Here is a 144,179-nt window from a genome sequence, read left to right on the forward strand (position 1 = left end):
GGAGAATCATGTTTTTGGCTAGTGTTATTATAAGCCAAACAACTGGAAAATTTTAAAGGCTTTGCATTTTATTTTTATAATACGCCATCTTAATGGAAATCTAGTTCTTAAGTTCTAAAGGGAAAAAAAAATCTGCAATAAACATTAAGGTTGCTTAGAAACCTGGGTCCATGATTTAGTTCTTATACGCTCTAAGGTAACAGCCAGTTGCTTGTGGAAAAATAAAGCCCAGTTGTTTTGTGTCTGCATTTAAAACATCCCTGTTTGTTTCGGGTGTGTGCTAATTTGTTTCTTCCCTGTTGACAGTCTTCTCTTTTTCTTGGCATCTATAAATGAGACTGGCTTCTGTAATGGTACTATTTTGATAGGTGATAGTCTAATATTCTTCTTCTTAACATATATTTATTTATACTCTCCCCACCACCCTTTCTTCTAGGTGGATTTAGGGCAGCTTGAAAAGATATCAAAATAAATGTGGACTGTAAACTTCTAAACACTTGCCCCAATCCAGCTCTAAGCTTTTCATTAACCAAATTGAAGGTGTGTGTGTGTGTGTGTGTGTGTGTGTTTATTTTTTTACAATTTATTTTAATTAATTCATTTTTGACTGCATTGGGTCTTCGTTGCTGCACACAGGCTTTCTCTAGTTGCAGCGAGTGGGGGTTACTCTTCGTTGCGGTGCATGGGCTTCTCATTGCCGTGGCTTCTCTTGTTGTGGAGCACGGGCTCCAGCCACGCGGGCTTCAGTAGTTGTGGCACATGGGCTCTGTAGTTGTGGCTCACAGGCTCTAGAGTGCAGGCTCAGTAGTTGTGGCACACGGACTTAGTAGCTTTGCGGCATGCGGGATCTTCCCGGACCAGGGCTCGAACCCGTGTCCCCTGCATTGGCAGGCGGATTCTTAACCACTGCGCCATCAGGGAAGTCCCTGTGTGTGTGTTTTAAAAACGAAAAATAAGACCAATGCAACTTCAGTGTATGTATTGAGCCAGTTTTCATGAAGAATCTGAAGAGTGAATTAGGGTGCAGGAGTTCATGACTTTTTAAAAAGAATATTTATTTATTCATTTGGTTGTGTCAGGTCTTAGTTGTGGCAGGCGGGCTCCTTAGTTGTGGCATGTGAACTCTTAGTTGTGGCATGCATGTGGGATCTAGTTCCTGGACCAGGGATCGAACCTCGGCCCCCTGCATTGGGAGCATGGAATCTTCACCACTGCACCACCAGGGAAGTCCCCATGATTTTTTTTTTTAATAAGAAGAAATCCACACCTAACATGCAGTAAAAAAATTTTAAAACTATAGAAGTACAGATAAAGCAGAAAGTGAAAAAAAGTTAACAGCTCTGTAACCAAGCCTCTCTCCTCAGGGAGGAGATTTTGAAAGCATGCACACATGTAAATGTGTGTATGTGCATAATTTGTTTTATACACATAGACTCATACTCTACACGCATCCTGCTCTTCTTTTTTCACTCAACAATATACTGGGCGCACCTTTCCATGTTAATTTGTATGTGACAGTTTTGTTTCCTTTATGCTCCTTTTCCAGAAGTTATAAGCAAGGCTGCAAAGACTATTCTTTGTGTGAATCCTTCTACAGTATCTCCAGGCGGTGATGTCTTTAGATGGTGACCAAGGGAAGGGTCCTCGCCCCCCCCCCCCCAGAGGGCTTGGTGTGCTTCCCTCTCACCAACAGGCCAAAGAGTAGTTCACTGGTTTGGATGTGCATTAGTGTAGTTTATCCTCTTTAACCTGTTAATTTGCTGTATTTTCTTTCTTGTGAGTTGTCTTTTCAGGTAATGGGTCTTTTTATTTCCTTTTTTGAGGGTGGTTCTTTCTGCTTTCTGGACACTCTTAGCAGACTTAGATAGTAATCCATTCCATCATATATGCAGCAAACATTCCTCCCCCCGCCCAGGTTTTGGTTCACCTTTCAACTTCATCTATAGCCTTTTCTGGTCTATCTTCTCCAGTAGCCAGATAAAGGACCGGGGAGTTGACCCTGGCTTTGGGGGTCCCCGCCATACCTTGCATCCTCCTCCTTCATCTCCCCACACACGGAGCTCTAGCTGTGGGTGTATGTACTGTAACACTGGAGGATATGGACTAAAAAACACATTGAATAGGAAAATGCAAATTCCACCATATGATACCACTACACTCTGCAAGGACGGCTAAAATGGAGAAGAATATACCACGTGTTAGCAAGGATGCTGAGCAACTGCAATTCTTATATGCTGTGGGTGGGAGTTCTAGTGACATGCCACGTTAGGAAAACTGCATCTACCGAAGCAAAAATGAATAAACCAATCTACAAATATCTCTCTCTCCCATGACTCAGTAATTCCACTCCCTGGTATATGTCCAGCAGAAATCTGTATACAGGCACCGAAAACACGTGTAAGAATGTTTGTTGTGGTACATTCGTAATGGCAAAAATCTGGAGACAACCCAACGCTTATCAATGCAGAATGGATAAACAGTAGTTTATTCACACAGTCGAATACGATAGAGCCGTGAGAATGAACGTGAATACTATAGCCCGTGTTGAATGAAAGAAGCCAGACCCAGCAGTACATACACTACGGTTCCAAATGGTACGTATGGTAAAGTTCAAAATTAATCTCCTCCAGAGAAGCACAGGGTGGAGCTTCTGGGATGGGATGATGTCCTGCTGTTTGGGCTGAGGGGTAGTTACGTGGGTACGTCTCCTTTGTGAAAATGTATCGAGGACGGGCTTCCCTGGTGGCGCAGTGGTTGAGAGTCCGCCTGCCGATGCAGGGGACGCGGGTTCGTGCCCCGGTCTGGGAAGATCCCACATGCCGCGGAGCGGCTGGGCCTGTGAGCCATGGCCGCTGGGCCTGCGCGTCCGGAGCCTGTGCTCCGCAACGGGAGAGGCCACAACAGTGAGAGGCTCGCATACCGCAAAAAAAAAAAAAAAAAAAATGTATTGAGGTGTATACAAGATTTATGGAACTTTCTGTATGTTACGTTTCAAAAAAAAAAAAGGCAACAAACAAAAAACCAAACTAATGACAAATAGTTATTTTAACTGAAACAGATAAAGATTATCAGGGAGATGGCTTTAAAAACAAATTATATGCGAGCACGTACTCTTTGTCAATGTTGTGCTGAATGCCAGGTATGTAGGTATCTCCCCCAAACAGCCACATGTGGTTGGTGCTCTATTAGCTCCCCATTTTACAGATGAAGGCCATGAAACTCAGAGAGGTTAACAACTTTGTCTAAGGCCACCCAGCCTAGAAAGGGGCTAAGCTGAAGCTCAAACCCAGGTCTGTCCACCTCCTGGCTTCGCTGCTCTCTCTGGTTCCCTTGTTAGAACACATCTGTCCTGTCAACACAACCACAGCATATAGACAACTGTGCTTCCCTCGTAGAGGGATATCAAAGGGAAAATGAGTGTGTGAAGCTGTGCTTCTGTGGGCAGTGCACGGACTGAGGGCGTCCAGGGCTGAAGTCCACACTGAATGGAAATGCTGGCATCGCTGACGAAATCCACCAGATAACAGAAGATGGTGTGAAACTTTTTGCTCACGAGGTGGGGAAGCAGCGTTCCCTCCAAACGCTCGCTGGAGGCTTTGCAGGCCTGCCTCCATCATTGTTCCCCATCTGAGCTCTGCAAGGACACGGACAGGAAGGAGTTGTCTAAGAGAGAGATGCTGGGAGCTGGACTGATGGATACAAATACTGCGCTGCTCAACAGACACTATAGCTATCGAAGTTCTGGCATTCCAGTTTTCAAAAATCATTTTAAAATGACTCCGGGAGATTTGGTTAAGACAAACGTGTGATGAAGACTATCACAAAGAAAAACCACTTGAAAGGCAAATCCATATATCTGTAAACATAGCATTTTTATTAACAAAATGTTTACACTCTCCTTACAATACAACAAATTTTGTAGTGACTTAGCATGTTATACTCTATAAAAGTTTAGTATAGAATATTCAAGCTAAAACAATATAGTTTAAAAGTATGCCAAATCAACCACCATTGCAAACTATCTACTACCAGCCTAAATGTAAAAAGAAAAATCTTACAACAAAAATCAAAAGATCAAGTTTTCTTTCGTCAGCATCTACAAACAATACAGACATCATACGGTTTATATATAGACTTAGGTCCAGCCCAAGGTTAAGACTGCAAAAATAAAGTCTTCAAACATCCATATAAGCTTGGCAAACCATCATTACAATATTTCATCACAGGTAATCAAGCGATGCGTCATGCAGAGAAGCCACGGCTACAAATTTGGGCTGTTTATAGTGCAACAAGGCGGCCTAAACTGTAAGCAACTTGATTTTTTTCATAATAGATGCTATTATAGAAAGGCACAAATATCTTATTCCTTGCATCAGGTCTTGAAAAGGCATGACATTCTTAGGAGAAATAAGAATTGCTGGTACAACGGCTTAGCTTTTTTTTTTTTTTTTAAATGTCTAGGCTCATCTCCACAGCCGTTTCTCTCCAAGACTTTAGACTTGGGGTTTTACATACTTTAACAAATGTTCTATTACAAACTAAGCGAGGTGCTGACACTTACACTGCCTCATCGCCGGCGGTAAGAAACATTTTGTTCCGCAGTCATGTTGCCACTGTGAGCTAGTACTGCCCTTTTCCTCGCTGGAAATACTGGACCTCTTCCCCTAAAATTACCCTTTGTGTTATCTGACAGTACTGGTTACCTACTGCTTTCCCTGTTGGATGTGGTGGGCAAACTGTACTGCTGCGATCAGGTAAGGCGGCACGGGAGGGCATGTCACACGCGCTGAGGAGGCGGCTGGTGCCCTGCGTCTTTAAGGGAGAGCCCACAGCAAAATGAGAAGAGAAATAAGGCCAAGAAGTCGGCTTCGATCACAGAGAAGGCAAGACGTCCATTCTTAAGAAGGTCAGAGGCATGATTGACAATTATGTGAGTGACTCATAAAGTGAGATGATGGAAAGACTGAGCGGCTGGATGAGAGTAAAAAAAAAAAAAAAAAAAAAAAATCTTTTCCAGGGCAATAAAGCTCCTTCTACACAATACAACAAATGGTCTAAAAAACAGAGCCACCAATCAGTTGCTCTGACTAGCCAGCTGCCGATCATTTTCCCCACACTGAATCGACCAGTCGCTTGGACATCACGTACATGATCCACATCAAGAAAGTTTCCTAAACTAGGTAATAACCGCACAGGCAGAGTCAGCGGAGGTACACAAATTTAAGCCCCACTTTCAACATTTTCCAGTGGGTGAAACTGATGATTCAAGTATAAATTTCATGAAAAAATTAATAACGATGAATTAAGGGTTAAGCTCCAGTTGATGTCACACGCTGCTGGGTGCTGACGATTCCTGAAGTGGGAGGGGGTGTGCTCCACCCCGTCCCCCGGCCTGTCCCACTCCAGATGGTGCTCACTAGGCGCTGGGCTTGCCCTGGCGCAGAAGGGGTGCTTGGCTCTTCTCTGTGACATAAGATGGGGAGTTTCTTGGATAACTGCAATTCTGAGTAAAGATTGTCAGCCCTTTGTGTGAAATGCTGTTTTAAAGATGACTTCCTCTGAAGCACCGCTTTAAACAATTTGCTTCTGGAAACACGAAAAAGTTCCTGAATCAAGAAGTTGCATCAAAACCGGAGCATTTTGTTTCTTTTGCAGGATTAAGGAGATGATTAAGATTAAGGAGTTTAAAACTGCCAATTATAGAAGGCTCTTTCAAAAAATCATTCCTATCTGAGGATTTCCCATTAACTGGCTGAATTCCTGGCACTTGAATTCCTGCTCGTGGAAAGCTACCCAGAATTTTGTTTGTTTCAATTATGAAGCATTTTGATGAGGCACTGGATGCCAGGACCGTGCACACCAATCTGAAAATGAACTGGCTGTGAGTTTTTTAAAATTTCTGTTTAATTTGTTAAGACTCCATGGTTTTAATTCTAGTCTATCTACTGAGGACACATCCTAATCTTACTATCTATCTAAAATTTTCAAGATAATGAAAGGAAAAGATGGAAGATTTCAGATTTTTCTTTTTATTAAACTTCTGAATCTTTTGTTTGAAAGCCACAAACAATTCTAGCCTATCTGGAACTGATTATACTCTAAGAGGAAAGAACACAGATATTAGTTATTTCTGATGGTACAGACCAAAAATCAGAGTTGATCTATGCCACTGGAAGTCCTTCTAGATTTGGGAAGTAAATCACTTTCCTTACATGCTAGGAGAATCCTGAGGGACAAACTGAGAAAGAGGAAGATCCTTGGTTCTATTTATCCCCTTTCTTCATTATGCCTGATGAAACTTCATCAGTAACACGTTGCTCACTTATCATTCTCTAGGACTGAAAAAGTGGAGGCTCCTGAAAAATGTAATACCCTCCTAATTTTTTTTTTAGACTTTCATTTGCACATAAAACAGGACAAATGCCCCAGAATTCCATTAATATTTCATGAAAACCGGATAACCACATTGCCTGGCTTTCTATTACTGGGAGTCAAGACAAGTAACTCTGCTGTCAAAGAGAAACGGGCAGAGGTCACTTCTTCCAGTCCAAGGCTAAATTCCACCTCCACCTCCCTTTGCTAAAACTATACAGTATCATGTTTATCTCCTGGATAAATTTGTTGCTTGGACTGTTTTCTTGTTTGTTTGTTTGAATTACAGTACCACAGGGGTTAAAACACATCTCCTAAACATTACCTTGAATCATTTAAAATTTTCTGATGGACCAAGCTAACTGAGGGCAGGTATACAGTCACAGCCTGACCCTTGAAGGTACATTTCACTTCTTCTTTTAAAAAATATTAACTGTTAAGAGGTAGACGATCTCTTCTAGTCAAACAAGTCATGCTGCTATAGTCCCTTTAAAACAAATTTATATAATGAAGAATTTTTACAGGTTTCCACTCTAGCTTATCACTGTTGTTTAACTTTCATTACAGAGACAGGGGAACACGTGCAGCCTAATGAGTTGAGAGAGAAGAGCCAGCCTGAGTCTGTGGCCTGTCATTTCTCCCCCAGATGCTGTACAGCAGGTACCTAGTATAGATCAGAGTTAAGGGGATTCTAATAACTTTTCCCCGGAAGGAAAGGATTTTCTCATTACTTATACAGGTTCTTGCAAAGACATCCGAATGTGTAGGGGGCTCGTCTGTCATACACATAACATACTGCGTGCCTATTTCTTATACACTAAGGGGCCATGAATCACTTTCTCAGCGTGTTCTGAAAAAAAAAAGTGAAAAAGTGCTTATAAGAATTTATACAACCTCTTTTGCAACTTACTCTCAGCCTATAAAAAGATGCATATAACAGTGAACAAATGCCTTTTCAAGCTCTGAGGCTGACATGCCAATTAGTGCAGTGTAGTCTGAATTAAATCTGTCCATTTTAACACAATGCCATAACAGTACAGATATGCTGGTTTGACGCCTCCAGGAAAGCCATGGAATAGTCATCTGAGGACATTTTCATTATTCTATCTCCCAGAGTTTAATTTAGAAGGTCTCCTAGACCTATTTTCCTTCTTGAGAATAGAAAAGAAATAAACACAAAACGTAAAGAGAAGTTCTGAAATTAAATGTGGTTTCCTTTCCCTTTTTATATATTTAGAAATAATAAACCCCGATAACCTCAAGAAGGACACCAGCCCACTTAGAGGAGGTCGGGCCTCCAACACAGGAGGGTCAATCCTCTCAGACTTGGGGAGGAATCCAGGAAGCCTGTGTACAACGGGAGGCAGGCGCCTCAAACAAAACCACACACAGGCGACCACGAAGTGTGTTATTCTGAAGGAATCCAACCTTTCCTTCGCTATGTGTAGAACGTGGCCTGTGGCTGAAAAGCAGGTGATGGAGGTTTCATTTGGAACCAGAAGGGCCTGCGATAGGTACTTTTCCCTAATCACTTCTTAAAGAGAGTTTAAAATGAAGGACACTTAATCATACTCATACTTTATGTTCTTTTAATCACCAAATGACAGTTAATGAGTTATCACAGAATCAGAAAAACACTTGTGTGAAAGGAGAGTTCTTAAGACCAATGGTTACTAAGATTGGACACCTGCAAAGAGCTGATTTCCATTTCTCTGAGAGGAATCAGTATACACTTGCAGCTAATTAATCATTTTTCTCTTTTCAGTCCCCAAAGTTTTTAAAGATGGCCCTGCGTCATAAGAGAACCAAAAGAAGATTTTTATAGATGGGCTGTCTCAATTCTTTTACAATCTAGCATTTTCTATAATAAGAAATAAGAATAAAGAATATATAAAACGTGTACTAGATCACTATTTAGTCAGGTGAATAATCCAAAGTGGGCTCAAAATAAAACACTGTTTCTGACTTGAATATTCACCTTTGCATTTGAGAAGCAAACAAGATAACTGAAAACATTTCCCCCCGTTCTCATCGAGTATGAATTATGAATTCTGAGAAAGCAATGTGTAGTTGTTATTGTTAAGCATTAAAAAGACACCACATGAGAAACAGAGCCATGGCAATTTCTGAGACAGACTGAGGAAAATGAGAGCAAGAGAGGGCCTGAAACGCATGAGGAACACATGGGAAGGAGAACGAGAAATCAGGATGAGAAAGCGGCTGCGGAGGGCTGAAGGATGGACCCGTTCCGGGCTCCGTGCAGTAAATGTCACAATAGGATGAGAGGCATTCGGAGGCCTTACCAATAAGAGAGGCACCGAGGCGCTTTGCCTTTCCCTGTGCACCCAGACACCATGAAATCATCCACGCTGACTGACAGTTTTGGTTGAAAACATGTGAAGGTCACAGATTTGGGTCATCTTTTGGTGAAAAAAGACGGAAAGGGCCACACACGCGTCGCCTCTTTGTGAATCCAGCAACCTTTGTTTTACGTTGTTGTCATGGAGATAGAGGCCCAGCAGTGGGAATGTTAGGGACAAACCAGGGCGGTGGCCTGATGGCCCGATCCATTTGGAAGTATATGAGACAAAGCCAAGCCACCTTCAGGTGTAAAGAGCCCAGCCTTTGGAATCACACATTCTCTCAGAAAGCTTGCTAATTTCACGCTGGGAAGGAAGCTAGATGCTGCAGGGGCAGAGAGTCCACACGTATTTTAAACAAAACAACATTAGAATTTTCACTACCTACGTTCCTTCTATATGATTTCGATAAGAGAATAAGCAATTCCAAATGCTTAAGACATACACCAGGGGAAAGGGAATCGTCTTTTACTTAATCTGAGTTATAATTTTCCCATTACAACCTAACCGTATCAAGTGGGGGGGCACAAAGAAATAACCATTAGTTTTAAAAGTTTCAACTGTTCAGCTTAAGGATAGCTCTGAAAGCACAATTTAGTTTGAAATTCAAACTGTTTCATTTCCTATTTAATCTTGTACATTTCCTTCCCTTACAATACTCAGGTTGGAAGGGTGCCAAATTAGACCAGGAACAAATTTTCACCAACTTCACTTCAGTGCTTTATTTTTAGATTACATTAAAAACCTCAGTAGGCTCCCTGAGGGAAAAGAGCCTTAACCACTAACAGAGGCAGGGGAAAACAAGGGAAAGGGAAAGACAGGCTAAATTGTTAACAAGGAAAGCTCTCTCAAATCAGTTGGCCCGAGGCTGCTGTAAAAGCTAAAAGAAACTTACCCCCAAGACCAGGTAGGTAAATGCCGAGAGCTCAGGACCTTAACCTCTTGCCCCGACGCTAGGAAGGGCTAGTCAGGCTTGTCAAAGTGGCATACGTCTTCACGATGATTTCCAGATGGGACTGGAGGGGCGGGGGTGGCGGGAGGGAAGGCAGAGAAATCCTGACCGATCACAAGCCACGCGCTCTAAGCTTTTGCACCATGTCAACGTGCTTCAAGGAGCCTCCTGTGCACGGGCTTCGAAATGGGCGGGCACAGTGCGAGAGTAAATGGAGTGTCGAATGAAACACAGAATTTGTTAATGTATTTACATAATTTATAATCTGTAAGCAATGGTCTGGTAAATACAGAGTACAACTTTACATAGGCTAAGCAACAGATCATTGTCTCCCCCACCAAAATATCTCGGTTAAATAAAAAAATTGACAGCATGTACACCACTTGCTTTACTTTCTCTCTTCTTCCCTTTGTAAACCACCGCTCATCAGTTGAATCATCTGCAATTCAATTTATTCCAGGCAGCTTCTCTACCACCACCACCTTGATCGTGACAGCTTCCTTAAAAAGGTGCCAATAATGTGCCTGGTGACACGCACGTGACAGGGTCAGGATGCAAACCCCGGGTGAGGCATGCACCTGCTGCTGTGAGTTTACTGTGCATGTCCTGGGCTGATGTACCCGATGGCAAGTGCTTTAGAGATGGCAGGGGTGAAGCCATCTCCATCAGCCCTTATAAATAAACCATTTTAGCTTCAAATAATGATAACTGCCATCCCTCCATTTATGATAACCGACCACATTCTAAATGACACCAAGGAAACAGTATCATTGGTACCAAATGGTATCATTGGTATCAATGGGAAATCGAGGAAATGATAATCTCCACAAGGTCTTTTTCTTCCCTTAAGAACCACAAAAGTGCTAATTTTCCCTTTACAAATGTTACATAAAATCTTGATTACAAAACTACCCAACAATTTAATCCTACCATCCATACAATTATACACTCCTTCTCAGCAAGGTCAAAAGCCTATGATGTAGTCCCTTTGTACACCAGAGATTCTTTACAGAAGAGAAGTCCACAGACTGAAATATTATTGCTGCAGTCTCCAAAGAGGAAACAGAACCGGTCCATTCCTGTGGATCCTTGTTGCCCGAAGAAGATACAAGACCGGCGAGGCGACCCCTGGCGACAGGGCTCCAGCCCTCCCGCTAACTTTCAGGACCACCTACTTCACCGTTGAGCCTGGAGGCCGAGGCTCAGTCAGCAGCAGCTCCGTTTCGGCTCTGAAGGCTGTCTTCGGAGTTTGAAGCCCTTTCCACCGGAAGGCGGGTTGGCGTCAGTGGATGGAATTCTTCGACCTGAACCAAGAGGACAGGAGGGAAGGGAATGAGCTTTCACATTCTCAATCTGTTCATTCTCAGACACAACCATTTTGCAGATGCAATTTGAGAGGTTTCATTAAAATTAAAAAAGTTGAAAAAACTTCTAATTTCGGGAGACTTTTAGATTTACAGAAAAGTTGCAAGGACAACACAGAGCACTGCTGTATCCCCTCACCCAGCTTCCCCTGATTTCGGCATCTTATAGTATTACCGTGGGATTCGGCAAAATGAAGAACTCGACACTGGAACATCGCTGTCAACCCAACTCCAGACTTCTGTCAGATGCCATCAGTTTTCCCACTAATGTCCTGTTTCTGTTCCAGGGTCCAAAGAAGGGTATCACATGGCATTTAGTACAAAATTTTTTTAACTAAAAAAATTACATGTTCAAAAAATTGCATCAGAATGTGCCTGTCCCTCTGTCTCGTGGCAGAGGCCACCTTCCAGAGACTGGTGTGTGCAGACATGCACAGCACACACACGCTCTCAAAACCAGGGCAGGAGCAAATACTGTTTCACTTAATATATCCTGGGGATTGCTCCACCAGAGCGTTCTTTTAAATAGCTCTGTGATACCGCATTGTGTGGATGTACCGTTCTTTATCCCCTATTGATAGATATTTAAGTCTGTTTCCAATATTTTGATGTTATTAAAAACAATGCAGGGCTTCCCTGGTGGCGCAGTGGTTGAGAGTCTGCCTGCCAATGCAGGGGACGCGGGTTCGAGCCCTGGTCTGGGAAGATCCCACATGCCATGGAGCAACTGGGCCCGTGAGCCACAATTACTGAGCCTGCGCGTCTGGAGCCTGTGCTCTGCAACAGGAGAGGCCGTGATAGTGAGAGGCCCCGCGCACTGCAATGAAGAGTGGCCCCCACTTGCCACAACTAGAGAAAGCCCTCGCATAGAAATGAAGACCCAACACAGCCATAAATAAAAAATAAAAAAACAAAAAAAACCCAAAAACAATGCAAAGACTGTGTTTGTAAACCCATGAGTGCATGTGTGGGATAAATTAACAGGCGTGGAAGAGCCGGGTCATGCGATTCTACTCCTGGGTATTTATCTGACACCGACACTGTATTCCCAGTGTCTATCTAGCACAAATGCAAGAAGGATGTGCAATTTCAATTTTGACAGATGCTGCCAAATTGCTCTCTGAAGAGGTTGTGCCACTTTATTCTCCTACCAACAATGCATGAGAATGAACAGGTTTCACTGTACTGCCCTGTGACTCATAATGTCAATTTCGAGAGAACCTTAAATCACCCATCCACCTACCTCACTGATAACTCAAGGGCTGCTTCCTGTACAAAGGCTTTGCTGAAACCCTCCCACTTCCTAACTCTGTCCAATATCTCAGATGCTAAAATCAAGTCAGGAGCCAGAAGCACATTACTACACATTTGTTTACGCAACTATCTCCATTATCTCCCTCTAATCAGGCCCAAAGCTCTTCAAGGGAAGAGATCTCTAGCTTTATGTTTCCAGTATCTATTTAGCATAGCACCTGGCACTGAGGTATTTTGAAAACATGGAACGAACTGACACCTGCATCTTTGGCATTAATGAGGCTGAGCGGGAATCTGCCAACTCTCAGGTCCTCGGATGCCCAGCCTGAAGCCTCTGGCACATCCAGCGGCCTGCAAATCAGGGGTTGGGGAGGGAGAGGTCAGAACACAGCATGGTGCCCGCATGGCTAGGAAGCATCCTCCAGTATGTCCTACAAGCACTTTCAAATGCCTATATGCACTGCTGTGAATACAACGCAAATTTATTTAAAAGCTTTACTGACTCTTCTTGTCATTACTTATTTCTCAATAAATGGATACTGAAGACACAGCTGGTATTACAGAGCCATCTCTGAACTATTTTTAGAAGAATGCAGAGGAGAACACCTTCGTGACCTGAGAATAGGCAAGGGTTTCTTAAACAGGAGCCCCAAAATGCTAACCATAAGGGAAAATAAGGATACATCGGATTACATTAAGATTTAAAGCTCCAATTTACTAAAGGGGTTGATTCAAAAATTAAAGTCAAGGGACTTTCCTGGTGGCGCAGTGGTTAAGAATCTGCCTGCCAATGCAGGGGACACGGGTTCGAGCCCTGGTCTGGGAAGATCCCACATGCTGTGGAGCAACAAAGCCCATGAGCCACAACTACTGAGCCTGCATGCCACAACTACTGAAGCCTGCGCGCCTAGAGCCCGTGCTCCGCAACAAGAGAAGCCACTGCAATGAGAAGCCCGCACACCACAATGAATAGTAGCCCCCGCTCGCTGCAACTAGAGAAAGCCTGTGCGCAGCAGTAAAGACCCAATGCAGCCAAAAATAAATAAATTAATTAATTAATTGGGAAAAAAAAAAGAAAGTCAAGGCACACAGTGCGTCTCTCCAATAGACATAATCAACAACGGACTCATAGTCAAAATAAACTATAAACACTAAGATAAAGGCAGATAAACCCAACAGGAAAATAGGCAAAACTACACAAAAGAGGATATCTAGATATCATAAAAATGTAAACAGACATCGGAAAGGGGCTCGACCTCATTCACTGCCATAGGTGCAGGTCACTACCCTGCCCCTCCGCGTCGGAGTGACTGGGGTTCGCAGACCCCACTCGTGTCCGTGCCAATGTAACCACCCTGAAGACTGTTTGACAGTCAACTTGTGCTCAACGCACGCATACCTGAAGACTCAGCCATCCTTCTCCTGGGTGTAAACAGACCCAAGAAAAACGTGTACCTGTCGTGTACATGTTGGACATGAAGCAGAATGTTCACAGAGGTTCTACTTGTCATAGCTCGAAACTGGACAGAACCACCCAAACGCCTACCCACACTGTGGGTATTCCTCGCCGCGCCCGCCCTAGCACACACACTCTGTGGCGATGAGGACGAATCGCGCGCTGACGTGGACGAATCTACCACTTGTGATGTAGAGCTAAAGACGCCAGACACGAGAGAGTAAACCCAGCATGTTTTAAAAGCATAAAATATAAAAACAGGCAAAACAAGAAGAGTTAGTGGTCAGGATGGTGCCTCCCTGGGGCGGGCAGCGGGGCGGGGGGGAATGCTGCCGGGACGCCACTGGGTCTTGAAGTGAGTGCCGATTACAGGAGTCTACACAGTCCGTCAACATGCCTGGAGCTTTATACTTCTGATATGAGCACTTCTCAGCATGTATATTAGACTTTAATAAAAAGCTCGCAAACCAGGCACTGTGCTAATGCAATTTTACAACACCCCAGTAAATAATAAACTCAACTTGCATCTCTTTAAATTTTTCTAATCTTTTTGAACATATATTTTTTATTTTTCACAGTTAAAATGAGTACGTACAGGCTAGTTTTTATACAGGAATTTTCATTATTGGTATAGTTCACCACTTTCCTGTTTTTTAATACTGCTGGAGTAAAGAACACTTTAAAGAAATAGTGATAATTTTAGCACTCATGACACCACACACTTAGATATTTTAGCTTGAACTGCGAAAAGTTCCCGACCGGCTTCATGCTGCCTTTCAAGAATGCATCTGGGTAACTGCTATTTACAATCTAGGAAGACGATAAACATCATGACTCTTCAATGCTGGAAGGAAGGGGCTGGACTAGAGCTTGCACACCGGCCTCTACCAGCCATCCCAGGCAGCAGATGGGCCTGGCAGGCCTGCACAGTGTTCTGAAAATATTTGAATAAGTGGCCAGATTTAAAGAGTGTGACATGTTACATAAAATTCAGATCTCTGGTTCTCGGAACAAACTAAAAACATCAAAAAATAATAACACTGAAAATAACCCCAACAATTGAGCATCCAAGGGCCTAAATCCCAGTGCGGTCCACCTGCTGGAGCTGGGCCTGCCGTAGCAAGCTGTCAGGGTCACCAGGGCTTTGTGCAGCCCCCCAAGTCTCGGCACTTGCCCCAGGCCTGCTCCTCTGTTGGGCCATCCCTGCCTGGCCCCGGTGGCTCTTCCTCTACATGTTGGCCAAGGGCCCTTCCACTTCTCTCAGACCTCCCCCAAAGGATGGATCTTAACGAATAAGTTCACTGTGCTTTGCTGGCTTTCTCCTGTCCTCCAATGGGAAGTCTGACCTGTTCAGTTAACATGAACCCCAGGGCTCTGCACACCTGCTCTGTCGGGTCTCAGCTCCAGTATCACCTCCTCAGAGAAGCCTTCCCCGACCACCTGCAGAAACTCTTTCACTTCATCCTATGTTATTTTCTTCCTATCGCTGCTCATCATCTGAAAGCACCTCACTTATTTGCGTGTTCACTGTCTCTCCCACAGAGGAACGTGCGCCCCACGACAGCAGGCGCAGACCCCATCTTGTTCACCGCTGCCTCCCCCGAGCCTGGAACAGTTCTCAATGAATATACTGATGAATTTGAATGAAATGAATAAACAGATACAATCTGTAGAGGATCCCAAAGGTACGCTGCAGCCTCTCTCCTATCTAGTGTCATCCTATTAACACTTCTGGAAAGGGAAAGAGGAGGGGTGGGAAACAGCGGTCTTACGTTTCACCAGCGAGTGCCTAGTATTAATTTTTGAGGGCTTTCTTATAGTGGAATTACCCACGCAATTCATTTCCCTTTATTTATTTTGTTCATTTTCAATGACTCTGGACAACTAAGTGAAACACATTTAAAGAGAGAAAGAGGGAGAGATGACAGCTTCTAGGACCTCTAGGCCGTGCACATTATTTATTCAGTAGCAACGTTCTTTCTAGAAGGGCTACAGTCATTGGGCAGCAGCCCCCCAGCACTTACAGCATGATGTGAAAACCCACCGTCACCCTTAAATTCTCAAATCTCACTCCCCTGAGAACAGTATCAGAGACTAGGCCACTCTACGTACGGAGAAAATTCTACTCGGCAAGATAATTCTGTTTGACGTTGCTCTGCACAGAGGAAACCCGTAAGGCACAGAGATACTCACTAATTTCTATAAAGAGTTCGTTTATGTTTATCGCGTTTTTTGCGCTGGTCTCTACAAAAATTGCATGGATGGAGTCGGCGTAGTCCTTAGCATCTCTCTCCATGACCTCTCTGGAAGGCAACGAATTGCAAATCAGAAATTCTGCCCATCAAGAGCTTAATGTGATCCCCACCTCCCCAGTAATTAACCAGATTTATGATGATAAAGGATGTCACGAATGGCTGGTGAATGAGCCCGGACACCGCGGTCCTCCCAATTACACCACTTCTACGGTTAAAGAAAGCAGAACAGAACAGAATAGGACCCGGGACTACCAGCAATGCATCCAGTGGAATGGCCAGAGAATCACCGGGGTTTCTTTTCCCCTCAAAGTAGAGCCCTTGCTTGGGGAACCGTGGAAGTGGTCTAGAGAAATTGCCAATAAATGTGCTTTCCTTAAAATATCCTTCCCCATTCAGGTATCCTATGTCATGAGAGCTGAGGGCTACACTAATCCCAGATAATGTCAAGTATGATGCAAATGATGTTTAAATAAATTACACACCTGTCTCGATATATAATCTAATTAGCTCCAAATGTCTGAACTCTTAAATTTTAGCTTGAAACTTCAGGACTCCAACCAAACAACAAAAAGGAATTTTTCAATGTCAGAGATAAAATAAAAGCAAGATGCTTATATTGGATATTGCTCTGTAAGAAAAGGAACACACAATCAGCACTGTAATCTCCTGTTCTAATAACTTACCTTACGTCGATAAGATCACACTTGTTTCCTGCAATGGCAACGACAATGTTGGGGGGGCCGTGCTGTCGGAGCTCTTTTACCCAATTCTTTAATGTTGAAAACGTCTCCTGTAACACAGAGGAGGAAAGCAACTGGAGATATAAGCAGCCAAAACAGAGTTTTCAAAATAGTCTAGAGAAAACGGTATGTAAGTCTTACTTCTTTTGTGATATCATAAACAATTATAGCTGCAGCCGAGCCGCGATAGTACATTGGCGCTAAGGCACGAAACTGCAGAGAAGAGGGAAAAATAAAAAACAAAATTGGGAAAACTGGTTAAATATGTTTTTTACTAGACTTTTAAGCCCATTATCCCTGCACAAAAGGTAATCTTTCTCTTAAGCCAAAGAAGATGCCATGATGCTTTAAAGCAAATGAACCAGTAATTACCAAAGGCAAAAACTTTTAATGTAACACTGAAATGCCTCTCAGAAGGTAGTTTAGAATACAGTTTTATAGGAATTAAATATGGTGCTATAAACAATTGTTTCAGCTAAAAAGGCTTTTTAATTGAACTCAATGTTATAATTCCCAAATTCATTTGTTCAATAGTCCTTTAAATTCTGGCTTCCCAAACTATCAAAGAGATAAAAATAATGCTGTAGGGCTTCCCTGGTGGCGCAGTGGTTGAGAGTCCGCCTGCCGATGCAGGGGACACGGGTTCGTGCCCCGGTCCGGGAAGATTCCACATGCCGTGGAGCGGCTGGGCTCGTTAGCCATGGCCGCTGAGCCTGCGCATCCGGAGCCTGTGCTCTGCAATGGGAGAGGCCACAGCAGTGAGAGGCCCGCGTACAGCAAAAAAAAAAAGCTGTAAACAGTTCTCCAGAGAAGTGGCTGCATTTGGGTGTTGAAAAGATAACACTGTAATCTAAATGCTGATTGTGCTACAGAAATGAGTACACATTTACATTCACCACTTGGATGAGCCTGTAACTCGCTTTTTTGATATCTTCCACACACGTGGCAATTCCCAAATGCAGGTACATATCTCATTTCATTAACATGAATTTAACTTTGTGTGCAGGGCTCCTTCCCACCAATCACCTCCCTGCCCCAATACAATAGGGAGGGAAGAGAAGGAAAGGGAGAGTAATAACAATTTAAACAGCGAGGCTGATTTAGTGGGCCATTTCTCTTGATAGAGTGTGAGATGGAAAATGGGAAGCTCTCTCTCCAGTCAACCCTGGTTCCTGGGCATCTGTGTGAGCACCCTGCTCAGTGAATGTGATGCCAGTGTTGAAAGACGAGACTCTTACCTACGCTTGACCTTTGTCTTACACCCTGATTTTGAAACCTGACCCCTACATATGATGTGAGAAATACCCCTGGACTCCCCTCTGGCTCTCTGTTCTGTGGCTTCCCCGCAAAACACAGGTAGGAACTCTCATCAGAAGTGAGCATCTGAATACATTCCATATACAGAATTACAGACTCCACAACTTCTTACCCAATGACTTAACCTCTGGCTTTTAAACTTTCATGCTAATTTGAGTTTTATAAATGAAAGTGAAATTATGACTGTAAACTCCATGAGGAAGAGTGCATATCTGTTTAGTACCCCATTTTATCTCTGGGCCAGGTGCCTGGCACACTGTAGTAAGCCAGAAAGAAGTGGGGAATAAGGGAATAAGAACTGTTTAGGTGCAGGAAGAGGTCAAACTAAATGCCAAACCCAGATGAGCATCCATGTGAAGTTTTACTGCTCTCAGTGAGGAAGATCCCTGCTTCTGGGGTCAAAGCCTGATAACTTCCAATAAAATGTTAAGTTTTAGAGAAGAAAAAAAAACCCAATAATAAAGCCTGTAAGCAACTTTAAGGAAACTAGATTATTAGGTAGAAAAGACTCTGGATTGTCTTCCATGGGGTGAGAGTCACAGGAGCAAAGGCAATGATATTAGCTTTCATTTTTGATGCATTATTCTGGCAACATGCTTTAGAAGATTGTTGGTTTTTTTGGCTTTGTTTTGTTTTTTACATTTAAATTTGTAAGGTAAAATTCATTTAGAGAAGTGCAAAGATCTTAAGTTTGATAGAAGGTCTTAAGTTTTGGTAAAACAACAAATGTGTATATATACAACCATGTAAACAACATCCCACTGAGATATAAAACGTTTGTATCAACATGGAAAGTTCCCTAATGCTCTTCTTTTCATGCCCCTTCTTTATCCTTGAATATCCAAGTCTATTTTATTGATATTTATTGATATTGATATAACCACAATGGTTTTCTCTTGCTTAAGATCCGCATAGAATATCCTCTTCCATTCTCTTATTTTCAAGCAATCTCTGGATTTACATTTAAGGTAATCCTTTTATAACCAGCACATTGTTAGATCCTGACTTTTGATCCAATCTGACAACCTCTGCCTTTTAAGTGGAATGTTTAGTTCCTTTACATTTAATGTACTTACCAATATATTTGGTTTTTACTAATATTAGGTCTACCATTTTGCTGTTTGCTTTATATTTGTTCCATTAAAAAAAAAGAAAACCCTGTTCTTCTTTTCTTCCCTTCTTTTGCATTAACTAAATATTTTTTAGTATTCAATTTTAACTTATTAACTTGTCCATTGGCTTTTTAGTTATACCTTCCTGTATTATTTTTTAAGTGGCTGCTCTTGTAACTACAATATACCTTTCTCACAGTTGACTTAGAGTTTAAAATGCACCACCTCATGTAAAAGATCAGAACCCTGCAAGATTTTTTAAATCTCACTGCCCTTTGTGCTACTGTCAAATATTTTAAATCTATGTGATAACCAACACAATCCAATATTATAATTTTTGCATTAAATAGCCAGTAGTCTCTTAAATAAGAAGAAAAAAGACAGATTCTTATATTTACTGTTTCTAGTGGTTATTATTTCTTCCTATGGATCTGAGTTACCATCTGGTGTCATTTCCTCTAGCCTGAGAACCGTTCTGGGATCGCTGCTGCTAAATCCTCTCTGCTTTTCTTCTTCGAACGGTGTCATGACTTTGACTTCATATTTTAAAGATAATTTTGGCAGATGGATAATTTTGGCACTTTAAAGATACACTGCTCCACTGTCTCCTGGCCTCCACTGACTCTGTGGGAAGCTGGCCCTCATTCATACTGTTGTGTCCCACACATAATGTGTCTATACTATTATCTCTGGCTGCTTTCAAGATCTGTCTCTTTAACTTTGGCTTTCAGCAGTTTGATTATGATGGAACTAGATGTGGTTTTCTTCGTACCTATGAGTTTGCTAAACTCTTAGATTTGTGAGCTGATATATTCCACCAAAATTTGGGAAATTTTCAGCCATTATTTCTCAAAATATCTTTTCTTTCTGTCTCCTTCCCCTCTTTTTACAACTTCTGGGTCTCAAGTTACACATATGTTAGATTGTTTGAATTTGTCCCTATGGTACTAAGACTATGTTCCTATTCTTCCACTCTTTGTTCTTTTGTTTTGTCACTTACCCAGTGGACTTCTCATCTTAAATACTACAGTTTTCAGTTTTAGCATTTCCATCTGATTATTAGTTGCCATTCTGTGTAAGATTCCCCATCTGTAGTTAAGTAGATTATGACTACTTTTCCTAAAAAAAAAAAAAAAAAAAGACTACTTTTCCTTTAAATCTTTGAACATTTCTAAACCATCTGGTTTCCTTTATCTTCTCTGAAGAGTGTTAAAACACTGGCTAATCACCCTGAGATTGGTTTTACACATGGTTAGGGTGGGTCTACTTGGGTCTCTACTCTTAAGACATGGCCCTTCAGAAGTTTCAAGGGAAGCCCAACGTGTTTATCAATCCGCTCTAACAGGGCAGGACTGGACTCCAAACTCTCCTTTTCCTGTGATGAGCAGCGACTGAATCTCTGCTCTGTCTTGTCACCCCTCCAGCTGTTGGCTTCTGCTGGGTCTCTTAGTGTCGCTCCTGTGCATTCACAATTTGGGGGTTAAGCAAAGCCTTGAAGGGAATTTACAAGCAGGTTTTGGGGGCTTCCCTCCTTGTTGGATCCATCTTTTCTGGGATTTGCCTCCTTCTTTCCCAGATGCTCTAGCAACCTTAAACTCTGTCCTCAAATACTGCAAGCTAAAAAGACAGCCTTTCTGTTGGAGTCCTAGCTACCCTGTGCTGCATGGCCTGGGGAGTGCCCTCTGGGGAAAAGCCATGAAAATGTGAGTCTCACTCAATGTCGTTCCCTTTTCAGTCCCCAAACTGCATCTGGTTGCTTGGCAGTACCTTCAGAGAGTTGTTTAATGTTTTGTCCAGAGTTTATACATAATAGTTCTTTGTGGGAGGGTTAGTCTGTTACAAGCCACTCCACCATTACTGACACTGAAACTCTTTCCATGTCCTTTCGGTGTAAAGAAAGAAGGTGGCAGCTTAAAAAGAGACTAAAAGGACATCTGCACAGCTCTGTGCCCAATCTGGCTCTAGATCAGGGGTTGGCAAACTTTTTCTGGAAGGGGCTAGGCAGTAAACATTTTGGGCTTTGTGGGTCATACGATCTCTGTCGCAACTCCTCAGCTCTATTACGGAAGTGTGAAAGTAGCCGTAGACAATATGTAAACAAATAAGCATGGCTGTGTTCTGATAAAACAGGAAGCAAGCTGGATTTGGCCTGTGGGCCACAGTGTGCACCCTGGCTCTAGATATTCAGCCACTGCACGTTTTCCTGATTTCAGACACGAGAACAACTCCTATGTGGCTCCTGTGGCAGCGGATGAGTCCGTGTCTTCCTGGCGCTCTGCCCTCTAGGAACAGTCATTAGGAGAAACCACAGTAAGATCCAGGGACAGAAATCTTCAAGGACTGGATGCAGTGTCTATGAGACTTTGGTTAGAAGCTTTCTTTTACATGATCACAGACAGATGGCAAGTAATTGAAATGCTGCTGCTACAGTTACGGTGCATTTCTGATACGGACTTGAGGTGCATGTCTGAGCAGGGGCTGGGTCTGCCTCCATGCTTCTGCAGGAGTCCCTGTTAGTGAAGGGTGATTGGTGGGAAAAGATCACTTAAAACGAATTCATTTAGGATAGCAAATAGGAATGAAAAGGTTTGACAAAGGCTCTATCTTGAGAAAAAAATTATGAAACGAGTTTCATTTTATCTGATATTAGAAAAAACTTAGGTTTATTATTGCAACCAGGAGCTAGTTTCCTGAATGAACACTGAGTCAGAGTTGATCGAAAACTTGACTGTGATTCTTTTGATAAAACCATATGCTGGCACAATATGATATCTATCTTTCATTTCATGTTTGTCTTTCCTAGTCCTATCATAAAAAAGGGATTTTTACAAAATATTTGAGGACTCCAACAGTCTTCCCTAGACCTCTCAACAACCTTTTGATACACAAATCATTACCTTCTGAAGCACTATGTCATCATTCTGATCAGTAGTTTTCTCACTTAATGTAACAAACCCCTTACCGTCCATGGCTTTGCATGACATCTGTGAAGTTCTCCAAAATCACTTTCATTGACTTAATGAAATTACTTTGCAACCAACTGTGACTGGACCATCAGAAAGATGATCCATCTGTGAAAACGCGAGGGTCAAATGGGGAGGATGTCTGAATGGTCAGTTCACCATAAAGGGGTGCCATTTTACGAGGACTTTTGGTTCCATAATAAATGTCATTACTACAGAGAACTGAATAATAAATAATAAATATGCAAAAATCAGAAATGTATAATTTGAGGCATGCAATACTCACATGGTAAAACTAGGCAGAGGATCTGTTCCTCCTTACCTGTGCCAAAGTAGGGCTGACAATCAACTGATCTAAATCCACTGGCATCAATACTGTGTGCCAGGGGCTGAGTGCACAGACATGAGGACGGTCCCTGCCCCCAAGGAGCTCACAGTCTAACAGAAGACAAACAAGTAAGGAAACGGGGGACAATCCCACGGATGTGGGCAATTGCAAAGTCTGTTCAGGATCCGAAGAGATACACTGAAGAGTTCAGCTGCTAATTGGTCCCCCCAGTACCTGAGCATCAACCCCAGGTCAGGCTCTGTGCTGGGCCCTGGGAATACGGCCCCGTGGTCCCGGCTCTCACAGTTTACAGTCTGTGGGGACAGCCTGTCAGGAAGAGTGTGTAGACAGATATCTAATTACAACTTGGAACGAGGGTCCTGAGGGAAATGAATAAAGGGCAGTGATGGAGAACGAGCTGGGGTCGTGCTTAGGTGCAGAGGGGTTAGGGAAAACTGTGACGGTGTGACGCTGAACTTGAGACGAAAAGGCTGGTAAGGAGCCAGCTGGCCAGGCTCTGAGCGGAGGGAAGAGAGAGTTCCAGTACGAGAAACAGCGTGTGTGAAGGCCCGGTTCTGGAGAGTCTGAGGAACTGAGCAGAGGCAGCAGGCTGGAGCTCAGGGGGTGAGGGCGCGGATGGACCGGGAGGGCCCTGGGGAGCAGGGGGAACAGGCCATGCAGGGCTGTGCAGGCCAGTGGGCAGGGCGTGGCTCCCAGGAGAGGGGCAGTGGGCAGTCACTGAAGGGCAATAAGTGGGAGGATAAGGTCCTAAGTGGGGCTGGGAAGGGGAAGGCAGGAAGACCAGTTAAAAGGTGAAAGGAATCCTCAGGTGAGAGTTAAAGGTGGCGGAGAGCAGAGAGCTGGCAGTGGAGACAGGGAGAACCGAGCGGATCTGAGGTGCATTTAGAAGCCGGAGCTGTCGGGACACAGGGTCTCGCCGACGTGGCAGGCTGACGGGGAGGGGGGTCGAGGAGCGCCTCCGCCTTCACGCCTGAGCACAGCGGGCACGTGGCCACCTGAGAATGGCAGGGGTGGTGAGGAAAGCTCCCTGGGCGACATCAGACGCCAGCTCTGAAGGCTGAGCATGCGCTCTCTAGGCTAATGGTGGGAGGGTGGGTATTCTGAGCAGAGGGAACGGCAAGCCATGGGTATGAGGGTGTGGACTGGCCTGGCGCACTGCAGAAGCCTATGCAGTTTGGTCTTGGAGGATGAATGGGTGGGAGGAGGTGAAGGTGGAGGGTCAGGCCGAGGCTGGCACGGTCCGGGCCCTAAAGGCCGTGCCCAGGACAAGCGGGAAGGACAAGCTTACAGATGCGCCCTGGAGGATCCTCCCAGCATTTCAAACAGTTTGTGATTAGCTGTCAGATGTTTCGCTCTTCTTAAACCCTGTGATCTGGCAACAAGCAGCTGGAGCGAGGGCTCACTGCAGGCACCCCTGTCCTGAGGGTCTCCTCGGCGCGGGGCTCTGATGGGCGGGCCTTCCGGGCCCGCTGGGCTCATTTACATTCCCTGCGCGAGCCCCTGGCTGGTTCAGTGATCTAGCTCCAGGTAGGGGTGAGGCAGATTTGCATCTCAGAGCAACTACTCCTGGTGCAGAATCAATTAGAAATGGGGAAACAAGAGGCATGCAGACCAGCTAATTACAGAACTTCACAGAATCCTGCTGTTCTGGTAGCAATAAGAGAGAGGCCTAAACCCTTGTGCTCTTTTTTTATGTTCTGGAAAGAAGAGATGTTACATATCACCATGTCCACCAGGACGGGCTCTGATTCAAAGCATAATGGAATCTATATCATAGCATGTGCTTTATAATGAGGGTTTTGCTGTGTCATCAAATATATGGGAGGGGGTAACCGAAACTTGGGATTCAGTGAAAGGGCACATATATTACTTGTATGAAGAGCCACGAGTTGGGGGCTAATAGACTAGATGCCAGGGCTGTGTCCATGGATATATTCAGGAACACCGTGTGGCAAGCAGCCCTGCTGAAGGACAGCAGAGTGACGGTTAGCAAAAGCCTATCCGCACTGGAGACGCACAGCCCAAACCACGTAGGAGCAGCGGGGACCGGAGACTTAGCAGACGCATCTAAGATGAGGAAATGGACACAGGGTGTGATATCCGGCATTAAAAAAACAGAAGAAACCAAACAGAGCAAACTTTAGACATTAAATCTGTGCAAATGTATGCTGTCTACGTCTAGGTTTGTTGTGTTTTCCTCCACGTGTCTGTGATGATTCTTTTCAGGGTTTACACCATTTGCGGTATCTATGCCGACCCAAATAGACTGTGAGGACAGACTATTTCTCCTGATTCCTTCTGCTATAAGAGCTTAAGGTAGCACTGTGCATCCATCCCATGTTCTTGTTTTGATAATACTGTTTGAAAACAAAATTAAACAGCAGCTGGGTAGCTGCCAGACACCCCTCAACAGGGAAATGAGACTCTGGGCCCAGAGGGAAAATGAGGTGGCCGCAGCGTCTGGTCCCCTCCCCGCCTTCCCACCCCGTCCGATTCGGGCGGGCTTTGCCAAATGCCATTCTGCACCGTGAAGCCGTGCTCCTGGCCCCAGCTCTGGTCCAGGCCCTTCCTGAGGCAGATGGCCATCCTGGACAACTTCATCGTCAGGCGTTTATTAAGCACCTATTGCACGGCACTGTGTTAGCTCATTCATTTCACTTAAATCTCAAACTTTATACGCTGTAAAGTTCCCTCCTTAGCTTTTAAAAGGCGACTATAAATGAGAAGTGCTTAACTCTCCCTTTCTACCATTAATTCTTTTATATCTTTGCTAGAGGATGGAGCCCCAGATTACACATAATACTCTGCGCAGGGTTTTATCAGGCCTGTTACTCAGCGTTTACTTGAGGACACTAAAAAGCATAAAAATGTTCTCAGTGCCCGTATCACTTCCTCCATCGGTGGACTCTGTGGTTCTAATTGAAAAGAAAAAGGCTGGTCCACGCAAACGGAAAGACGTGTCTCCAGCACAGAGAAGTGAGGTGAGGGACGTGAAATGACAGAACCCGGCGGTTTTGTTGGAGCCTTAATTTGGGCCTCAGAAAAACACAGAGTAAATTGAAGAGTGACTTACTCGTTCTTGTCCAGCTGTATCCCAGATTAGGAATTTATGTAGCTCATTCTGGTACTGGACAGTCTTGGTCATAAAAGATGCCCTACAAAGAGAGACCTAAATGATCAGAATACAATTATTTAGAGCACGTCGCCAGCCCCAGCTGGAAACACCACTTAGACTTCACGCTCAAACTCCCGCTCCACACTATATGCTAATTGTGGTCCCCTCTGGAGTATTTACGAGATGCCCAGATGCTGGCTGCATATTCCGTGTCAAAATAGAGTGTCAGGCATATCTGCCCAACACAAAGGAAGGGTTCTTTGGCTTGTGACTGCCTAGGCTCCATATGAAAAGAACCAAGAGATAATTTGATAATCCAGACATTAGCCTCCCTTGTAATATACAGAAGCTGTTCTTTAAAAAGATGGCACCATGGGAAAACTTTTGTAAAAACAACTGTGTCTAGGAAGTCAGCGTGCTTATAAGCATCAGGCTGTTCAGGTTTGTCCTCACCCGTTCCTAAACCACATGACCACATACAGAGCTAGTGTAATACTAGAGTTAATAAAACTACGATGCCAAACAAGCAGCAGGAAGACAGCTGGTACCTCCGTGTTTCAGTAACAAAGCAGCCCCTTGGTGGTCCTGACGGGCCACCTCAGGCCTCAGGGGCCGCCCCAGCCCTCCACGGGGAAAGAAATGCTGATGTGCAGGTCTTCCTGCTCTCTGTGAGGTACCACTCTGCCCAGAGGCCTTTGAAGGCAGGGGCGGGGGGGCCTCATGCTTTCTGGAGAATCTGTGAGGGGCTGTGGTGGCCCAGAACACATGCCTGGACCCTCTAGGGGCTCCTGGCTAAAGGTTCAGGGGTCCTGCCCTGGGCCTGTGCTCGGCTCCAATGCTACCCCATCTCACCCGGGAAGCTCCCTCCTGGGAAGCCCTTTCTCTCCCAGTCTCCTCAGTGCATCCGAGTCTGGGTCAAGAACCCAGAGGTGATTACGTCTTCCTTCCCACTGAATGAGCCTCCTGGGGCCGAGGGTCCAGTTGGACTCTGGGAGTCATAGCCTAATCATCCTAATCAGAACAACCAACTCAATGGCTAGACATTTTCAAATATGCTGGATCTGAAATATCCTTGAGATTCAAGTAACAGATACATAATTTTCAAGAAAGTTCAAGCTGAAATCGATAGAATGACTTTCTGAAGTATTACTGAGCTTAGATAAGTATCAGAATCCTAGTTTCAAAAACTTAAACTCTGATACAATGAATTCCTAGTAATATTTATATGAATTTATGGTTTAGCAAGCAGCCACCCAAACAGTGACTGGGATGAGGAAGGGGGAGTGAGCCAGGAAGCAAGATCACGTTTATTGGGCCGGGGCTCCTCCCTTGGTATCTCCTTAAGGGAAGTTTACCCCGTGCTGTCCTTAGCAAAGTGCTTTAGGCACAGAAGGTGCTCAATAAATGCTTATCACGTCAAGAACTTCTGGCAACTCACCATGATTAAATCAAGATATGCACCATGATTTCTCACTTTAGGAAAGATCTAAGCATTCAAAAAGCCTCATTTATTGCGAAGATTAAATGACATGAGGTATGTGAAAGTGCTTTGCAAATTGTAAAGTACTAACCCCATACAAAATATTCCGACTTCTGTTATTATTGTTAGGTAAAGGCAGCTGCAGGAGACGTTTTCGTTTAGACTCTGCCGTTAGTCCTAAGGGCTTGCAACTCAACCCTCCATCAGTGATGGCTGTGGTGTTGGCTCTAAGCGTGACAGCTGACCCCTGGTAGGGGCCTGTCAACAGAGCCAGTGCATCCAACACACCCGTTTTGGCTGCTCAAAGGACAAGAGAAGAACTATGCTTTCAGTAGAGAAAAAGCTGAGAAAGATGTATACAACAATGAAAAGGAATTGTTTCATTATTAGATCTGAATTCACTGAAATCCAACCGACCTGCCAACCACTTCCCTTGTAACGAAAGCACAGATTCATTACTCAGACAGGAGGAAAAAAGACAAAATGGCAGCTGCAATGTAAGGTAGGGATCTAAAAGGATTAAACCCAACTTCCTGTCTGCGACCCTAGGCCATCCTTCCACCTCTCCCCCGTGGTCGCTCTCAAGACAACTCCTTCCCATCTGCACTGAGGTCTTGTCATGTCCAAAGCTCTCTACTTAGGCCTCCTTGGGTCTACACATCTGTTGTCCTCTTGCCCTTTTATCGCCAGCATCACTCGCCACACTGTGCCAGTTCTTTAGGAACCTTGCCTGTCCTTCCGTCTCAACCACCTGGAAAAGCCTCTCTCCCTGCTTCCTCTGCAGAGAGGTGGGGTGGCTGCCTTGCTGGAAGAAAGTCACAGAGCTGTGAGGACCGGTGTGAAGACTGTCCTACTTCAGCTGAACCCACCCAGGCCTCTCATTCCACACAGCAATGAGCCCACACTCCTACGACTTTTTTCCAGCTCCCAACCACTGCCCGAGACCCCTCTTTCCCGGGCAACAGCTTGTTTCAGCCTTCTCAGAGAAGACAGAGGTTATAAGCCCAAAGGTTCCCCACATGTTCCCCCATCAACCCTCCCAACTTGAGAATAAACACATTTCCATTCACACCAGCTATGATTTCCACTTTTCTGCCTCTGCTGAGTCAGAGATGTCTTATCCTTGATTCACCCATCATCACTGCTCTGATCATGATCCCAGCACACCCTGCCTGGGCCACTGCAGTCATCAAACTGGTCTCCTCCTCCCAGACTCAAATCCTCCCAATTGTCCTGTTTCTACCTTCACGCTGACTGTTCCTCTTCCTTGAATGCTTTTCTCCCTGGCCAAATGCTCCTCAGGTTTTAGGTCTTAGCTCAGCTGCCAACAATCACAAAAATCTGTGTGGTCCACCCAAGCCAGGCACCTTTGCACCCCAACTTCACCCTGCAACACTTACATCATCCCATTTTGTCTTCAGGGCATCTGCTACAAGGTCTGTATAATATCTGCCTGGCTTATTTATTTATCTATTTTTAAATCTACCTGTTCAATGCCTAACTCACCCATGAGAAATGTAAGTGCCACGAAGGTAGGGACCTTGTTGTACGTCTTTCTCTGTAATAGGCGTATCTTCCTCATCTCCCTCCTTGCTATCCTGGAATTCTGACAAAGCATTTACCATGTTGCCATAAGCCACTTCGCCTTCCATGACGCCCACAGCTCCAGGGAGTCTCGGCCAAGCACTCCCCAAAGCATAAAGTGAGACGTGCTTCTGGAGCACAGAGAGAGCTGAAATCAGAGGAGCCTTGGGGGCTCTTGAGCCAGGTGGGTGGCCTCTGGAGGTGGGGGTGGGTGCCACCAGCAGGGCTGACCACGCCCAGGGAAGTCCTCACGACCTGCTGCTGCTTGGCCGCCAGCTCTCACCTCCAGGCCAGCCAACAGGCACCGGGCGACAGCCAGGCGTCTTGAGCAGTGACCGACTCCCGTGTCCCTCCATCGCCCAGACTTCCAGAGCCATGCTAAGGAAGAGGCTGTGGCACTCACGTCTGAAGCAGGAGTGTCTCCCCAACCGCCGGGTCTCAGCTCAGGTGGCTGTGGCGTGACCACCACGCCTCCCTGTCCTCTCCTCCCCGAGCCCCGTGACGCCCCTTTACTGCAACAGGTATCTCTGTTGATCTCTGAGAACCTGAGATCTTGGCCTGTCACACCTGTAAGGACATTTCCTCCCCTTCGGCATGTGCATTTGGTGAGTCTACACAGTGATGACACCCCGACTCGGGCCCAACACGGCAGGGGGTGATGCCCACTGTCTGTCCCGGGTGGTCCCGGCGTGCTGGCCGGCCCTGGGCAGGAGGCCTCCCGCACGGCTCACCACAGCTTTAGGCTTTCGTCCGTGGGGGACAGTGCTTTTCTAAATCTGACCGCCTTCAGCTCAGCTCCACAATCTAGACACTTCATCCGCATCTCACACATGACGCGTGAAGACGGGGCTTATTTCCACTCCACTCCCACCACAGTCCCCGATTCCAAGTTCTCAATCAGAACATGGGGTCTGCCTTCCATGGAACAGACACGGGTCTGCAACTCTTCTCTGTCCTTTGTTACTTCCATCCACTCTGAGAGAACCGTCTGGTTCTTCATTTTACATTTAATCTACATTTGAACCTCAACCCCTGAAATAAATTCACAAATTGGACCCTACTCTTCGAGCGGGACCACTACAGTTTCTCCCTCCCACCATCACTCCAACTCCAGGCTCACTCCTTTAACGTGCAAGTTAAACGATGCGGGCGGTATGATAACTTCAACAGCTTGCTTTTTGAAGAACAGGCAATGGCTCCCTGCCATCCAAATGATGCATTTGTACTTTCCAGCCCGTCATTTACTTGTCTGATAGCCTGATTCTTCACGGCTAAACCACCCCTCCTCACTCCGCCTAGGCAGCTCTTATTACCTCTTTAACCTAAGATCCCTACTAGCACTATTTCCTAAAGCTGGAACGCCTTTCATGTACGTCTCCATTTCTCGTGACATTCTAAAAATATGACTTTCATGGGCACCAAGCAGTCACGATCTTCGGTAGGGGCATGTGTTCCCAATGAAAGTACCTGCTACAAGGTGTTTGAAAAACGCCTTTCCTCTAACGGCAGCAGACTTGTTCGGCCCTCTCAGAACACAGGTGTGCCCTGCATCACACTCCAGTACCTCCAAGCCCTTTCCTTGGAATGACACATGGATGCTGCCATCCCCATGATGGTACGTGGTGCCTTGTAGGGAAGGCTTTGAGGATCCAGAACCTCAGCTCCTCATGTAGGTTCCACAGTCACACGCATCTTTAAACTCTACCATCTCTCAGAGGTCTAAGGTCTGACGTGCCATTTCGTACCACTCTGCACAGGGCAGTTGTCTAGGCAGCCCTGCCCACCTGAACCAGAGCGGTGGGTGCACACGAGATGGCTAGGCCACAGGTTCACGGTCACCCTAAGCAAGTTCTCTAGTACTTTCTACATTTTTGTCATTCTAAAAACTTTTGCAAAAATATTTAAAATCAAGGAAAACATTACTTTAAACCTAAAGACAATTAGACTTAATAACAGAGAGCGTAGCCTAAGTTTCCTAAGTTTGTCCAGAATAACTTACACAACAGAAAAACCTTTCACAACATAAACAGTAAAATCAACAACAGCAGGGATGGAGCCAGCCGCCCTGAGTGGTCACGATGGTCAGGTGCTTTTCTCGTCCTTCACGCGTGTGACCCCATTTAGTCCTTGCTGTTAGCCTCTGGGTTGGGTTCGATTCGTCAGCACCATTTTGCAGACAAGGCATGGAGGGGCGGAGCAAGCGAGTGGCACAGCTGGGAACCTCACCAGGCGGCCGGGCCCTGAGCCTGGCCTGGGAACCGCAGCACCGCAGGGCCGTCGTGCACTGGGTGGTCGACTCCCTCAAACACATGCCTTCTTCTGTCCGGCAGGAAGTCTGGGCAGGCAGGATGGCTGCAACCCCACCCCTGCCCCCAGGAAGCTCACAGGGAGAGGACTGGTCAGATGACAGATAATTATAAGGCAGGTACTCAACGAGATACTGAAGGATGGACAGAGAGGTGCGGGAGCACAGAGGTAAAGCCACGTCCGAGTTCCCAGGAGAAGGGTGGCTCCAGGTGTGGGAGGATGTCCACACCCCAACCCTAGAACCTGTGAATATGTTACTTTCCATGGCAAAAGGGGCCTTACAGACGCGATTAGGTTAAGAATCTTGCGATGGGGTGAGGATGCTGGATTATCCAGATGGGCCCAAGGTAATCACAAGGGTCCTTAGAAGGAGGCGAGAAGCTGGAGCCAGAGAAGGTGATGTAAGATGCAAGTGGAGACCAGGATAATGTGCCCTGAAGATGGGTGAAAGGCATCTTCCGGGGTGCTGCTCCCTTCCCCTGTGTTGTGAGGCGTTCTCCTGCATGGGAGCTTGTTTTCCAGAGGGTGCTGGGCTCGAAGTGGCCAAGGCCCCACCCCACTGGCCTGGTTTGCCAGGGTCCTCACGTGGGGAAGGAGAGCCATGCCCTGCTTCCTTTCCCATCCTTCTGGATTTGTTACTATTTTGCGTTCTTAACACCTGCCAATAAAGACTGTCTACACTGAAAAAAAAGAAAGTACCCGGGAGAGCAGCGGTGCCAGGTACGGGAGGCTGGAAGAAAGGCAGCCCCGAGAAGCTGCAAAAGGCAAGGAAGCCAATTCTCTCCTCAGAGCCTCTGGGGGGGAACCAGCTTTGCCAATACCTTGACTTTAAGCCAGTGCAACTGATTTCAGACTTCTGACTTCCAGAACTATAAGACAATAAACCTGCGCTCTTGCAAGTGACATTTGCTGTATTTTGTTACAGCAGCAATAGGAAACTAATACACTAGGGAGGACTTCATGAGAAGAGTTGAAGTTGGAGCTGAACCCCGCTGAACCCTCCTTCAGGAGAGTGTTTGCCCAGCAGAGGCCCAGCAACAGGACCTAAGGTGGGGGGGATCACATTCTATAAGGAGAAACAGCAGGAACAAAAGCACAGAATGGTGAACGTGCAAGACGAATCCAAGTGGTTCTGCAGAGTGAGCCTGGGTGGGGTGGGGTGGGGTGGGGTGGCCAGCACGTTCAGGTAACCACAGAAAAGGCTCCAGGCAGGGCGGCGACAGACAGGTGGTGAAGGTCAACGTGACGCTGCATCTTCACACCGATGAGTGTCAGCTCTGCATGAGGCCCCTGTTTCCTGTACGTCAGCATCTCCCGAAGGCCAGGGCCTCACTGTCACCATTTCTGCCATATCCATGTTCCATCTGTATTACTTACTACTGAATATTGTAAAAAATCATTCTATTTTTTTAACTTAAACTTCTCTGAGCAATAATATTGGTAAAATAAAATCCCACAGGATTCATGGACTAGTTTATTTTTTCTAACAGACAATAAAATACTTAACAATATAAATTTAAAACGTCCACCTGTGCACCATGTGAAGTCATCTGGAGGATGATGTTTTGGGAAAGACGGCTGAAAGTGGGAGGAGCCCCTGAGGGGGGAGGAAGGCATAGTGTTATCAGACCTGTCTGAAAGCTGAATTCTGGAAGCAACAGGGCTTTGGGGTCCTTCTGCCAGATACCAAGCCCTTAGTAACCCATGGATGAGTGAGATGGATGTCTATTTTTAAGGACCTTACAGGGCAGAAGTGGAAATGGATTTCTAGGCAAAACCTGGGGAATACTAAGCACCGTGAGAGCTTGGACCAGATGGAGGGAACGGGACACAAAAGGGAAACAGGGAAGGAAACGAGCTGGGAGGCCCTGAAACAATCCTGGAGAAAGATGGGGTAGGCTTGATGGATAGGGTAGGAAGGGACACTTTGAGGCTGATACCCCAAAGCCACAGGGATGCTGGTGAGAGGGACAGTTCTAACAAGTCTGAGGCAGGCTTCTGTCAGCTCAGGCAACTATGTGTGTGATGAGCTATCTCAGTCATTTCCAAATTGTTACTATATCATTAATTTTTGGAGTAGGTAATACACTCACAGGCTTCATGACCCAGCATGTACAGAACAGGTGCACTGGCCTGAAATGTCTCCCTCGCACCCCTCTCTCCCAGCCATTCAAGTCCTCTCCCTGGAAACTATCTCATCCGTTTCTTAGGTTTCCTTTCAGATATACCTGCGGTTTATACAAGCATATGTGCATAGTTTCCCCTGCATCCTCTTTTATTTATTAACCCAGATGGTAGAATACAGTAGGTATCTTTGATTTTTTTCACTCTACACTACACCTAGGAGGTCATCCAATATAAGTATATAAAGTTTTCTCAAGCTGGCCTTTTCCCCTTCATCATATTATATCAAGTGATTATGCTGTAAATAATATAATCAGCCCCCTGCTAATCCACAACGCTGAAATGACTAACCTTGTATAGTTACTAACCTTGTTGTTTGGAACTTCTGGGACTTTATCTGAAGGATAAAGTCCTAGAAGTAGAATTTCTGGGCAAGGATCTGAGACAACAGCCTTCTCACTAAGAGTGCAGGCTTTTCAGCCCTGACTACCCAGCTCGGTTTATTCGTTTTGCCACCAACTGGGCAAGTCAATTAACCTCTCTTTGCCTCAGGTCTCTCATTTGAAAACTAGGAATACCTTCAGTACCTATAACACAGGGCTTTTAAAGCATTTTATATATCTATATATATATATATTTATATATATATTTTATATATATATAAATATATAAAAATATATATAAATATATATTTATATATACAAATATATATATTTATATATAAATAAATAATATATAAATATTATAAATAATATATAAATATATATACATATATATACATATATAAATATATAAATAATATATAAATATATATGTATATTTTACCGAAGTATAACTAACGAACAATAAAATGAAGCCTATGGTTTGACGTTTCATATTCTCGTGTAACTACTGCCCCAAACAAGATAAAGAACATTTCTATAACCCCCAAAGTTTCCTTAGTTAAGGACAGTTTGCCCATTTCTAGTTAAGTCTTGTACCTACCCCCGGCAAAGCTTTTTGACTCCTACTTCACAGATTAGTTTTGATTGTCCTTGGATTTCATATAAAGTATATACTCTTGTGTCTGGCATCTTTCATTTAATGACGTTTTTGAAAGGAATCTATATTACTTGATAGCTAATTCTTCTTTTACTGCGGTATGGTATTCCATTGTATGAATATATCAGACTTTGCCCATCATTATGTCGAGGAATATTGGGGTTGTTTCAAGCTTTTGGCTATTATGAATAAGGCATTTTTTTTTACAAGTCTTTCTCTAAACATATATTTTAATTTCTCTGGGGTGAATACCTAAGGGTAGAAGTGCTGACTCATAAGTTAGATGTACGTTTAACTTAATAGGAACATAGAGCGCAGTCCTCCAAAGCAGTCACACTATTTCCTGCGCCCCTCAGAAATGTATCCCGTTCTAGCTGCTCCACATTCTCACCAGCATGTTGGCTATTATGCTGTAATATCAGCCATGCCTTATGACAAGGCATGGATGTCCACTCTCACCACGTGTATTCGACACTGTATTGGAGGACTGAGTCAATACAATAAGGGGAAAAAAAAGCACCAAGACTGTAAAAACAGTAAAACTGTCACAGAGACCATATTTATAGACATCAATATAGAGTAGGTAGAAATGCACAATGCCCTGTGGAATCTATAAAATATGTGAAAATATGTGAAATAAGAAAATTGACATTCAATGTAATTATTTCCATGACTGGTTTTAAGTGTCTCATTTTGGCATTTGTTTGTTGTTTCTCTGCTCCTCCTTTTCTGCCTTCTTTTGGATAAATCACACTTTTTTCTGTATTCTATTTTTTCTCTTGTATTGACTTTTTAGCGATACCCCTTTGTGTGTGCCTATTTTTTCCAATGTTTTTCTAGAGATTACAATATGAATCTTTAAATTTCAGTCTATTTCCACATAATGTCATGCTACTTCATGAACAATGGAAGATATACAACAATCTAATTTCATGTATTCCTCTCCCACCCATTGTGCTCGTTGCCTTATATTTAGCCTCTTCAAATGTTATAAACACAGTAATACAATTGTTATTTTTGTTTTAAAAGCCAACAGTCTTCTTAGAATTTCATTTAGTATCTTTCACGATATGGGTCTGCTGTAGGCAAATTCTCTCAGCTTTTGCCTGCGAATATCTTTAATTTACCTTCACTTTTGAAGAAAATTTTTGCTAGATATAAAATTCATGCTTGGCAGGTCCCTGCCCCACCTTTATTTACTGTGTTGAAGATGCCGTGTCATTATCTTCTGACCTCCAGTGTTTGTTTAGAAGTCGGTGACAATTCTTATCACTGTTCTTCAGTATATAATGTGTTTTTTAATGCCCTTCTGATTGCGTTTAAGATCAGCTCTTTTGTATTTATTCTGATTGGCGTTTGGAGATATTCTTGGACTTGTGTATTGATCACTTTCATCAGTTTTGGAAAGTTCTTGTCCTTTATGTCTTGAATTATATTTTTGTGCCATTCTTTTTCTCCTTTCTTTCTGGGATGCCAATGATGTGTATGTCAGTGTGGCATAATAAGAAATATATATTTGGTCTTTGTTCCCAGGCTCTGACACAGGGCTCTTAAATCTCTTGGAATATCCTCAGTGAGAGGAGTGTCTTTTGTTCAGATGAGGTGAATCCTGGCAGGTCTCTAGATAGCTCCAGATTGTGGGGTGGGAGGGCCGGGTTGCCAGAAAGACCAGATCTTGATAAGGGGGTTGGAACTTTCAGCCCTACCCCCCATCCTCTGGGGAGGGAGGAGGAGCTGGAGACTGAGTTAATCTCAATGGCCAATGATTTAGTCAGTCATGCCTAGCAATTGAGCCTCCATAAAAAGTCCTTAACAATGGGGTTTGAAGAGTTTCTGGATTGGTGGCATACCCCCAACTCCACAGGACAGAAGCTCCTGTGCTTGGGACCCTTCCAGCACTACAGACCTCTTTGCCTCACTCTTCATTTGTATACTTTATAATAAACCAGTAAATGTAAGTCAAGTATGTTCCCGAGTTCTGTGAGCTATTCTAGCAAATTATCAAACCTCAAAGGGGTGGAGGGGTATGTGTGTGTGGGGGGGAACTCTCAACTTTGTAGCCACGTCAGACAGAAGCGTGGGTGCCCTGGGCACGTGACACTGGTGACTGGCACCGGGAGAGCCAGCAGTCTTGTGGGACTGAGCTGTGAACCTGTGGAGTCTGACACAACTCTGGGGAGGTAGTGTGAGAAACGAACTGGACTGAAGGATGTCCAGTGGTTGTCTGGAGAGTTGGAGAGTTGACTGTTGGTGTGGAAAAACCCCACACATTTGGTGGAAGAGGTGTCATGAGTAAAAACAGTTAACAGTGAAACTGCCTTGATATTGTCCTACAGACTTCAGACGTCCTTTTGTTGCTGCTGTTAACTCTTTTCTTTCCCTTGTGGTGCAGTCTGCGGACCTGACTTTAACTACATATTTTATTAGATCAGCTTAATGGCTGACCGGCCACAGCAGAGGAAGGGTCAGCACACATGATCAAGAGTCTGAGGAGCCCCCTTGGCCTTGCAGTTCCCCACCTGGGTCCCTGTGCCCTGGCTGCTGTCACCCTATGTCCCGTGGAGGCGGGGACTCCCTCAGAGATGCTTCTCTGGGCTCACCAGCTGCCTTGAGTCTCCGCACTTGACAGCCTGAGGGCCCCGTCTATGGCAGCTTCTCCCTGTCCCTGTCTCCGCAGGGAAGGAGAGCAGCCATGGATCACTTCTCTCCTGAGAGTGGCTTGTCACTTTCTGAAGTTTCATTCATTTAGGTTTCTTTGTGAGCTCAGGTGTCTAATGGGCTTTAAAAAATTTATCTTGCTGGTTTTGTTTTTTTTTGGATGAGAATTTTGTGACTTTTTATATCTGGATTGTAAGCACACAGGGTTGTTTTAAGGATTAAGTTATCGTATTTAAAGTAAAAAATATGAGCAACATTATCACTACAACTTGGAGCTTGGAGTGGTTGTATCAATTCACACTCGGTGGTGGACACACTGACAAGGAGGATGAGGTCTTTGGGATGAAAGGTGGAGAGAGGAGTTCAGGGGCAGATATGTCGTGTCCCAGGTGTGTCTGCAGTGACACAGCAGTCATCTGCAGTCGCTGGAGAAAGGTGGCCCTCAAGGCTGTGAGCGTGAATGAAATCACCTGGGAAGACCCAGGGCCATGGCAGAAATCTTCCCTGCTTCCACATTTTAGGGGTGGACAGCAAGGCCAAGAAACAGAAAAAGGAGGACTATCCCAAAAGGTAGGAAGGAAGAGAATCAGAACTGTATCCCAGGGACTTCCCTGGTGGCACGGTGGTTAAGAATCCGCCTGCTAGTGCAGGGGACACGGGTTCGAGCCCTGGTCCAGGAAGATCCCACGTACCGTGGAGCAACTAAGCCCATGCGCCACAACTACTGAGCCTGAGCCCTACAACCGGCAAGCCACAACTACTGAGCCTGTGTGCCTCAACTACTGAAGTCCGCGGGCCTAGAGCCCGTGCTCCATAACAAGAGAAGCCACTGCAATGAGAAACCTGCACACCGCAATGAAGAGTAGCCCCCACGTGCCACAACTAGAGAAAGCCCGTGCATAGCAACGAAGACCCAATGCAGCCAAAACAAACAAACAAACAAACAAACAAACTGAACCCTGGCCTCAGAGCCTTTGCACTTTCTTAAAAAAAAGAGGAAAAAAAAAAAAAGAACTGTATCCCAGGTAACAAGAGGCTTTGCAGAAAAAAAAAAGAAAGCTAGGTATTTCTAGAGAGGAGAAATACAATAAAATGGATTATACTTGGCCATTCACGAGTTGATGTTAAACTCTGCAACAGTGGTTTCAGTGGAATAATAGGGCAGATGTCGATAAGAGGAGGATCTGAAATGAATCAGAGATTGGTAAAAAGAGATGATGACTATACAGTTGTAAAAATCTTATAATTAAAGAACAATCTTTTTTTATTACTGAGCACATTAACTAAGGGCTAGGCACTATGGATACATCTGTAGTCACTCTGGATAAGGTTCCTTTGCTCATAGAACTATGGAGTGGTGGGGTCAGACAGTAAGTAAATAAATAAATGATAATAGATTTTAATATTTACTATGAAGATAACAAAACATTATGCGGTAATGGTGATTAGAGTGGTTATTTCATCAAAGAAAAGAGCACTAAAAGAAACAAACCAACCAGATATTCCAGAACTTTAGAAAAATAACAACAGAAATAAAGAATAAAGATAGATTTAAAATTAGATTAGAATTAGTTGAAAAATTTTAAAAGATTAAAAACTGGATTAAGGGCTAGGAGAAAATACTTAGTTTAAGGCGTGGAGGAAAAAAATAATGGAAAATGTAGAAAAGAGTGTAAAAGCCACACACACAAATTCTAAACTATATGTAATAGTAGTCTGAGAATGTGAAGAGAGAAAATGGAGCAAAAGCAATATTGAAGAGATAATGCTTGAGAATTTTCCAACTTGAAAGACATCAAACCACAGGTTCAAGAAATACTATGAACCCAAGCAGGATAAATACAACAGAAGTCTCACCTAGGCACATCAAAGTAAAACTGGTGAAACCCAAAGACAAAAAGTAAATCTCAAAGGCACTCAGAAGAATAAATGACACATTAATATTCAGAGAGCAGCAAGACTGACACCTGACTTCAATAAAAACAGATGAAGTCATAAGAAAATGGGATACATATTTTCAAAGACCTAAGAGACAATAACTGAAAACCAAGAATTCTATATCCAATGAAAATAGACTTTAAAAAATGATTGTGACGTGCCAAAATAGCTTAAATTAAAAACAACTGTTGAAGATGTGGAACAAATGGACCTGTCATGTATTGCTGGTAGGAATGGAAAAGAGCATGCAACCACTTTGGAAAACAGCAAGTTCTTATAAACATGCCTTAAAACCTATTGTGGCAGCCAGCATCTAAGACGGCCCTAAGGATCCTCACTCCTGGTATTTATGTCCTCGTGTAGTACCCTCCCACAGTGAATGGAGCTGACCCATGTAACCAAGAGGATATTATGGAAATGAAGGTGAGGTCACAAAGACATTGTGGCTTCCATCCTGGGCTCCCATGTTGTGAGGACGCTCAAGCAGCCCTATGGAGAGGTCAGTATAGCAAGAGCCAGAATCGCCCAGCTAAGTTGCTCCTGAATTCCTGACCTACAAAAACTGTGAGACAATAGGTGTTCATTGTTGTTTTAAGCTGCTAAGCTTTAGGGTAATCTGTTACACAATGGTAGATAAGAAAGATGCCTTTGAACCAGAAATTCCATCTTCAGGTATATACTCAAGAGTGACACGTGTACATATCTACACACAAAAACTGTATACAAATATTCACAGCAGCTTTATTCATAATAGCTTAAAACTGGACTCCATTTAAATGTCCATCAATAGGAGACTAGATAGACAAATTGTGGTATATTCATACAATACAACACTACTCAGCAATAAAAAGGAACAAACTACTGATATGTGCAAAAACATGGATGAATCTCAAAAACAGTATTTTGAGCAAAGGAAGGCAGCACAAATGAGTAGATATAATAAGCCTCCATTTATATGAAGTTTAAAAACACACATTTACTCTATTGTGATAGGTTAGGTTGATGGTGGTTAGGCTGATGAGGCAGGGGTGGGTATACCAGGAAGGGAGCTTTCTGGGGTAATGGAAATGTTCTATAGCTTGATGGCACTTAAACAAGTACAAGGCAAAAATGCACTGAACCACACATTTTATTGTATGTAAATAAAAGCTCTATTTAAAAAAGATGAAATTAAGACATTTTCAGACAAAAAACCCCCCCAGCACCAGAAGAGTACTGTAAAGGAGATATGAAACAGTGTTCTTCAGAATGAAATAAATAATCCCAGATGGAAGGTCAGAAATGCAGGCAGGAATGTAAAGCAACAGGAGGAGTAAACATGTGGAGAAAACTGATAGGAATGTTGACTGTATAACAATAATAAAGGTCCTATAAGGTCTAGAATTAAAATGAACTGTAAAAGCATAAAAGGCAGGAAACAGGGAAATTGGATTTGAGATCCTTACGTTGTGGGAATGTCGTGAAGGTAATTTATATTAGACTCAAAAAAGTCAAGGATGCGTAAAGTAATTGCTAGAGTAACAATTAAAGGACAATTAAAGAATGTACTTCCAAGGTAACAAAGGGGGAAATACGGCACTAAAAGCAAAACGAAACAAAATCCAACCCACAAGAGCACAGGACAGGGCAAATAAAAAGCAAAGTGTAAAACTGTAGTGTTTAAACACAAATGCATCAGTAATTATAATAAAAGTAAAATAATTAAATACTCAAATTAAAAGTCAACGTCAGGGAGCTCTGAGCCCAGGCACGGTGGTGGTAGCCCGCACTGGGAGAATCCTCACAGGCCTGTCAAGCAAAAAACCAGTGCCGCTGGCTGGAGGATGGGGTTTGGGGCTCCCAGTGTGGCTGGAAATGCAGACGGGATGCCCTGGGAAGGAAGATGCTGCAGAGGAAGCCTCAAATCCATGCATCAAGTCCCCTCAGACCCGCGGTGACTTTGAACCGCACATGTGTGGGGGAGACTCTGAGGACAGCGCCAATGGAAGGCTGAAAGAGCTGAGCAGGATTTCAGCTGCTGTCAACTGCAGGAGAAAGAGTTGGAAGTCTGAATACTGCCGACTTACAGGGGCCCAGTGAGCACCATGAGTAAAAAGCCAGGTAGGCCACCCTTCAGAAGTAAAGACTGTATCCCAGGAATAAGGATTTGCCATGAGGCTGAAGGCAACAATCCAACAGAACCATCCTAATAACAGAGTGTAAAAGCACGTTTCCCCAAGTTCAAGGTGATTGGCCCACAGTTCAACTTTCTGCTAAAACAAAACTCAGCATTTCCCAGAAGATAAGAGAATAGAAAATCCCTACAACATACCTCTGCAGCATTCAGTATACAATAGTAATTAAAGAAAAGATGCTACATACGCAAAGACATGTGACCCAAGGTCAAGAGAAAAAAGAGTAAATAGCAACAGATCGGAGCTGATCCAGATGTTGGCACTAGCAGACATGTGCTTTAAAAGCTATTAGAAATATAATCAGGACTTAAAGACAAAGAGTCATATTGAGTGAACAGATAAGCTTACAAAATATAAAAAACAAAGACTCTAGAATTAGACAGTATTTGAAGTTAAAAAAATATACTAGATGTGCTTAAAAGACAGAAGAAAGGATCAATCGAACTTAAAGACAGATCAACAGAAATAATGTGATCCTTAAAGAGAAAAATTTGGAAAACAAAGCAAAACAAAACCCAGGCCGCAGTCACCTGCGAGATAATATCCAACAGTTTAATACACGAGTAACTGGAATCCTACAGGTGGAGCAAGAGAATGAGGTAGACAAAATATTTAAAGAAATAATGGTTGAAAATGTCCCAAACAATCATATTTCTAATCCAAGCAACTCAGTTACCCCAGAGTATATCAAGCACCTAGCACACAACAGTAAACTGCTGAAGACAAAAGATAAAGAGACCATCGATAACCAATAAGAATGTGCTGTATAGCACAGGAATCTCTACTTAATACTCTGTAATGACCTATATGGGAAAAGAATCTAAAAAAGAGTGGGTATATGTATATGAATAATTGATTCACTTTGCTGTACAGCAGAAACGAATACAACATTGTAAAGCAATTATACTCCAATAAATATTAATTAAAAAAAGATAAAGAGATCTTAAAGCAGCCAGATGATAAAAATGTATGTTACATACAGGGGAACAGTGCTACGGATGATGCCAGGCCGCTCAGCAGAAACCACGGAGGCCAGAATACAGTAGAATACTATATTCAAAATGCTGAAAGAAAACCATCTGTACATTACACCTCCAAGTGTGTACCTCTGACATCTTCATTCATCTCACCCATGGAATGTACAGCTTGGTGACTATAGTTAATAATATTGTACTGTATATTTGAAAGTTGTTGAGTAAATCCTAAATGTTCTCATAGCGAGAAAAAAAATTTTCTAACTATGTGTGGTGACTGGATGTTAACTACACTTATTGTGTAATCACTTCACAATATGGTCCCATATCAAATCATTATGCTGTACAAACAAAATACGAAAAGGGGAAAAAGCCCCCCCAGAAATCCTTATCTAGCAAAAATATCCTTTAAAAGTGAGGATGTAATACAGACCTTTTCAGATAAACAAAAACTGAGGGAATCTGTCACTAGTAGCCCTGAGAATCCATGAGATGCTAAAACAGTTCTTCGGGCTGAAGGGAAATAACAACAGATGAAAACTCAATTCTACAGGAAGGAATGAAGAGAAATGGAAGTGGTAATATGGGTGTAAAATAAAAAGAAATGAGTTTTGCATTTCCTCTTTTTTCCTACCCTGAATAATTACTCAAATCTCAGTATCGCTTAAATTACGTGGGCCAAGCAGGAAGGTACATGGCGGCGGAGGGGTGCGGTGACCCAGGCTCACAGAGCCGGCGTATAAGGTGAAGAGTGCGTCAACAGCTCAGTGTTACACCGTTTTACACCAAGCAGCCAGCTGTCTTTTAATGACATTGGGGGATAAAAGCTGGTTGTCTTTTAATGTCTTTATTTACAGTAAAATAGCCATCATTAAAAACAAACAAACAAACTTGAAACAGTCTCTAATTTAGAGAAAAGTTACCAGTACAGAAGTTATTTATCCTGAGCCATTTCAGAGTAAGTTGCCTCATTACCTCTGAACATTAGTGGACGTTTCCTACAAACAAGACTATCTTCCTGCGCAAGCAGAATAAGATAATCAAAACTGTGAAATTAACACCAACACATTACTACCATCTATTCCTCGGAGCCCATTTGAGTTTTGCCAATTGTCCTAATAATACCCTTTTTGGTAAAACACCCACTTCAAAACACATGCTGTACTTAGCTGCCATGACTCTTTAGTCTCCTTCAGTCTGGGTTAGCTTCTCAGTCTTTCCTTGACTTTTTAAACTTTGAGACTTTTGAAGATTATATACCCGTCATTTTGTAAAACGTTTCTCAATCCGAGTTTATCTGATGTTTACTCACAACATGATTAGATACAGTAAGGATGATTAAACTTTTGAAATTCAATTAATGTAATTGTGGTAGTTACAAAATATGTTCAGTTTTTGCCTTTTGATACTCCTTCCTTCAAGACTGGAGCTTAATTCCGTACCCTTCGAGTCTGGGATGGGCTTAGTAACTCCCTTCTAAGGCGTCATAAAAATACTACAGATTCTTCCTTGCTCTCCCTTGGGTCACTTGCCCTGGGGAAAGTTAGCTGTCCTTTTGTGAGGACACTCATGCAGCCCCATGGAGAGGCCCACATGGTGAAGATCTGAGGAACTGCGGCCTCCAGTCAACAGCCATGTGAGGGCGCTATCTTGGAAGCAGATCCTTCAACCCCAGCCAAGCTTTCGAATGACTGCAGCCCTGACTTGACTGGGACATCTTGACTGCAACACCACAGAAGACTCTGAGCCAGCACCATATCAGCTAAGCCACTCTGATTTCTGATCCACAGAAAATGTGGATAATGAATGTTTGTTGTTTCAAGCCGCTAAGTGTTGGGATAATTTGTTACTTAGCAATTGATAATGAATACAGTTATCCATCACATTGACAGAAAAAAGGAGGTAACAAACCATATTGTCATCTAAATAGATGCAGAAAAGTATTAAGACAAAATTCAAGACCCATTCTTGATTTAAAAAAAGTTTCAGCAAACTAGAAAGAGAAGGAAGCTTCCTTATCTTAATAATGGGCACCCTACAACTAACATCATACTTAATAGTATAATGTTGAATGTTTTTCCACGAAGATTGGGAAAAGGCAAGGATGTTGGTCACCACTTTTATTCAATATGGTACCGGAGGTCCTAGCCAGTGCAGCAAGGTATGGAAAAAATTAAAAGGAAAGGAAGAAACTGACTTTATTTTCAGACAACATAATCATGCATGTAAAAAAAAACCTAAAGGGGCTTCCCTGGTGGCGCAGTGGTTGAGAGTCCGCCCGTCGATGCAGGGGACACGGGTTCGTGCCCCGGTCTGGGAAGATCCCACATGCTGTGGAGCGGCTGGGCCCGTGAGCCATGGCCGCTGAGCCTGTGCGTCCGGAGCCTGTGCTCCGCAACGGGAGAGGCCACAACAGTGAGAGGCCCGTGTACCGCAAAAAACAAACAAACAAACAAACAAACAAAAACCCTAAGGACTCTACAAGATAGCTATCAGAATAAATGAATTTAACAGGATTAAAGTATATAACGTCAATATACGAAAATCAATGGTATTTCTATATACAGGTACAAACAATTGTAAATAAAATAAAAAATTACAATTCCATTTACAATAGTTTAAAAAACATTAATATTTAGGAAAAATTTTTAACAAAAATACTCTTCAGACTCCTGCACCGAAAACTATAAAACGCGGAGACAAATTAAAGAAGACCTAAGTAAATGGAGAAAGACACCATGTTCATGGATCAGAAGACTCAATATTATAATTTATCAAGATGCCAATGCTACTCAATGGGGAAAAGAAAATCTTTCAACAAATGATGCTGGTACAACTGGATAATCACATGGGAAAATAATGACTCTTACCTCTACCTCACAGAATACAGAAAAGTTAATTTGACATGGATCAAAGAACTGAAAGTAAGGCTAAAACTATGATGAAAACGTAGGAGAATGTCTCTGAGAACTTGGCGCAAGCAGCGCTTGTTTAGACAGGACCAAAAAAGCATGAACCCAAGAAGACAAAACTGATAACATGGCCTTCATTGAAATTAAAACTCCTCACTGGAAGGCATCATTAAGAAAATGAAAAGGCAAGCCACGGAATGGAAGAAAATATTCACAATAAATATACCTGACAAGAGAGTTCTATTTGTAATATGTAAAGAATTTCTACAAGTCTGTAAAAAATAAGGCAAAAACTCCCAGTAAAAATGGGCAAAAGACCTGAGTACTGACTTCATAAGATATATATGAATGACAAATACACACATGAAAAATGCTTGACATTATTAGTCATCTGGGAAATGCAGACTAAGAGCACAATGAGATACCATTTTATATCCACTAGAATAACTGAAGTTAAAAAGACAAATGCTGGTGAGGATGTAGGGAACTGGACTTCTATACCTTGTGGGTGGGAGGGTAAAGTGATACAACCACTTTGGACAACTCTTTGGCAACTTCGTACTAAGTTATACATGCACCTATCCTGTGAACTACAAATTCTATTCCTAGTTATTTACCCAAAGGAAATGAAAACCTATGTGTACAAAAAGAGTTTTAAAAGAATCTTCACAGCACCTATATTCATAGTAGCCCAAAACTAATGGGTAAACAAACTGTGATCTATTCATATAAGAGAATATTAGTCACCAATTTAAAAAAGGGACTATGATGCATGCAACAACATGGTTGAATCTCCAAAACATCGTTTTATGGGGAAGAAATAGGACACCAAAGAGTGTCTTCTGTATTATTTCATTTACATGAAATGCAAGAACAGGCAAATTAATCCATAGTGATTGAGGTCAGCACAGTGGTCCCTTGTGAGGAGTGGGACTCACAGAAACAACCTTCTGAGGTGACGAGAATTTCTGGATCTTGATTAGGTGGTGGTTATAAGGAATATATTTTATCAAATTCAAATCATAAGCTGCTTACAAGAAACCCACCTTAAACAGAAAGATACAGAAAGGTTAGAAAACAAAAGGATGAGACAAAGTTGCACCATGCAAATACTGACCAAAGGAAATAGTCTTGTTATATTAAGACACAATTAGACCTCAAGGCAAAATGCATTCCCAGAGCTAAGGAGTACATTTCAGAATGTTAGAAGGTTTGTATTATCAGTAAGATACAAAATTCCAGGTTTGTAAGTACTTACTGTAGCTGCAAAACAGATAAAGTGAAACTGACAGAACAAAAAGGATAATCAGACAAATACACAAGTATAGTGGGAGATTTTTAACCCACTAAGTCTCTTAGTAACTGATGGATTTGGGTAGACCAAAAAACCAGAAGAAATGAACACGATGAATAAACCTGACCTAATTCCACTCACAGAACGTGGCAAATAACAGTTGCAAAGTATACAATCTTTTCAAACACATATGAAACATTTACCAAAATCAACATATGCTGGGTAAATTGCAAATTGCATCAGAAATTAAAGGATTTAAATATGTTCTCTGACCTCAATACAATTATGCCAGTAATCACTAAAAAAAGTTAACTAGAAAATTTCCCTATATTTGGAAATCAACAAACACATATCTAAATGACACTTGGATCAAAGGTGAAATCATAATAAAAATCAGAAAATATTTTGAAATGAATGACTTTGAAATGTATGACAATGAAATGATGATATACAAAAACTCGGATCCAGCAAAAGCCATGGCTAAGGTATTAAAACATAAGGAATACAAGTGAAAATAAAGACTGAAAATCAGTTATATAATCATCTCTTTCAAGGAGTTAGAAAAAGACTAGCACATTGAACAGAACAGAAACTATAAAGATAGGAGCAGGAATTAATGAAAAAAGAGAAATACTGCAGAGTTGACCAAAGGCAAAACTAATATCAGAAATGTAAAACAGATATATGTAAAATGTAAAAAGTATAAAGTCTTAACATCTTTCTGCCAATAAATTGGGAAAAGTATATGAAAGTAGTGAAAATCCTTTAAAAAAACCCCAAACAAACCACAATCTATCAAAATCAATACAAGAAGAAATATAAAATCTGAAAATGAATAATCTTACAACTATGAAAGAAATTGAGGGACTTCCCTGGTGGCACAGTGGTTAAGGACTCCACGTTCCCAATGCAGGGGGCCTGGGTTCGATCCCTGGTCAGGGAACTAGACCCTATATGCATGCTGCAACTAAGAGTTCGCACACCACAACTAAGGAGCCCGCCTGCCACAACTGAGGAGTCCACGTGCCTCAACTAAGGATTTGGCAAGCTGCAACTAAGGAGCCCACTGGCTGCAACTAAGGAGCCCACTGGCTGCAACTAAGGAGCTCACTGGCCACAACTAAGGAGCACACATGCCACAACTAAGGAGCCAGCGAGCCGCAACTGAGACCCGGCGCAACCAAATAAAAAAATAAAATAAAAATTATTAAAAACAAAAGAAAGAAATTGACTCCTTAAACTATATTATACGAGGACAACTTGAAGCCCACATGCATTTTACTAATCATTTAAAGAAGAAATAAGAGCAATTTTACACAAACTCTTCCATAGAAGAGCTTCTCAACTAGCTTTATAAGGGAAGCAAAACCTTCATGCCAAATCTGACGTGTACATTATAGAAAGTAATATTACATGACAATCTTACTCAAAGGTCCTAAAACATACACAAAGGTCCTAAAAAAACACAGTAAACTAAAGCCAGTGATATGTAAAAAGAAAAATATATCACCATCTAAGTGGATTTACTCCATGAAAATTCAACAATGTTATTTACCACATTAACATCATAAAAGAATAATTACAGCATCAAGCCAATAAATGTAGAAAAATCTTTTGGTAAATTCCACCCTTATTCATGTTAAAAAAAACAAACAAACTCCAGCATATAATAAAAAGAAGGACACTCTGTAATGTGATAAGGTGTATGTACAAAAACCTTACAGCAAACATATTTAATGGTATGATAGAGAAAGCTTTCCTGCTAAGATTAAAATAAGATAAGAATACCCAGTACGACCATTTCTATTCAACACTGTACTGCAGATCCGTACTCAACTCAATAAAAGATACAAAAAGTTTAAGTTTTAGAAATAAAGCTATTTCAAAGCAATACCATTTAGCACATTGACAGCAGGAAACTGCACTGAAACATCAAACCCCTTGGATTAAATCTAACGAAAGATGTGCAAGTCCACTACACAGAAAAGCAGAAAAAAATGCTCAGAAAAAATAAAGAAGCCTAACAAATGGAAGAATAATCTATGTGCATATATTGAAGATGCAGTATCATACAGATGTCATTTCTCTCCAAACCAATCTATAAATTCAATGGAATGTCAATCAAAAACACAGTGGGGATTAGTGTGTTGGTGTGTGTGAAAACAGATAACACTAATGTTTACATGGAAATGTAACAGGCCAAGAACAGCCAAGAAATTACTGAAGAATAAAATAGAGCTACTCATACTACTGGACATTAAGACTTATTACAGAGATACTGGATTTAAGAAACTGTGACACTGGCACAAGGACCCAGAAAAAAGACTAATTTAGTCTCTTTAAAAGATCACTGAGGGCCTCCCTGGTGGCGCAGTGGTTGAGAGTCCGCCTGCCGATGCAGGGGATACGGGTTCGTGCCCCGGTCTGGGGGGATCCCACATGCCGCGGAGCGGCTGGGCCCGTGAGCCATGGCCACTGGGCCTGCGCGTCCGGAGCCTGTGCTCCGCAGCGGGAGAGGCCACAGCAGTGAGAGGCCCGCATACCGCAAAAAGGAAAAAAAAAAAAAAAAAAAAAAAAAAAAAGATCACTGACTAAGGCAAAAAATAAGTGTATTGTGGACTTTATAAGATGCAGAAATAAAATATATGACAATAATAACAGAAAGGATGAGCGAGGGGAAATGAAAGTGCACTCCTGTAAGGAGGTTCTTATACTATATGGGAAACTGTATATTATTTGAAGGCAGGCTGACAAAGTAAAGAAGTATATTGTAAATCCTAGCACAACCACTAAAATAATAGAAGAGGTACAGCTAACAGGCCACTAGTGGAGATAAAATGGAACCATTAATATGGGCAGTAGAAAAATACAGCAAGACGGTAGATTTAAGCCAAACCATATTGATAGTTACAAAAAATAAAAATGGTCTAAACCAGTACTATACAACAGAGCCTTCTACAATGAGAACTTGAAAGGTAGCTAGTGTGACTGAGGACTGAATTTTACATTTTAACTTAAGTTCAGATAGCCACATGCAGCTACTGTATTAGACAGCACGAGTGTAAGCACGCCAAATAAAAGGCAGGACCCATAATGCTGTCTGCAAGAAACTCACTTTAAATATACAGATATAAATAGGTTAAATGTAAATGGATGGGAAAAGATATGCAAACACTAACCAACAGAGAGCTGAAGAGCCTGTATTCATATGAGACCAAGTAGAATTCAGAATCAGGACTGTTACCAGGGAAAAAGAGGGACATTTCATGACAGTGAAGGGGTCAGGTGATCAAGAAAAATAACAATGTTACATGTAGGTACACTCAATAATAAGAGCTTCAAAACAGCAACAAAAACTGATCAAACTAAAAACAGAACTAGACAAATCTTCAATTAGGGTTGGATTTCAGACACTCCTTTCACTTCAAATAAGGGAAAAAAAAAAACCAGTAAGGATACAAAGGAGAGGAACAGTGCTGTTAGCCAAGCTGATTATTTAACATTTACAGAACACACCACACAACAGTAGCAGAATACATTCTTTTCTGGTACACATGGAACATTCATGAAGGCCATATTCTAGGCCATAAAACAAATGTCAAATGTAAAAGGTCTGAAATAATAATGAGTATGTTCTCTGACTACAACGGATTTAAACTACAAATCAGTACTAATTGAAAATATCTGGAAAAATTCCCAAATAATTGTAAGTTAGAAAACATACTTCCAACAACTAACAGGTCAAACAAGTCACAAGGGAAAGAAATACTTTGAACTAAATGAAAATGAAAACACAACATATCAAAATCTGTGGGATTCACTCAAACCAGTACTTACAGGGAAATTTATACTTCTAATTGTATAAATTGCATAAATAAAAAAATGCCTTAAAAATCAATATTATAAACTTCCACCTTAAAAAACTAAAAAGGAAGAAGTTAGGCCAAAATAAGCAAAGGAAGGAAAAAATGAAGATAAAAGCAAAAATCAATGACAAGGAAAAGAGTGAAATATTAATGAAATAAACTGATTCTTTGAGAAGACCATTAAAATTGCTAAACTTATAGCTGGACAGATCCTAATGACATTAAAAAGATAATAGAGGAATATTATGAACAACTTCATGCCAATAAATTAAAAAACAGATACAATGGACAAATTCTTTGAAAGACACAAACTACCAAAGCTTACTCAGGAAGAAATGAAAAGGCACATATCTATTAAAGAAGCTGAACTGGTAGCTAAATTTTTCTGACAAAGAAAACTCCTTGCTCAGATGGCTTCATCCATTGATCAAATGGATATAATTTATGAATTATACCAAACTTTTAAGGAAGAAATACCAATTCTACATGAATTCTTCCAAAAAAGTAGAAGAGGAAAAAACACTTCCCAACTTAATTTTATGAGGCCGTGATACCAAAATTAGAGAAACATATTACAGAAAACTACAGATCAATATCCATCATGAACATGGAGGCAAAAATGCTTAGCAAAATTTTAGTAAATCAAATTCAGTAATGTATTAAAAAATTCATATTAACCAAGTAAAATGTATCCGAGGAATGCAATGTTGGCTGAATATTTTAGTATCAATTGTTGTAATTCACTATTTTAAGACTGAAAAAGAAAAAGCATAAGAACAGTTCAAAAGATGAAAAAAACCACCTGGCAAAATTCAACACAATTCTTGATAAAAAAAATCTGATTTAGGGATAGACGATAACATTCTCAACCTGATAGTGGGCACCTATAAAAAAAACCTAGAGCCTAGACGTCTAACTTAATGGAAAAGACCGAATGCTTCCCCCACCAAGATTAGGAATAAGGAAAGGATGTCTGCTCTTACCACTTCTCACAGTACTGGAGGTCCTAGCTCATGTGCTAAGGTAGGTAAGAGAAATAAAAGGCACACAGATTGGAAAGAAAGAAATAAAATTGCCTATTACAGATGGCATGATTATGCACCTAAGAAAATCCCAAGGCATCTATTAAAAAGGTGCCTGAACTAACTGAATTCAGCCAAGTCACACAACACAAGGTCCATACGTAAAAATCAATTTTATGTCTATATATTAGTAACAAACAATTGAAATTTTAAAATTCCATATAATCTATAGTGACAGAAAGCTTATCAGTGGTTGCCTGGAGCTAGTGGTAGGGGTGGGGATGAATACAGGATGGGGCAAAAAGGAACAGTCTGGAGTGATGGAAGTGTTCTACATACTGATTGCAGTGGTGATCTCACAGATGTATAAATCTGTCAGAATTCATCAACATGTTCACTAAAAATGGGTGCATTTTATTGCATGTAAACTATACTTCAGTAAAGTCAATTAAAACCACAGATCAATGGGATATAATAAAAAATCCAGGGGCTTCCCTGGTGGCGCAGTGGTTGAGAGTCCGCCTGCCAATGCAGGGGACACGGGTTCGAGCCCCGGTTTGGGAATATCCCACATGCCGCCGAGCGGCTAGGCCCGTGAGCCATGGCCGCTGAGCCTGAGCGTCCAGAGTGTATGCTCCGCAACGGGAGAGGCCACAACAGTGAGAGGCCCGCGTACCGCAAAAAAAAAAAAAGAAAAAAAAAATCCATAAAAAGTGCACTATAAATACAGATGCTCAGTTTATGACAATCACAGCTCAGCACAGAACACTGAATTATGGATGGCCTAAAAAAACAAAAAAGGGATGAGGATTACTGGATAACCCTGTTGGAATTAAAAAAAAAAAAGCCAAAACGCCCCATAACTTAACGTTTATTTTACATCTCATCCAGAAATTAATTCCAGGTAAAATTTAAATCTCAATCTGAAAAGTGAAACAAAATTTCTATAGGATAACAGGAGAGTATTTTCATGACCTTGGTAAATCAAAGTTTATTAAAAGGACATAAAAAGCACTAACCATAAAGAGAAAGATTGATCAAATGGATATATTAAAAGTAACAACTCTTCATTAAAAGATCCTTTCAGAGAGTGAAAACCTTAGTCACAGAGTGCGAGAAAATATCTGCAATGCTCAGAACCAATGAATGACTAGTATCCGGAATACGTACACAACACCTACAGATCAATAAGGATATGACTGATGACCCAATAGAAAAATGAACAAGATTCTCAAACAGGCAACATATCCAAATGACCAATAAACATATGAAAAGGTGTTCAATAGCTTTAGTCATATGGGAAACAGAAATTAAAACCAGAATGAGGTACTACCGCCCATCCTCCAACACAGCTAAAATTTGAGACTGATAATACCAAATGTAGCTAATATGGAGCAACCGGAACTCCCAAACACTGCTGGTAGGAATGTAAATTGGCGCAATACTTTACAAGGTAGCTACTAGAGTTAAGATACATATTCCTTTTGACCCAGGAATTCCACTGCCAATTGCCAAAGAAATTCCATACATATGGGCACAAAAGACACGTACAAAAATGTTCATAACAAAATTATTTGTAATAGCCAGACTAGAAACAACCACAATATCCAACAGTAGAATAAACTGTGGCATATTTATCCAATGAGTTACTTACTATACAGAGATGAAAAAGAATAAACTATTACTATATGCAATGACATAGATGAATCTTACAAGGTTTGAATAAAATAAGCAGATACAAAACAATACCTACTGGTCTAATTCCATTTAAATAAAGTCTATAAAAAACTATAGTGTTACAGGCTTATTAAAAAATAACAGTTGCTAAGAAATTACAAATGCTTACCATATGCCAGGTACCATTCTAACTAATTTTTATGTGTTTAACTCAATTTTCACAACTCTATAATGAGATGCAACTTATTCTCCCAAATGTGCAAATTTAGTCACAAAGAGGTTAAATAATTTGCTCAAGGACACACAGCGACTACGTGTTAGACCTGGAATGTGAAGGCAGCTAGCCTGGCTTGAGAGCCTGCATTCTAAAGGCTACGTTGATGCTCAGTGGTCGTGCTTTACTGGAAAGATGGAGGGAGGGCAAATGAGCAGAGGGAGGTGGGAGAAGTAGGATGACTAATTCCCATCTCTCAAGAAAACAATCAGTAGATAATGCCTAAAATTGGGGGATGGGGTGGGGGAGAAGAGAGAAGGGATCAAGAATTAGCAGTATATGCATGTTATGAAAAGATCTGGAGGAAAGAAAGATCAGAAAAAAACAGCTGAACAACCTCACAACAGTAGCTGCCTCTAGGGAGTGAGTCAGAGTGGACCAGGGGACGGTTATCCTTAACGTATAAGCCTTACTGTTACAGAAAAGAACCACATGCACATTACTTTGATAAAAGTAATTTTTAAAGATTTTAAGAAGATGTAAATATTTTTAAAAACAACGACGCTATCATGTATTGAGCCCCAGGGTCCCTGGCATTTAGCTAAACGTTTTAAATACAGTAGCTCATGGAATTCCCCCAACAATATGGAATTGGTACCAGTATTACTATTATTTTGCTGATGGGGAAACGGATTCAGGGTTCACTAGCTGGCAGGTGGCAGAGTCCACGTCGGAACCAGCACAAGGGAAGAGGAAGGTCTAGAAGTCAACAAAGAGCAGGTATGGAAGGATATTCAGGAGGAGCCCTGGACAGGAGCTAGCGACTCATGCTGGCTTCGGGGAGGGGAGGGGACATTAGGAGGGGGATCTGGGATGGATGCCCAGGTTGCTGGCTGGCTCGGGTACCTGGGGCCATGTTGGTCCTTTTCTCTTGCACAGGGTCCACGGAAAGGGAAGCAGAGGGCCCAGCCTCTGACGGGGAGTTTCTGAGCTCGGTCACAGATACACAGAGCCCCTTAGTGTCTGGGAGAGGCACGGCGCGGAGGAGGACGGAGGAGGACGCAGTGTGGGGAAGACCAAACGCTATGAACTCAGCAGGGGGGGGGGCGGGGGCGGGGAGAAGACTGGGCGGGATGGTCACGGACCCAGGGAGAGAAAGAACGTCTGGGGCCTGGCCCTGCTGCCTGCCCAGCCTCCGGGCCACCCATCCAGTGTGCCCTGTCCCCCACCCTCGCAGCTCCTGCTGTCCCCCGTGCTACTCACTGCCCTCAACACCACCGATGGTTACCTTCCACTCTTCAAAAACTGTTTTTCGAAATACAGTCCACTCACCTTTCAATACTGAAATGTCAGGGCTTCCAAGTGCCTCACACCCTCACTGTTCCCCTCAGGAACCAGTCATGCCCTTGGGCCTGGGTGAGGCCCCTGCTACAGGCTCTCACAGATGCTCCACATTCCTCCTTTGGAGCACAGAAAATGGTCAAAGAAATCACTTCCTGTACTTTAGCTACAGAATATGTCTCTCTCCTTCTAGGAGAGGTTCATGAGGGCAGGAGGGGCTGGCAGACTCTTTCTGAAAAGGTCCAAACAGTAAATACTTTCAGCTTTGCAGGCCACAGGGTCTTAGTCACAACTATTCAACCCTGCCATTGTAGCCCGAAAGCGGTGCAGACAACATATAAAGGAACGGGTGTGATGTGTCACGGTATCACTTGATCTATAAAATCAAGAGGTGGGCCAAACGGCCACGGTTTGCTGAGCCCTGGTCTAAATCACCAGCCCCCAGTCTAGCATCCGGCATACAGCAGGCACTCAATGAATGAAGAAAGAAAGAAAAAAGCCATTGCTTTGGCAGTGAGATGGAGACAGGTACTGAGGGGAGGTGGTTTCAGTGGGACGGTGGGGTGGGATGGAGACAGCAGGGGGCTGAGCAGAAGCAGCAGCTGAGGGAGCAGGAAGTCCTCCTTCCGGAGCCCCCCGTTCGCCCGGCAGGCTTGGGGGACGGCCCTGTCTTCGGGGAGCGTGTCTGCAGGCTCCGACAAGAAGGCAGGGCTGGGGTAGGGAAGGGGAGACCTGAGGAAGGCGGGGCTCCAGAGCTCGGGTGTGTGTGGGGCTGGTCCTGAAGGAGGAGGACACGTGCTGAGGACAGAGAAACAAGGGCGGGGGAAGGGACGAGGGGGAAGCCTCGGATCCTCTTCCCCATGAGACGTGCGCCTGGACCGCCTGGGAAGAGAGCGGGGCTCGGGGAGGTGAAGAAGCCCAGCGCCTGTGGGGCTGGCAGGGCCGGCCACCCAGGACAGGGCCACAGGCCTGAGGGAGACCCTCCACCTTCCTTCCCTCTTGTCTGGTGAGACAGCACTTCTAACCAAGCTGGCGTTTGGGTTTCTGTGCTGCCTAGTGTGAGGTGTGTCACTCACTGAGTCACCGGCACGACCTGCTATCACTGCCCGTCCCTTCACTTTCCCACGCGGGTAGTGACAGGCAGGCCCAGAGGAGGATGAGTTCACACTTCGAACATGTAGACATACCCAGTTCTTTCTTGAAGGCTACTGGAAGGCATTTTAATTTCAGAGAATCACTGGCTGTTTCATCTGGGTGCCCTCAAGTGTGTACGTGTATGCTGTAAACTATTTCCCGATTAGGCAGAACAGAATTTTTCTTTAAGTGGAAGAAACCACTCGACTGGGGCTTTGCATAGTAGCTATCCAGTCTTACAAGCCTAACAAAGTATTAAAACCCACGAAACACAACTTCTCCCAGAGAAAGGATTAATATTATGATATTTAAACAGCCTGAAAAGTTTTCTCACAGAGTCGAAAACCCACAGCCAGTCAATGGCACTTATTCTAAGACCCAGACACGCGGGCAACAGCTCCCATTTCGACACAATTTGTTAATTCTTTACTACTGGAACGTATAGCAGCAGTGCTGGAGTGTGTGAGAGGGGTTCGGACCCCAGACTATGATTTACGAAGGGCTGAAGCCACCCAAAATACCTTTTAGGTGACATACGGGGAACAAGCCTTAGGGCCTGTTGTCTTCTGCCTTATTTCAAGCTGTAACTGCTGTTGCTATTCACAGATCGAAGGCTCTATGTATATTCCAACAGGTAGAGCTTTAATTCATACTTTCAGTTTGAGGTTTTCATTCCTCACAAATCAAAAGACAATGTTCCTAAAACACATCAATCCTCACTCCACCATTTCAAGTTCTTCTACACATGATGGGAACCACTGACTCCAAAGTCACTGGAGTTTAAAATGGGGATGCCTTGGGGCTTCCCTGGTGGCGCAGTGGTTGAGAGTCCGCCTGCCGATGCAGGGGACACGGGTTCGTGCCCCGGTCCGGGAAGATCCCACATGCCGCGGAGCGGCTGGGCCCGTGAGCCATGGCCGCTGAGCCTGTGCGTCCGGAGCCTGTGCTCCGCAACGGGAGAGGCCACAGCAGTGAGAGGCCCGCGTACAGCAAAAAAAAAAAAAAAATAAAAAAAATAAAATGGGGATGCCTAACCCCTGAAACACAGCCTTTATTTGAGTGGACTTTTCGATACACCTTTAGATGCACATTCAATAAACTTGATCTCTTACCCTATTGTTGGGTTGATATTCGGATCAAAACTGTCTTCCACGAACCGCCACACGATACTTGATTTACCTACACCTGTATCCTAAAAGAGAATGAGAGAGGTAAAGAAGAAAAAGTTTTACCTGCTTGCATACACCAAAAACTACCTTGTGCCCTAAGTTCAGGATTTTGGGGAAATCATTCCAGATAGGTAAATTTTAGAAGTTAAGAAACACAAAAAGGTTTTCATAAAAATTCAGTGGAGTAACTAGGAGATTTCAAAATGTATTCTAGGGGAGGGGTTCCAAGTTTTTAAGAGACAGGATCTTTTGAAAGATCCAAAGTTTCTGCTTACTGTGCAAAGTGACAAACTCACTTGCTTTATAATAAGTCTAAGTGAACTATGAACTCTTGAACTACTTCTGAGTAATCCCTGATAAATCCCAGCCCCACCCTATCTAGGAAGGGGTAAGACTGGTTATTGAAATCTTTTTCAGTCTTTAAAGTAGCAACTCAGGCAAGAGGGCATCAATTTCAGAAAGTATGCTCTGAAATAGCAAAGTTGCCTTGACAAGTCAGGAAGCTGAAGCTTCAAACTAGTCTTTGGGGCTTCCTGATTTGAATGTCCCCCCGCCCGCCCCAAGGAAAGTAACTCTGTGAGAAGTGTCAGAGGTATCCCGCAAGTTCAAAAACACCAAGCAGATGGCAAAGGAGACTACTGCTGCTCGTAAAACCTAAAGACCTGTTACTGGCTGTACTTCGCAAGACTTGGCCAACTCCTAACTAGTACCTGGGGAAGCTATTTAAGAGCTGCTCTTAACCCAGATGCAATGGAGAAGCAGGGAGGGCTCTTCACCCTTGAGGGGGCGGGAAGAGACCCTGGGCTCCAGGGAGGGACGAGGGGGAAGGTCCCTCCCGCCAGCAAAACCTTCAGGATGGTGCGGCCAGGTGGGCGGGACGGCCCGGGGGCGGAAGGGGGGCTGGAGGGAGGGTCCCGGGGCAGGTAGGCGGCGTCCCGCACGGAGACTGGGAGAAGGGGCAAAGGGGACGTGGGCACGCCCGGGTCCCCGGCCCGCCCGGCCTCCCGCGGCCCTCCCAGCCGGCCCGCCGCCACTCACCCCCAGCAGACACACTTTGAGCTCCCTCAGCGCCATGGCCTGGGAGCCAGGGGCGCGGGCCCGCCGCCGCCCTAAGTTGAGGAGGGAGAGGCCCGGCCCAGCACGAGCATCCCCCAGCGCCGCCGCGGCACGGCCTAGCCCCGGCCGCGGGGCGCGTAGAGGCGGCGGCCGCCCGTTCGCCGGTCCTCGGCCTGGCCCGTCCGTCACCAGCCGTGCGGGGCCCGCCTCAGCAGCCGGGACGGTGCCGCGGGTTCCCAGGCGCCACCGCTGCCGCCATCTTGGGACGCCAGCCGGGTCACCTGACCTCCCCGCCCACCTCGGCAGCCACCTTCGCTGCGAGGGCGGGGCCGGCTGGCGCCGCGAGGCTCGAGGCGGGGGCAGGGGGGCGGGGCCGCCGATGAGGGGCGGGATCCGAAGCCAGATACCCCGCCCCTCTTCCTCTGGCTCCGCCCCTCGCGCGCCGGGCCCGCCTCCAGGCCCATTCCAAGATGGCGGGTGAGTGGGGCTGGACTCCCGGGGTGCCCCCGTACCCCCAAGCCGGGACCACCCCCTCGAGGCCCGGGGACCGCCCCCGCCCGCCCCTGAGGCCGCCTGCCGCAGCCCCCTTATAACTCCTTATGTGTCTCTTGGTTTTCAGGGATCCCCCTGTACTTTGTGGACTTGCAGGATGACTTAGATGGTTGTAAGTAACAGTTCGGGCGTCCCGCCCCTCCCTGGGAACCTCTCATAGAATTCGGGGTGCACGAAAGGCGGGGGTGGGACCTACGGGCTGGCCTCTCCGTGTTGGGCCCAGAATAGCGGGACCCCCAACTGCCTTAATCACTTGTGGCGGTCCCTCCTCACTGGGCGGGGCGGCCGAGGATGGGAAGGATTTTTGTTGCTGGGAAACTTCTGACTTCCTGTCACTTTCTTTCTCTTCCTCCTCCTCCTCCTGCTGCGGCGGCCCGGGAGGGGTGGGAGGGCTAGGCTCCCCTCCTAGTGATTCCGGGAGGGAGGAGGCGTGGCCACCTTGGGGCCCGGGGGCTTCCACCCAGGGTCTCCACTTTTTTCCCTGGGACTTTTCAGAGTGCTGGGGAGTTTAGGAGGTTCGGCTCCCCGTGTGGCCGGCCACAGACTCGCACAGACTTCTCCAGTGTCCTGGCCACAAGCCCAGCTCCGTTCTCATCCCTAGGAGCCCATTGGGTGGGTATCCTTCACCTGTCCCTTCCTGCTCTTTCCTTTAGAATCACGTTAAGGACTGATGGCTGGGGAAGGTGTTCCTGGAAATGCAGGTTCGCATTTGTGGTGACTGAAGCATTTCCTTTCCATTCAACAAACATTTCTTGAGCACCTGCTGGTTCTGGGCCGGCCATGCGCGGAGCCCGGGACCTACAAACTCGAACCCGAAACGGTGACGACTCTCAGGGAGCTCACAGTCCAGGGAGAGAGCCGACAGATAATCACCAAACGCCGGGCTGCCTGCTGATGAAGGAGGCCTGTACAAAAAGTCACAATAGCCAACATTAATGGGGGCTTACTGTGCGCTTCCCTTCCCCATCTACAAGTTTCCTACTAACAAGAACTGGTGTTTCCAGAAAACACCATAGGTCAGGCGCAGTTTAAACCCTTTATACACATTACTTCTTTTAGAAGGAGGCAACTTTATTAAAGTAGAATGACACTTGAAGTGGCCAGTGTTTAGGAGCATGGGTCCTGAAGTCAGATGGCCAGAGGGTGAAGTCCTGAGCCACTCTTTACTGGCTGTGTGATCCTGGCCAAGTCACTGTACCACTTGGAGCCTCATTGCCTCATCTGTAGAATGGGCATAATAGAAGTCCACCTCAAAAGGCTTCCGCGCAGGTTAAATAATAAAAGGTTTAGCGTGAAGCCTTGTACATAGGACACGCTGGGTAAATATTATCTGCCATTATTACTGTTGTGATCATTATAATTATTTAACACTGTGGGGCAAAGTACAGTGTTGGCCCCGGGTTTACAGAGCCGAATGTTTCGGCCAGCGGGCATCTTCGAATGGAAGGAATGTAGCCTTTCTCTTGATAAACAACAGTAACCTGCTGTTAAGGCACCTCTCATTCATAGATTCGATATTTGGCCTGGCTGGAAAAGCTGATTTCTAGCTATATCAGTTATCTAACAAACCACCCCAAAACTCAGTGGCTTAAATCAACAGCATTTTGTTATTTCTAACAATTCTTTGCATTGACTGGGTGATGCAGAAGCTTCGTGTGTTCTCTTTGAACTCTGGGAAGATAAGAAGGTCCAAAATGGCTTTCTTCACATGGCTCTTGGCCAGGAAATCTGCTGGGACTGCAGGTCAGGGCCTCAGTTCTCTTCCAGGAGGTTCTTCCACTTGGCTAGCTTGGGCTTGTCACAGCGTGGTGACGGCAGACATTTGGACCTCTTTTCTGGCAGCTAGCTTCCTTTTGTCTTTTTTGTATATGTGTTCAAAAAGGAAGAGATTATATAGGAAAAAATAATTCTGATTTTCCTTTGGCCCTGTTTGTGCAAATATTGGGTGTTTGAGACTTGTGATAAAGAATGCCATAAATACTCTTTAGCAGACTGGTGAAGACTCGTCCCAGTAAAGAAGAAAACCAGCACTGTGGCTCTGAACACACCCATGCCATGGGTAGGGCAACTCTGGGAGCCTCCTGGGGCTTTTTTTTTGAGCAGGGGTGGGGGCTTCAGGGTGCTGTTCCTATGAAATTACAATATAATTGGTTTGATTAATAGCCATAATAGGAGGGCCTGTCCCCCCAGTCATTTATGCAGCCCTGGGTCCCACCTTTGCACTTTACTGGGGTGGTATTTGGGAGGCATTATCGTGCTGTGATTGATAGCAAGAACCCTGAGGTCCTGTAACCCACTTCCTGCCTTTAGCTGAGTCAGTGTGAGCAGATCCCTCACTCTGTTCACATTCTTCATCTGGAAAATGACATAAGAATTGGAGCTGCTTCATAGGACTGATATGAGGATTAGATGAAACAATACGCATAAAACATTTTAGCCCAGTGCCTGGCATAGAGTATTCTATTCAATGATTTGATTACTGTTCTTATTTTAACCATCATCATTATTGCTAGGCACTCGTATACGATTTTCTGATTCGGTTTTAAGGGCTGCTACTCTGTGAAGTAGGTGGGATTATTCCTGTTTTACAAATGATGAAACTGAGAACCAGAGAGGTTAACTAACTTATCCAGTGTGGCACAGGTCATAAATGATAGAACTAGCAATCCAACTCTGTTCCTCTGAGTCTTGCTTTTTTTATTCCATCACACAGATTGACCTCACAAATATCCTTAAGCTAATGGCAGGAGCATGGATGTTGGTTGCGGTGGTTCTCCATCTGTTGTCCTTTTTGGGCATTTTTTGTCTAAACGATGGGATAACCGCTCCATTTAGGCTCTAAGTCACTTTGGGCAGGAACATAGGTCGTCCTTTTTTATCACCCAGTGTCCTCCATAATCTAGGTGTTCAATTAATGTCATTACTGGTAGTGATAATGGATGACGAGTCTTGTCCGATTTACTTTGTGATTTCTTGATTAAATTGGCTAACTTCAAAACGAAGCCATAATGAAAGGCTGCTTTGTCTTTTAAAATTATTCAGAGTCTTCGGGTCATTGCAGCACAGAAAAGATTTAATTTTAGTGAATTAGCTTGCTGAAGCAATCTAAATTCCTTCTCTTGAGAGCAGAAAGTATGTGGGATGGTCTGGCACAGTGGTCCTGGTGGTGGATTGCACGTAGAAAGTGGAGCTGGATGCGTCTGTCCCTCAGGGGCTTAAAGTCCTGTGACCGTCTGGGTTGCTTAAAGCAGGTGGAGGCTGAAGAGGTATTACTCCTGGTAAGGTTTGCTTGGCCAATTGGAATTTAAGTGTGTACCAGTGGTGGGTGAAAAAAAAGGGGAATCTGTTGCAGATATAAAGAGACGTAAGAGACCTATCAACAAAATACAATACGTGGTCATATTTGGATCCTTAGTTGAACAAATCAGCTATAAAAAGACATTATTGAGACAGTTGGGGAAAATTAAACTTGGGCTGGGTGTTAGGTTATATTAAGAGTCATTATTAATTTTGTCAGATACGATAGTGGTGTCACAGTTTTATTCAAAGGAGAAGGACCTTATCTAACAGAAACAAATAAGCATTTATGGGTGAAATGATTTAATGTGTGAGGTCTGCTTTGAAAATGCTGCAACAAACAATAAATCATCAAAAAGTTGGGAAGAAGGATGAGTGGGAGAAATTGGCAGAATGTTTATACTTGTTGGAACTGGTTGCTAGGGGTGTGGGGTTTATTATACTATTCTATTTGTTCACGTGTTTGAAAATTTCCTTAATAGAAAGTTTTTAAAAATGAGATGAAAGTTTCATATATGATCAAACGTCTACATGAAGAGTTTAAAGCTGGATTTCAATTCTGAAGTCAGCTGCCATGTTATTGTAAGATGCGTTTAGCTTCAAAAGGCAGACTTGGAGAATCTGTTAGTATTTGAGGGACTGTGTATTTCTTCTCAAATGTTTAGTTTTTGAGGTATCTGTGAAAGAAGTTGGAAGCAGGTATACTTCTGTTGATGAGAAAAGCTAGGTGCCAACAAGTAATATCTGTTGAAACTGGGATTAGCTAAGTCAGAGGGATACAGATAGACTCTGAATATTAGTGCTAGAAGGAGCGGTGTATGTTCAAGCTTGAATCAAAAACGTCCTCCAGAGCGGAATGCATTCCATTTCACCTGCCCACATTGGTCCAGGTTTGTAAAAATGTTCTGCTTGAGGACCGTAGCCAAGCAGAGAAAATAGATTAATTTTGGCCCCAAACCAAACCATTGAACCTTCTCTCTGAACTATTATATAAACTCAAATCAAAGATTGTCAATTTTTTTTTAAAGTAATGACCTCCCTGTAGTTTGAACAGCAACTTGCATGTGCTTATAGTTGGGAAATAGAACAAAATCCAGACATCAGACTATTCTCCAAGTCAGAGATGGGCAAATTTTTTTTTCTATAAAGGATCAGATAGTAAACATTTTAGACTTTGCTGGCCAGAAGGCCTGCTATAACCACTCAAGTCTGCCACTGTAGCCTGGTAGCACTCACAGATATACATAAATGAATGAACATGGCTGTTTGCTAATAAAACTTTATTTACAAACACAGGGCTGGATTTGGCCCTTGGTTCTAAACCAAACTTGATTTCATTTTTTTCCCTTTTTTTTTGGGGGGGGGTGGTGGATTTTTTTTTTTTTTAATTGAATTGTAGTTGATTTACAATGTCGTGTTAGGCTCAGGTGTACAGCAAACGGATTCAGTTGTATATACATATATTTATATTCTTTTTATTATATATTTATTATATATATATTCTTTTTTCAGATTCTTTTCCATTATAGGTTATTACAAGATATCGAGTATAGTTCCCTGTGCTCTACAGTAGGTCCTTGTCGGTTAGTTATCTATTTTATATTTAGTAGTGTATATATGTTAATTCCAAGCTCCTAATTTCTCTCTCCCCCCTTTCCACTTTGGTGTAACCGTAAGTTTGTTTTTTATGCCTGCGAGTCTGTTATGTAAATGAGTTCATTTGTATCCTTTTTGTAGATTCCACAGATAAGTGGTGTCATATATTTGTCTTTCTCTGAAACTTGACTTCCTTCTGTCTGCACCCAGAAGTCTGTCGATTAGCTGAGCCAACCTGAAAGGCTGCCTTTCCCACTGGGCTCAGTTTGAAGAGCTGACTTTTGCCTGCACAGCCCCTGCTTTGCTGAGGAGCCCTTGACAAGTTGTTCAGCCTTTACGTCTCCTTTTTCCTGTTGGCGTGTTGGATATTAAAAGCCTGTACCTATCTCCTCCCAACAGGATGAGGGTGAGCAAGGAACAAAAGAGTCAGCATGGTGTGGGCCGAGTCAACTGTGCTTCCCGGCTGGTAATCGTAATGCATTTCACTTTGGTAGTTCTGTATTTTCCATTTCCTATGAGACAAACAGATGAACATTAGAGATTCCCTGAAATTGTCTCTGTTTAAAAAGAGAGTTTTATATGGCTTTCTACCTCACAACTGAAGATTTTTTTTAAGCAGAAATTTTGCAACAAAACCTAGCTAATGAAAGAGAAAGTGGTTTTGAGCTTCAAAACACCACTTAGCCTAATGAGGAGAAAAAATAAGAGATGAGAGCAAGTGGTTGCTTTCCCTGTTTGGAAAGTCGTTCATCCATGTAACAGATGTTTCTCCAGCTCCTCCCGGGCACCAGTCTGTGGGAGGCACTGGGGACTGAGGGATGAAGAAGCCCTGGGCTCCATCCCAGAGCTGCTCCCACCTAGAGGGAAGGTGTGCGTAGAGATGGCACAGATGGGAGGTGCCGGTTGAGTTGGGTCAGGCCAAGGAGGGCAATGGGTGAGTGACCTCATTGAGAACTTTTCTAGTGCAACCAGGGGCCAGAAGCCAGGCCAGAATGAGTGGCATCGAGAAGTTGAGGATATGTTGCCTGTAGTCCATGCATCGAGTACCCACTGTATTCCAGACACTGGCTGCCCATTGGGCATTTTGGGGAATGGTCACTGTTCTTGGGAGCTCCCAGTGTAGCCAGGAAAACAGACCCTTTTGAGAAGAAGCAGCTGGAGGGGTTGGAGGGGTTGAAGTCAGTTGCTTTTCTTCCTAGATAAGAGAGCCCAGAACACCTTTGCATTATTTATATCTACTCTGACAACCTCAAAAAAAAAAAGAAAAAGGATTTGGATGGCCCAGCCTTTCCACTCCTGGTTACTTGCCCACAAAACGTGAATACATATTTTCAAAAAGACAGGGTCATAGTTGCACTATTCTTAATAGTCGAAAACTAGAACCCACCCAAATGTCCATCGTGAGTGAAATGGATTATAAATTGTGGTTATGTTCACACGATGGAAAACTATGCAGTTATAGGAATGAATTATCTACAGCGTCACTCAGTAATATGGATGAACTTCACAAACATAGTGGTTGGTGAAAGAAGCCAGACAGAAAAGGGTATAGATTGGATGATTCTGTTTACACAGAGTATGGAAACAAGCACAGCAATCTAGCTGATCTGATGTAGAAGGCAGGAGAGTGGTCCCCCTTGGGTAAGGCAGTAAGTGGAAGGGAGCATGGGGGGCTTTTGGAGATGCCGGTTAAATTGTCTTTCTTGAGGTGAGGACTGGTTTCACAGGCATGTTCAGTTAAAAGATTGGTCACTTACTTTTTGTGCACTTTTCTGTGTGAATGGCATACTTCAGTTAAAAAACTAAGAATTGCTTTTTAAGATCAAGGCACAGGGGAGAGCATAACCGTGGATGGGGGGAAGGAGTCCGTGCAAAGGGGAAGATGGCAGAGAGCAGGAGGGGAGGGTGATGGTGGGGTTGGACTGTGTAAGACAGGCATGGAACTCGGTGCATCTGCGGAGGAGTTTGCTTCTTTCCAGAAGGAGGAAGGCGACCTTCCTGGCAGTTTGGCCAAGGTGGTCACTAGAAAAGTGATGTAATGTTGGCCAGCATTGCTTGATTGTCTCAAATATTTTGAACAGTAGGAAAATAGAGTCCCCCACGCGCATACACTCACCCCAGGGGCTGTGGGTTTTGTTCTGCAACCTTTTTTTTCCTTTTCGAATCTGCCTCAAGTCTGAATGGAGAAGTCGCTGCATTTTTCAGTAGCGCTCTTCCATCCATCAGACTGTGTAGAGTCTGGCCCCCTCACCCACACCTCCTCCAGCTCTGTCCCCAGCTGGGTGGGTTGGCAGGAAAATTGAGATGTATAATATCACAGTGGAGCCCACGAGCGGCTTGGAGCTGCAGAGTGCTTGCCTATCAGGTGACCCGAGTCAGTGTTTCCCGTTGACCGTCAGTGTAAAAGCCAGAGTCATAAATAATGACGGGTTTTGGAAGCCGTGATTAAAGCCACAAATCAAAGAGGAATTTCCATGTATGCATGGCATAGAAAGGACGGCTGCTCGTGAGCTGGGTTGGTCTCTTCAGCCAGCAAACTGCGTAGTGCTAGTAATAACCATCAGTAGCCCTCAAAGACTTACAAAACATTATGCACTGGACGGGTCCGCTCATACAGGAGCTAATAAATCAGCGTGGGTCTTGTTAGAGAATGGCATTTACACAGAGAAAGTTTGCCTGCGCAGCTTGCCATTGAAGTTTAGTTAAGTCAACAAAGACCTGCCATGGGGAGGGGTCAGTTCCACCTTCCGCGCCCCCCCCCCCCAAAGTCAGTGAAGAAGCAAGAACGTTCTTTATCTTTCGCCTGGGTTGGGTTTGTCTGGTGTAGCTTTTAGAAATAGTCCCAATTTAGGAATCTGCATTAGTATTTATAAGCCTGTTAGCAAGAAGGATGAAGCCACTTTAAATAATACATTAATGGATGGTTTACTCTAGTTTCCCCCCAAATCATATAAGGCCTTGCAGAGACTTGGTTATTGTTCATCGAAGAGTGGCTAATGAGAAGTGCTAAGAATGATCAATTACATAAGCTCTACATTAATACAGATTTCTCTCTCTCTCTCTCTCTCTTTTTTTAAGTACACATTTTGCAAATAAGGCTAGACTCCTTCTCAGCCACCATCAACCAATCTTCTAACATTTTGAAGTGGACACAGACAGTGGGTCACATCTGTCATGTTTTCTCCCAACCGATGTCCCCTAGTGCTGTGTTAGAGACAGAATATTGGATCGTATGGATAATTGGGCTGGCCCAGGGTGGCGTATCTCACACAGAGTTATAGTGACAGGATGACATGTTGAATGGAGAATCGTAAATATTGGGAAAGCCTGGAGAACGGATTCTTAATGAAAATGCTTGCCGGGATAGACGTGCTCTAACATTCTGCCTCCGTCTCTACCTCTGTTCATGTCTGGGCCAATAAAGTTATCTCACTGGACATGTTTTATTGTGTTTATTTTTTCTCACCTTTCCACTTAAGACCAGTTCTGGGGTGGCTGCTCAGCTAGGGCTTGGTGGCTTCATGAGAAATCTCTGGCTTCCCGAACCCCTCAAAGGCAGCAGCCAGCCAGTGCACTTTCCTCTGCTGTGTTCTTCCCTTCCTCTGGAATGTTCTTTTTCCCTTTACCAGATCCTCTCTCTCTTCCTGTGTGGTAAACTCCTACTCGATCTTCAAGGCCCAGCTCAAATATCACTGCTGTTGTAGGGAAGCATCTCCCACCCCCTCCTTCCTCCTCCAAGCAGAGCTGGTCTCCTCCCTGTCTTGTTTATACCTGTACCCTGTGGCTCTTGCCCCCGGGGTATTGTGGGTTGTTATGTGTGGGAAGATCTTTGTTCCCTTGGGAGCCTTTGGAGTCTGGGGACCATGCCTTTGTCATCTCTGAACCGCCAGTACTCTGTCGAATGTTGAGTTATGGTTTACCGTTGTCACCTGAAATTAACCCTTGTGGGTGGGGAGAGGACGTTTGAGATGGGTTTGCTGTTAACACGCCTTCTGTTTTTTGTACTAGATCTTCTGATCCTTTTTGTGATGCAAAATGACCTGTAACATTTCTTTTCTTTCTCTCTTTTTATTAGATCATATCTATTGTATTTTGAACCTGTAAAGCACATTCACCTAACATTATACTTTTTTTTTTTTTTTAAGAAATTTATTTATTTATTTATTTATGGCTGTGTTGGGTCTTCGTTTCTGTGCGAGGGCTTTCTCTAGTTGCGGCAAGCGGGGGCCACTCTTCATCGCGGTGCGCGGGCCTCTCACTATCGTGGCCTCTCTTATTGCGGAGCACAGGCTCCAGACGCGCAGGCTCAGTAGTTATGGCTCACGGGCCTAGTTGCTCCGCGGCATGTGGGATCTTCCCAGACCAGGGCTCGAACCCGTGTCCCCTGCATTAGCAGGCAGATTCTCAACCACTGCGCCACCAGGGAAGCCCCTAACATTATACTTAAAGCGTTAATTCATACTTAGCCTGGTTTAAGACAGATTGGTGTCTTGTGAAAAGCACTGACACACAGGCACGTGCTCAGGGTCCCCTGTGTGTTTTCGCCAGAGCAACCTCATCCAACTTACTTTGTGCCCCTGCCTGTTTTATTTATTTTTTATTTTTTTATGTATTTTTTTGGCTGTGTTGGGTCTTTGTTGCTGCGTGCGGGCTTCCTCTAGTTGCGGCGAGCGGGGCCTACTCTTCGTTGCGGTGCACGGGCTTCTCATCGCGGTGGCTTCTCTTGTTGCAGAGCACAGGTTTTAGGCACGCGGGCTTCAGTAGTTGTGGCTCGCAGGCTCAGTAGTTGTGGCTTGAGGGCTCTAGAGCGCAGGCTCAGTAGTTGTGACACACGGGCTTCGTTGCTCCGCGGCATGTGGGATCTTCCCGGACCAGGGCTCGAACACATGCCCCCTGCATTGGTAGGCACCACTGTGCCACCAGGGAAGCCCCCCACCCCCAGCCTGTTTTAAATGATGACTCTACTGACGGTGTGCATTTTGTTTGGTAGATAACCCTTGAGTAACCAGTTAGTGTTGAGGAGGATCTGGGAAAGGGAAAAACGTTTTTTACCCCACGGTTGTAGCTTCCAGAAACACATTTAATGCGGGAAGAGGTTTTTGTTTGTTCGCCTGTTTTTTACTTAGTCACCTAGCATCAGGGTCAAAGGATAATAATTCTGTTGTACTCTGTAAACTGATCAGTATCATTGAAGTAGAGGCAGCCTCATCTTCGGTTGGGTGAGCTTAAGGCTACTGCTTCAGGACCACTCTGGTTTTGGTTGGATGGAGGTGAGCTTTATATCTCTTAGCTGGTTAGCTGGGTTTTTTAACTTGGACCATCCCCCTGGAGGGTAGGCAGCAGCCACAGCTGCTGCCTGAGATGCACCAGGGCCACGGGGACGTGGACCCTATGGTTCAGGGAACATGTGGATACGTGGGTGTGCAGCTGGGGACAGGGTGCTGAGCAGAAGGTGTGGCCGGAGGGGACCCCTACCCCTACAAGTCAAATAGCACTTCTCAGCCTTTCCCTTGCTGGTCTTTGTTAGGTTTAAATTATTAGTCATTTTTGGTAAAGGGTCAGTGATGTCCTGTGCAAACTTGCCAAGGAAGCTCATACGTGGCAGAAACGTAGAAAGCAGCTGCTGCCAAAAGTCCATCATCGCGGAGATAGCAAATGAAGCCGATCATGATCAGTATTGTTTTTAAAATATTTTAAGTGAGCCAAGAAGGCTTGAAGGTATTAGAGACTATTTTCTTAAGAAGGCTTTGCTTTTCTGTATTATATTAAGCTTTCTGAGTGGAGTAGGTAACTTTTTTTTTCAAATGTAAGAAAATATAATGAAAAAATTTGAACAAGGCATTATTCATACCCTACTTCGTATTTCATTTCTAGCTTGAAGGCTTAAGATTCCTGATGTTTGTGGATGACCTGGACTTGTGGATCCTCAGGATAATCGACTGCTCCTGATATCACCGTGTCCATAGACCTTTGTTCCTTATTCTGTGAGCAGTTGCCTGTTTGCCCTCTTAGCAGTGGCTAGAAATGTAAATTCTAGATAATTCTTTCTGAGAGCAGGAGTCATTTTATGTGTTGCTGCCACTGCCAGGAGGCATAGCAAGCTAGCTTGACAGATCTTTGCCATTTATTCATTCAGCAGCTCTTACTGATTGCCTGCTGTGTGCCAGGCATATCAAGGAGTCAGTAAAAGGTTTTTGCCCTGGGTGTGATGGCGGAGGATTGGGGGTGGGCCCAGCTGATCAACAGTAGACGTGGGAAGAAAACGTTCTGTGTGTCAGAAGGTGATACATTCTCTGGAAAAATAGAAAAGTAGATCAGGGTACGGTGGGGTGTAGGTGGGAGGCATGCAATTTCAACATCAGGTGGCCAGGGTGGACCTCATTGAGAGGATGAGCGAGCAAAGCTTTTACTGAGAAGAAGGAAGTTATCAAAGGGGACATCTTGGGGAGCAGAGTTCCAGGCAGAGGGACGTGCTGGGCTGTGTGACGGCCCTCAGCCGGGGAAGTGACTGGGGCCCTGGGGAGACAGCAGGGGGCTGCATGGCTGGAGGAGAGGGCAGGGATGGGAGGTGAGGTCAGAGAGGCCAAGGAGGGGCCAGGTCATTCCTGCTGATGCCGACATGAAGCCCCTTCCCTTATGGGACCCTCCACTCACCAGGGGCTGCTCAGGTGACACCTAGCTTTTATCTTCACAGTGGTTCCCAACTGGGGACCGGTGGCTGTGTCTGGAGACGTTTTTGATTTTCACAAAGTGGGGAGAGGATGCTCCTGGCATCTAGTGCGCTGAGGCCAGGAAGGCTGCGGAATGTCCTGTAATGCACAGGACAGCCCTGCATCGGGCTGTTAGAATGTGGTTCAAGGGCCAATCATGCTGAGGCTGAGAAACCCTGCTCTGTTATTATATAGTTCATCAGCTGTTGATTGATTTAGTTTGTCTTTGAAGACTTAATAAAAAAAAAAACAACATTAAAATGTCATGGGAAGAGGTTATTAATCATGGTATCCGGTTAGAATACTGTCAGAGTTGACGTTGAAGATGATGCTGGCTGTTTTCATTCACGTTGTGGCAAGGGCTTCCAAATCGGCCTTGCATGTACATTTTAGTAAACTCTGGTGCTTGTATGGAGTAGTTCAAAAAATTTAATACATCATTTACAAGTAAAGAGTAATAGTGTCACTGATAATCTCATCAATTGGGATTCAAGTAGGATTTTGAAAGGGGCCAGGATGTTGATCCACACAAAGCACAGTGTTTACCTATATTTGGAACTTGGAGTAAAAGACACTATTATTCATAAATGAATGGGATGCTCTTAGTGGAGCATATTGTCCTTGGATTATACCAACCCAGTGTTTTTCAGAAGTCTGTCATTTGTGTACCGCTTTTCCTATGTCTGCTGTATCTATAGACCACCTGTATTTTTCTTTGTATCAAATAATTTCTTTTATTTAAACACATTTTGGGGAACTTGTATGAATTGCTCAACATGAAACTTAACCAAACTATCATAAGACAGAAGTAAAATAACATGATAAAATTCTAGGTAGACACAGTTGTCTGCTGAGGATTCTGAGTGTGAGCCCTGCTCTGTGTTCGAAAGGAAGATGAACTAGTTTTAGGGAAGTGTTGAAGACACACTAGTCGAAACGAAACTTTCTTTGATTAATCAGAGAATTGAGAAGAGAATAACTTTCCCACTGTGTGGTTTAGTGATATTTAATGTCCCTTCCCTGTGTCACACTGGGGGATGTGCCGTCCTGAGCTGTCCATAGTGAGGCCAGGTGACGGCTGTGCATTTGCAGACACGCTGGTGAGGTCAGAGCTGCAGTTGGAGAGTATGTGACCAACCAGGGATGTAAAGGAGGCGGGTCCTCTTTGGCTCTGACGGTCCACCAGCGGTCTATTAATGCAGAACTCTCCCAGAGAGGTAGCCGTGCGGTAACCTGGTTCTTTGTTCTGTACAGGACTAAAACTGTAATTCCATTTCTTAAAACAAAACAAAAATCCCTGTAATTCAGATTTCTTACTATTTCCAGTGAATTTTATACGTCTTTCTTCCCTCTGCCCCTCTTTACCTACTTAATATGAATTACCAAAATTTAATTCTACTATATTCATTGTTAGGATGGTGGAATACTTTTGAGGAACTATGCGCTTTGTATTGGATGTTGAAGTGTATTCATTTTATCATAGCAGTTATGTGATAGTTTTGACCTGCGTTCTGTCCTGAAACTAAGACCTCTCATTTTTGCAAGCAGAGGCGAATGAATTAATGTCTTGGTTTCTTGATAACTTGCTGTGCGTGCGGCTCCAGGTGGCTTTAGGCTAGTTGCTGCACCTCGTGTTTCTTTTGGTGGAAGCTAGACTTTCTCAGCTTCTCAGGGGCTGTTAGACTCTCATGAATTGAATCCAGGTAGTCAAAGCCTTGGGAGACTGACTTCTATAGAAACTGCTATGTATTAAGTGTAGGCTATGTACCAGGCATTATGTGACGTGGTCCCAGGGCGTAAGGGCCTCCAAGTCTAGCCGTGGAGACAGAAGCAGTCTACTTAGAGTTAATAATGCACCACTTTACGTAAGATGTGGAAAACTGACAACTGTATAGTTCCATTTCTTACCCTCCTACTTTATGTTGCCGTTTTTATTGCATAGTACATCTACGTGTTATAAATTCTCCAATACGAAGTTACAAGTTTTGATTTGTATTGCTTTAAACCATTGTGTGTCTTTTGAAGAAATCAGGAGGAAAAATCATTTTTAAAACATTTACCCACACATTTACTGCTTCCAATGCTTTTGATTCCTTTTGAAGGTGAAGTTTCCAAGTGGTACCGCTCCTCTTCAGCCTGTAGGACTTCATCGAGCATTTCTTTCAGGCCACCGTTGCTGGCAATGTTTAACCGGGTGTGTTAGAAAGTAAATTCTCAGTGTGTGTGCTTTTTTGGTTTCTTTTTAGTCTGACTGTGTCTTTCATTCATCTTTCTCCCTGAAAGGTATTTCACTGGATGTCAAGTTCTGGATTGACGTTGTTTTCTTTCAGTCCTTTAAAGGTGTGCTTCCACGGTCTTCTGCTTCCACTCTTTCTGCTGAGGAGTCAGGGGACATTCAAATCATTACTCCTTGTATGTAATTTTTGTTTTTCTTTGCTGCTTTCAAGGTTCTCTTTGGTTATCAGCAGTTTGACTGTGATGTGTCTAAGTGTGGTTTTCTGTGTACCGTTGACTCTTGAAGAACTTGAACTTGAACTGTGCAGGCCCACTTATATACAGGTCTTTTTTCAGTAAGAAATACTTCAGTGCTACATGGTCTGTGGTTGGTTGAATCTGCGGATGCAAAGGAACCACGCATTTGGAAGACAGACTATAAGTTATACCTGGATTAACCCCGGTGTGGTTCAAGGGCCAACTGTATTTATCTTCTTGAGGTTTGCTGAGACCCTTGATTTTATATATTTGTTTCTTTCACCGAGTTTGGGGAATTTTTGGCCATTGTTTTGTCATCTCCATTCTGTTAAGTCTGCTCAGTGAATTTTTAAATTTCAGATATTGTTTCAATTTTAGAATTTTTATTTCGTGTCTTTTTATAGTTAACATTTCTTTGCTGAGATTTCTTATCTTTTCACTCATGAGAGGCAGATTTTCTTTTATATCCATAGGCATTTTATAATAGTTGTTTTAAAATCCTTGTCTGTAATTCTAAAATTTGGATCCTTTCAATATGCTTTGACGTTTTCTCTTTTAGCTAGTTCAAGTTTTCTGTTTCTTTGTTTACTGAGTAATTATGGAGTGTAACCTGGATATAGTGAATATTATGTGCTGTAAAAATCTCTGAATTCTGCTATATGCCTCCAAAGAGTGTTGATTTCTTTGTTCTGTTTTGTTTTATTTCAGTAGGCATTTAAATTGAGGTCCAACAGTTCCCACTGTCTCTCCTGTAGTGGATAGCACCCCAAGTCTCATTTCAGTTCTAGCCTCAGCTATGCTGGAGTTTACCACACAGGGGCATGGTTTAGGGGTCAAGCCAGAGTTTGGGCTGAGTTTAATACGAGGGCTTCCCCTCATATTCCCCCCGCCGCCCCCCCCAGAAACACACTTTCTAGTTGCTGTGGTTGCCCTGAGCTCTGGGCGGGGGGTGGGGTAGAAGCATAAACAATACCAGTGACATAATGCGCTCAGTGGCTTAGACATACGAACAGCAGCAGCTGACATTTCTAGAGCGCTTATGTGTGTCGCACGCTGCATAACTACATCTATCTGTCCATCTCCTGTCATTTAACCTACCCTACAACAGTCACCTGAGGTAGGCATCCATTTTACTAGAGTGAGAAACTGGGAATCAGAGAGGTGAGACATTTACCTGGAGTCGGCACCTTCTAAGAGGCAGAGTTGGATTTCAGAACCAGCTATTTCAACTCGTACATTATGCCTCTGACATCTTTTAAGTGCGAGGTCTGAGATTTAATCTTTACTTTTTCTCCCTTTTCTTTAGATGCTTTTCTTTGCCATTGGTGTTCTACAGTGCTTTCAAGTATGGATTTGTTATTAATCATTCAGTTCAGGATTTCTACTTCTTCAAATTGAATATTCATCTTTTATATTCTGGAAAATGGTTAGCCATTATCTCTGAATATTGCCTCTTCCTATTTTCACTAATCCGTCCTGGAATTCCTACTGAACTTGTCTTAGACCTTAGCATTCCATTCTTCATGTGCCTCAATTGCTGTCCCGTATTTTCCAACTCTTTAGTTCTCTGTGCAGTGTTCTGGGTGATTTGTCAGATCAATCTTCCAGCTCACTAACTCTCTCTTGAGCTGTGTCGAAACTGCTATTTAAGCCAGCTACTGAATTTTTAATTAAATTGTCTCTATTTTTCATTTCTGCTTGGTTCTTTTTCAAATGTGCCTGTTCCTCCCACCCTGCACTCTCCTCTTTTTTCATTATGGTGTCTACTTTAAAAGTCCTATTCATTCTATGCATAATTCTGTGACAGTGTACTTCAGATTTTTTTATGATATCTCTGATCTTGGGGTGCAAATTCTCATTTGTTGTGTCTGTTAACCCTTCCTCTTGATGGTTTGTAACCATGTATAGTTTGAAAATTTTTACTGCATATTTATCTTCAGCAGGGATTGTTTTATGAAGGTGCATGCTTATTGGATTGTAAGTCTCTTTAGAACAGCTTGTTTGCTTCAGCAGGGATGCCTGGAATTGGAATAAATCTGGATAGTGATCCTCCCAGTTGCTCAGTGTGAGGCGCCTACACTTTGCAAGTCGTGTAAATCTGTCTCTAAACCCATAGGTCATGCAAGGCTGTGGTTTTGATTTCTCAGGAGTGAGCGTCCTTTACCCTATTCCCACCTTAACTGTAGACCCCTTTCCACAATTGTCTTATATTGGGGGCTTGGTTTCAAATTCACCACCTGTATTTTTTTTTTTTTTTTTTTTTTTTTTTTTTTGGTACACGGGCCTCTCACTGTTGCAGCCTCTCCCGTTGCGGAGCACAGGCTCCGGACGTGCAGGCTCAGCAGCCATGGCTCATGGGCCCAGCCGCTCTGCGGCATGTGGGATCTTCCCGGACCGGGGCACGAACCCACGTCCCCTGCATCGGCAGGCTGATTCTCAACCACTGCGCCACCAGGGAAGCCCCACCACCTGTATTTTTTATCCCCGTATAAAGCATCAGAAATCTAGTGCCTTAGCCTTAGCTGTATGTAGGTCTTAAATGTTGACCATAGGGTGTCAACTTCTGCTAAAGCAGTTGTTTCCTAGCAACACACAAGTGGTTTATCTTCAGGGGGCTGCTGTGCTGATCTCTGTGGCTCCCTCTTCTCCCCTGGCCTCCTCACGCTTCCTGCTCTGCAGCTGAGAACCCTCTAGGCGGTCAGCCGCTGCCACCTCAGTGCTCTCCTTGTTTGTGACAAGGAGAGATCTTCTCTGGGAGATCCTAGTGCTGGGCTGCTTGTTGTCCAGTGCCTGGAAACTTTTGTTTCATTGATATTTTTTCTGGTTTTCTAGTTGTGTAAACCTTGCAGGTCTTTTACCTTCTCGGCTGGAAACGGAAGTCTCCCTCGCCTTCCTTCAGTTGCCTCAGGGGCCATAACCCTTGCCTTTGGCTTTGTTGTGCTTTCAGCCTTCATCTCAGTAGGTCTTTCTGCACATCTCTTGAAGGAGCGCTGGGCTGGAATGCAGAACATTTAGGTTCTAAGAATTCCAGTTTTTGCTGCTGGCTTTGGGGGCTCTGAATATAAAATGAGGGAATTTATCAAGGCATGTGCTAAGGTTCCTTCTTGCTTCTTTATGATTTTATATTATAACATTCTTTTTTTTTTTAATTCAGTATTTTCATTCGTTTCTTTTGGTGTTCCTTCACGGCACTGCTTTTTATTGAGCACCTGTTACTTGTCAGGTGCTCTACTGGGTGCTGGGGTTACAGCCCCTCCGTGGAGCGGGCAGAGCTGCTGGGAGACAGACACGAGCAGCCACAAAAGCTGGTGCCAGCACCTCTGTGGCGGCGTCAGGACGGGAGAGCCACAGCTCCAGGAGAGGCTGTAGCCAGGGACTGGCCTTCTGCCAAAGGTCAGGGAAAGGCTGTTTTGGACAGTGACACCCAGGCTGGGGTAGGGCGTAGTGATTAAGGAGTGATAGTGTCCCAGGCAGTGGGAACAGCACGTACAAAATCATCGAGATGAAGGCTTTTGGTGTGTTTGAAGAACTAAGGGAACGCCACTGTGGCTGAATCCCGGGCAGGGAGGAGGGAGGGATTTCTTTGAAAGTTAAAATTAAAATTTCGGTTTCCTTTCTGGCAGGACAGCATAGTGCAACATCTAGAGTCTGACTGTTTGCGTTCAGATTCTGACTCTGCCGCTCTGTAGCTGCGTGACCTTCGGCAGCCTTCTTAGCCTCTCTGAGCTGCAATTCCCTTAACGGAAACGTGGGCTAATAGGGTTATTGTCAGGGTTTAGTGAACTACTGCTGTACAGAAAGCTCTTAGCACAGTTCCGGCCTATAGGAGGTAAACAATAAAGTTTAGTTATTATCCAATATTTTATGGCTTATGGCTTTTATTTCCATGTATATAGTTAGTGTAGTTTTCTATAGTTAGTGTAGTAGAATCATTCATGTTCTCTAATAACAGTTATTCTTTTGTAGAATGAATTGCTAAGTTCTTTAGGTCTCTGATAAGCAGAGTTTTTTTTTTGTTTTGTTTTTGGGTTACGCAGGCCTCTCACTGCTGTGGCCTCTCCCGTTGCGGAGCACAGGCTCCAGACGCGCAGGCTCAGTGGCCATGGCTCACGGGCCCAGCTGTTCCGCAGCATGTGGGAACTTCTCGGACCGGGGCGCGAACCCGTGTCCCCTGCCTCGGCAGGCGGACTCGCAACTACTGTGCCACCAGGGAAGCCCATAAGCAGAGTTTTTTGAAGAAATATTTTCTTTTACTTTTAAACAGGAGTTCTTAACCCATGAAGTACACGGTTGGGCCTCAGAGGATGTTTTGAAACCTGATCCTTATGAAAGGTTGTATATGTGAAAAGGGCATGTATGTCTGTGGACATCATCAGGTCCCAAAGCTGTCTGTTTTGAACTCGGTGTTTTAAAGCCCACTCCAGGCCGGGACCGCAGTGCTCCGTGACTGTCTGTGGGTTGGAGGTTGCATATTCTTCCTGGGTCCCGAAAGGTACTGAGAATAGCCCATGCCACGTGACTGTGGTTAGGGGCCTGGTGCTCCCAGGAGGGACCCTGCAGGAAAATGACGTCGTTGATCGTGGCACACACATTTTTTTCTAGAAATGTCTAATTATGTGTAAGAATTATCTGGGTAACTATTATACAGTGTACATTTTTAATAGGCTCTAATTACTAGCCTAAAAGAATTAGTTGAGAAAAAAATGTGGTTAATGTTTCAAAGAAGAGTAAGCACCTAGGTGCAAACTTGTCATCTCTTGTTTTCAACTATTATCAGTTACTGCCTAAATTAACCGTGGTTTTTCTATCTGCCACGTAGGAACCCTCTTGCTTTTTTTCAGTAGCGCTTCTCGCCCAGCTATTTCTATTCAGGGGATAGGAGGGAAGCCTTTCCACCCCTGACGCGTGGGTGCGTAGAAGGTGGTGGCCAGGGTCAAGGCCAGGTCATGAGGGGCCAGATCCCGTTGGTCTTGCCTTGCACGAACTCATTTGTTCCAACATCTGGACTGGGCAAGGGTAGGGTTTTGTATGCACCCTACATGTTAGAATATGGGAGCATAGACAGGTGAAGTCACTTACTCTGGTCACGCAGCTAATACATAGAAGTTGGGGGATTCATTCCATTCGGACGTATGGCGTTACGTTGGAGGGAGGGGATGCCTGCCCTCAGCTGGGGGTACGGGGGAGCAGGCTTGGAGAGGAAGAGGCAGTGTGACAGCTGGCTCACTTTTGGCCAGAGTGAGTTGGAGGCACCCGTTAGACATCCATGTGCAGGGGTCTGGTTGGGTGTTGCCAGGCCAGGGCTGAGGGTTGATGGGACTCGATGTCACGGAGTGGGTGAAGCTGCATAGTGAGGACGTTTAGGCCACGACAAGGTACGGCGCCGAGGACTTGCCATCAGATTCTCGCTTAGGGGTCAAACTTCTTTTTCTTTCGACCGTTTTAAATGTGTTTGCGTAGAGCTCCGTGGCCAGTTTTCATAGGGGCGAGTGCTTTGTTCACTTGCTCCTGTGTCCCAGAAGGCAGAGAGGGTCCTGTCTACAGTGGTGAGAGTGCATCAGACCAGCAGCCCTGAAGGGAGGGCGTTTGGCCCTTCTCGAAGGCTCTGGTCTCATCACCCTTCCCTTGGTTTATTAACCTGCCCCCTGCATTTTCCATGCATTGTCAAGTCTGCCATACTCAGAGGCTTCAGCCGGGAAGGCCTGCGAAAGTAGAAGGCGTGCGACCGGCCCCGTCTTGCCCAGGTGTGACCAGTCCCAGTTGGTGCGCACTTACGAGTGTGGTTCCCCTCTTCCCCTCTAGATGGATTTGAGGACTACGGTCCCTCGTGCGACGGCAGGAGGATGACAGCCTTCTTGGACGTTCTGGGCCAGGAAAACCTGCCTACACTTGCTCGCCTGGAAAAGTACACTTTTTCAGCGGCAACATCTTCAACCGGTAAGCTGTGCCTGGCCTGCATACGGTTAAGGGGCCACTGGAGGCCACCTGTCTGTGACAGCCTTGCAGGATGCATGGTGGAGGTGGAATACGGGCTGTCCCCTGGATGCTGGGAGTCTGCCCGAACAGCACTGCGTTATTAGGGTTTCCCATTATTCTTGTTGTTGTTTTACTGACCACCCGGTAAGCCAGGAAGGAGACAGTGGTGAAATTTAATGGGATTTAAATAATCAGGATTGCTAACTGGCTTTCCTTCACATGTACGGTGCTCAGAAAAGTAAAACGTGTCCCGCAATTGAGAAGCATCGGTCGGTGCGTTGCTCGCCCGTCTTGTGTCTTGACGGCACTGGGCTTCAGGGACCTTTGTGCCACTTGTCCTGCACATCCTGCTGTCACGCCTCACGGTGCTGGCAGGACCCTCCTCCGGGCTCAGCCGACGCCTCTTCCCTTCAGCAGACGACCTTGACTCTTCCTTCAGGAGGAAAGCAGAGACTAAGGCATCCCTTTGGGTTCCCAATCCGCCCAAACCTGCATCTGCCGGCACTTCCCTCCTCCCTCAGAGGAGAAGGCGCTCTCTCGTCTCCCGTCTCCCTCCGTCTTCTTGTCTCTTCCTTGTCACCCCTTCTACGGGCCCTTTCCTTCCACTTAAAAACCCTCTCTCACTCTGACAGTCCTGCGGACTCTACCCGGCCCTCCCCGCATCCCTTCCCTGAAGGACAGGTTCTGTTAAGACTGGTTCCTACTCACTGTCTATCTTACTACTCCTTTAAAAAATTATAGTCTCTGCCTTTACATCTGTTAAATCATAGAAGGCTCACAGCAAGTGGTACTGAGCGAGCCCAGTTAGTATCCCAGAGCTACAGCTGGGGAAGTGAGGGTGCTGCGAGCGGCGTCTTTTTTTTTTTTTTTTTTTTTTTTCTTTTTGCGGTACGCGGGCCTCTCACTGTTGTGGCCTCTCCCGTTGCGGAGCACAGGCTCCGGATGCGCAGGCCCAGCGGCCATGGCTCACGGGCCCAGCCGCTCCGCGGCATATGGGATCCTCCCAGACCGGGGCACGAACCCGTATCCCCTGCATCAGCAGGCGGACTCTCAACCACTGCGCCACCAGGGAGGCCCGAGCGGCGTCTTTTGATGAGCCGCTCTTCATTGAGGCAGATAGTCCACGGTTTAGCAACTTTCTCTTTTAGGGTCTCTACTTTTCATGTCCTGTGTAAGAGACGTCTGCCTCCCCCCAGGCCACTAGCGTATTTTCTTACACTGTCTTCCTGAAGTTTTGTTGTTTCCCGTTCACACTGGGAGCCACAGTCCACCTGGAATTGCTTTTCTTGTTTGGTATGATGTGAGGGACAAGTTCAAGTTTCATTTCCCTCCTGTGGTCTCCAGTTAACCCAGGCCCATTTATTGAGAGCGCTTTGATCTCTGCTCTGCATTGCCACCTTTGTCTTCAGTCAGGTGTCCGTTTCTGGACTCTCTAGTCTGCTGCATTGTCTGTGTATCTGTCGTAGCACCAGGACCCCACCGTCCTCATTACTGCAACTTTGTCATCAAAGTCTTGGTATCAGAGAGATTACCTGATACCTTGCTATCCCACTTTGTTCTTCCAGATTGTCCTGGCTGCTGTTGGCCCTTTGCATTTCCAAGTGTATTTTAATACCAGTTTATCAGTTTCTAGAAAAAAAAACCTGCTGGGATTTTCACTGCAATTGCATTGCATCTATAAATCAATATGTAAAGAATTGATATCCTTACAATATCTAGGTGTCCACTCCTTCCATTTTTTAAGATTTTCTTCACTTTCCCTGTGTGTGTGTGTGTGTGTGTGTGTGTGTATACACATATATACATATACATGTATAAACATACACATAAATAACTATAAAACTATAATACATGGTTTTCTGTTGTAGAGATCTTTTGTATCTTGTTAGATTTAGTTCTAGGTATTTGATCTTTTAGGCTAATGTAAATTGTATCATTTCTTTTTTTTTTTTTTTTTTTTTGCGGTACGCGGGCCTCTCACTGTTGTGGCCTCTCCCGCTGCGGAGCACAGGCTCCAGACGCGCAGGCTCAGCGGCCATGGCTCATGGGCCTAGCCGCTCCGCGGCATGTGGGATCTTCCTGGACCGGGGCACGAACCCGTGTCCCCTGTATCAGCAGGCAGACTCTCAACCACTGCGCCACCAGGGAAGCCCTTAAGTCTTTTTTTGTTTATAGTTGTTTTCCTTTTGATCTTAAATCTCTTTTACTCTCTAATTGATTCTCCCTGTCATCTTCCTCCTACATCATTTATTTGTTGAAGGGGTCGTTAGTCTTTTGTTTTGGCTGCATTGGGTCTTTGTTGCTGCACACAGGCTTTCTCTAGTTGCAGTGAGCAGGGACTACTCTTCGTTGTGGTGCATGGGCTTCTCATTGTGATGGCTTCTCTTGTTGTGGAGCATGGGCTCTAGGCACGCGGGCTTCAGTAGTTGTGGCATGTGGGCTCCGTAGTTGTGGCTCACGGGCTCTAGAGTGCAGACTCAGTAGTTGTGGCTCGCGGGCTCTAGAGCGCAGGCTCAGTAGTTGTGGCACATGGGCTTAGTTGCTCCACGGCATGTGGGATTTTCCTGGACCAGGGATCGAACCCATGTCCCCGCATTGGCAGGCAGATTCTTAACCACTGCACCACCAGGGAAGTCCCTCTTAAAGAAAGGGGTCATTAGTCTTGTAGAATTTTCCACATTCTGGATTTGGTGGTCATTATTCTCATGGTGTAATTTCATGTGTTCCTTTGTTCTCTGTATTTTCTGTAAACTGAAAATTAAACTTGGAGACTTGATTAGATTCTGCTTCAATTTTCTTTTAAACCATACTTCATATGTTGTCTTGTGTACTTTTTATTACAAAACATCAGGAGGCAAGGTCTGGTCGAGATGTTAATATTGAGCAGTGGGCACAGGTGTTCGATTCTTTCACTACAAAATTCCTTACCAGCCTTTCTTCTAATGATTTTAATGGTCACAAATAATCACCACTTAGATCTGTTATTTCATTGTCTGTTGGCAAATGGTAATTTTCTTTTGTGTGTTGGAAAATGGTAATTTTCTTTTTATTGTCTGTGAAATCTGTAGTATGGCCCCATTTTCCATCCTGTTGTTGGCACTTGTTGCCTTTTCTCTTTTTTTTTCCCTAGATGATTTTTACCAGAGGATTATCAATTTCATTAGTTATTTTGAAGAATCAAGTTTTGTCTTTGAATTCCTCTGTTATATGTTCATTTTCTAGTTCAGTAATTTTTACTCTAATCTGTATTTTTTTCTTCCTTGGAGTTTTCTTTTGGGGGGGAATTTAATTGCTGTTCTTTTTCTTACATCTTGTGAGGAATGCTTAACATTTTACTTTCTTGGCCTTTCCTTTATAACATCTGCATTTTACATTTTAAGATTGCTATTAAGTACTATATTAAGTATTATAAATACTTAAATATTATATTAGTTGCATCCTCAAGTTCTGATAGGCAATATTTTTCATTACCTTTTATTATAGAGTATTTTTAACATCCATAATGATTTCTCCTTTGACCAATGAGTTATTTAGAAGTATATTGATTAATTTAGAAATATTTGATGATTTTTCAGGTATCTTTCTGTTATTTGATTCTTAGTTTAAGTCTTTTGTGGTCAGAGAACATACTTTGTATTATTTCTCTTCTTTACAAGTCGCTGAGATTTGTTTTGTGGCTCAGAAATCTACTCTAACTTGTTGCATGTTTCATGTGTGCTTGAAAAGAATGTGCATCCCAACGTTTTTGGGTAGAGTATCCTATCAATGTCAACTTGGAAAGTTGTTTGAAAACATTATTCAGGTCTTCTTTATTCCTGTTTATTTTCTGTCTTCTTGTTCTGTCAATCACTGAGAGAGGAATGTTGGAATCTGTGACTATAATCATGGATTTATCTGTTTTTCTTTCAATTCTAACAGTTTTCATTTTGTGTATTTCGAAGCTGTGTTCACACTTAGTATTGCCCTGTGTTCTTGAATAAATTGATATCTTGATCAGTGTGAAATGTCCCTCTTTATCTCTAGTAATATTCCTTTTTCTGAAGCTTACTATGTTTAATATTAATATATATACTCCCGCTTTCTCTTGATTAGTGTTTGTATGGTATATTTCTGCCTATACTTTTGTTTTTAACCTTCCTATGTCTTATATTTAAAGCCTGGTTATTGTAGAAAGCATATAGTTGGGTCTTGCTTTCTTATCCAGTTTAACAATCTGCCTTTTAATTTGAATGTTTAGCTCATTTACATTTGTTACTTTTGATATGGTTCAGTTTAAATCTACTGTCTTGCACTTTGTTTTCTGTTTGTCTCAATTTTTCCTGGTATTTTCCTCTTTTCCTGCCTTTTTAAGAAAAATTGAATGAGTTTTTTAATAATTCCAATTTATCTCCACTATTGACTTATTAGTTATACCTCTTTTAAAATTTTTTATTGGTTGTTCTAGAGATTATAGTATATTTCTTTAGCTTATTCCAACTGTTCAAATAAAATTATTCTATTTTATAATAATAATTATAATTTATAATCCTGCAGTGCAGGATGCAGTATAAGAACCTTACAGCAGTGGACCTCTGTTTCCTCGCCCCCTATTGTCTTCCTACATTTTACCTCTGCACAAGTTACAAACCCTACAATACCTTGTTACTATATTTGCTTCAGATAGTCAACTATCTTTTTAAAGCAACTAAAATGAGAAAAATATTTTTTATATTTGCTATTATTTTTACCATTTTCGTGCCTTTTAGTTCTTTTTGTAAACTGTCCATTTCTGTCAGATATCCTTTTGCCTCAAGAACTTCCTTTAACAATTCTTGTTAGCACAAGACCACTGTCAATGAATTCTCACAGTTTTGTTTTTTGGGAGGTTTTTATTTCACTTTAATTTTTTCTTTAATTAACAGACTTTATTTTTGTGAGCAGTTTTAGGTTTACAGAAAAACTGAGCAGAAAGTACAGAAAGTCCCCGTATTCCCTAACTGCCCCAGCACGTCCAGCTCTTCCAGTGACCTGCAGCACATGAATCAGACTTATTTTCAAGTCCTCGTCTGATTGTTCCCACATCGGCGGGCGATGACCTCACCCCTCCGCGTCTCCCTACCCAACACCTGCTCATCCACATGCTCATCTCCCTGCCTCGTTCCTCCACGTCCTTCTTCTCTGTCTTTAGAATCGCATCACTGTTGGTCATCATCGATTTTCCTGCCTCCTTACAGGCCTCGACTGTGAGCTCCTTCACAGCGGGACCTGGAACTTGCTGGTCTCTGCACCCCAGGCTTCTTGCCCGTAGTCCAGAGCCAGTGGGGCTAAACTCATGATCGTAACTGCATGAGTGGGTGAGGGAAAGAAGGGACAGAGACACCACGGGTTCCTTCAGTGGTGACATTTCCAGGGAACATTGCCATGTGAAATCAAGCCACCCTCATTCTTCATGTTTAAAAAAAATTCACAGAAATAATACATGCTCTTTGGAATTTAGCAATTTCAGGAGTTAAACAGTGAGAGTCTCCCTCCCTTCCCCACTATAATCTTAGATAGTAACCATGAGCCATTCAGTGTATATCCTTCCACACACTTCCTACATGAGTGTACGTATATGTGAGTGTGTTTATATGTACATGTATTGCACACATATGCATAAACATAATTTTTGTTAAGAAATGGGTTCATACTGTATGTAAAATTCTTCCTCTTGTTTTTTCATTTCATGTATCATGGGCATCTTTCTAACTCAGTGCATTTCTATAGGTACCTTTAAAAATGGTTGTATGGGGGCTTCCCTGGTGGCGCAGTGGTTGAGAGTCTGCCTGCTGATGCAAGGGACACGGGTTCGTGCCCCGGTCTGGGAAGATCCCACATCCTGTGGAGCGGCTAGGCCTGTGAGCCATGGCCGCTGAGCCTGCGCGTCCGGAGCCTGTGCTCCGCAACGGAAGAGGCCACAACAGTGAGAGGCCCGCATACTGCAAAAAAAAAAAAAAAAAAAAAAGGTTGTATGGTATGCCAGTGTATAGCTGCATCATACTTTATTTTAGCTTCCCTCTTTTGATAGGCATTTTGATTGCGATTCTTTGCTTATATCGTAATATGGTTGATGGCTGATGCACTAGAGGACTCACCGTGTGCCGGGTACCATGCTCTGAGCTTCACGTGCACGATCTCATGATCTCATTTAAGCTTCCTCACACTTTCCTGAGGCGCACAGTTGTCCACTGTTCTTTCCTGTCATTAGCACAGCTGACAGAAGTATCGACTCTGATGCTTGTGGACTCTGCTCATCCGCTGTGACCTCTCCAGGTCATTCCAACATCAAGCAGCCAAAGTGTTGGTGCCAAAGCGCCAACCTGTTTGCGTCTTTACCTCTCTCTCATTCTGCATTCACAGCGGTGGATATGTCCCTGCTTCAGGGCCCTCTCTTACCCCTTTCCTTGCTTTCCTTAAGAGGGCAGGCCTCCTGTGACCACTTGAGGCTGGATGCAGCTCTGTCTATCCATTCTATGGCCCTACAAGCAGATTGGGGATCTTAGTTGCTTGATTTCCCCTGGGAGGCTGCCATGAATGTGGTCCAGTGAAATGTAATCAGGGACGTTATAGTGTCTGTTCTGGCTTCCCCAAACCTCCTGGCTGCCAGATCTCGACCTTTCATCCCAGGGGTGGTATAAGTCTCTCCATGGGCAGGCTCGAGCTGATGGATTTCTTCCCGTAGTATGCTGGGCCAAAAGATGCCTTTTTGAATTCCACATTTCTAGTTATCTTTTTCTGAAAATCAAGGTGGGTTTTTGACTTCAGCTCTTCTCCCGATGCTTGGCCAGAAATGACACAGAGACGTGTATTATTTCTAGATTGTCAGGTACCCAGAGGAGCAGACAGAGGCAGACAGAGGCTCCTTTCCATTTGCTCCAAGACACCCATCAGGAACGCCAGTCCCTCTTTGAGGGCACACCAAGGCCTCCAGGCCACCGTTAGCCACTGTTGATCCCACTGACTTTTCTCCTCATCAGTGTCTTTGAAACAAACACCTTTATCAAGGCATACTTTTCATGCAATAAAATCCACCCACTTAGAGCGTCCAGTGAGGTGAACTTGGGGTAGATGCATACACTCGTGCAGTCATCCCCATGGTCAAGTTTGAACATTTCCATCAGCCCCTTGTTTCCTTGTTGGCCTCTTTGCAGTCAGTCTCCCCCTCTCTCACCACCACTGGCCCAGGCAACTACTGATCTGTTTTTTGATGCTAAGGTTTTGCCTTTTTAAGAATTTCCTATAAATGGAATCATGTGGTATGTAGTCTTTTCTGCTGGCTTCTTTTACTTAGCAAAATGCGTTTGAAATTCCTCCCTGTTGTTACCAGAAGTTCTCTTCTTTTTATTGCTGAGTCATATTCCATTGTATGGATATTCTGTGTTTTGTGTATGCATTCCCCAATTGACAAATATTGAGATTTTTTCCATCTTGTGGCTATGATGAATGATGCTAATATGAACCTTTGTGTACAAGTCTTTGTGTGGACATATATTTTTATTTCATGTGGGTACATACCTAAGAGGGAATTGCTGTGTTGAATGATAAGTGTGCATTTAACTTTTTGAGAAGCTGCCAAATTGTTTTCCAAATAACAAGTTGCATTCCAAATAACAATTGTGCTGTTTTGCATTCCCACAAGCAAAATCTGTGAGTTCCTGTTGCTCCATATCTTTATCAGCACTAGGTATTGTTATTATAATTTTAGTTATTCTAGTGAGGGTCATGTTACCCCATTGTGGCTTTTTTTGGTCTTTGTTTTGTCTCTGAACCTTATTTTGAAGTAACTTCACATTTACAGAATTGTTGTAAAGATGGTACAGAGAGTTCCTTTATGCCTTTTGCCCAGCATCCTTTAATGCAGTGGTTCTCAACCAGGGGTGATTTTGCCCCCAGTGGACATTTGGCAATATATAGAGACATTTTTGATTGTCACATCATGGGGAGGGGGCAGCCAGGGGGCTGCTACTGACCTCTAGAGGGTAGAGGCCATTCGAGATTGAGATGGCCATCGGATGTCCCTTTGGACCATTTCCTTCTGCATTTTATTGGTCACTTAATTCCCTCCCGCTGTCATGGGACCTCTTTTCCAAGTCTATCTAGGCCTGAAGACTCAGTCAGAAAAGGAGAAAAAGGTTTTCTTTTGTGCAGGTGGACAGTTTCCACCTCCAGACTGGAGGATATGGGTCTTCTTCTTATAGGATGTTCCTTGACTGTGTCTTCTCTCTCTGGGCGGAGGTGGCTGACTTTCCTTTCCCCCATGATTGTATTACCTGCTCGTAGCACATGCCGGAATTAGCACACATAACTGTATGGATCCTTTCTCGCTTCCACAGTCAGGTTATTGCCAGAGGGCTGCTTGATATCTTCCGGGACTTCAGTAACAATGAAGAAGACTTCATAATGGTAATGGAGATCGTGGTCAGATTGTCAGGAGATGCAGGTTTGTGCAAGGATTGTATACTTTTATTTTTAAGTTGTACATTTCCAAGATATTGTATATAAGCTTTTTTTTTTTTTTTTTTTTTTTTTTTGCGGTACGTGGAACTCTCACTGTTGTGGCCTCTCCCGTTGTGGAGCACAGGCTCCGGATGCGCAGGCTCAGCAGCCGTGGCTCACGGGCCCAGCTGCTCCGTGGCATGTGGGATCTTCCTGGACCAGGGCACAAACCCGTGTCCCCTGCATCAGCAGGCGGACTCTCAACCACTGCGCCACCAGGGAAGCCCTGTATATAAGCTTTGATAGCTGATTGGCTTGCTTTAGATTTTGATCATTTTAACCGAAAATAGAAAAATAAGCCCTTCCATATAGCTCCCATATTAGTTTAAAATATTCATATGAGTATGACACAACGCTTTTAAAAAGGCCCAAGTGGATGTTTTGAGTCCTTAAATGGGTACTCTTTGTAAATGAGTCACCATTTACAGTGCTGAAGCAATTATATATTTGTGTTAAATTTAATGTGGTATATTGGAGGTAGAGCCGCTCTTTTGTTTAATGCTTTGCCTTAGAAATAATTGGGGTGCAAGGATTGTGGGGGAGTGCATTTATGAAAGAATTATTTATAATGTATACATTCTGGCTGGAATTTAAATAAGCACAACCCATAGGTCTCGCATGTATGCCGTTAGTTGTAATGGGTTTTGGACGCTGGCCCGGCATGCAGACCTCTTGCTCCCTCCTTGATTTATATATGGCTTGTTATAATAGAGTTGTCATTCTCTCTTCTTTTTATGTTTTTATATTGCCGTATAGCTTATCAGCTTTTTAAGCTCATCTGTGGCATAAATACCCTAAATGGGAAATGATTTTTAACCTGCATTTGTCTAATTTCCTTGATGAAGTATTTTAGTAAGAAAAGCTAGAAACTATCAATATATACTCTATAAGATGCTTGGCTTATTCTTATATAATTCTTTGTCTCATTTTTTTATTGCTGCAGAGCCCACAGTGCGGGCTGAGCTGCTGGAACAAATTCCTCCTCTTACCATTTTTCTACAAGAAAACAGATCCGATTTTCCCGTGGTGCTCTCTGAACATCTCGTACCCATCGTGGTGCGGTGCCTCACAGATCCAAACAACCAGGTGTGAAACATTATAACCTTAGGGTCTTTGTAGCAAATTCTCTTTCGTCTTATTTTAGCTGACATTCATAATTCAGAAAACAGCTGCTTAGAGTTAAGTGACTCAAGAACAAAAGGTCTTTTTGTGCCCACTTTCTTTAATCACATAGGAAGGTAGATGGCACGCATTCTTATTATCATATTTCTTTTTGTTTTTGCGGTACGCAGGGCTTTCACTGCTGTGGCCTCTCCTGTCGCGGAGCACAGGCTCCGGACGCGCAGGCTCAGCGGCCATGGCTCACGGGCCCAGCCGCTCCACGGCATGTGGGATCTTCCCGGACCGGGGCACGAACCTGTGTCCCCTGCATCGGCAGGCGGACTCTCAACCACTGCGCCACCAGGGAAGCCCAAGGATGGTTTTAAATAAGGAAAGAAATCATCCTACCTCCACTGTCCTGTCTTCAGTATTTTGATTATTTTCGCATTTTCTTCTCCGGGTGCTTACACGTTTTCCTACATAGGTCTAATCATAATGCGATGCAGTTTCCTTCATCCATTCATTTGTTCAGACAGCTTCTGAGTGCCCATTATGAGCTGAGCATGGCGCTTCATGCTGGGGATGAATAGATGAGTAGGATGGATTTTTCTACCCTAGGAAGCTCGTCTGTGTGTCATAGACATTGTACATCTTCATAATCTTTATATTTTTAATTTTTTTGAATGCTTAGCTTCCTTTCAGCTTTTTTGTCCTGTAGATGCAGTGAGCTTCACAAAAGTTGCAGTTTTATTTTTCTGTTGGCTTTTCTTTTTCCTTTGGATGCATTCTTAAAAATGAAGCTATGCTGGGTTGGGGGACGTGACACGTCCTTTCTTGAGCTCTCACGGTGTGACGTACCGTGCCCTTGTTTCCTCCTCCTGACCATCTCGGGAAGAACGGGCATGCTGGTGAGTTCATCCTTGTTTTAGAGGTGAGGAAGCCGAGGTGCAGAGAAGTGTGGTTGTGTGTGTTGGGAGCCCGGGCTCCTGAGGCTCATCTGGTGTATGTATGTTTTGGGATTGCCCAGGTCTACTGGACATTGTAACCAATAGTTTCTCTCCCATTCTAGACCCCGAGCCCCTGACACTAGGACCTGGGTCTTCTTTATTTATCTCTGTGACCTAGCAAAGGGTCTGGTGGCTGGTAGTTGTTTGGAACTGCACTGGCTGTAAACTCTCCCTTTGGTAACGTAGCTGTCCTGAGCTCCTTGCCTCTGTCTCAGGGGAACGGCCGTCCGACCTCCTTCTCCAGTCTGATGTCTTCCCTCCCCTCTTTGGTTCCATCTCTTGTTCATAGCTTGCTTATTTTCCAGTCTCTCTCTTTTCTCTTTCAGTTATAATCATGCCTAAGTCTCCCTCATCTTTGTGTCCCCTGGCCTTGACCCTGAGTGCACCATCACTCCTTTTCCAACTGTCTGCACTGTGGCCTTGACCCTCTGTGGGCTCCCGTTCAGGGGTCAGCTTGTTGTACTGCAGCTGGTGGTCCTGAAGCCAGTGAGAGGTATCTTGCTTGGACTCAACTAATCTCATTGTGAAATCTGATGTTTTGGTTTTTTTCAAAAATAGTTTTAATTTATAAAATTTCATAAAATATTTTAATCACATGGGAGGATTATGTCATAAACACCCATATCCCTAACCGCCTATATTTGAGAAATGTTTAACCTTTTGAAATTTTGCTTCAAACCTTTTTATTTTTATTTTATTAGTTTTAAAAGTTTTCTACATACAACAGCTTTCTTTTATTAATTAATTAATTTATTTTTGCTGTGTTGGGTCTTCGTTTCTGTGCGAGGGCTTTCTCTAGTTGTGGCAAGTGGGGGCCACTCTTCATCGCGGTGCGCGGGCCTCTCACTGTCGCGGCCTCTCTTGTTGCGGAGCACAAGCTCCAGACGCGCAGGCTCAGTAGTTGTGGCTCACGGGCCTAATTGTTCCGCAGCATGTGGGATCCTCCCAGACCAGGGCTTGAACCTGTGTCCGCTGCATTGGCAGGCAGATTCTCAACAACTGCGCCACCAGGGAAGCCCCAAACCTTTTTATTTTTATTTATAAGTTGCAGATATGGTGAAAACTGCATGGGGCCCCTCCTCCATCCATTCCCCCTTCTCCCTTTTCTGTAGGAACCTGCCACCCTGGCTTGGTGTGTCCCTTCCATGCCGGGTTTTATAGTCACACCACCAGTGTAAGTGGCCCTGAATAAGAGAGTGTCTTGTTTCAGGTGCTTTAAAACCTTACATAAATGACATCAGGCTGTATTTTCCCTTCTGCCACCTACTTTTATTCTCCCCGTTTTTAAGATCTATCCCCGTTGATCCAGAGAGCTCTTGGTCACTCACTTGAACTATTTTATGGTGTTGCATTTCTATTTTTTTCACCATCGATTTGTCCAGTGACTTCCTTTTTCCTTTGTTTGATCCTTTTGCCCCATTTGCCACTGTTAACTACTTTTGTGGCTTTGAAGAAACCTTTCTTGGACGCCCACTCAGCAATTATTGTTGCTCCATCCCGATATGCCCCAGACACTGTCCTTTATGTATATGAGGTCGTTTCATCCCCACAGCCACCTGTGAGATAGGTACTATCATTGCCCACTTCTACAGGTGAAGAGATTGAGGCTCAAAGAGGCTGATCCCCTGCCCAGGAGGCCCCACTGGTCATCATTGCACAGCGCAAGTCAGGCACAGCATTCGTGCCACTGCAGTGTCACCTGTTGGGCTCGGAAGTGTCTCCCCGCCTTTCCCTCCCTGCCTGTGTCTTCACCAGTCTCCATCACCAGCCCTGGTCCTCGCCCGCCCTTCAGGCTGTTGTCTGGTCTTTTTCTCTTGTGGTGCCGGGTCTCATCTGCGCCCCTGGGCCTGGGGAGGTCCCTGTGCGTGCGAACACCAGGACGCCGCGTCTCAGCCGGGCCTCCGGAGTTGGTGCGTCGCTGACCTCCTCCCCCAGAGCCCAGTGGCTGGCTGTCCCTAGAGATCTACTGCATCAGATCCGCAGAGTTCAACTCTTCCAGCACCCAAACCTGGTCTCTTTACCTTCAGTCTTATTTTCTCTGTTTTATTTACTGGTGCCTGGAGGCAAAGATCCCGAGTCATCTTTGATTTTCTGTGACCACATGCATGCAGGGACCCCCTCTCCTCTGTCCCCTGCCCCCAAGCCCATGCCTGGTCACAGCTGGAAGCGTCGCTGCGCAGGAGCCCCTTGCCTGCTCTCAGCATTTAGAGCCCTTCGAGGTTTCTAAACTGTCACCCTCACTGAGGCCAAGACGATCTTGTCACTCCTCTGCTTTTCCACCCTGGGGCTCCCACGGTGCCGGAGTAGCTGCCAGAAGTCTTAGTGGGACCTGGAAGCCTTTCCCACTCCCACCTCGCTGGCCCTTCAGGCTCGCACTCCACCATCCACCCGCCGCCCCCATGCTGTCACCCGGGACTTCTCCCCAGAGTTCATCTCTGTGCTCATGAGCACGCTGTCCTCTCCCCTTTTCCTGCTTGCAGTGTTAGTCTCCTGGGGCTGCCAGAACAAAGTACCACAAACTGGGTGGCTTAGAACAACAGCACCTGTTCAGAAACTTCTCTGCTGGCAGGCCTCCGGGGTTCCAGTCTCCCAGGCTCGCCTCTTTATAACCAGTTCCTGTCTTATCACCTGCGACTCTGCCTGCACATTTCTGGGTCCCGTTGCTATTCCCCTGCATCCCCATCACTGCGATGAGCTGCCAGTCTCATTACTTCCTCTACAAATTGGAATTTCCTGTGCTTTCACTTCCCCAAAACGTTCTCTCTCTAGCCTCTTAGGAGCCCTCGAGCTCCGGCGGTTGCTCACCCGGTGCAGACGGTGAGGGGCAGGCAGCTCCCCAGCTTTCCGCCTCTGTCCCCAGGAGCCTCTGTGCGCGTGTCCCGCCTCGCAGGGCAGGTCCTCCCCGCCAGGGCTCTACAGAGTGTCGGGAGGACAGCTCCCCAGTTTTCCGTCTCTGGCCCCGGGAGCCTCTGTGCGCGTGTCCCACCTTGCAGGGCAGGTCCTCCCCGCCAGGGCTCTACAGAGTGTCGGGAGGACAGCGCCACGTTTTGCCACCCCCTGCCTGCGTGGTACCCGCTCTCCAAGTTCACGCTCTGCGGTGGGAAGACAGACAGCAATGTGTCATCATACAGGAAAAAATGCGTGTATGTGTGTGTGTGTGTGTGTGCGTGTGTAGAAATCTGGGGTAGGCGTTGTGAAGGCAAAGTGCAAGCCTGGTTACGCTGTCAGAGTGTAGATGGGGAACCCGACCCGAGTGGGGAACGGGATGTGTGGCCTGAGCGCAGAGGAACCGTCGGTGCCGTTGGTGGCCTCATCTAAGGCCTGGGGGAGGAAGTGACCGGAGGGCCAGAAGATCCGTGTGGTGGGGCGGGTGGGGCCGGGGGAAGGAGGCAGGGGCCGGCCTGGCACTCACCGTAGGGAGTTTGGTCTTTGATCCTGAAAGCACTCTGGCTCATTCTGTGTTTCACCTTTGGCCTCTTCCAGGTTAGAAAATCAAGTCAGGAGGTGCTGTGGATTCTTCTGAAACAAGATCTAATTTTCTAGCACGATATTGAAAACAAAGTGTGTCCAGTCCTGCTGGCACTCTCTGCCCCTGACAGTGATGATGAGTACAAAGCAGAAGCCGTGAGTGTAAGTCTGTTGGGGAGTGACAGCCCCAAGCCTTGGCAGACTGTCCCATAACTTGACGTGTGGGGGACTCGAAGCGTCACTTGCGTTCAGTGCTGATCGGCACTGTTCCCATAAACAAGGCAGCTGGTGGTGTGGCCTCCATCGGAGAAAGTTCTCAGTTCAGATCCAAGCTTGTCCTGGAAGTGATTATCCTTATATCCAATTGTTTCAGGAAGGCAAAGCTTGGGAAATCAGAGTGATTGGGGCAGAGGTGAGGCAGCTGGCATGGACTTCTGCTGGGCAAGATGCTGAGATCTATTAGGTAAAGCCTTGAGCCAGCTTGGGTCATGGACCCTGTTTCCCAAAGTAAGGAACCAAGTGTGGTATGGGAGCTGCTTTTAGGTGGTACTTGGACAATTAGAAAAAAAAAATCGAATGGACACGTGTGTCTGTTTTATAAATTAAGATGAGACTAAACTAGGTATGTCAGCAAATAAGAGAGAGTCTATGTGAAGAATGTGGCCATCACGTTTATAGCAGTTCGGGAAATGCTGGGTTCAAGTCTCTGTGCTCTTGTCAGTTAAAGGTATATGATGAAAGAAAGAGTGTAAGTACTGAATGTCTTCTACTTTTAGTAGTTAATTTAATGGTATCCTTGGGTCTGTAGGATTCTGTACCCATTATGAAGTGATTATGCAAGCAAGGACTTCCTACTTGCTTCTGGAACCCTTGTTCACAAACTAGCTGTTGGCGAGCCAGTGCCGGCCTTCATGTGCTGCCCTTAGACTAAGACCCAGCTTGTCCTCGGGCTTCTCCTTCATGGGTCAGGGGAAGGTCATCCAAGGCCACCTTGTGTTCCGTAGCTGCTGCTCCCTCCCCAGGGATCGAGGCAGGGGTTGCTGCACCGGCTGGCCCTTTGTGTTGGCATCACAGAACTAAACAGCTCCAGGAATGTTCCAGCATTTTAGGAAAATACATAAGGATTTACAAAATCTTAAGCCTTAATTGTGAGTACAATAAGATAGAGTTGTTTTCTTGGTTGAGAAAGAATGATGTTCGAAAAAGGAATTCTTTTTCAAAGTGGAAACATTATACACCATGGAGCTAAAAATTTGTAATACAACATCAGAACATTTGGTCATTATTCTTCATTTATGTAAAAGTTGTCCTCAACTATGAGTTAAAGGTCTGGCTTTTTTAACTAACTTAATTTTTTGCATATTCCATATGTTTATAAGATGATTCAGGCTGAAGAATAATTGATTATTAAAATTCAAATTCTCCAGGGTTCTTTGATAAATTTCAAGTTTCCCTGTAAGAAATTAAATTCATTTTGCAGAATGAACCTGGATAATATCATTTAGTTGGGATACTTGGCAGTTGAGTGGTAAACTTTGCCAACTAGATCTTCTTTTTCATTTGAAAGTTGGTTAGGCTAGTTTCCAAAGCTACTACTGACAACTAAATATCTTATCCCTAAAGACTGCCAAATACCATGACAAATAATTTTAAAGGCGTTTTTGCATGATTCTTATTTTGTTTTGTTTCCAACCACTCCATTCTTGTCAGCAATATTCTTCTTTTCTTTTGGTGAAAATATTTGGAAAATATAACAAGTCTTCAAAAAGCTCTCTTCACATTTCACTTGCAGAACAAATTAGTTCACATAAATTGTACTTTTTATTCAAAGTGGGTTGCCGATTTCATTACTTGAAATGCACAAGCTTTTAAATGTGGCTGCAAAGAACAGAAATGGTCTTGAACCCTCCCCAGGTAGAGGCACATCTGCGTTTCAGGGCACTTCTGGAAGATTGCCACTTCTCCTCCCTTAGGGCCCCGAGGGAAGCAGGATTTGGGGCTCCTTGCCTGGCCCGTGTGTGCTTGGGTCAGACCCAGAAGCTGTTCTGTCTTCCCTGATTTCCTGGAGGTCAAGGAGTCTTGGAGGGGGTCTCACTCCTTGGGCCCCCAGAGTCCTGGAGTACAGAGGGTGCTGTTCTCTTTTCAGCTAGGAAATGACAGTACGATAGGGAGTGGATTTCATTCTTCAAGGGACAGAGGCCACGTGTGGGATTGGCAGAGCTTCCCCAGGAGGACAGCGCTCTCATTTAGCTGGTCTGAGTGACACCCCAAACACTGTGGCTACCAACATGTATGTGTGAGGAGGTGACAGGTGAGAAAAGAAGCCAATTGCACTGCTCCGATGCCCTTGTATTTTGGGCTTTCTTTGCAGCCATATGGTGTGAATGTTGCTACGTCCACATGTCCATAAGCACACACTCTCGGAACGGTGCTGTTTTGAAGGAATTGCTTCTTGCTCCGAGGAAACAGCGTGCCTCTATAGACAAAATGTGCATCTATTCATTAGCCTTTGCATTCCCTTTGGAAGTTACAATCAGTTGATTCTGATGCAAGCCACCCTAGTGTATACATGATTGAGAGAATCGGAGCTAGCCAACTGGACATGTCCTGGGCATTTTAAAATTGAGTTATGCAGTGCAGGTTATGTGTATTATGTGTTGGTTTCTTATGTTCTGGTTTCTCAGATAAATGCAGCTTGTTCTGCGAAGTCTGTCTAATATGCCAGGCGACATTAGCGACTCCCTCCTTCACGCATCCCGGAGGCTTGGTTCATATCTGTCTTCTGTCATTTAGCAATCGAACTGCGAACTTCATTTGTTTGTTTATTTCTCTTTCAAAATAGTGTGCTTCTTAAACAACAGGTGTCTTTCTGCCCTCGGCACCCAGCACAGTGCCAGGCCCAGAGTCAGTACTAAATAAATGTTAGTTGTTGAATGAATGAATTGGTAAAACCTGGAAGCGCTGTATCCTGTAATTATATCTAGACAGCATAAACAGGCCGCCGGAGACCAATTATAATTCCTCTCGCTTGCAGGAAGGCCATTAGCATTCTGAGATTATAACTAATTGTCAGAAGCCTATTTTTCTCTCACAACACGTTTTCACATTAAGGCTTCCTCATTTTTTTGTTGTCATTCCTAGTTTTGAGCTCATTTTTACTTGTGCATTTATTTAAAAAGAATGTTGTGGTTGTGTGCTATAAAGAATAGTTGGCCCCCAGCAACCGAGTGAAGATGGTCATTGCATACAAGTGGTTCCCAGGGCCACGGGAACGTCATTTCTTGTCGCTCGGAGTGCTGACTTTTTAACGATTCTGGATTTGTTGCACACGGGTAGTAATAAGGTCGTGTGGGCGTGGCACATGGAGAGGGTGGATAGAGATGCCGGGCCCTCTTTAGTTGCCCGTCACCCTGGATACGAAGCCTTGCGGCTCATTTATGTGGCCGTCACTCTATGCAGTTCTGCCGAGCATCATATCAGAAATGTGTGTCTTCTAAATTCGGAAGACACAGCCTTTCCCTCATTTGTGTTGTGGGGATAGTTTCCTTTTCACCCACCCCCGTTGCTTCTCTTTTCCCTCTTGTCTGTGATGTGCAGAGTCCACGTAGAATAGTGGGTGAACTGCTAACCAGGAGCTTGCTCTGCTGTTTAAGAAAAAGAAAAAAAAGGCAGTGCTGTGCAGTGGGCAGAGCAGACATGAGGGATGGGAAGTCCTTCCTTCTTTCCTTTCTTCTTCCCTTTTTCTTTTTTTTGGAGGGGGGATGGGAGAGTTCTTTAAACATATTTGGGGGTAATTTTTCATTCTGTCTTAATTTTAAACTTGTAGAAAAGTTGCAGGAGTGAACTCCTGTACATACTTTATCCCACTTCTCCAGCGGTTTATACTTACGTCTGTCTGTTTAATCACATCCTCTCTCTTTACACATCTGCACACACACAGAGATATATACATACACATATGTGTGTATATTTTTCTGAGCCATTTGAGAGTAAATTGGAGACATTGTGCCCCTTTACTCCTAAATAATTCAGTGCATATTTCCTTTTAAAAAACAAGGAAATTCTCTCCTAAACAACCATAGTACACTGATCAAGATCAGGAATTTTAACCCTGATACAATACTAATATCTCATCCATGGTTCATGTTCAAATATTTTCGTTTGTCCAGGATCACACATTGCACTGAATTGTCGCATCTCCTCTGTCTCCTTGAACCTGGGGCAGATCCTGAGTCTTTCTCTGAATTTTGTTAACATTAACATGTTGGAAGAGGGATGCCCTGGAAGTAATGTTGTGTCCTCATGTGTCACGTTAGGAGGCCCAGGACTTCAGTTCATTCTGATATTGATGATGCTAACTCTGGTGACTTAGACAGAGGTGGTGTCTGCCAAGTTTCTCTGCACCACTTTTCCCCTCTGGACATAATAAGGGGAGTTACTTTGCAGCTACACAAGTTTGCTGTTCATCGAACTTTCACCCACTAATATTAGCATTCACTGATGATTCCAGCTGTCATTCTACTGTGAAGAGCGTTCCCTTCTCCATTATTTGCTGACATTTTGTTGAGATTTTCACATCTATATTCAAGTGGACTATTGTAAGCAATTTGCTTTTCCTGTTATGTTTTTGTCAGCTTTTAGAATCGGGGTTATTCTGGCTTCAAAAAATGAGTTGGGAAGTATTCCCTGCTCTCCTATTTTCTGAAAGATTTTTTTTTTTAAGATTGGTGTTATTTTTCCCTTAAATATTTGTTAGAATTCACCAGTAAAACCTCTGGTTCTAGGGTTTTCTTTGTGAGATGGTTTTTGATAACAGATTCAACACAGATACGGGCTATTCAGGCTTGTTATGTCATCTGTGTTATTGGGTAAGTTGTATATTTTAGGGAATTTATTAATTTCATCTAAGTTGTTAATTTATCAAGTTGTTGGGATAAAGTTGCTTACAATATTCCCTTACCTCTTAATGCCTGGAAGATCTGTAGTTTTATCCCTTTCATTTATGATACTGGTAATTTCTACTGTTTATTGTTTCCTTCCTTCTACTTACTTGAGTTCAATTTGCTTTTAGTTTTCCCGTTTCTTAAGGAGGAAGCTTAATATTTTTCAGCCTACCTTCTTGTCTACTTTAAGGGTTTAAAGCTACACATTTAGTGTTTATATCTTTGTGATGTATTGACTCTTTTACTAAGAAGTGACTTTCTTTACCACTAGTGGTAATCTGTATCTTGTAGTCCACTGTGATATTACTGTAACCACTCCAGCATTCTTATGCTTACTGCCCATCATAGTATATTTGTTTACATCTCTTTACTCAAAACCTTATATGTCTTTGCATTTAAAATGCTCCTGCTTTCATTAGCATAGAGTTTGGTCTTCCCTTTATAGCCAATCTGATAGTTTCTGCCTTTTAATTGGAGAGTTTATTCCATTTACGTTTAATGTAATTATTGATATATTTGAATTCTGCCATTTTGTTATTTGTTCTCCATTTGTGTCATTTGTTCTTCTGTTATTTCCTGCCTTTTCTCAGGCTAATTGGATATTTTTGTATACTTCACTTTAATTTCTCTATTGAGGATTTTCAAAAATGTAGGACCTTGCAACATCGTAGCTCCCCTCACCCTCTCCTCCTCTGTGCTGTGGTTGTCATATACATTATGACATGTACATCACATGATGATCCTGGTAATGTGGTATTATAATTTTAGATTTGAACAATTCTATCTTTGGGAGAAAGTAAGAAAAGAGAAAAAATGCATAGCCCTTTATACCCACATTTTTACCATTTTTGGTGCTCTTGCTTCCTTTCCTAGGTCTGAGTTTCCATCTGGTATCATTTCCCTGCAGCCTGAAGCACTTCCTTTAATACTTTTTTTGAATTTGGTTGGCTGCTGCTGAAATCTCCCAGTTTTAATCAGAAAATGCCTTTATTTTGCCTTCATTTTTGACTGATAGTTTTACTGGATATAGAATTGAGGTTTGTTTTTGTTTTTACTTGCAGCACTTTAAAGATATGCGGTTGTCTCCTGGGGAAGTCAGCTGTCATTCATATCGTACTCCTGTGTAGAAAATATCCTTTTTTCTCTCTCTGCTCTTGAGATTTTTCTCTTTATCTTGGCAGAGTGAATGCTTATCCTGCTTTGCGTTTATTAAACTCCTTGGATATGTGTACTGATGCCCTTCACTTAATTTGGGCAGTTTTTGGCTATTGTTCCTTTAGGTGCTTTTTCTCTCTTTCTCCTTTCAGCCCAGGCCTTATAAAGTTGGGACCCTTGATATTGTCCCAACAATAAGTCTTTGAGGTTCTGTTTTTGTTTGTTTGTTTTGTTTTTTTAAGTAATTTTTGTCTCTGATGTTCAGATTTAGTGATCTTCATTGATCTGTTTTTAAGTTTGATGACTCTTTTTGTCATCTCCAATCTGCTATTAGCCCTTTCCATTAAACTTTTTATTTCAGTTATTGTCGCTTTCAGCTCTAGAGTTTCCATTTTGACCTTTTAAAAAAAATATTTATTTATTTATTTATTTATGGCTATGTTGGGTCTTAGTTGCGGCACACAGGATCTTTCATTGTGGCAGGTGGGATCTTTCGTTGTGGTGCGCGGATTCTCTAGTTGTGGCGCACGGGTTCCAGAGCGCATGGGTTCAGCAGTTGCGGCGTGTGGGCTTAGTTGCCCCATGGCAAGTGGGACCGTAGTTCCCTGACCAGGGATCAAACCTGCATCCCCTGGATTGGAAGGCAGATTCTTAAACACTAGACCACCAGGGGAGTCCCCATTTTGACCTTTTTTTATAGTTTATATATCTCTGTGATGTAGAGATTCCCTATATGTTCTTTTTTGTGTGTGTGTGGTACGTGGGCCTCTCACTGTTGTGGCCTCTCCCGTTGCGGAGCACAGGCTCCGGACGCGCAGGCTCAGCAGCCATGGCTCACGGGCCCGGCGCGCTGGCATGTGGGATCTTCCCGGACCAGGGCACGAACCCGCGTTCTCCGCATCGGCAGGCGGACTCTCAACCACTGCGCCACCAGGGAAGCCCTCCCTATATGTTCTTTATGCTTGTATTTTCTTCTCATCCTTGAATATATTTATAAAAACTCCTTGAAATTGATTGTCTGGTGGTTGCAACATTTGGATCATCTTGGTGTTGATTTCCGTTGATTGCTTTTTTCTTTATTATGGGTCACTTTTTCCTGTTAATACATAGTTATTTTTAATTGAATACTGGACATTAAAAATGATACACTACAGAGATCTGGATTCTGTTTTATTTCTCTAAAGTGACTTTTTACATAGCAGGCAGTAATCTTGTCTGATCTCCAACTCCCAGCTGTCTCCTTTGTGGTGAGCAGCAGCTGACGCCTCTGCTCAGTTTGTTTAGTTTCTGGCTGCTGCTTTTCTGCTGGGCCCCTGGGGTCTTCCCCATATATGTGTAGTTTAGCAGCAGCCAAAGATCTCAGCAAAATATAGACACAGATTTTGGACCTTACTTGCAAATTTCTCCTGTTGCAGTTCATCTTTTAAGGACAGCCTCCGCTCCAGTTCCTGCCTTTTGGTTGCTCTCCAGTACTCTTAAATGATTGTTTTTTTTATGTTTTTTTCAAGATTCTATAATTGTTATCTGTAAGAGTGTAAGTCTGACCAAGCTACAGTGTTATTACCAGAAGTCTTGATTCTTTTTTATAGTTTCCATTTCTTTGGTGAGATTTCCTATCTGTTCATTTGTTATGACTCTATTTGCCTTTTAGTTCTTGAACATATTTATAATAGCTCTTTAAAGTCCTTTTAAAGTCCACTAATTCTAACATCTGGATCTTCTGTGGATTTGTTTCTAGTGATTGAGATTTTTCTTGAATATAAGTCACATTTTCCCATTTGTTCTCACGTCTGTGACTAATGTATCTTCTCGATGAAACATTGCAGAAACTCTGGATTCTGTGTTTTTCCTCTGAAGAGTGTTGACTTGTTCTAGCAAACAGTTCAGATTCTGTTTCCTTTGCAGTTCTCAGCAGCTGAAACCACACAGATCCTTCTGCCTTCAAGCTATTGCTTTGCTCTGTGAAACTCACCATCTCCCCTGTGCCCACGTGGTGCTGAGATCAGCCAAGGATAAGAGTAGGATTTAATCGGAGGTGGGGGCTCTCCCTTCTTTAGCTCCCTTCCTCCATCCTTCCCTCCCTCCCAGGATTTCTACCCTCACTTTCCAGCCTTCCTGGCCACCTCCATCTCTGTCCTCTGACTTCTCAAGCCAGTAAAACGGTACCTTTTACTTGGAAGTCCAGCTACCCCACGTGGCTGTACAGAAGGAAGGATGCCCCAGGCAGAAAGGCAGCAGCAAGCAGTGCATGTTGTACCCAGTGTGGTTTCCCCTCTCAAGGGTCTGCTTCCCTTTAGTCCCCACCAGTGTTTGGTTAGTCTTTAGAGATCACCTGTGAGCCATCTTTTATGCTTTGTCCAGCTGTTACTGTATGTCCCAGCTCACTACTCTTTGGTTTTGGTAACATGACTTAACCTCTTTGAGCGTTAGTTTCCTTATCTGGAAAAATGAAGATAAGTGATACTCATGTCATAGGGTTTGAGGAACATGAAAGAGGTAATGCACATAAATTGTTCATTCACGTGTCGGGCACATGGTAGGCACCTGGCAAATGGTAACTCTTCAGCTTTAGACAAACCATATCTGAGTAAAACTTGAAAACTATTGGCCTTCTATTGATATAACTTGACAAAATGCAAAAGAAGGTGTTCTCTGTTTTGACCTCTTGGGTATTTTGGCAATATTTTTGATACTAGCTTTTGGAATCCAGTTAGTGATACGTGGGACATTTATGCTTTGGTATTCCAAGTGACCCAAGTTTTCTTGTTATTTGTAGATAATCTGCAAGCTGGCGTCAGTGCTGAGCAAAAGCACAGTTGAACGCCTGCTGCTCCCTCGATTCTGTGAGCTGTGTGGTGATGGGAAGCTCTTTTAAGTTCAGAAGGTGGGAATGTACAGTTTCAAAACTTGAAAAATTCAAAAGGTTAAAAAAGATTCGGGCTTCCCTGGTGGCGCAGTTGTTGGGATTCCCCCTGCTGGTGCAGGGGACGCGGGTTCATGCCCCGGTCCGGGAGGATCCCACATGCCACGGAGTGGCTGGGCCCATGAGCCATGGCTGCGGAGCCTGTGCATCCGGAGCCTGTGCTCCGCAACGGGAGAGACCACAGCAGTGAGAGGCCCGTGTACCGCAAAAAAAAAAAAAAAAAAAAAAAAAAAGATTCAAAATTGATTCCTTTAAAGTGCCTGGACTTCCTCAGTAGACACAGTCTGGATGAAAAATGTGGCCAGTGTGAACTGTGTAAGGAAAACAGTGAACACTGTTGCCAGTTTTCCCTGCCATCCGGGCATCTGTGGAGACGTAGGGTTAGGCTCCGTGAGGGTAACCCTCTCGGGCACAGGAGGAAGAGACGTTGCTGGCTTGTGCTTCAATGCTGGGGCCCAGGCGTGCAAGGCCTTTTCATCACTGGGGCTGACTGGCTCCAGGACCCTTGCATGTTTGCTGTACCTTCCAACTGCACCCCCTGCACTGCCCTCCCCGTTTATCGTTTGTCACTCGGTTGTCATATTCTTCCTTCTGAAGACCATTGCCAGCCCCTCCCTGAGCAGCCTCACCGTCCACCTTGCTGTGCAGCTGCCCATCTTCCCTGTGGTCTCCCCTCTTGACGCAGAGGCAAGGAGCTGGGTCTCATTTACCGCGCAGAGGACATTAAGGGTCTCTTTTGCTCTAGTGCTAACCAAAAGCATTATGTATTGAGATGATTAGGAGCCACAGTGTCCTAGCGTGTGGTGCTCTATTGTAAATCTTCTGTTTCCAGTGCAGTGGAGGCACCCGGGTGGTGCTGTGTGGGCATCGGGCTCAGTAAGTGCTTGTTAGCTGCCCGACCAGAGGAGTCGTTGCTCTCAAGGCTCCTGCTTGTTAGTTTTCACGATTTGTTAAGACAAAAAGAAATCGGAGGATAATGAGTATGCCTTTTGCCTTTTTAAGGTATATGCCACAAATTTTCGTGATATTTGTCATGCTGTCGGACAAGAAGCCACTGAGGAATTTTTGGAATGTGACATTTTGCCAGCTGTACTTGCTGATGCAGTTCTTAGGGCACTTTTGAAATTAGTGGTGAAGTTTTGTATTTATGAGTCTGTTACTTTGGAATGGCAGTTTTGCATCCATCAGTTTCAGGTTTCTTGGCTCCTGAAGTAACATTTCTTATAAGCTTCAGGCAGCTGGTGTGTGGGATGCTGCGGGAGCAGCCCCGCCCTCTTCCCTGGGGACTTCTGCTGTCGCTTCCTCGCCGCTCGCTTTCCCCCTGGGCTCTTCTCACTGTCTAAGCCACTCTCTGTCCCTTCTCGACTGCTCTTTCTAGAACACTGCTCCACCACCTCCTCGCTCCTGGGTTTCAGAACCTGTGGGATTTTTTTCTTGGTTTACAGACTAAAATCTAGACCCTTGTTGACCCCTCAGTTCCCTTCACAAGTACCTTTCCTGCCTCACCTCCAGTCGCCTCCTTCGGGTCTGAACGGCGCCCTGACCTTCGGTCGTGCATCTGAACTGCAGGGAGGGCGAAAGGGGGCACGGCCGGGGTCTGTATTTTTGCTGACGTCCCTGGTGGTTCTCGGCACAGCAGTCTGGAGAACGACGTCACCAGGCAGCTGGGGGCTCTTCAGGGCCTCGCAGCTCTCTGCTCTCGTTCACCTCCCTGCCCTGCTCATTACTGCCCGTCTCCTTCCAGAGGCTTCCCTGCCTGGCAGGTCGACCCTGCTCACACTTCACACCCAGCTTCCGTGTGCATTTGCCTCTGTCAAGTTCCTTCCCTGTCTGGACTCACCTACCCACTGGGTCAGAGAGAGTTAATCTCTCCCTTTTCAGCATTCCATGACATTCTGTTCAGAGTACTTGCGTGTCCCCCACCGTGCCTCATTGCAGCGTTGCTGACGGGGACTTCACTCCATCACGATAATCTTTGCTTCTCCACTGCCCACCCGTACCAGGCCCCCAGAGAACTGTCCTAAGTAAGCACTTGCCACTTTTACATGACAGGGTGTACTACCTGTATGGCTGGATACAGCTAGTTTAACTGAAGCGCCGCAAATTTACGGTCACACCGAGGAGGGCCGATGTGAACTTGTGAATGGACTCACAACCGTGTATATCCAGGGTGATGACAATCCATTGCATTCCACTGCACACAGTTTGCGTTCCGTGGACTGGAACTATTTGCTACTATCGGGTTTTAACAGTATGCCTTCTTTCACTAAAGTACCCCAGCCAAAGACCGCGGCACCTGGGTGGGGCTGCTACTTGGGGCATCCACAATTTCAAAGTCATTCACAATTCTTCTCTACAGTTCACAGACGCATATCAGTCATTCAGCCTTTGGGGAGGTTTTCTGTATTATCTTGTTGAATTTAACGCAGTCATTTACTAGGATTAAGAGGTAAAGGAAGTTACTTATCCTAATTTCTGTTTGTTTCGGACGATTCCTTTTGGACTCATAGCTTTTGTGTCATTAACTTATGGCTCTGCCTTAACTACGTCATTGAAACAGGTCTACCCTTCCTTCGGGTGACCGAGTCTGAGTGGCATGGTTTTGTTTGCTTTGGTAGCTCCCGAAGTTTTTGGAGCTCTGCTCAGACAATGCGTGGGGGATGAGGAAAGCCTTTACGGAGTGCTTCATGGCCGTGTCTCACAGCACGTCCCCCGAGGGCCGGCGCTCTTGATCACGCTGATCAGCGACCCCTGTTGATGGGTGAGTGCGGCCACTCGCAGGCCTTGGTGTGGCTTTGGACTTGGCACTGCGTACTGTGTCTTTTCAGTAACGGATTGGCGTATTTAGACTTTGTGAGGATTATTAGGGCACCCAAAATCTCAGAAGCCTGGTGTGTAGTAAGAAAGTGGCACACACCTCAGCATTCATAGCAAACGAATATCACAGAAATGAGAAACGAGAAGGAGAAAGCTGTAACTGTATTGTTACCTTTTCTGTTATGATCATAAACATGCCCGTCATGATGAATAAGGTTTGTTCAGACGCTTTACAAAGTCTGGAATTATTTGAGGTAGAATTAATATTCTGGAAGCATACAAACTACATGATGGCACTAAATTTTTCCTGATTTTCTGTTGAAAAATAGTTTATTTGGAACTCAGCGACTGCCTTAGAAAGCAATACATCTGCTTAGACATAATGTGGCGGACAGTGAATTGTCTGGTGATCAGCCATCTGTTCAGCCTGGGATCAGACCTGGCCGACACCGCGTCCACCGCGCCCTTCGTCTCTGGTTTCAGGTGCGCCAGGCTGCCTTCCAGTCCCTGGGCCCCTTCATCTTCACCTTTGCCAACCCCTCCAGGGCTGGCCTTTATATTCAAGAAGATGGCACCCTGAGCATCCGACCACCGGCTCTGGATTTGGACTCGGGTTTCACCTCCGGGTCACCGGGTGCAGGCAGCCATGGTAACATGTCCTCAGCCTGGTAAGTTTTGGCTGGGATAATTATCAGGATCCCGGCTTCACCGCAAGCATCCACCTAAAATTCTAGCAATTATCTTGTCTGGAGTTTTAGTAACAGTGACCTTCTGGGCAAGATGGAATATTAGAGCTTTAATTATGTAAAGAAGCAAAAAGTAATTGCAATAATGATTTTGAAACATGACTACTGGGTTATAAATAATGAAGCTACTGTGTCTCTTAAAGTTAGATAAAATATTCATTCAGAGTTGTGATTAAATAACCTATAAAGAAAATTTTCTCTTACTTTTTGATTAATGAAGTTCTTTGGATAATTTACACAGGGAAAACGTGACGTCTCCCCAATAGAATTTTGTGCTGTAGGATTTTTCATGCACATGAAGGTGACATTTCCTGACTCACCGTTAGTAGGCCCACACTGTTCTTCCAGTTCTAGTGACTGATCTAGAGTTTTGAGTTTGAGTTCTTTCCTGTTTCCTCAGAAGACGATGGGTACGTAGTAAGCAGGCCATTCGAGGTAGTTTACTAGCATTTCTCCATTGCGAATGTTCCTCCTCAGCAGTGTGGGAGGAGGTGATTCACGTCTCGGATGGCACGGATGCTTCGTAAGGTGGGTGCATCCTTCTCTCCATCTTTCTCCACCAAAATTCATTGAGTTCTTGCTGAAGGTCAGGCCTGTGTGCCACATCTTCCTCCTCAAGACTTTCCAAGTGGTTCACAAATAGCCAGTTCTTAGCGGCTCTAGCACCTTTTATTTTCTAATGCCTCCACCCCCTGGTGGAGGTACTGATGGGCAGTTAGTGCATGGAATCTCGCCACGGAAGGGGTGCCCGCATAAGCCGGGGCTAATGCCCCACTTGAATGTGATGGAGGGATTGGGTGAACCTTCCTGTGGCATTTTCAGTGCTTGTAATACTCCCAGTGGGGCAGAGGGCACTGATTGGACCTCTTATCCTCTGTGAGGTTATTCACTTCTGGCACCGGAAGACACGGGAGGTTGGGTAGCCAGGTAGAGAGGAGGACTGGGCTCACGAGGATGGGGATCTGATGTTTTCCCATCTTACTTCCAGTCTATTACACGGTGCTAAAAATTTGCTTCCCTCAATTTAAACTAGTTCAACAAAGCCAGGCCACACAGAGCCAGCTCTACCCATGGTAGGCACATCCACGGACACCAGCAATTTCCTGTGTGTCCGTAGCTCCTCCAGTGGCCTGATGGGGAGCCCAACGGAAGACTCTGTCTTGGCTGGAGCCGAGTTGACCAGGCTTTCCCCCGAGGCCACGAAGCTCCCCAGTATTTACGACCTGCCCGTCAACAGCCATCCTGGACCAGACTCCTGGGCCCGCACGGGGAGTCCTGAGGACGTTTTCAGTAATTTCCTTTATTGGCGAACTCCTCTCCCTCACATAAGCAAGGACTTAGAGCTGCTCCTGAGCGAGGCTGGCCCGCAGGAGGAAGATGGCAGCACACCCGAGGCCGTGCATAGGAGCTTTGTGGCTAGGAGCGAGATTCAGAGAGTCCTGGATGGTTTGCAGGAGCATATGATGAACGATCCAGATGTGCAAGGTAACTGTTGTCCACGGTAATGAAAGAGAAAACGGGATCTTTCTGGATTGTGTGTCACCCGGGCCCGTGTGGCTGTCCACGTGTGCGTACTTCCCTCAGTCGACCCTGCGCACCCACCATGGGGGCGCCTGGCCCAGTCTCCGCACAGCCCTCACACTGGGGATCCTGCTGTTGCAGGTCTCTCCAAGGGTTTTGCCTCCTTGCTTTTCAGCCATGTGACCTGGTTCTCAGATAAAAGCGGCTAGTTCTCGGGCATGTCTGGAGCGGTGGAAGTTTTATTAGCTCCTTGGACACGGTTCTGTCTCTCGCCATGTGACAGTGCCCTTTCTGGTTACGGACAGCCAAGGATGGTGCTCCTTTTGGAGCCTGTTAACTCACCTAAACCTTAAGGTTTTTGCCTTGTACAGCCAGGAAAAGCATAACTTCTTCTTTGGGGTCTTTTTCATTTTGTGACTAGTGTTCCCACTGAGTGCCTGATCTGGGAGCCAGGCCTTGCAGTCCATATCCATCACCATGCCTCTTCTTTCTCTAAACAGGACTCTATTTGTATTCTTCCTTGAGTTGGGGAAATTGGAAAAAAACAACACTTGCTGCTGTTACCGGGCAAAGATCTGTGAAGCTTTCGGGAAAGGAAATGTGAAAATCCAGTTAGCCCTGTGATTATTCTTTGTCTTTAAATTTATAAAGGAAATTAAGTCAGTGTTTGCTGAAGGAATGAGCACATGTAACATATCGCTTCTAATTGTTATAGACAAAGGTCTGTTTTTGGAAAACACATTTCTAAAGCCGCATTATTCAGTGCTTGGACCCGGGCTGCGTGCTGGGGCAGTAATGCCCAACACGTGAAGCCCTTAGGGTCTGGTTGAGGGGATTATGGAAACAACCACCCAGCATAGGGAGTGGCACAGGCTGGGGCAAGGGTGGGCGCACAGGGCAGGAAGCCGGTCCCTCCTGGGGGCGGAGGAAGCATCTGGGAGAAGACCTCGCAGAGCAGCTGACATTAGACGCGGGCTTTAGGCGACGGCCAGGGCCCCATCATCTTGAGAAGTCGAGGGTTGAGTTTCAGAGGTTTCTTCCAGTTTCCTGAAATCGTTGTTTGTACAATCTTGTGTGCATATGCAGACTTAATTTCTTTGTAAGGAAGGACCCACAGCTTTCATCAGTACTCAGAGGGATCTGGGACCCCAAAAGATTGAGAAATAAACTACCCGTTGGGTATTTGTGAACTGGCCACGGCTGAAAATGTCACTCAGACCCCTGGGAAGGGCCTTGGGTGCACTGAGGAGGTGGCACCTTGCCCTGGGCCCAGTGGGGAGCCCTTGCAAGCTCTAAACATTTTAAGGACTCTTGTTGAATTGAACTAGTAGAAAACAGGATGCAGGCAGTATTGTGTGTGTGTGTGTGTGTGTGTGTTTGGAGGCTGGAGACATGGAAACATCAGTTTGTTTTTACAGAAAGACATGTGAACTATGTCGTCTTCACTGCTAGGAGAGTCTCGAATACCCGTGCTGTGGACAGAAAGAACGGATAGTGCTCGGGGCTGGGTGAACGCGGTCTTTGCTCATCGGTGTGCACGGGGATGGATTGATCCCAGCACGCATGTGCGTGTATGTGCATGTGGCAGAGCATCGGCCACCCTGGTTTATAAATGGGGGGTGGGACCCCCTCCACCCATATCGCTGGGCCTCCCGGACAGCAGCGTTCAGGAACATCGTGTTGTCTTTCTGTGAAAGATGATGGACTTGAACTCTGATTTTCCTGACTGAGGCTTTTCGGGTTCAGGTTTGATGCTCTGTGTGTGGCTGGCGTTTAGTTGGAATCAAGTTAATGGCCATAAACATCAGCACCTCGGTGAGAGCTCGCGCCGGGTGACCGACGTCCGGGAGGGGAGGGCTTGTGTGGTGCGTCCACGTCCAGCCCGTCTTGTTGGGAGTGAATCCCCACAAACCAAATGAAGTTATTAAAGTTCTTGGAACTTCTCTTCCTGCAGCTCAAGTTCAGGTATTGTCAGCTGCACTGATGGCCGCACAGCTCGACTCTGTGACTGAGCCCGAGCGCCCGCCGACAGAAGGGCTCAAGGAGGTGTCCATTTCAGACCCCAGCCCAGCCTCTGGCCGTCGGCCGGCCCCGTCGGCTTCACCCCCGCACAACGAGCTCGCCGCGGCCAGGACGTTGCAAAGCACGGTGAGTCTTTGCCCTCTCCCTCAGCCACCGAGGAAGTGACAGAAATCACGAAGCTGCGTTTTCTTTTATTAATATATCCTGGCAGAATTGATAAATGGCACATTTAATTTTATTCTTAAGGTCATGTTTTGGATAACTAGACAACGAATCAATCAGGTGATTGATAACCCCGACTCTCCTCCACAAAACAAATGTGGGGAGACCAAAACACCTTCCCTCTTCTCCAAAGACAGCCTGGTTCTTCGGGGGGATTAAGCGTCTGAATGCTCTAGTTCACTGCTAAACCTACGCTTACATCTTTCAGTAGCAAGGGGAGGTGAATTCATGCAGCTCCTAGAATGTAAAGTTGGCGGTGGCCTTTGAGATTGCGCATATCCTCCAGCCCGTCCTGTGGGCCTCCTTTAACCCGTGCTTGCTCAGGAGTGGTGCTGGATGCCGTTTCTCGAGGGGAGCTTTTGAGAAGATAAGTAGCTCACCACTTTTTCTCCTTTAGTCTGGAACCAGCCCCCGTGAGGCTGGGACTCCGTGTTTGGGGCGAGAAGGAAGCCTGGCACTTATTTCTCACCTTGAGTTTCTCTAGCTTTCCAGCTCGCTCGTGGTAGGAGGCTCTGATGCCTTCCTAATTCCTACTAAACTTGCACATGGACCCCTTTGAGCTGGGGTCCTTCACAGGTAGTGGTGAGGCTAGCGAATTAAAATTAGCAGGGGTCTGTGCTCATAAAGTCATGATGTGTGGGCACCCTCTCATTTTCATGTGCCACGATGGAGAATCTCTTCAAACTTGTGGTCTCCAGGGTCAGAATACCAATTGTTTCTCCATTCACACAGTTTACATTCTGATGTCCGTGATTAAACTAACTTATCACCTCCTTTTACCCCTTGGTCTGCTCCAATGAAGCTAAACAAAAGACGAATTAAAAAAGCCTGAATAGAAAATGTTCAAGGGTTATTAAGGTTGCCTTTGATTAGTAGGGAACGAGATGATATCCTGTTTTGCTGATTTGCTTCAAAAAATAGGCAAGAAAGCTCACGTTGTTACCTTTGTTACCTGGAGTATAAAAACCACCCGTGTTAAGTGGAAAGGTGTGGTCACGTTTACCTTGGTGGGAGATGTGATGGTATTCGGGCTTCTTTGTCATATACAGAAGTGAAAAAGGAAAAGAGAGAACAGATTCCTCCAAGTTGGCTGTCTTGAGTGAAGGACCTTAAAAGGGCCTGTATAATTGGGCTTTTGGTTTATGGCGGGGGATGTCAGGGCTCTTGAATTTGACTCTTAGGTTCCTAAGGGATCAGTCAGGATGCTTCTAGTTGCAAAAGAAGGAAAAAGTAACAAAACAACTCAGAGCTTAAGCATTGAGGACAGAAGAGGAGGTGAGGAGGCTGGTCGCCCTCGGCCCTTGCGTTGACCTTGGTCCAGCTCCCACTCCGCCATCTTCATGCACCAGCTTGGTCCCGAGGTGCCCAGGGGAAGGAGGGGCCTGTTTCTTCCCACTTGTCTCTTTTGACTGCCAGGTAGTTTTCTGGGGAAAGACCTCCCAGTTCCTTCTGGGGTTGCCTTGACTTGGGGTGGTTTACTTAAACCTTAAGTAAACCTTGGTCCTGGAATAAGTGCTGTATGTAACTATGGCACTGAAGACTTTGGAATAAAATTAATTCCTAGAAGAAGAATAACGATTTATTATTTATTAATCTATATGAATTTATTAACTTGGAAAAATTGGGGTCTTAGGTTATCATACCAAAATATTTCTGTTTTATCATGTCCTCTGTTAAAATAAGCAGTACATTTCAGTGAAAACCTTGGGAATTGAAGGTTCTGGTAGTGTGCCTCAGAGCAAACGAAGCATCTATCGGTGTATTAATCGACTTTCCCGGATCATATATTGAGCTGATTTGTCAGAATCCATTAAGCTGGTAGACAGTATGACATTTCAAGTGCAAGTAGGAAAATCCATGTTATGGTTGAAGGAGAAGGTCAGGCCCATCTCAGTTAATGTTAATCAATGACCAGAGACCAATATGTCACCGCTGGATGGTCCTGCTCGTTTTAATTGTTAACCTAATGTAAAGGTTCATCAGCAAACATTAGAGGTATTTGTACATGTGAAAATTGAGAACAGTTTTCTAAGTAAATAACCTTTCATCAGCCATATCTCTTCACTCAGATTAAATGGGTCCCCCCACCCCCCCGCCTCTCCATCCTCTGTCTGGGGTCCAGGGCGCTGTCCTCTCTCGTCCCTGAGAAATGCTGGAGGTGCTCTTCACCGTTTCTTGCAGACCTCGCCCTGCCTTCGGGAGTGGCCTCTGCTTTAGACATGCGACCGTTACCTAAGGGCATCAGCTAGCCACACCGGGGACCCTGGGGCCTAAAGAAGGGTAAATACAGACTTGAGTTGTTGGTACTCACCAGCAAGCACCTGTCTTTTGTAAGGGCCTCAAGCAGCCTTGAAACTAAAATGCTCTTGAAATGACTGACCCATACGGTATCATATACAACTGTGCAAATGGATTCTTTCACATCTGGAGGGATACCACTGACTTCAGGGGAGCTCTGGTCTTGGTCTGCAGAAGTCATTTTTGGCCTTGAAAGAGGATTCTTTGAAGGGGGAGTGGTAGGACAGCTTCCTCCTTTGGACTACGTTGGTAATGTGCCTGATCAACTCTGCAGGGTCCAGGCGAACCTGGCGGTGGAACCAGTGACCATTTGGAGACCGACCAGAGAGGCATGGCTGCAGCCCACTTGAAGAGGATAAATCTAAATTACAGGTTCGTTCCTTGAAAAGAAAAGCAACTCAAAACTACGTTTTCTGGAAGTTAAATTTAAGAACGGCTGTTGGAACCAAATGTTTTTCTTCCATCAATATTAATGACATATCTTAGTTCATAATCTGTGTTGCTGATATTTCCTCTCTAACTTAAAAAAAGTAAATTCTCAAGTATTGTTTAAAGTCTTCTGAACAATCTCGAAGGTATTTTAATCAAGCAAATCAAATATGAGAAAAGAATTTGGCATGTATACATTCATATTTAGTGTCTGTTTATACAAGCCATTTAGCTCCTTTTTTGTCTGAAAAGTTTTCGACAGCTTCCTTTGTTGAACTGTGTTTGGTTTTGTTCTGTCTTGTGGATTAGCTTCTAGTGCTATGGAAGTTCTCTTAAAGGTTTTTAATTATTGTATCCCCTTGTCCTTGCAGAGAAAAAGGTAAGTGGGTGATGTCTTATGAAGGCAGTGTCCCATCAGTTGGAAAAAGGTAGTAGTGAGCAGAATGTAGGGGCTCCGGCCATAGGTGCTGGGGGCAGTTAAGAAGAAGAGAGGAGCTAGCTTGCATTCTCCAGAGCTGCGTGTACCAGACCAGCCAAACGCTGATATTCTAGACTGTGCTCTGTGATATCCAGTATTGGACCAATTTAGAAAAGATGAGCGTGGCCACTGCTTTAACTTTAGACAAAGCTGACTCACTACACACCGAACAAGAAGTTCGGGCACTCCAGAGCCCCAAGCTTTGGGAAGCCTCTTGTTCCTCTTATACTCCTGCTTTGCTGTTTTCACCTCCAAGTTCCAATGTCCTCGTCTTTCATGAGTGTTCTCCTTCTCTACTGCAAGCATGATGGTCCCCTTTCTGTCCTGTTTCCCAGGATATAATACCTCAGCCCCTGCTAGATCAGTATGTGTCCATGACCGACCCAGCTCGAGCCCAGACCGTCGATACCGACACAGCCAAACACTGTGCCTACAGCCTGCCGGTGGTGGCGCTGACCCTGGGCAGGCAGAATTGGCACTGCCTGAAAGATACGTACGGGACGCTGGCTTCCGACGTGCAGGTAAAAGGAGCCTTTTCAGGGCAGGCACAGAATAGGATGGGTCATCTAATTAGGGAGAAAGGGAAGCTGCGGCAAGGCTGCTCACTGACCTGTATTTTATGTGGCCGCCATTGGCTTGTTTACTGGTCTCTGGTCAAATGAAGCTTTAAGTGGTCAACCGCTGGCAGTATCAGTTTGGCTCCACAAATGCCACTTACGCTCTTGATAACACTGAATTATGCTTGCCTTTTGTGGTCCGTATGTCTCTGCGCACCCCCAGTGGAAGGTCCGTCGGACCCTAGCCTTCTCCATCCACGAGCTGGCTGTGATCCTTGGGGAACAGTTAACGGCTGCCGACCTGCTGCCCATCTTCAATGGATTTTTAAAGGCCCTGGATGAAGTACGAATAGGAGTTCTGAAACACCTGTATGACTTTCTAAAGGTAGGAAGAAGGATGAAAACAAAAAACAAATCTCCCCTCTTCAATACAATGTTTGTATATTTATTTGGCTGTGTCGGGTCGTAGTTGCGGCACACGGGATCTTTCTTTGCGGCGTGTGGGCTCTTTGTTGCAGTGCCCGGGCTTCTCTAGTTGTGGCACGTGGGCTCCAAAGTGCGCGGGCTCAGTAGTTGCGGCGTTTGGGCTTAGTTGCCCTGCGCATGTGGGATCTTAGTTCCCCGACCAGGGATCGAATCCACGTACCCCTGTGCTTGAAGGTGGATTCTTAAACACTGGACCACCAGGGAAGTCCCAATACAATTTTTTAAAACCCTGGATATGTAAAGTATCAGTGGAAAAAAAACCAGAAACAGCTGTCTGGGTTTCTTCAGTTGAAGCATATCATCCACAATCTTAAGGTGAGCGTTCTTTCAGTGATGGGTAAATATCTTTATCTTTCCTCCTAATCTTCCTGTCCCTTAGAGTTCTAATTGCATGGAGGATGGTAGACAGATGGCCCAGCACACTCTGAGAAGGGAGGAACCGGGCTCCCGGGTGGCGGTGGCTTGTGACTTGCCCGGGGTCACCTAAGGGAAGAGCCCAGCTGAAATCCAATCTCAGTTCTGCATGAAGGTCTCTTTCTTGCAAGATGTTGCTGCTTCCCGTCTTGCCTTCCCCCCGCCCGCCCCCGCCCCAGAGGAACGATGAGCGTGAAACTAAGAGTTTAAACATGACCTAGAGAAACGAATTGCTCGCGTCCACGTGACCAGGAGCTGTCCTTGATGGAGTCTGGCGCGTGCCGCGTTGCTGGAGATTTTCCTGTCTGGTGCAGGAGCACACGATCAGTGCCGCCTCCCTGGGAGGCAGCCGGGGCATTATCTTCCAAGCACACACACGCTTGGTTTGTTTTTCAGGCAGGAAACCGTGCAAGAAGGATGAGTAGGGGGCGTGCAGAAACACACAAGCACATCCACGAACCAGGGGAGAGAGGGTGGAAGCAGGCAGGGACGCGTTGGATGTCTGTTAACAGCAAAGCTAATTCACAGCCACACTGGGTAACGGAGTACAAGGCGTCAGGGAACTGAACGGTTCTGGCCGGTGACCAATGTATAATAATCTGAAGTATAATAAAACAGTCTCTTTGGGGACATTTTGAAGGATTATATATTTTTATTTATATATACATTAAAAAAAAAATAGTTGCTTCCTGAAGACAAGAGGAGAGCATATCTTTTATCAGCTTCCAGAATTTGTAGTGACCGATAGCAGCAGGCATTGGAGGTTTCGATATGGACTGGCAGAGTACGTAAAGCCTGTTTGGGGTTGTGAGAAGGCCAGCTAGGTGGAATAGTTCTTCATGTCCCCACCTTATAATTGATTTCCAAAGTAGCAGTAGGAGTGTTCTTTTGGATAAAGAGATTATGTTTTTATTAAGGGATAAAATGAATTCCAAAGCTCTAAGTTACAAATACCACCGTCTCTGGGGAGACATTCATTTTCAGAGGCAGGCAGGGCGAGAGTCACTTTGGAATTAGAGTGTTGTGCTGTTCTGTAAGCCAATTTATTTGAACCAAATGAAAGATGAATCACCCACTCTTCAATATTTTCCTATTAATCGGAGCAGTTTTTGCCAAAGCTTTCTTGAACATTCTGAGTGTAGCCCTTTGTGTAAGGGCACAACGCAGTTTATACACTTCAGCCTCTAAGGAAAATTATGTTACAGTGAGAGATATGAAAAGGTCTAACCCAGATGAAGCGATTATTTAATAAAAACGTCCCCCAAGGTGGCTCAGATCTGTACATCATTTTGTGTGTGAAGGCGTTATTTAATTCCCCATTTTGTGCCAGCAGGAGGAACGTTCAAGGTTTTAGTGATTCTAAAAGAGTGAAAGTGTCACTTTAAATAATTCTCCGTCCCGAGGTGTATAATGTGCTTCCCGCAGTATTGAGTGGATTTGTTTGTGGTGTTGTTGTTTGGGTTTTAGTTTTCACCTTGTCGAGATTTATTTCAGTATCTCTAGTTTTCATTTTTCTTGCTCTCAACTGGAAATCTCTCAAATAATTGTCTTCCCTGTAGAAATCCATCAGGCTTTTGCGGCTATTCAGGATATGATTTGGCCGATGCCAGGGGCAAACTAAAAGATTTTCTCTTTGCTGTGATCCTTAATCATTATGCTTAATTTGAGAGATTGAGGTTTCAGTCATTATGCCATGTTCCCGGCGTATATTCTCAGAGAACCGAGGAAAAAAACAGGCCCACGTTTTTTCCATGAAGGCATCGCGCCCTCTAGCGGCTGAGTGCAGGAACTCGGCGAGGTCCGTCTCGGGCCGGGCTGACCTGCTTCCCGGGGATGGGGATGGGGATGGGGTCGGGGTCGGGGATGGAACCGGGGACTGGGGACCCCGGGGTGGGGTTGGGGCCGGAGACCGGGGATGGAGTCGGGGCTGGGGACCGGCTGACTGGCTTCCCGGGACCGGGGACCAGCGACGGGGACGGTGTGGAGCCGGAGCCGGAGCCGGTGCCGGCTGCGATGACCTGCTTCCCGGGGCCGGGCCGGGCCGGGCCGGCTCGGCTCGGCTCGGCTCGCTTCGCCCGACGGCGTTATCCCCGAGCGCGGGCTATCTAACTAACATCTCTGCGATGGTTATTGAAGCCAAAGCCACTGATATGAATTCTGTGCTTCCATGCCCACGATATTGGTATCACTTTTCTAAAAACAGTGCTTTTTGATATGAAAGTATTCACCGGCACTCCTGGCTTTTGGTTCTAGCTTCCTTCCAATCTCTTTTTCATTTCCTTTCTTTGCCAGTGTGGAAATAATGCCATTTATTTTCATACCCTTCTCCCCTTCTCCGTTTAGAAAACAGTGAAAGCTTTGGTAGTAGGTTTTTCCCACCAGCCATCTTATGAATTTTTCCCTGGGGTTAAAGAGCTCGTGCTCCCGTTCTCCATGTGGACCTTGTTGGGTTGAGAAAGGCTCGTGAACAGTGCGTGAACCGGCCAGCAAAAGCAGAAAATTTAATTTGCAGCTTCAGGAACACTGTGGAGACAGTGAAATCTCATTTGTTTTCCCTTGATCTGTTGATCTTTGGGAACTTCAGCGTCCTGGCTATTTTTATGTTATCTGATTTTTAAAGTTTTATGTGCTTTCGAACTGATAACCTAAAGTTGAAATATTAAATCCCTATTCATAAATTTCTCAGCCTCTGTTTTACAAAGTTTAATTTATTTCCTTTCTGTTTGATTTGTGTGTGAGAGAGAGATGAAGAATTAAGATTTTTCCCCCCAACTTTCTTTGCGAGGCCATTTTCACTCAGCTTTCTGCTTCCGTTGATCTCCCAGCCTGGCTATTTTTATCTATAAAATGAGATGAGAATAAAGAGAGGTTGATAATGTGTTTTTCACCCCCCAAACAATTTCTTTCTTTCTTTCTTTTTTTTTTTAATTTCAGACAGCTGATGTTGATTTTGGAACTCTATAATCCCAATGATGTTTATGATATTTAGTGCATATTGCCTTAAAGTTGTGTGCAGATAAAGTTTCTGAAGTTCGGTGGATCTCCTTCAAGCTAGTAAGGAACCATGACCTTTTCCGTTTATGAGTTTTAGAAAAAGGAGTATTTATGTTTTTTCCATTTTAATTTCTTTATTTTTTCTGGGCTTAATTTATCCATTTACCCATGAAAGCAGCTTTTAAGTTTTGAAATTAGGAACTGTATTATAGTTTTATCAATATGTAAGATAGCTCTTTTGTTAAGCAGTATGCTTGAGTGATGAAAATTGTGGACAAATCACCTTATGTATGAAACTCTTTAAACAATGGCTTAGTGTTTCTTTTCAACAGAGATTGGGTTGACTCTCCAGCAACAGTTTTGTAGAAAAGTAGTTAGTGAGCAAAAACTCCAGGAAAGAAAAGCCGATCCTGTTTTATGTGGGCTTATACCAGCTGGATACCGAGGAAAAAAAATCTCATTTGAAAATATTTACTAAGGTACTCTGATGGTGCTAAAAGTTTATAAAAATGACATGTTCTGAAAGGTAATGATTTAGTTGTTATGCAAGGGGACATTTTCTAAAATGTGGAATCTTAAGGTTAATAATGTATTTTTCTAATGCCAGTCCCTTTTTACATTTCCTTTTATGAAGGGTTTTATGGGTGTGAGTGTGTGTGTGTGTGTGTGTGTGTGTGTATCACCATATATTTAAACATCTTTTTTCCTCTGTGTTCTAATGATCACTGTGACAAAAATGACTCTCTCCCGTGCTTATAAATTCGTTTTAAAGGTGGAAGGGTGCATCAAAATGTCCAGTTTCCGTGTAGAATAGTATTCACAATCCAAGTAGATGGCAGCCAGCATTCTAAATTCGCTCTTCTAATATTTTTCACAGGTTGTAGCAATTCTGCAGAAGTTCTATTCCAACAGTGAAAGTGCGTTGGGGTTAAATTTCATCAATGAACTCATCCTAAGGTGCCGGCACTGTTCTAAGTGTGTCGGAAGGCAAGCGTTTGCTTTCATTTGTCAGGTTAGCAGGGCCTGGGGGGAGCATCTACCCTGCGCATATGTTTGCCGTGTGATATCAACACACAGCACCAGGCAAAGAATCTCAGCCCCGGAGGACTAGCCAGGAGAGAACAGAGGACTGAACCCCCTTATCTCACAGGAGACTGTGACAACACAGTTTGGAAAAGGGACTTGCCCAGGGTTACCCAGCCCTTCTGTGCAGTCATCCTATGGATAGTGACTGAGCACCTGCTGTGTGCCAGGCCTGCTCTAGACGCTGGAGACGGAACAGGAACAACCTCCTGCTCTCCGGCACTTTCCGTCCAAGGAGGTGGGGGCCAGGCCCAGCCTGTGCTCCCGTCCTGTCCAGTGCAGGGCTGCCCACCGCAGTAGGGAAGGAGCAAGGTGGGATGAGGAGCACAGCAGCGGGGCGGCTCGGGGACCTTCCGTCTCTTTCAGGTGAAGGTCAGCCCCTCACGTCGCCCTCTCTACGTAGCATCTTGGAAACGAGGGCATGACTTACGTTTGGCTGGGGAGGATGGCTGACATTTTTTTTTTTTTTTTTTTTTTTTTTTGCGGTACGCGGGCCTCTCACTGCTGTGGCCTCTCCCGTTGAGGAGCACAGGCTCCGGACACGCAGGCCCAGCGGCCATGGCTCATGGGCCCAGCCGCTCCGCGGCATGTGGGATCCTCCCGGACCGGGGCACGAACCCGTGTCCCCTGCATCGGCAGGCGGACTCTCAACCACTGCGCCACCAGGGAAGCCCCTGGCTGACATTTTTGATAGCCTCTGTGTGCCGGGCCTCTCATCCTACACCTGCTCCTAACAGTAAGGTCTGCCAGGTGTTGAGCTCGGGCACCCATGTATCAGCTGCTGTTGTTACCCTGTAGTGGGAAGAGCTACAGGATGTAGAATCCACATTCCTGCAGTGGAATCTCCACCTTGCTGCTGCCTGTGGGTCTTGAGCCTTTGGGTATCACCACAACATTGGACTCACCTGCAAAACTAGGCTCAGTCTGATTTCCATGGCTGGCTATGAGAATGAAATGGGAGAATCCACATACGACTCTTTGTAAGTAGAGCAGCAGTAAATGCTACTTGTTCACGGAGGGCCGGGCACTGAGTTGGGGTCTGGGATTTGGCTGTCATGTGATAGGCGTGGCCCCTGTCCTCAAAGCCTGAGCTCTGGTGAGTAACAGGCGTGAAGGTTCCCAACCCTTGTTGGCGGGCGCTACGCTAGCCTTTGCAAAAATGATCTGCCATCCCCATTGCTACTCCATGGTACAGGTGAGGAAACCGAGGCCCGGAAAGGTGAAGCCACTTACTCATGGCCACGAAGCTAGAAATGACCAGGTTAGGTTTTGAACCTGGACCTGTCTGACTCCAAAGCCTTTGCCTTCCCCATCAAATATTACATCACTTGTACCCCAGTGCTTGGTAATGAATTTTAAAAGTGTTGACTGTGTTTCTAACCAAGTTCGGTGGTTGAGATTTTAAAATTCAGACACACACACACACACACACACACACTCCTCAGACCAAAAGATCCTGAAATTACTTCTTTGGAATTACAGAAGTGTATGTTTTTAGAAAAACCGTGCTCATCACTATTGAAAAAGGTCCGTTTTTTGGCTCTGGCTTTCTCTTCATCACAGGCAGTGGTGAGCGAGGGGTGTACCCCTGTGGACCAGTTTGTTGAACACTTACTCCCCAGCCTTTTAAGCCTTGCATCAGATCCTGTGCCAAACGTAAGGGTTTTGCTCACCAAAGCTCTAAGACAGACACTGTTGGAAAAGGGTATGTGGACCATTTTTCTGAGCTTACAGACTTTAAACTTCATCAGGCAGCAGCTAAATCTCCTCTTTAGGGAATTGTGGCAAATTGTGTGGTAGCGTACTTCAGATCTATTATATAAATTGATATGTTAATTTTTATGCATAAATTATGTTATTTATAAAATGACTAAGAATTAAGATAGCTCAGTTTTATACTTAATAAACATGCTGAAATGCAAAGTATTACATAGTCTTCTAGAAATGCGGGAAACTTTTATAAACTTTAAGTTATGACAGAGAAAGATTATGAAAGGTAGTCAATTTAAGCATTAACTATGGTTAGGTTTTAATGGTATTAATTTTGTAGTCAGTCGGAAAAAGTTTATACCCCAACCTAGTCAGTTATTTTAAAGCTGAACAGGACTTAATATAAGACTGTGTCCCTTGTATAGTTCACTTCTACACCACATATTCAGGAGAACATCTTATCTCCTGCCCTGCATATCCCTTTGTTGCCACTTCCCTCCCATCCTCCACCCCATCTGGCCAGCAACCTGCTCCCCCCTTCCTGTGTTCTATGTTGCCAATTCTTTTGTACTGGAGGGAAGAAAAGATAATATTAAAAGATTTTTAGTTATAGTTGAAAAAATATGCATGCCTATTCTTAGAAGTTTGTCTTTAAAATTTAGGAAATACTCTTTGATTCAAGCAATTTTATCATTTTAAAGGACTTATTCTATGAAAAATGGTTTATTGTCCTGAGACGTGGTTAAAAAAAAACAAACCCAAACCAGAGTATGTTTTTGAACACAGTTCACGGTACGTGTAATTCAATTTCATGTTTTTTCCTCTTTAGTGTGTTTTAGAAATGCCGGTAACCCTCATCTTGAAGTCGCTGAAGAGACTGTCTTAGCTTGGCAGTCCGACCGGGACCAAGATGTTTCCTTTTTTGCCACCCTAGAACCAAAGCGGCGGAATAGTATAGACGCTACCATGCTAGGAAACCAGAATTAACGAGTCTGTGATCGCTCACAGTCTGGTCATTTCATGTGTGGCATATGCTGCTCACCATACCTTGAAGGGGAACTGATTGTATCATACCTGCCCAGGGAGGACAGATTCTGAGACTCTGATGCTGTGCGTTCAGATGACCCCGTTCCCGTCTGCACTCACGGGAACTACTGCTGGGACGGGCAGGAGTCCCAGGTGGCTCGGCCTGTGCTGCGCTTCTGGGCCCCTGCCTGCCTGATCAGGAAATCTGTGAAAAGGCTGTAGAACCAGGTGGGTCACTGAGCGGGTTGTGGGGGGGACCTCCATGGCATCAGACTGCCTGTGAGTGGTTTGTTTTCTCTATTACAGACTATATTATTTAACCCCCCAGCCAACACCTCCCCCCCGCAAAATAAAGTACATTGTTGGAAGCTTTTAAGTCTTTGACAGATGTGTATATTTGGCTTCCCTCATGCTTTCCTATAAAATATAGTTTATGGTATTTTATTTTTAACTGAAATACTGTACATACGCAAATAACTTGTGACAGGAAGAAAATATATTAATGTAAGATAAGCCTCCTATCAGTGAACAGAACAAATACATCACTTAAATTTATGCTCCACTTTGAGTTGCTGCAAATATAGCCCAATCTGTTTACTTTTGAAAAATGTGATAGTTAAAGAAATCTACTAAAGACTGATTTATGGCAGTCTTTCTAATATTGTACTTTTGTTGTAAACTGTACTCGGAACTTTTCCTCAGGCACTCTCCCCCTCCTCTTCTTGCAGGAACTGTTTCCATAAAGATAGGTACTGGCCTTTGATAGAGGCATAAATAGCAGAAAGATTTTCATTCTTATATGGATATATTATCATTTGTTTAACAACTTGGGGGTGGGGGGAAATTGATCACTGAGATGCATGGATATTGACTTTATATCTGATGCTTTAGAATCTTAACAAAAAATAGGAACTCATAGTTCTTCTGATCCCTCTATATAGTTGGCCACAAATGCCAGTGATTTGGGAGGTTAAATTATGATATTCTTCAAATCTAAGTACACAGAACTTAGATTGCATGCTTTTAAAATTCAGACTAAGGGAAAGATACTCTAGAATTTAAACAGGTTTTGCATTAATTAATAACTCAAGGCTCTATGAACAGTTGATTAAATTCTGCGTACATGTGTGCTGAAGTTATTTTTCTTGTTTCTACTTTTATCTTCTCAAAGGCAAGCATAAGGGAAGGAAAGGGCAGCCCACGTGGGGTCCCAGAGCTATAGCTGCAAAGGGCGCGCCAGCTGGCTTCACTCTTCCCTTGGATCTTTTTCTTATCTTTCTTTTCTTTTTTTTTAAAGATAAAATTTCTGGAGCTATATATTGAATTTCCTGGTATACAGGATGTTTTCCCCTCCCCCAAATTCCACTGGGCTGACTCTTTAAAAAGAAAGGAAGGAATCTATACCGTGCCAAAGAAAATAAGGCACATGTATGAGAATTTCACATTGCAACCCAGGATAGCATTTTGACAACTTCAGCAAAGAGTGAGTTAATACATTGGAGACTACATATTAAGAAAAAAAAAATCAATCTCTCTTGTATTTAGTACTTGCCTAAAGTCAATAGATGGAGGTATTGTTTTGCTTCAGTAACAATTTTTAATTTATTTTTATTGCCTAGAAATTGAGATTATCATGTTGTAAAATCTGTTGATCTAGCAGCAAGTAGAATTACTCAACTGGAATCTTGTATTCTGTGCAGAGCTTCATTTTCCATTAAGGAAAAAACAAATCAGTTGGTGTTGTGATGTGTAGGATTTGCCTGCTGAATCAGATGTGATGGTAGAGATTTGTTGAGACTCTTTGGTAAATAAATAATCTAACCTTTAAATTTTCAGTTTATGTGTTAAAATTCTTCTATAATGCCTTTCCAGTGGAAAGCTATTTTTATGATTAACTTCTCTGCAAAAAGTATGTTGAAAGCTTGCATTTTATTCTTCGTTGGTAACAACTGAGATTTTTCTAAGCTTGTTCTGGTTGCCCTTGCTGTCCTCTCCTGTAGCTTCTCCATCAGTTTAGGTCTTCACATATTAATTGTTCTTAGGTGCAGTGTTGAGTGTCTGTGATTTGACCACTGAAGGTAAGCTTCCTGTTTTCTTGAGCACTCGGTCTCCTCCGGTGAATTAATGGAAAAGCACGAGACAGTCTCTCACAGGTACAGCTGCCTTGAAAGGCATCTCAACAATAGAACCATCTCATCTTTTCCCCAAGTGGACATTTCCTCCTTGCTAAGTGTTTTCATTAGCACCTTTCTCACTTCAAGAATTCGAGAACGTTTTCAACATGGACGGATTTTGATGTAGCTTTGCAAATTTTCAGGAAGGTCTGTCTCCCACTTCCGGAGTGGCCAAGTATCAGGTTTTTTCACTGTCAAGTTGGGCCCAGATCGGCTTGAAAGGGGTCATATTTCTGCAATGTTGGTTTTTTCCTTCATGCTAAGAAATAACGATTTTTAAGCATGGCTAAAGTCTGCACTTTACCACCCTCTGTAGACGACGCATGCAAAGATGATTTACAGCATTATTCACGCATAATTCCTATAGGTAGTTGGCCCCGAATTGTGCAATGATTGTATTTTAAACAGACATGGAGAGGAGGTCACAGTTGCCTAACAACGGCCACGAGCCGCCTCGTCTGCCAGTTTCAAGGAGCTGACGGTGAGAGCAGCTCGGAAGCGGCGAGGAGGAGTCGGGGCTGCGGCCCAGCTGGGTCTGCGGGGCGCGCGGCCTCAGCGAGGCCGCTGGATGGATCTCAATACATCCTCCCAGTGTTTTAGAAGCGCCCGGGCCCTTTCCCCGTATCGCAGACGCGTCACCCGCGTCCACGTGGAGCCCCGCCTTGGTTAACGGCGGGCCCGTCGGCCCACTGAGGGCGCTGGGGACTCGGCCGTCCCGGAGGGGCCACCGCGGCGGGGGCGGCGATGACGCGCGGCGGGCCGGGCGCCCGGCACCGGGCGGCGGCGGCGGAGGCGGCCAGGCCGCCGGGGGGGGGCGCCCTTCGCCCAGACGCCACTGCGGGCCGGCCGGACGGGCGGGGGGCGGGCTCGGCCGTTCCGCGGCCCCTCCCCGCGCAGCCCCGCGCCCGCGCCCGAGGCCGAGCCGCGTCGGGGACCCGAAGGCTGTGATCCTGGCGCTCGACTTGGCCTCAGACGTCTTCGTCATGCGGGTGCTGCTGGAGGATTCCTGGGAGATGGTTCCGAGGGACAGGCTGCCGCAGCGACATGACGGTGCGGGAGCTCAAAGAGGAGCTGGACCTAATAGCCGGCATCCCCTTCCACCTCCAGCGGCTCCAGTACCTGGACCAAGGTGGCTCCTGCCCGACCCCTTTCCTGGCCCCGCGTACTCCCTCGACCCGGGGCACCCAGTCCCCTCTGAACCCGCAGTGGGGGAAGGGAAGCCCTCCCTGAGGAGAACCCCCAGATGTCAAAACAAACCCCACCCCCGTGAAACCCCGGGTGGAAAAGCTAACCCTGGACACATAGGGACTTCCCAGCTCCAGAAAAGCCGAGCTTCACGTTAGACCCCAAATCTCCAGGCAGACCCTGTCCACAGCAAGACCCTAATATGCAAACAAATCCTGCCTGTGCTGGGACTCCAGGCCCAAAGCTAGCTGTCTAGTTTGGCCTGCCAACCTAAGCCCAGCCCTGTCCATGTCAGGACCCCAAATCCCGAAACAGACGGTGCCACCGCAGGATCCTCCAACACCAGACCCTCAAACTCCCACGTCTTCATCAGGGACCCAAGTCCCAAAGCCAGCAGTGCCACACAAGACCTCCAGTCTGAAACACCTGTCCTCAGCGGGACCTCACAACCTCGGGCAAAGCTGCTCGTGTCAGGACCCCAGATGGAATTAAACGTCAAGTCCCTGTGCTGGGCTGTGGGACACCAGAACCCCCAGCCCTCCAGCCAGCCACGTCCGTGCAAGGACCCCAAGTCCAGAACAAACCTGCCCAAGACTGAACCCCCAATCCCCAGGCTGACCATGTGACCATCCGAACCCCAAGTCCTCCCAGCAACCGTGTAGACTCAAGGACACTAAAGCCTTAAGCAAACTCTGCCCTCTTCGGAACCCCATATCTCTGCACGAACCATATGCACGTTTGAACCTCAGACACAATCCTCAGGTGACCCCGGCTCGCGACAGAAACCTAAGTCCCAGGGCGTGAAGCCTACTACCCAGATCATGACCCTAGATCCCAGAGCAGGTACACGCAATTCTGAGCCCCACTCTCTGCTTAACCATTTGTGCATCTGAACCCCAATCCATCAGCCATCTCTGTCTACGTAAGGATGCCAGGGCCCAAAGTGAACTCCTCCCACATCTGGACCCCCAAATTCAAAGTTAACTCTGCCCACACCTGAAAGCTAGTTCCCAAGCTCACCATGATGACAGCAGAACCCAAAGCCAAGTGTCATCAGAAGGGCTCCAAGACGTGAGACAAACTCTGCCCACACTAGGACCCCAGACTCAAGTCCAGTCTACCCATACCTGAACCTCCAACCTCTACAGAAACCACGTCCACACTGGCACTCCAAGGTTTAAGCCAGCCATATCTGTGTAAGGAAGCCAAAGTTCAAAATGAGCCTTGCCTACATGAGGGCCCCCAAACTCAAAGCAAACTCTGCTTGTATTTGAAAACCCCAATCCCTCATCAACCTGATCCACACCAGAACCCCCAATGCTAGACCAAACCCACCTATATTAGGACTCCTAATCTCAGAGCCGAATCTGTCACTATCAAGACCCCCGAATCCCGGGGCAGACCTGTTTGATTCCTTACCCCCAGTTGTCACACTACCCAGGCCTACATCAGACCCCCAAACCCCAAAACAAGTCCTGCCCACAGAAGGACTCTGCATCCCAGAACAGACCCTTCCCATACCAGGACTCCCAGACAGAAAGCAAACCTTGCCTTCATCAGAACCCCAATCCAGAGCAAACTCTGCCCTCATTGGGACCCCAAATCTCAAACCCTGTCCACGTTTGAACCCCGAATACTGGCACTGACCCAGTCCGTATCAGAACCTCGAATCTCAAGCTGTGCCCTTGTGATGTCAGGAGCTCAAAGCTAGCCCAACTGGAATCGAAACCCAGTGCCCGAAGCTCACTGTGATTGAATCAGGACCTCAAGGCCCCCTGTCCAGACAAATCCCATGGGGGAGGCACCCCATGGTGGGCAAGGGCCCTAGAGCCCCATCTCTCCCTCCATTGGTCTCCTTCCCTCAGCCTGAGGACCTGGCTGTCCCGATCTGATCCCTACAGTATTTAGGGTATGAGAACAGGATCAAAGCCCCCAGGCTCCAACATCTCCCCACCCGGTTGAAATCAATGCAAAAACACTTCAAGAAAACGAAGATATAAAAAACTCTCTGGTCTGCACAGAGAAAGTGAACAGCCGATATTGCAGAGAGACTGCAGTTATACTGCAGGGGCTGGGAAGCCATGGAGACAGAGGTCTGATAGCAGTCAGTCTCCACGAGAATCGTGTTCCCAGGCCCTGTGCTTCCGGGGCTCAGTTTCCTAACCTGTAAAGCAGAGCCCCGTTAGCTCTAGGATTCTCAGTGCCGTGTCCCCCTTTAGGCAGAAGTGACTCGGGAGACTCAGAAGGTATATTGAAGGCCAAAAGCCTTTCCTTTGCCCTCTTGGAAATCGGTTAAGCATTTTTCATGATGTATTTGCTTTGCTATAGGGGTATTTGGAAGATGCTTTGGAGCATTTTTGAGGCTTTATCGGGAAAGAGATGTACCTGTGCTTAATGTGTTAAAAGTGAAGTGAGCTATGGAAGAACTTAGTAAGAGTTCCAAAACAAGTAATTCGAAAATTACGTGTCCTAAACTACAGATGTCTGCCACCCCTTCCGTTAATTTATTTTTGCCGATGAGCTATGCTGAGCAATAAATTCAAGAAAGCTAAGAGGGAATGAAAGGGATGGAGTGCCTTAACACTGATGTCACAGTCCTATCACTCAGCAAGCACTTAGCAACTGTTAGGAGCTTGACCTCTCTCAAGCTTGGTTGCCATCCTTACTGTTGACGCAAACAAGGAGAGAAGGTACACCCCGTCAGTAGAAGAAATTTGGGCTTCTGCGGATAAATAACCAGCCTGATGCCTCTTCACCCACCTCAAAGGTTGCCAGCGAGGATCAAATGGGATAATGTGTGTGAAAACCCTGAGAGACACGAGTCTAAAGGGGGGTGAACATCTTCCTGGAGGCGGGTCACCTTTCCACGTCTGTTGTCAACTCTAATAATTTATTTAGCTGATGATAATTAGTATTTGTCTAAGCTGAAGGCAGTTGCTGCCTGCCTGTAAAAGGAGAATGTGCTCTGATTTCTCTAAGAGCTGTTTAGCATGTGTGAATTGTGCTCTTGTCTTTTTCAGGGAAACACACAGCCTTGCTCCATTTTTTTCAAAGTTGTTAGGAAGTCTTCGAGTTGTCTTACTTAGACTAATTACTGATTATTCTCTGTGTTCGAACCACAAATAAGACCCTAATTAACAGATTTGCTAATCACTATTCCGCGTTTACATCCACCATCTGGAGTTGCTGGCGACTAAAGGGTGCCAGCAAAATCTAGAGTGAGCATCACATGGTGCCCGAGGAAAGGCAGGTCTGGAGTCCCAGCGTTGCCGTTCGCTGGCCATGCGAGCCTGCGTCCGCTCCTGCAGCAAATGGAGAGGACGAGCTTGGCCCGTTGTGAGGTTTAAAGCATGTGGGGGCTGGGCACAGGCACTTAGTAATCACTCAATCATGAAACCAAAAAGCTCATGAATTCTACTCGGAATAAATGATAATCCAACCTGGGCAGAGTTGAGAGGCTCCATTCTGGGCACTGCTTATTGGAGATAACAAATGACTCTGTTAGCCTTCAGCCAGGTTACAGGTGGCCACGTAGGAAGAAGTGTGTGTATTTTAAAAAGTAAACTAAAAACAACTGCGTTTTTCTTGCAATTTTCCACAATCCTCTTCTACTAATTCTGATGGTCTTCCCCAAAGGGTCTGAATTTAGGAAGTGTGAGTGGACCCACCCCCCAGCCCCCATTCTTTCGTATGAGGAAGGGGCTGTTTGGGGAGAACCTCCCAGAGAAAGGAGGTCTTCCATCCCACGTCACTGAGATGCTTATGTTACCATAGGGTCTCCACTGGGGCAATTTTGTCCCCCAGGGGCCATTTGGCAACATCTAGAGACATTTCAGTGGTCACAATTAGGTGAGTGGGCGACTGCCATCTCGTGGGTAGAAGCCTGGGATGCTGCTAAATGCCCTGCAATGCCCAGGACAGACCCCACAGCAGAGGGTCATCTGGCCCCAAATGTCAGGAGCGCCAAGGTTGTAGTCTGCCACAGACTACAATTTGAAAGATCCAACAAATTTTTGTCATTATTACCTCTTTAAGCTAACTAATGACAAGATTAACCAGAATTAGTTAGTATTTTAGTTTAACATCTATCACTTGTATAACCGCATTGCACCACATCTGTAATATACAGTCACTTCAAGTTCAAGTAACTCTACTTAGGGTTTGCCTCCTGAAATGACTTTTATTCACTCATGTATTTTTTTGCCATAGGTCAAGTTACAATTACAGAATCTTATAAATCGTTGCCTTTTTTTTTTTTTTTTTTTGGTTTGGCTCCTCTTTGAGCTAAGCCAAATTAATTTTCTAAAAAGCATCAATAACCACAAACAGGCGGATGCGGGGTCATCAAATGAGAGTAGTGCTCAAGGTTCTCAAATTATCCTTGTGATACCCAAGGTCAGGTAATCTCTTAACTAAACCAATGTAACAGTTTATCTTTAATGCCCGATTTTTCTTTTTAGAGAAAAAATCATTCCCTGTAGGAATTTTGATGGATGACGCTCCGCTGAAGTTCCACGATGTTGTTCCTGGTGGAATTATTTCATTATGTATCTGGCATTATGATGGATGGACGGAACTGGTTTTGGCGGCTGTGGAAGAGGATTCCAGTAAGGTGTTTTCATGCTTCTTTAAATGGATATTATACTTCATGAACCAGCTGTAAATTGTGGGCGTGTGTGTGTGGGGGGGGATTCGCTTAGTCTTTAATATGAATATTTGGGTAAAAGTTTCAGCGTAGAGGAAAAAGATAACAAGGACTCATGTCATCATGATCAAGTCGAGTATTTCCATTTGCTGTTTGGCTTTTGCGATTTCACTGCGTCCACGTAGCTGTGACTTGTAACCCACTCACCGTGCCCCAAAAGGAGCCAGGGCAACGCGTATTCTATTCATGTGTCTATCCTGTAAAGTTGAAAACCTAAGTTAACAGTGGAGGATGCCAGATCACTTGGAAACGTGTGGCCCAGAGTGTTCAATGCTGCAAAAAATCCCCTGGGGGGTCTGCCCTCACCCAAGGGGGAAAGACTTGGAAACACAGTGGGTGCCGTTAACTCTTGGCCAGGCCTTGAGCTGGGTGCTCAGCTGGGCTCTGGGGTGGGAGTTGGAAGGCAAGAGGAGGAAGGGTGTCTACCCAACAGTGAAGATGGATCATTCAGACACGAGGGGACAAGTGCACGTTCTTTCTGGAAAATAAATTCGGGTGAGAAGCTATGAGCTTGTGGAGGAGAGAGTTTACTTCTGGCTGGGATGGGGATCAGGGAAGGCTGGGTGCGGGAGGGGCGTTGGGATTAGGTCTGGGAAGGGGGAATGGGCTCGGGGGTGGCGGGGCCAGGACCGCAGCCAGGACCTGCTGCCCTGGAGCCTGAGCCTTAGAAGGAAGGGCAGGGCCCATCCAGCTGTTTGCATAACCGTCTGGTTCCTTCCTGCTTTTCTCCTCTTCCCCTGCCTTCCCTTGCTTCCCCTCTGGCTCTGTGTCCGTCCCTGGACTTTCTGGCTCTTGCTCTGGACATGGGTGGTGGGTGAGTCCCTCCTCTCTTGAACCAGAATTGCTGTAACCCCGCTGGGGGCCCCTCACATCCCGCTTCACCCCACACCGGATGCTGCACATCTGCGACCAGGTTCCTCTCTGTCGGAGCCCGTAGTCATCGTCCTGTGCTCAGAGCCTTAATTCTCCACGTGATGATTATATCTCGGGGCTGTTATTCACCTGGGAGCAGAATTCAGAGTGTCCCAAAAGATAACGGAGACAATGGGCCCAAAAATAGACCGGAAGGCCAGTATCCATCACATCTCCAGAGAAGCCTGTGCCCCTCTGGGGAGGCCGTGCCATGTCGGCTGGGGTCTTCCTTCAGAGCCATAACCCCCTTCCTCTGGACACCCAGAAAAGCTATTTTCTCTCTTCAAAACATGGACAGGAAGAATTTCCTGCCTCCCAAGCCTGCCTGATGGTAAATTCGTATTTCCTGGACGTGTAGAGAGAGTTACATGTCTTCCCCTGGCTCGTTTCCAGCTTCTCCGCTCTCTGATCCCATCACCAGCCTGCATGTGGCATCCAAGCAAACTTTCCCTCCAGAGTGTCCCGTCACCCACCAGCCAGGTGTATCTGCACTTCTGAAATCACCCAGACTCACGTGCGTAACTCTGTTTATCTCGCCCAGCTGTCTTGCCTCGGTGTCGCCGAAGATTCTTCCTACCGAACAACAAATTCACAGCATTTTGATGACAAGCAGTGGAAGAAGTGGATTTCTCAAAGAGCGTTCATGGCGCTATACGTTGCCTCACACAGGGGTCACTCAGAGGCTGTTCAGTACCTTCTAGAACACGGTAATTCTGATAGCAGCTGAGGACGTTCAAGAGGGCGGTTCTTTTGAGGGCAAGGGGGACAGTGGCTTGCCTCCTGGTCCCTTCGGTAATGGTTTCCTGGACCCAAGTTTGTCAGCCACCAATCGAGGTCCCCATCGGGCCACTCAGTCCCTGTCTGAGGGGGTCTTTGGACATGCTTATTGGAGGCTGTGTCCCCTCTCCTGGCCGGGGCTCAGGAAAATGGACCTTTCAGGACACCAAGTCACAGGGCTTCCTGGTTTACTGCGTCTGACCAGACACTCCGCTGGGGATATTCCTATCCTGTTTGTTATTTCTTCCCACCCCAAGTCCCGTTTCTGCAGTGGTCCGAGGGGTCTAACCCCAAACCAGCATCCCCGCCTTGGTGGTTGGCAGGCTAGCCAGTCTCCTTTCTCGAAGCTCTTTGAATTTGCCCCACACCCTCTTTTCATCTCTCTTCCACCAAAGGGCAATTACTCTCACTCTCTCTCTGTCCATAGACATAGAAGCCTTAGCCTGCCTTGTCTCCGAGTTAAAAGGCTTTGCATGAGGTTCTGTGGGAGTACGTTTTATCTTCCCTGGATGTAGAGTATTTTTGGGAAAAGGGGCCCACTGATTGAGGTGTAGACCATTCACCCAACAGTAGACAGTTGCAGACGTCCCAGGCCACTGGCTTCCTCGGGACAAAGGAAGAATGTATTTGGTCAATGGTTTGGGGCTCAGGAGGGGGCCTCATCTGAGGGTTTCCCATATCAACTAGCCTCCAAGTTAGACCCCTCCTTCCCAGCCTTCAGCCTTGAGCTCAGGCTCGCTGTGTTGTTTCCCCCACTTCCACCAACCAAGCTGGGAAAGCATCTCAGATGCTCAGGCAGGATGCTGGGGCTGCACGTCTGGATGGGCAGAGGTTTTTCTGACTCTCCTCCTCTCCTTCCTCCACTGCTTTCTTCACTTCTCCTGTTGTAAGATGAAATATGGGCTTTTCACAACCCAGCCGTCCGTTAAGCTCATAAAAAGTCATTTTCCCTCTGATGGAGCTGTGATGTATTTGAAAGCACCAGTTAAAAACTTACAGGCAGCTTTGCAAAGTTTTCTGTCCTTTTCAGACAGTGGCTGTGAAGAGGCACCAGGGCTGAGGCTGTGTTGTGTGAACCTATTTAAAACTTCCTCACCGACCAGCCATAGCTCATAAACACTGGCTACCGAAATGTCAGCTGCATGTAATTGAATTGCCTTGTTTTCTGTGTCATGATATTTGTTACCCGCTATTTGATTCAATTCAACAAGTCCGTATTGGACACCTGTCATTAGCCCATCCATCTGCAGGAGGCAGTGAGGAATTCAGTTGAAGTGAAGTCTGTCCATGAGTCAGGCGGCCCATCATCTGTCATTTCCCAGGCGCCTGTCTTCTCCAGGCATCGTGCTACGTGCCGGGGATGAAAACAGCAGTGATCAAAACAAGCGTGTTTTCTGCCCTTGTGGAGTTTATGAAGGGAAGTCAGCAAATTATTACAAATAATTAATTCCATGGTCAGTCGTGCATGGCGTGTTCTGGAGACGCAGAATGTCTGCTGAACAAATGCAGGGAGATTTGTGGGGAGGAGGGCTAAGGAAGGTTTTCCCGAGGAAGTGAATGAAACCTCAAGGAACATAGAGTTAGCCCAGGAGAAAAAAAAAAAAGAAAAAAGGATGAGAGTGTTGTTAGCAAAGGGAATGGCATATGCAAAGATCCTGGGGCAAGATAAGGGAGCAGGTATATTGACGGGATAAAGCCAGAAGGCTGGTGTAAGCGGAGCATGGGTGGGGGGAGGAAGATCATGGGCGGGCAAAGAAGATCACGGAGGGGGGTAATGCTGGAGTGATAAGGGTGGGTGGATGAGATAGAGCAGTAAAGACGTAGGTCATCGCCCCAAGGGTGGTAGATGCCAACAATGGGATTTGAGCGGGAGATTGGTACAGGCATTGTAGGAAGGTCATTGGCTGCCGTAAGAGAAGCATGGGGTTGGGGGGGGAAGGCAGTGCTGGATGCTGAGTGGGAGGGGGGAGATGCGGCAGTGCCCCCCTCCGTGCACTCGGTTGGTTATTCGTTCTTCCAAGCATTCCTTTCCCAGCCTCGGCCCTTCCCATGCTTCTCTTCTTGAACGGGTTTCCAGAAGGTTGGCTCCTGCCAGCAGGGGGCCCTCCCTCAGCTAACTTTCTTATTTCCCAGGTGCCAACTGTCAGGGCAGATCCCCCGTGGGCAGGACGCCCCTGCACGTGGCTGCAGCCATGAGCCAGCTGGACTGTGTCAGCCTCCTGCTCAAATATGGGGCCTCCATCGACGACAGAGATGCCAAGGGGGAGACGCCCATGTCCCTTGCCTGCCGCCTGAGCTGCAGCCAGAGTAGGCGGCGGATGTTCCTCTTCTGCTGGATGGTGAAGCTGGGGACAAAGGACCCGATGGACCCTGTCGTGAACAAGGCTTTTCAGAGAGTCAAGGCCGGGTTTGGATCCAAGAAGGAGAACAAATCGTAGCTCCACCTGGGAACGTTTGCATGTCAGCTCTGACTTGGGGTAACTTTCCTGAGTTCAGATCCACGGCGGCCAGTGGCTTTGGGTGAGGAGGAAGGCTGGGAAACGTGGCAGTTCCTCTGAATCAGATATGAAACCATCTGTCCTATTTGTAAATGACTTGAGGAGGGTATTGATGGAAGTGGGTGAGTTTGTGTTCATTTCCTAAGTCCATCACAGACCTAATGGGCTCCCATGCCAGCCTTTACTTTTGAGCTATTTGTTCATTGTATCCAGTAACGCTGCTTGGGGTGATGGGAACCAATTACCTTCTCTCCCGTCTGGACACCATCTAACGCATTGGCGTAATAGGGGTCATAGCCGTGATGAGAGTAGCTCTGTTGTTACGGTACAAGACCAGCACAGGCAAACGTCACCAGGCCGTGGGCAGTGTGACCTGTGAATTTCAGTTTGTAAACTTCATGGCACTAGATGCTCCCTAAGCTAGCAATGTTCCAGAAGTTTTCCTGAACCTTTCCAGAGGGGTCTGCTGCCTGAGTCTGAGGTGGGGCTGGGCGAGAAGCCAGGCTGACCTGGGGGGCATCTAAGAGCTTGGTTCTCCACAGGGGCGCCTGGTTACTCTTGGTGAAAGGTGATAAGCTGGCACTGGATTTGGAGGAGACGGTGTAAAAGGTGATGAGGAGCTCGTAAGGGGAAGGATTTGAGCTGGCAGCTTCCTTTTTCCTTTTGTCCCACCCCCAAAGGTCCAAGCACCCGCCTCCCGCTAGCTTTCTCCTTTCCTGCTAGAACTGGGGTAGCTCCAGCATCCCTACTGTGGGGCAGCGTCTATGCTGAACTCTGGGCTCGACACCCACAAAAGCTGCCCTGTGGGTGAGTGAGCTGGGTGTGGGAGCCGAGAGGGAGGGGTGAGGACTGGGGCGGACTGACACGCACACCCTTGTCTGAAGGGGGCACTGTGACTCAGCTGCAGCAGAAAGGTGAGCCAAAGGCAGCTAGATCTTTGCAGAGCTTCCCAGAGCTGGAAACCTGGCTTGTTGATCTAAGTCCTGATTTTTTTTTTTTTTTTGCAGTACCAGGGCCTCTCACTGTCGTGACCTCTCCCATTGCGGAGCACAGGCTCCGGAGGCGCAGGCTCAGCGGCCACGGCTCACGGGCCCAACCGCTCCGTGGCACGTGGGATCTTCCCGTACCGGGGCACGAACCCGCGTCCCCTGCATTGGCAGGCGGACTCGCAACCACTGCGCCACCAGGGAAGCCCTAAGTCCTGATTTTTAAGCGTTGGCTTGAATTATGTTAAGATCAGCGTACGGAACAAAAGGAGTAGGAGACTTGAGGCACACGGCTGGGACCGCCGACCATGGTTAAACTAACTCATTTCACTGGGGAAACGGGTAGAAGCAACCTAAGACTCACTGGAACTTTCCCCGGCTCTGAAGCCACAGGGCGGGAATGGCCACGAGTGTTGCCGGGTGGGAAGCGTTGTCCCCCCTTCCACCCGTGGCCACACATGTTTCTCTGAAGCCCTGTATCCTGACACGGCTTCCGGAGTTAGTCTGTGTGGCAACAGTCTCTCGACCGTTGAAGTGCTGTTTTTGAAGGTGCTGGAAAATGGCACTGTATCCCAGCCACCCTTCTTTCTGACTTACATCCCAAGAACTGGATTCCGCTTTTACACTAATTGGCCGCATTTCCCGCTGTCGTGGCAAGTAAGAGCCGTGCTGGTGACGTGGCTTTACACTCAGTGGACGTGGCTGGACCCAGCTCAGCAATCTGTTTGACAAATAATAGTCAGGAAAAAAAGATACAGCTCAGCATCAACAATGTCAAAACTGAGATCTTGTTTGTGGCAGACGTTCTCCAAAGTCAATAGGCAGATATTAAATAACCTTATCCAGCAGGGTCAGTTCATTTAGCTAATGAGGTGTGTTGGCAGGGGGACCTGGGCACCCTTGTAACTTAACAAGTGGTGTGACTCAGAGTCATGTGTTTTCCGGGAGCTTTGCTCTGCTGTCTTTATTGTTAGCAGAGCCAGCTGCCTGACATTTGTCCCCAAAAGTTTGGAGGGAAGCCCTCTGTCTTTGTCACCCCCAATTCAGCTAAACACTTGGCCGGCAATTAGGTGAGTTCCATACTCTCCATGGTGACATTTTGCTCGGTGTGTGGCGGGGTCATTAAAACAGTCCTGTAGGTCCTGGGGGCTCTTCCTTTTAGACAATCTTAACATTCTAGCTGTTATATTCAAACAAGCCTGTATCACCTATTCAATAAAATATGTCCATAGCCTCAGAAGAGTTGATTTGCAATTGGTTGCCATCATCTTACACTTTGCAGAAAATTTCATTCAACATTTGAAGTTTTTTTGGGTCACACTTGGGAGCCAACAGAAATTTTTTTTTTTAATTGGGGTATAGTTGTTTTACAATGTTGTTTTAGTTTCTACTGTACGGCGAAGTGGAGTTCCCTGTGCTATACAGCAGGTTCTCATTAATTGTCTATTTTATACATATTAGTGTCCATTTTTTAAAAAAGAGGTTGATCTCAAATGGTTTTGTAGGACCCTGAAATCCTTTTAGGCCTGAGGTATTGGGGATGGTCTTTTGTGGTGAAGCAGCGGTGGTCTGCCATCACCCAGGTGGGCCTCACCTCTGCATGGAGAGGGACAGGCTTCCTCTCGGAAAGGAGCTACTGTCAGTTGTCTGAGTATAATATCCATCTCCCTCCTCCTTATTGTGTATCTCCCATGAAGCTGGACTCTCAGTTGCCAGAGTGGAATTGCTACTGGGGTAGCGTGGACATACAGGGCTCGGACCCCAGATTGCATCTTGGTGGCTCTGCCCTGTGGCCTTGGGCACATTCCCTACTGCTCCGAGGTACAGGAGGCTGGAGGGTGGTCATGGTGCCTGGTCCCTAAGGTTGTTGGGAGGGCCTGGGAGGTAGGAGGTACTCAGTACATGCTAGCTCTTTTCGTCTGAGAGCTGGACTGCGACTCCTTCTGAAGTCATGGGCTCAATTGTCGATGATCGACGGGGGATGGGGGCAAATAGGAGAAGCATTTGGTGCCTTTCTTGGGTTCTCAAGTTCTGATCACCATGAGACTGATGACCTCTGAGCTCAGTGCCCCCAGGAAAGTGCTGTCCAGCGTCCTTGGATTTCTTGGTGGCCGCGTGAAGAAGGACCCCTCAGCATCCCCTCCGTCAGGGACGCTACGTGCACCTTATGCCAGCCTGGAAAACAGCCTTTGGGAACCGGGGAGCCCCTCTGGAGAGGCCGACCACTCGCTCAAGGAGGACGGTGACAGCTGCACCTCCACCTTGCTTCCATCTGCCTTGGCTGTCCCTCTGGACCCCTGGCTGCCTGGGGTCTCTCAGCTCCGCCCAGGGCTTGGGTGCGTGGCCGTCTCTCTCCAAAGACTCGTCCGGGGGGTTTCAGCTGCACTGAGTCCTTCCTCTGTCTCAGGCTTGAACGCTTCCTTCTCTGAAGCATAGTCACCAACCAGACTTTCCCAGGGAGGCGAAGGGCACCCACTGGTGGCACCTCAGGGGACTTTAGTTGGCCCTGACGCTGCAGTAAGTGCCACCGAAACACAGGGTGAGAGTTATTCCCTTTTCACATCGCTCTCAATCCTTTTAATTCCGACGAGGAAAGTCTCCGCTTGGTGTTAGTTAGTCGGACGCCCCCCTGACCTTTGCGAAAGGGGAGCTTTTATAAGATACACAAATAGAGCAGCCTTGCCAGGATTTAATAACATCGTCTTGTTTTCAGTATATTTGTGGGCTGGGATTCTTTTCCTTTTTCCACTCCTAACTAGTATGTGACCTCGGGGCAAACTGTCACCTCCACAAGGACCCCCATCATCTCCCTCTCAGCCCAGTTGCGATGAGCAATGGAAATTGTCCTCGGGAAGGGCCCGGGCTTGGCGTGCAGCAGATCCCATTTAGTATTTTCCTCCGCTGCTGGCTGGGTGGCATTGGGCCAAGCAATTGCATCTCTCAGAGCCTCAGTTTCTTCGTCTGTAACATTCGGGTAATAAAATCTGCCCCTGTCATCATGGGAGGGATGAAATGCCTGGCACAGAGCAGACTCTTGAAAAATAGTATCCATTATTATTATTATTACTACCACCAATTAATTTGCTTAAAATGTTTACTCACTGGGAATCAATACACTCCCGGTGTCCAGAGCCTCATAAATTTTCAGCAAACCTTATACAATGAGAGTCTCCGTCCAGAACTAATCATTCCTAGAGTGGGAGATAAATAATTTCCCTGAAACTTGCGGATTTTAGTATTAAGTACAGGGTCCAGAAAGTTGTTCTGAACTTAAAAATCCAGGGCCAGTTCTGCAGGAAAGAGAGAGAGAGAGAAAAGAAACAATAAAGCTCTAAGGTGAGAGGAAAATTCCAGTCTCTCAGCTTTGCCTCTGCAGTGCGTACTGACTACACGCGCCTCCAGCAGAGGGCACAGAAACCCATTAACATTTAGAAAAACACCGCTGTTTGTGTTCATCGGAAATGTCAGAGCTGCGGCAGTCTGGGCCCCACTGGAAACTCAAGAGAAGGGCTCAGCCACAGGGGCTCCCGGACAGCTTCCGTGCCTGAACCCCTGAAGTTGTCCGCAAAACACACATTTTCTGGGGAGAACATTCATCATGTCCTGTGAGGGTCCATGGATCCCCCAAACCTGGGCATGTAACAGGGAGGCCAACCTCCCCAGTTGTCAAATCAAATCAATGCATCAATTTAACATCCCCTTCGATGTCTGGGTGTGCATTGTCAATTTGCGATTGGAAAAAATGATAAATACTGATAACACCTGGTGCTGATGTGCCTGTGTGCGTGTGTACACGGGTGTCTGGGACACGGCTCTCTCTGGTGCTGCAGCGGGGAGCGTGTAGAGTCCTGTAGCCTTGCCGGACTTCGATTGGACAGTAGGTATTCAGAAGGCCCTGCTAACCCACTTTGTAAGTCCATCCTACAGAGATGAAGCCCCACTCCGTGATGGTACGCGTGTGCAAATGTTTGTGGCAACTGTTTCTGGTGGCTAGTGCCAGGAAACACTCCAAATGCCCACCGCTGGGAAAGATGGTGGCACATTTTGCAGGTATTAAAACAAATGACTTGATCTGTATGTCCAGGCCAAGGGACAGCCGCGAGGGGTGTCTGTGATGTGTCATTAAGTGAAAAACAGCAAGTTGCCTAGGAAATATGTATGAGCTCATGGAGTTACAATTCTAAAAAGGAGGCAAATCCAATAAATGTGCACATAAGCACATTTTTATTTGAGCAAGAAGAATGATGTCAAAGATCCTTAAACTCTTAACATTGCTTACTTTGGGGCCGCGGGGTTGCTCTACACAGCTCTGAATGATCACAGCCGGCCTGTCTTGTCTTTTTTTTTTTTTTTTATGGTGGTAAAATACACATAACAAAATTTGCCATTAGTGACATTTAGTGCATTCACAGTGTTGTGTAACCATCACTCCTATCTAGTTCCAGAACATTCTCATCACCCTAGAAAGAAACCCTGGACCCAGTAACAGTCCCCCTGACCTTCTCCCTCCCCCCCAGCCCTAGACAACCACCAATCTGCTTTCTGTCTCTGTGGATTTGCCCCTTTCTGGATACTTCACATAAGTGGAATCATACAATATGTGGCCTTATGTATCGACTTCTTAGTGTGATGTTTTCCGGCTTCATCCACGTGGTGGCATGTATCAGTGCTTCATTCCTTTTTATGGCTGAAGAATATTCCATCGCTTATCCATTTGTCAGTCGATAGACATTTGGATTGTTTCCACATTTTGACCGTTGTGAATAATGCTGCTGTGAACATGGGTGTTAAGATTTGTCTGAATACTTGTTTCTTTTGAGTACATACCCAGGAGGGGAATCCCTGGGTCATAAAGCAATTCTGTGTTTAGCAGCATGTCCTACATTTGTAACTAAAAAAATAGGAAAAAGGAAAAGAAGCGAACCCACCTCCCACCTGAGCTCTCCAAAGTTTGAGAATCACAACTATCATTTATTGAGCAATTATCCCAGGCCAGACATTCTGCATGAATTATCTCATTTAATCTTTTCAGTAATCCTGAGGGCCAGAGGTTTTCAACCTTGAGCGCAAATCAGTCCCAGGGAGTGCTTATTAAGACACAGATTGCTGGGCTTTGCCTCCCGAGATCCTGGATTAAGAAGTTTGGGGGCAGAGCCTGAGATTTCTAACAAATTCCCAGGGATGCTGGTGCTGAGTGGCACTGAACACAGTCTAGTCCATCCATGCCCGTTTTTCATTTGAGGAAACTGAGGCTCAGAGAAGTCAGCAACTTGCCCAGAGTCACACAGCATGTAAAAGGCAGAGTGAGAATGCCTGACACTAGACCATGGTTCTAAGAAGCACCTGACAGTATTAAACTTGCCTGATCACAGACCATGATCTTTCTCCGGGAGTGAACCAGCCGGCCTGGGAGGACTTTCTGGCGGCTGTGACCTCGGTTACCTCTCTAAGGGCCCCTTTCCCTGCTTGTAAAACGCAGAAAAATACTGGCACTCTCTCAAAGCACCGCAGAGGTGCCCACCCAGAGCCTCACCAGGACGGACCACTGGGCTGGGCACCACCAGGCAGCACAGAACGCAGGATGGAGAGCAGGTAATCAAACCCCACCGACACCTCCTCGTCCGCTCTCGGCTTGTATCAGAGCCTCAGCAGGACAGGTCCCTGGGGGGCCTGAGCATTTTCTTCCAATCTCAGTCTTTGGTTTAGACAAAAGACTCTCTCCAGGCCTCCCAGGGTCAGCTCGAGGGCGCCCGCCAGGTGGCGCTGCTGAGCGCTGCCGCCTCAGGTGGGCGGACGCGGCGGCCACCAGGTGTCGTAGCGAGACCGCGGATGGACTTGGTGCACCCGAGAGTTCCTTCCATCCAGACGGGAGTACGTCCAGAGCCCCCCGTGCAGGTTGTAGATCCTGCTGCATTTAATTTTCTCCTCTCCCTTTAGACATTATACCCCAAGGACTTTCCATTCGATTCTTTTATGCTGTTTTGATCTTGGCATAGTATAGGATATTTTAAAAAGTAACTATGTGGATAGTATTTTCACATAAAATTAATGGTACAAGAATTTTAGAAAGAAATACGGCCCCCCAAAGATTCTTCCTCTAGGGGCTCACCAATGGTCTTAGGGTCAGGAATAAAAGCCAGCCAGCTTTAGAGATAAATTTTATTTTTTTTAACCCCCCAAAGGGAGGAAAAGTCTAGGACCTTCCTTGCAACTCTCATGAATGTTTAAATTAATGTCTTATCACCCAGGAGGGTCTGCAACAAGAAAAATAAGAAAGAATTTTGCTAAATTAAACTCAAGATCCTCCATATTTTCCTCAAAGTATAAGCCATGGCACCCAGAGAAGGGCTGAGATTAAAAATGAGCACTCATCAGAATTGCTATTTTTACCAAATTATACCTTCAAAGAACTTCATGATTTATCTCCATCTTTCAGCAGACTGCAGTATATTTCATACCTGGTTCATCTCATGATGGTTTAGAAATTCTATTTAAATGATGAAAAAAAATGCATCAGGTCTGCTTAGGCCAGCCTATAAAGTATCTCATTTGCTGCTTGTAAAGACCCCATGAGGTGTTATTATTCCTGCCCCACAGTGACAGAGACTTGGGAAGCAAAGCCACTTCCTTTGAAAAGAAATGAATCGGTCCCCTGCAGCTTGGAGCCCTGGACTTTTAGACAGATGGCTGTGCTGGTGATGAGGCGAGGTGACTCACCTGCTATCCACCCCGGCGTTCAGCAGATGCCGTGATTGAGCCCTCACGTGTGACAGGGCTCCAGGCCGCTCTGATCTCAGGCCATCGGGAATGGTCTTATTGCTGCTCCGCTGTCGCCCTGCACACCCACCCTGTGGGCTTCCTCTCCCTGCCTCAGGGAGTTACTAGATCCTTTGGCTATTTACTTCTATAAATCAACAGCCATCTTTTGCAAGTCTTAAAAAATCCAGCCTGGGCCCCGTAGAAACCACCATCTCCTCCACTGTCCCTCCCCCAGCTCAGGGCTGTCCCCGGCTGGCTGGTGGCCTTGGGCCTTTGGCCTCTATGTCCCGTCCTCCACAGCTCTGCACTTGCCCAGCTGTTTCTGTGTCTCTGGGGGGTGGGCCTGGGATGCTGGGGGAAGTTAGAGGGGCTGTGTGTGGCTCTCCCCTTATCCCCAAAGTCTCTCTGTTGGGGGTACCAGGCACTTAGTGGGTTTTGGAGATCCCCCCTTGGGCCTCTGCCAGTGGTGATTTCCTGCTGACCCCCTAAGACCTGCCCTCCTCCTCTGTCTGACTGTTCCCTCGGCCTCTGTGTTGCAGGTCAGGTGGTGCTCTTGGGAAGGGGGAGACGGCACCGGCCCCTGGCCTGCCCTCCGTGTGCCCACTTGGCCTGCAGGAAAATGGTCTTGCCCTTGGTCTGTAGGGGGCAGCAGTGGGAGCCATCAGATCACTGGAGGTATTGCCGGTGTCCAGGTGCCAGAGGACAGTGGCCGAACCAGTGTGGTGACGGCAGGGAGCATGGAGCAGGGCCGGCAGGTGCTGGAGGTGCGGGAATGGGAGAGGGGGTAAAGCGACCCTTTTCCCAAATAAGGGCACATTCACAGGCTCCAGCTGGACACATCTTTCCAGGGGCACCGTTTCACCCCCTCCAGCGGGTATGTTTGAGGTGTCAGCACCCACGGGGATGCTGTGGGTAGGCTCACAGGAGAGAGACTCGCCGGACCCCTGTTTTTGGGGTCGTCGGCAAGCAGGTGATCTGAGAGGGAAGCAGGAGGGAGAGGGCTGTGGATGGAACAGAGGAGGGAGGCCGGGGGTCTCCTCTGTTTTGGGCTCAGGAAAAGGGGAGCCAGCAGACAAGGAGAGGAGGGGCTGGCGAGGGAGGAGGGAAAGGCTGGGGGTGGGCGGAGGGCGTGGGCATCAGAGCTGAAAGCTGCTGAGAGCCCATCCAGCTTGGTGACATGACTGCCCTTGGCAAGGCCAGTTTCTGTGGTGTCTTTTAACGTGTCCCCTGTCCCCTGCCTTCCTGTGAACTGGATGTGGGACCTCCAGGGGGGATCAGCTTCAGGCTGGCCCCACCATCAGGATGCCAAGTTCAAGCCTGGGGTTGCGGTCCTGACAGCTGCCCCCCTCACTGGGAAGTTCTGTTTCCTCCTTTGGACTAGAGAGTAATTTTGAGATGACCCCTTCTCACCCTGTGAACACCTGTTCCCGCTACCTTTTTTTTTTATTCTTATGGTAAAGGAAGCATAACCTGGAAGTTACCAGTTGGACTCTTTTTAAGTGTACAGTTCAGTGGCATTAAGTGCATGCACACCGTCGTGTAACCATCACCCCCGTCCGTCTCCAGAACTTCTTCATCTTCCCCAACTGAAACTGTCCCCATTAAACACGATCTCCCTCTCCCCCTCCCCCAGCTCCTAGCAACCACCACTCCACTTCCTGTTGCTATAAACTTGACTCCTCTAGGCACCTCACGTAAGTGGAATCATCCCAAATTTGTCCTCCCATCTGCTTTTTGAAAAAGCAGCTTTATTGAGATGGAGTTCTAGTTCACATCCCGTACGCTTCACCCATTTAAAGGATGCAGTTCAGTGGTTTTTATTATATTCACAGAGTTGTGCAACCAACACCTCTCTGTAGTTCCAAAGCATTGTCATCATTCCCAAAGGGGACCCCAGACCCATTAAATGCTCACTCCTCATCCCTCCATTGCCCCAGGCCCTGACAGCCACTTATCTTTCTGTTGCTGTCGATTTACCTATTCTGGGCCTTTCCTATCAATGGAATCATATAATACGTGGCTCTTTGTGTCCGGCTTCTTTACTTAGCTTGATGTTTTCAAGGTGCATCCACGTATTACGCTGTCACATGTATCAGTTCTCATTCCTTTTTATGGCTGAAGAATATTCCTCTATATGGATGGACCACACGTCGTTTATCCATTCATCTTTTGATGGTCAACTTACAGACTTGTGCAGTCATGACCCCAATCCATGGGACTCACATTTTATTTTTTCGTTTTTATTTTTTTAAGTTTATTTTATTGAAGTATGGTTGATTTACAATGTTGTGTTAACTTCTGGTGTACAGCAAAGTGATTCAGTTATATATATATTCACATTCTTTTTCATATTCTTTTCCATTACCGTTTGTCACAGGATACTAAATATAGTTCCCTGTGCTGTACAGTAGGACCTTGTTGTTTATCCATTCTATATATAATAGTTTGCATCTGCTAATCCCAGCCTCCCAATCCATCCCTCCCCCAACCCCCTCCCCCTTGGCAAGCACAGTCTGTTCTCTGTGTCTCTGAGCCTGTTTCTCTTTCGTGAATAAGTTCATTTGTGTCATATTTTAGATTCCACATATAAGTGATATAATGTGGTATTTGTCTTTCTCTTTCTGACTTACTTCACTTAGTAGGATAATCTCTAGGTCCATCCATGTTGCTGCAAATAGCATTATTTCATTCTTTTTTTATGGCTGGGGACTCACATTCAAACATGGAGATTTTGTGCTTTTTCAGTTACCTTCAATTCCATGGTGTGCAGTTCTGGAGAATGCACCAGAAGCACACAGTGGGGTGGCCTGGACCCCCTGGCCAGCACTCAGGCCTGTGGGCAAACCCCTGTGATTCTGCCAGTGGATTCTGGGTCTTCTTTTAGCACCTTCTAGGAAGTAGTTTTTTTTTTTTTTTGGCCATGCCATGCGGCATGTGGGATCTTAGTTCTCTGGACCAGGTATCGAACCTGCACCCCTTACATTGGAAGCGTGGACGCCTAACCACTGGACTGCCAGGGAAGTCCCCTTTAGCACCTTCTAGAACCTCCTTCTTGCAGCACAGTCCCTGGACAAGCATCATCGGCTTCACCTGAGAGTTTGTTAGAAAAGCAGAACTCAGGCTCCACTCCAGACCTATCTGATCAGCATGTGCATTTTAACGAGATCCTGGGGTGGGTGGTGGTTTGCAGGGCATTGAAGTTTGAACTCTGCGGTTCTTCTTGAGGTTTCCATCACGTTCACACCAAGGCAACATCACCCTAAGAAAGCCTCAGCACCGCTGGGTGCGTGTCTGGTCCAAGTCCTCCAGCTGCATGAGATGGAGGAAAACTTTACTTTTCATTTCTGTCCCAGGGCATTTGTGGCATGCCTGGGCATCAGGGCTGGGCAGCTGACCTCTGCTGGGACATGTGGTTCTGTCTGACTCTCAGACTCTGGTCCGTGCAATGACTGCTCAGCCTTTCCTCATGATGTCTGCAGGGTCCTGTCTACTCCTCTCTCTCGGCCATTTTCCTTCTATTCTCAGGGGCAGTGGGCACATGGAGCTGGTCTCACACTAGTTGGGGCAACTTGGGGGCTCAGGAAGCTGTAACACCCCACCCTGCTACTCCCATGACCTCCTGGGCTTCCAGTACCCCTCTGCTACCCTTCCTCGGCCATAGCAGCCCCAGGAGGCTGACTCGCATCCTTTCTGCCTAGATACTCCGGGCAGCCATATCCTCATGGGGGGCTTGTGCCCTTCCAAGGGGGCTCCTGGTAAAAGGGACCCTCTCCCTGTACACCCCCTTGTGGGTAAACTTTGCCCATGTCAGGGATAGACGAGGTGGGAGGGCAAGTTTTCTAGGAAGCTTTTCTCTCCTTCAGACCTGCTGCCAGATCCATTCTCCCCGAGTTCACGCCCTGCTCTGTGGATGAGACTTTTGAAACAAAAGCAGAGAGAGAACCGACTCCAGTTTTCCTCTGCTTCCTGGGGCATCCTGCTTGCTCAGAGGCAATGGCACCAAATGCTTGGTTCCCACACTAGGAAAAGGGTCACGAGGAAGAAAGAAGAGGGAAAACGATTATTTTTATGCAAATTTAATTTGGATCCAGA

General features: G+C 45.3%; 2 protein-coding genes and 1 pseudogene across 3 annotated transcripts; 2 read left to right on the forward strand and 1 right to left on the reverse strand.

The window, feature by feature from the left end:
• Window positions 1–3,853: 3,853 nt before the first annotated feature.
• Window positions 3,854–57,886, reverse strand: RAB22A (RAB22A, member RAS oncogene family). Its single transcript, XM_082643966.1, has 7 exons — window positions 57,557–57,886; window positions 56,462–56,541; window positions 25,568–25,649; window positions 16,895–16,966; window positions 16,697–16,803; window positions 15,952–16,061; window positions 3,854–10,988 (listed from the first exon to the last, which is right to left on the reverse strand). Exons 1-7 carry the CDS (start codon window positions 57,590–57,592, stop codon window positions 10,891–10,893), a joined length of 585 nt encoding a protein of 194 aa, XP_082500092.1. The 5' UTR covers window positions 57,593–57,886; the 3' UTR covers window positions 3,854–10,890.
• A 158-nt stretch (window positions 57,887–58,044) lies between these two features.
• On the forward strand, window positions 58,045–120,604 carry LOC309817470 (serine/threonine-protein phosphatase 4 regulatory subunit 1-like; annotated as a pseudogene). The gene is made up of 18 exons (XR_014296209.1): window positions 58,045–58,051; window positions 58,194–58,238; window positions 78,004–78,138; window positions 86,529–86,635; window positions 87,635–87,777; window positions 92,283–92,429; window positions 101,142–101,249; window positions 102,291–102,356; window positions 103,907–104,049; window positions 104,589–104,773; window positions 105,885–106,336; window positions 108,327–108,520; window positions 111,189–111,286; window positions 112,157–112,342; window positions 112,602–112,763; window positions 117,150–117,284; window positions 118,919–119,060; window positions 119,895–120,604. The product of XR_014296209.1 is annotated as a serine/threonine-protein phosphatase 4 regulatory subunit 1-like (transcript).
• Window positions 120,605–123,009: 2,405 nt separating this feature from the next.
• On the forward strand, window positions 123,010–134,554 carry ANKRD60 (ankyrin repeat domain 60; the record flags this gene model as incomplete). The annotated part of the gene is given in 6 exon segments (XM_082645794.1): window positions 123,010–123,196; window positions 123,199–123,272; window positions 123,274–123,394; window positions 127,932–128,062; window positions 129,609–129,774; window positions 131,978–134,554. Coding segments are annotated over 6 exon segments (984 nt in total). The 3' UTR covers window positions 132,283–134,554.
• Between the last annotated feature and the right edge of the window lie 9,625 nt (window positions 134,555–144,179).

The sequence above is a fragment of the Mesoplodon mirus genome (assembly GCF_964341445.2).
Source record: "Mesoplodon mirus genome assembly, chromosome: 15".
Taxonomy (NCBI): Eukaryota; Metazoa; Chordata; class Mammalia; order Artiodactyla; family Ziphiidae; genus Mesoplodon; species Mesoplodon mirus.

Bases quoted from the DNA above. Each gene is read 5' to 3' on its own strand.
- RAB22A (XM_082643966.1), bottom strand. From the start codon at position 57,592: ATGGCGCTGAGGGAGCTCAAAGTGTGTCTGCTGGGG. The intron at 16,804-16,894 runs GTAAGACTTACA...TCTGTGTTACAG, and splicing joins TTTATGATATCACAAAAGAA to GAGACGTTTTCAACATTAAA. The intron at 16,062-16,696 runs GTAAGTTATTAG...GTTGCCTTCCAG, and splicing joins TGTGATCTTATCGACGTAAG to AGAGGTCATGGAGAGAGATG.